Source organism: Carcharodon carcharias, chromosome 8 (assembly GCF_017639515.1).
Source record: "Carcharodon carcharias isolate sCarCar2 chromosome 8, sCarCar2.pri, whole genome shotgun sequence".
Lineage (NCBI taxonomy): Eukaryota > Metazoa > Chordata > Chondrichthyes > Lamniformes > Lamnidae > Carcharodon > Carcharodon carcharias.
This window is the reverse complement of record NC_054474.1, coordinates 65,322,339-65,466,517: the sequence shown is the minus strand read 5'-3', so window position 1 is coordinate 65,466,517 and position 144,179 is coordinate 65,322,339.

Below are 144,179 nucleotides of genomic sequence, written 5' to 3'. Positions count from 1 at the left end.
CCAGAGGCTTTGCAGCAGTTGCTAGGTGCCCCCGTGTTCAGGGTGCAATCCACTGCACACGCGGCCATAAAGGCACCAGCAGGTGAGCCGGGTGCCTTCATCAACAGGAAAGGTTCACTCAGTGTTCACTCCATGAACGTGCAGATATTGTGTGACCACAGGATGCAGATTCTGCAAGTCTGTGCAAGGTACCCAGGCAGCTCCCATAAAGCTTACATCCTGAGGCACTCCCAGGTGCCGAGGCTCTTCAGTGCTCCAGCCCGGCTGGATGGATGGCTGCTGGGTGACAAGGGTTATCCACTCAAATGGTGGCCCGTGACACTTCTCCACCCCCCAAGAACAGTGGTCCAACAGGAGCCACGCCTCCACAAGAGAGGTGGTAGAGAGAACCGTAGGTCTTCTCAAGATGCCCGTCTGAAGCCTGGACTGTTCAGGGGGCACACTGCAATACCCCCCAGATCATGTGTCATTGATAGTGGTTGTATGCTGCACTCTCCACAATCTGGCACTGGCAAGGGGGGACACAGTGGAGGAAGAAGATCTTGATGCAGCTGGTCTGGCAACAGACGATGAGTCCGAGGATGAACATGGTCAGGAAAATGCTGAGGGCATAGACACTGACCTGGGCAACCTCCAGGGAGGCAGCATACCAGGGATGCTTTGATCCAACGCTCCTTCAGCTAGGCTATCAAATTAGAACCACCACCACATGCCAGGGCTGTGGGCTACATACTCGATTCCTGACAGGACCAGTTCCTTGGTCAACAGCATACACTATGCAATTTCAATAAAGTTTAAGGAGAAACACGTCCATCATAACATCATAGCTTACCCTGCACATCCAGAGGCCAGTTGCACAAAAACACATTTAATTAACTGCTGCCTGGCAAACATTCTACAAATTAAAATGGACAGATGTTTTCCATCACACTGATAAACACCGAACGGAAAAATGGGGGAAACAAGTATCACCCCTGATCAGGCCATGTTGTGATTAAGGTGCTTTAAGTTTTTGCTTGCAGCTACTACGTCTAGGTGTGCCCCCCTCATTGGCACCGGAATTGGAGACAGCCTGCTCACTCTGCTGCCCTGTTGGCCTTGATAACCTTGATGGGCATCCTCTGGCCCATGGAGCCTGTGCTGGCCCCACCTGGGAGGTAGGGGCCAGTGCCAATGGCATTACTATCACTGAATCACCTACTACCACCATCCTGGAGGTCACCATTGGCCAGAAACTGAACTGGATCAGCTATATAATTACTGTGGCTACAAGACCAAACTAGAGGCTGGCAATCTTGCGGCACATAACTCACCTCCTGACTTCCCAAAACATGTCCACCTTACACAAAGCAGAACTCAGGAGTGTGATGGAATACTCACCACTTGGCTAAGTGCAGCTCCAAGGACATTCAGAACGCTCAACACCATCAAGTGCAAAGCCACCTGCTTGATTGGAACCCCATCCACCACCCTAAACACTGACTCCTTCAACCACTGGTATACAGTGGCTACTGTGTGTATCATCAGATACACTGCAGCAACTCGCCAAGGTTTCTTCAACAGCATCTTTCAAACTTGACGCCTCTATAACCTAGAAGAATAAGGATAGTAGCCAGATAGGAACACCACAACTTCCAAGTTCCCTTCAAGTCACATACCATCCTGACTTCGAACTATGTCACCTCTCCTTCACTGTCGCTGGGTCAAAATCCTGGAACTCTCACCCTAAGAGCACTGTGGGTGCATGGACATGTACATGGGCTGCAGCGATTCAAGAAAGCTGCTCACCACCATGTGCTCAATGACAATTAGGGATGGGCAATAAATGCTGGCCCAGACAGCGATGCCCACATTCCATGAATGAACAAAACATTTTTTAAAAATTAAGATGGAACAGAAGTTCCAATTATGATGCCCATAAAGATTGATAACTTTCAAAGAGATTTGTATTCCCAGTGGCCGACTCAGAGGAGTACACAACAAGATTTCACGTTTTAAGACTTCTACTCTAATAAAGAAATTAAAATCAACCTCCATTAAACATTACCTAGTAGGCAACTAATAAAGTAAACTGCAGAAAAGAAATCCCATATTCGTGTTTAAACACAATTGAAAACTCCATGCTGCAATTATGCAGTACAGCACACTCTCTAGAGAATTGCAGTATTTATAGAAACCAGTCCAAAGTTAGTCCCAGCTTCCAACAGGCTTGCTTCTCCCATTTCACTCAATTCTTACTATTCTGGTGGCAGAACTGAGTCATTGAATCTTTTCTGTCTGATGACATTCAAATTGATGGCCCTGGTAGGGTAGTCCAAGTGCCAGTCCTCTTTAAATCTGATTCACCTCAACCAAAAGACAATGATTTTCCCTTTAATTTTCTCCTCTCCTCTGCTGAAGTGCCTGACTTAAACTCAAGTACTGTTCCACTAGAGCTGGCCGCCAACTGGTACCTTGTACAAAATTCTTCATGAGTGATGATTGCAGTGTTTTACTATTGTTTCTTTTTTTTATTATTTCATGGGATGTGGCCATTGCTAGCTAGGCTACCGTTTGTTACCCATTCCTAATTGTCCTTGGTGAGCCAACTTCTTGAGCAGCACCAGTCCAGGTGGCATATTAGTACACCCAGAGTACTGTTAGCAAGGAAGTTCTAGTTTTTGACCTGGCGACGGTGAAGAAACAGTGATATAGTTCCAAGCCACGATTGTGTGTGACTTGGAGGGGAACTTGCAGGTGGTGGTGTTCCCATGCGTCCCCTACACTTGGCCTCCTAGGTAGTAGAGGTAACAGGTTTAGAAGGTGCTGTTGCAGGAGCCTTGGTGAGTTGATGTAATGCATCTTGTAGATGGTACACACTGCTGCCACTGTGCGTCAGTGGTAGAGGGAGTGAATGTTTAAGATGGTGGCGGATGGCATGCAAGTCAAACAGCTGCTTTGTCCTGGATGACGTTGTACTTCTTAGCCAGGATATTTTGCTGAGCTGGTGGGTGCGCGCCCAGTCTGCTCGAGCATAAATTGACATATGATATCATGCGATATTTTGGTTGGCAGGCAAGCGCGAGAGTTGGAAGTACACCTGCTGACAATTAAAAGGCCTATTAAGGCTATTAACAATCCAATTGATATAAATATTTCGCTGCACATCCAACCTTATGGTTGGCGGGCAGGCAAAAAGGCCAGGCGGCCTTTGTATTTTTTGCAAAACCTCATCCATGGGTGGGATGAGGTTTCACTCCATCATTAAAAATGAAAAAAAATGTCATCCTAAGTTCTGACATGTCCCTGCTCATGTGACAGAGTCCCCTCAGAGTCACATGAGGGGACATGTTTATTAGCGTTTTAAAAATCTTTATTTTTTATTTTCAAAACTGTTCATCTACCTGAGGCAGCTCTGCACCTCAGGGAGCTTTTCCAGCACGTACTCGCGCGCATGCCCTCCCCGCTTCCACACAGTCAACGCTGAGCGCTGCAGCATGCAATTCACGCTGGGCGGGCCTCGATTGGCCTGCCAGCGTGAAATGGTGGTCGGGCCCCGATCGCTGGCGGTGGTTCGATTCCCGACCACCCCAACCTGCTCCCACTGAGCCCACCTGACGAGGGCAAAATTCTGCCCCTTAAGTGCTGAAGGAGCTGCACTCATCCAGGCAATTAGGGAATGTTTCTTCACACTGATGACTTTTACTTTGTAGATGGTGGACAGGCTTTGGGGAACCAGGAGTTGAGCTTTTCACTGCTTCTGACCTATTCTCATTGCAACAGCATTTGTTGGATCCTTAGTCACTAGTTTAGTTGGACCAATGTATCCAGGTTGCACGTTTGTTTTGGGATGACCAAGTTGGTACCATAGACGTAGCAGATCAGCAGACACTTCAAACTCAAAATATTCTGTTAACTGTTTTAGACTTGTCACATAAGAAGCAACTGTCTCCCCTGGGGCTCTATTTCTTCAGTTAAATTTGAACCGTTGCATCATTACCGAGGGCTTGGGCTGGTAATGATTCTTTACAAAGTTCACTAAATCATCAAAACTTTTCAAATCTGGGCCACTGGGTTCCATTAAACTTCAGGTCAATCCATAAGTCTTACTCCCACACATAGATAAGAGGATCGCGCACCTCTTCTCCACCCCCGCAATGTCATTAGCTTGGAAAAAGAACGCAAGGTGTTCAACATAATGAGACCAATCATCCACCATTGGGTCGAAAGGATCAGCTCTTACAAACTGCGGCATGCTTCGGGGGCACTGCTTCGATGATTAGGGATGAAAATCTACTTACAATTACCATGCGAGCTACAGCCTGATTTCGGTTCACTTGATTTCCTGCCTCACTTTTCTTGCTTTTTTTTTCTCAACCTTCCTTGCTTTTTCTTGCTCTTTTCACCTTGTCACCAATTTGTTGGATCTTTGGTCACTAGTTTAATTGGGCTAATGGATCCGGGTTGTAGCTTGTTTAGGAATGACCAAGTTAGTACCATAGACAGAGGATGAGCAGACAGTTCTTATGTAGAACACATTCTATTTATTTATAAAGGAACTCAGCAACTACACTTGTGTACTTACAACTAAAACTCTGTCTCTACATTACAGACTCTTACTCCAGACTACTCACTATTAACTACAGACTACGAAATTAGCCCACGCTACACTGTCATTGGAGAATAAGATTATGTGATCTTCTATTATAACATTTTTCTTAAAGATATATTACACATCAGATAACCGCAGCACTTATATAGCTCGTCCAGTAATGTTTCTAGTGAATAGTAACCCCCAGGATCTTAATGGTGGAAGATTTGGTGATGCAAAAGACATTAAATGTCAAGGGAGAAGTACCTGAGGAGTTGCAAATGGTACTGAACATTGTGCAATCATCAGCAAACATTCCTACTTCTGACTGTATGTTGGAGGGTTATTGATGAAGCAGTTGAAGATGGTTGGACCTAGGACACTACTCTGAGGAACTTCTGCAGTGATGTCCTGGGACTGAGATGATTGGCCTCCAACTACCACAATCATCTTCCTTTGTGCTAGATATGATTCCAACCAGTGGAAAGTTTCCCTAATTCCCATTGACTTCAATTTTGCTAGGGCTCCTTCATGCTATACTCAGTCACATGTTGCCTTAATTTCAAGGACAGTCCTGTTATAATCGAACATCCACATTAATGTGCTGTCATTAAGATAGTGCTTCTCAATTTTTCTTAGTTGTAGAACCCCTTTTAAAATGGGTCAGTAATCTAAATGATAAAACGATATAATATTCATAATGAGAGTGTTGCGAGTGTGTTTTAATAATGTTTTTAAGAAAAAAATGTATCAGTAAGCGTGCCTACTTAAATATTTAAAAACATCTCCTGTTCTGAACAAGGCCAAACTCAGCTGGAGCACATCACTGACCTTGCTAACTATGAATCTCCTAGTGATCTTCCTGCCACTCGTGGCACTTCTCCAGTTGCACTCCCCTCCTAGCAGAGACAGCCAGCCCATTCTGTGCTGCACATGTGGCAACCACATTCTGTTCCTGCTCACCTGTTCAAACCACAGGGTGTCTGGCTACCATACGCCACTCCTGTGTCCCACCACACAATGAGCAAAACCTTTGGCTGTCACTCATTCACTTACTTGGGGACCCCAGACCTCTCAAGAGGCCTGCAAATCCCAATTTGAAAACCACTGCTCTAACGTTCAGTGGATAGTGGTCAGAAGTGGGATCACTGGCTAATATTTCTCTTCTCTAATTAGGGGCACTTGCCCAATAGTAGCACTCTTATCATTAGTCTACCTGAGATTAATTAATTCATATGTGCCAGCAAATATGTGTTTTTAAATTAGCTGTGTTTAGCAGGCTGTTGAATCAGAATTGTAATGGTCTTACAACCAATGCAAAAGGGTTTACTTACATTCCTTAGTCATTTTTTGATATTACAGTCAAAAACCATGAATGGGAACGATTTTTTTAAACAGTCAAACAACACATATTTGATCAAAAAGAACACACATACCTATAAATATTTTAATTAACACTCATGCATTGTTCATTTTCATGATATGAGGCATTACTCTAAAATTTTAGAAAAATAAGCTTAAATCTATTCTTAGCATTGAACTGAAATTCTTTGCAACAACCCTTTTCATTAGTTTATTTTTCTGGTGACATTTGTTTAAGTAGGCATTATGGTTTCCTGTATATTTGCTTGCTTTGGCCCTGTCTTTATTACAGCATGCCAGCAATATTTCAATGAGCTCTGCTTCTACTTTTTATTCGTTCCTGGGATTTGGGCTTCGCTGGCAAGGCCAGCATTTGTTGCCCATCCAGAATCGCCCCTGAGAAGATGGGGGTGAGCCTTCTTGAACTGTTGCAGTCCATGTGGTGTAGGTACACCCATGGTGCTGCAAGGAAGGAAGTTCATGGATTTTGACCCAACAACAGTGAAGGAATGGTGATATAGCTCCAAGTCAGAATGGTGTGTGGCTTGGAAGGGAACTTGCAGATGATGATGTTCTCATACATCTGCTGCTTTTGTCCTTCTAGGTGGTAGAGATCACAGATTTGGAAGGTGCTGATGAAGGAGGTTTGGTGAGTTGCTGCAGTACTTCTTGTAGATGGTACACACTGTGGCCAGTGGCAGAGGGAGTGAATATGTAAGATGGCAGATGAGGTACTAATCAAGTGGGTAGCTTTTATAAAGTGTTGAGCTTCTTGAGCATTGTTAGAACTGCACTCATCCAGGCAGGTGGGAAGTAGTCAATCATGCTCCTGACTTGTGTCTTGTTGATGGTGGAGAGGCTTTGGGGTATCAGGAGGTGAGCTAATCACTGCAGAATTCCCAGCCTCTGACCTGTTGTTATAGCCACAGTATGTATATGACAGTGCCAGTTCAATTTCCAGTCAATGATGACTCTAGATTGGGTGGGTGATTCAGTGATGGTAATGTCATTGAGTGTCAAAGGGAGATTATTAGATTCTCTCATGTTGGAGATGGTCATTGCCTGACACCTGTGTGGCATGAATGTTACTGCAGCTTATCAACCCAAGCCTGAATATTATCCAGTTCTTGCTGCATGCGGGCGTGGATGCCTTCAATATCTCTGGAGTTGCAAATGGTACTGAATCCTGCAATCATCAGCAAACATCCTCACTTTTGACCTTATGATGAAGCATCTAAAGATGGTTGGGCCAAGGTGGAACTCCTGCAGAGATGTCCTGCGGCTAAGATGATCGACCTCCAACAACCACAATAATCTCTTTTTGAACGAGGTGTGACTCCCAACACTGGAGAGTTTCCTCAATTCCCATGGACTTCAACTTTACTTTGGCTACTTGATGTCACACTTGGTCAAATGCTGCCTTGATGTCAAGGAAGTTCTTCTCACCTTACTTCTAAATTACAGCTCTTTTTTCCATGTTTGGACGAAAGCTTTAATGAGGCCTGAAACCAAGCAATCCTGGTGGATCCCAAATTGAGGATTGGTGAGCAGATTATTGATAAGTGTCATCTGGCAGCACTCTTAACTACACTTTTCATCTTGATGCTAATAATGGGGCAGTAATTGGCTGGGTTGGATTTGTCCTGCATTTTGTGGACAGTACATATCTGGGCAATTTTCCACATTGTCAGGTCTTGGCTAGGGGCACGGCAAGTTCTGAAGCTCAAGTCTTTGGCATTGAAGCCAAGATGTTATTAGGGTCCATTGTATTTGCTCTATCCAGTGTCTTCAGCTGTTTCTTGATAACAAATGGAGTGCACTGAATAAGTTAAAATCTGACTTCTGTGATGCTGGGGATCTCCAGAGGAGGCTGGAGTGGATCATCCACTCAGCACTTCCGGCTGAAGGTGGTTGCAAATATTTCAGATTTGTCTTTTGTACTGACATGCTGGTCTCCCCCATCATTGAGAATGGGTAAGTGTGTGCAGCCTTCTCCTCTAGTTAGCTGTTTAATTATCAGCCACCATTCACAACTGGATGTTGAAAGGAATGCAGAGCTTTTATCTGACTTTGAAATAATCATGTCTGACCTGTAAACATTCTTCCTAATCTTGCCCAGTGCCTACCCCCACCACCATCATCCTATGACTGAGAGTTCTTTTTTCAGATTACCTGAGAAACCCAGACAGGGATCATCCCAAAGGTGATCTTCAAAGATTCCTAGATTCTCAAACTGCCTTATCTAATGTGGATCATGCAAGGACAGGTCAATGGTCATTCAGGTCAATGGAGCTGTGGTTTAAACAGTCAGCCAGCGAAGAGGAATGCAGAGATTAGGCTGCCGCTAGCTGTATTTAGGCAAGTGAAGCAGAGGGTGGGAAGTTAGCTTAGCAGTTGGGAGACTGTGAGGACCAGAAGCTGGGAGTCAGGAGTTAGGATGGGGGTTGGGAGGATCAGAAGCTGGAGGTCGGAAGTAAAGTTGGAGGTTGGAGATCAGAGGCGGGGTATTGAGAGTTAGGATAGGGAACAGGAGGATAAGAGGCTGTAGGGGGGGAAGGGGGCATGGTCAGATTAGGAGATGGGAGGGGTGCCAGGAGAGAATTAGAGGTTGGAAGTGATGGAGCAGCCAGCATGGCGGGAGCATGGCACCAAATTTGCAGGGGGATGGGGGAAGGGATAAGGGGAAGAAAGAGAGTGCTTGCAACCGTAGTGGGGCAGCAATGATGTGGGAGAGGCACAATAGTGATTATTGGAGGCGGGGAAGGGTGGGGTGGTTACTGTGACTGGCATTATTTAAATGTAGGCTCCACATTTAGCTAAGTAAATTTGAAAAGCTTTCCTTTTTGGCGGCAGGCAGTTTCAAGGTCTCGATTTTACTGAGCGCAGTCAGCGCTGACATCACTTTCTTTTGAAATAGTAGCTCGAATGGGTATTAGCCTCCTTCATATGCAAAGGACCTAACATTTTTCTGGCATGGGCCTGAACTCCTATCTTTTTTCCATCACCAATATGGTATGGGCGCATTTATTTTTGGAACTATGTTCCTGCTTCCTGCTGGCAGGCTGGTTAGCACCTGAAAATAAGGAAAATGTATATGCTTGTGTCTTTCAAAAGTCTTCCAACTAACAATTATGTTATATTTGTTCATGGAAACTTGGTTAATTCAAAGACTACAAAGGGGCTCCTAGCAGACATCTAGACCAAATATAAAAAGCAAAAAGAAAATCAATGAACCAAACAAATTAAAATATATACTCAAAAATATACACTAAAATGTAATGATATCCAATGTACTTTTGAAAGTGATACCATTTTAAGTTGTACACTAGTCCTTCAGAAACTCCAGATTTCCTGCAACTTTTGCGCCTTTGATATTAGACATTCATTGTTTTTATTCACTTTAGACATATTTTGATGTATTTAGACATATTGGCTTTAGGTATATACATGTAGTTGATCTTGTGTCGTTCAAGGGCACACTGACCTCAAATCATTTTGGAAATATGTAAACATGCTTAACTTATCAATGACGCACAAACATATATACTCCTCTGTAAATGTAAATGCAATTTTGCTCTTCAAACAATTTTTAACTTCCAAGATAATTTTAGGTTGGTTGGAATCAAATGGGAAGGGGAGACAGGTGTTTCAATGAGCGTGCAAAAAGGGGTCAAATGGCCTTTATAGGTTCCCAATGTTATCTACATGAAGTTGAGCCTGTTGAATGCTCAGTGATATGCTCACTCAGTAGTTGGTATAGAACAGAAACAGGCACTTCCAGTGCTACTTAAAGGTGCACACACCTGTAAATACTCAGATCATTGGTACCGGTCTGGAGAGCTCGAGAAACTTCTCAAAAATGTTTTTTCTTTTGGCTAATATTGTGCTTTTGTCTTTGCACTTGGTATTTCAGTCATGCTATAATCACAGAGATTTTCTTCCTTTACTGAGGGATGGAAATGATATTGGTCACCTGGAAGAAGAACAGGCAGGCCACAACAATAACAGGTGAGCGAGCTTCAAGAAACACCATGGGGAGAATCTTCGGTTCAGTGAACGGGCCCCTCTGCGTCATTTAGATTTTCAGTTAGGTGGACTCACAGCTGAGCTGGCTGCGTGCCTGCCAAACTGACAAAGGCCTATTAAGGCCATTTAACTAACAATTAAAATAATTAGCGGAGCCCAGGTGGCCTTCACATTTTTCACGGAACCTCATCCATGGGTGGGATGAAGTTTCATGAATGATTTTAAATTTTCTCAAAAGTTTTTATTGAAATTAATGCACACATCCCAGCTCATGTGACAGTTTCACATGAGGGAACATGTCATAAAAATTTTTTCAACACTTTATTGAACTGTTAAAACTTAAAACTAATCTCCCTGAGGCACAGAGGTGCCTCAGGGAGATTTCAGTGCTCTTTTGCGTGCATGTGCAAAAGAACACACGCTCGACTATGGGAACCACCCCGCCACAGCGCCCCCCCCCCCCCCCCCCCCCCCCCCCCCCCCCTCCCCCTCCACACCTGCTCAGGGAGCGCACAGCGCTTCCAGGTGCACATCATGCTTGGTAGGCCTTAATTGGTCCGTCCGCGTAAAATGGCAGCACGGACCCGATCAAGGGGTGCTGATCAGGTCCATGTCTGCCTGCGCCCTCCCCCGCCCCTGCACAACCTCCCTGATGGTGGGAAAATTCTACTCAACATGAAAGGAGTCAAGAAAGGAGGAGGTTTGCTCATGGGTGGCTTAAGCCTGCTTATTGAGTCTATAGGCTCAGACAGAGATATCTGAACCTCAATAAAGAGCAGTGTAGGAAAAGACTGCATTTCTCAAAAGAAGCCATATTGGGAGCCTGGAGAATGCTGGCACAGAAGCTAGAAGCTACTACTATAGCTAGTACTGAATTAATTCTGGCAGGTAAGGTGACCATAGCCCTGAATGCAAACCATTGTGCCAAAGATTACTTCCAAGTTAAAGGGCACCTCACTTTGAGAAGTGCAAGCTCACTTTGAATAAGTGTCAAGAATGCCAGCATCCCACTTTCCAAAGCAACCAATCGCCAATCAATTCATACAAACATACAAACTAGATGCAGGAGTAGGCCATTCAGCCGCTTAAGCCTGCCCTGCATTCAATAAGATCATAGCTGATCTGATTGTGGCCTCAATTCCACATTCTGCCTACCTCCAATGACAAACAAGGCAGTTAAAGGTGAAGAATCTATCTACCTTTGCCTTAAATGTATTCATTGGCCCTGCGTCTATCGGTCTCCTGGGAAGAGAGTTCCAAAGATTCACAACTGTCTGAGGGAAAAAAAATACTTCTCACCTCTGACATAAACATCCCTACTTTCATAACCCATTCCCCTTGCAATAAACGACAACATTCTATTTGCCTTCCTAATCACTTGCTGTATCTGCATACTAACTTTTCCTGATTCATGTATCAGAACATCCAGATCCCTCCGTACCTCAGAGTTCTGCAACCTCTCTCCATTTAACTAATATGCTGCTTTTTTATTCTTCCTGACAAAGTGGACAATTTCACATTTTTCCACATTATACTCCATCTGCCAAATTTTTGCCCCTCACTTAATCTATCCATTTCCCTTTGCAGACTCTTTATGTCCTCTTCACAACTTACTTTCCTACCTATCTTTGTGTCATCAGCAAATTTAGCAACCATATATTTGGTCCCTTCATCAAAGTCATTGATATAAATTGTAAATAGTTGTGGCCCCAGCACAGCACGGTGGCATCCACTTGTCACATCTTACCAACTCAAAAAACATTTTCTGTTTCCTGTTAGCTGGCCAATCTTCTATCCATGCTAATATGTTACCCACTACATTGTGAACTCTGATTTTGCATATTAACCTTTGTCACGGCACCTTGTCAAACGCCTTCTGGAAATCTAAGCACAGCACATCCACAGGTTCCCCTTTATCCATGCTGCTTGTTACTTCCTTAAAGAGCTACAATAAATTAGTCAAATGTGATTTCCCTTTTACAAACCATGTTAGTCTGCTTGTTTGCATTGTGATTTTCTAAGTGCCTCACTATAGCCTCATTAATAATAGATTCCAGCAATTTCCTTATGACAGATGTTAAGGTAACTGGCCTATAGTTTGCTGCTTTCTGACTCCTTCCTTTCTTGAATAGAGGTATCACATTCACTATTTTCCAATCTGATGGGACCTGTTCAGAATCTGGGGATGGAATTTCCTGTACCCGCTGGCGGTGGATGTGTTTGGCAGTGTGAGCAGACAATATGGCGAGAAGGCCAAAAATCAGTTTCATGACTTTGTGAAACCAGTTTACAATTGACTACTCTGCCCATCAGTGGCAGGCCGCATTTCCCACTGTTGAACGTTGGGAACTTCATTGTAATACATCTGCATATCATTATAAGCCAGCTCACCAGAATCATCCCCCCTCGATGCTGGATCACCTGAGCATGTCAGCTTGATCGCATGCCGATGTATTTCAAAACTGGACATAAGAGATGTGCACCTGGCGAGCTGTACTTCACTCGGGGCATCAAGGTTTGTTTGCCTATCTTGCTTTGAACAGCACTCGCAGCCATCACTGCCAGGCTTTGCAGACAGCACCAAATCACTTTTAGGGGGATTCATGGACAGATCTCTAGCTACCGGCCATAACGCGGGAGTGATTTATAAACGGCTGTAGGGCTAGGGCTTGCTTGGGGAAGGCAGAGAATTGGCCTCAGGCAAGGGTAGAGGCTGCAGGGCAGGGGCTGTACTGGGGAAGGTGGGGTATCTCAGGGTGTGCATGGAGCACAAGTTTATCTGTGTAAGTGGCCTCAAGATGATGAGGGTTGAGGAGGCAGTCTCCAGAGGAGATGAGGCCAGACGGAAATGTGAGGGTATATGTGTGAAAATGAGTGGTGATGTACCTTGAGCTGGCATTGAGTAAGATGCCAGTGAATGTGTGATGGGCTTGAGCTTTTGAGTTTAGAGCGACAAGATGGTTGCCTTACCCTGGCAGCACGGATGGGGTCATTCATCCCCTATCTGCATTGGATGGCCAAAATCTTCTCTGCAGCATTGGCACTGATCACCACTGCCATCATCTACCAAGTTGGAGTGGTAAGATTGCTGAACCTCCTGTAGCCAGAGGACATCACCGGCTTGCCTCCACAGTGTCCAAAAGGCTTAAAGTACTGCTGCGCGCACACCTCTCAGTGCTTCCAGCCCAGGACTGCTGAGCAGAAGACACGGCCCCGAAAGGCAGGAAGGCTGCAGATCCCTGATTCAGGGAGTTATAAGTTAGTTCAGGGAATTTTGGGGGGGGGGGGTGGCTACAGTCTTCTTGCCTTTTGGGGCCATGTATTCTGTGCAGCAGTCCTGGGCTGGAAACACTGAGAGGTGTGCGCGCGGCTGCACTTTAAACATGCCGTATGGCATGAGGAAGTGGTGAGGTGACAGCGGGGTGGGAAAATGACAGCCTGCCTGCCATTGAAACAGCGTGTTTCCCACAAATGCATGTTTACTGAGGCTTGAAAAGCTGCCATTGTGGCCGTCAGGCAAAATGCTCTTTTTCCTGCCCTCTACCGCACTTAGTGCAAATCTGGGATGATTCCACCTAGGTAATTTTGGAAAATTGAAACCAATGCATCTACTATCTTAGCAGCCACTCCTTTTAAGCCCCTAGGATGACGTCCATTAGGATCGGGAGACCTGTTAGCTTTTAGTTCTAATAATTTTCTCAGTATCCTTTCCCTGGCGATTGTAATTGTTTTACGTTCCTCACTCCCTTTCACCTGCTGATTCATAATTATCTCTGGGATGTTATTTGTATCCTGTACACTGAAGACCAGATGCAAAATATCTGTTCAATTCATCCGCCATTTCCTTATTTTCCATTATTAATTCCCAATTCTCATTCAGGCAACCGGCCGCTGCAATTTGAAATGAGGCCTGACCATTAAAATGGTTCAGGCCTCTTGCTGTTGACGTTGGGTCAGTGCCCCCAGTTGCCTCAGTCACGATCTGCACCAAACTTAAAAATCTATGATTTTTAAAAAATGATGCTGTTTATATCAGAGCTGCTTTCAACTGTTAAAAACATTTGAATGACTTACATGTAGTTTCATCAAATTTGCAAACTGTACTCTCCATCGATCACATATAGCATATCAGAAGTAATGAACAATAGCACAGTTCTGCTCCCCAGTCATTTATGAATAAAGAGTACAGAACAACTAACCGTAATAGATTGAATCATGTACTGAACAAAATTGTAATGTCAAAAAGCTTATATAAAAGAAATGCTGTAAAAGATTAGGAACTTATGGTCAGGAAATATCATGTGCAGCAAGTTACAGATTTTGATTAAATTATAGATCAAGTCAGCAAGTAGAAAAACTATGATCTCAGCCACCACCATATTAACTATATCAGAAAATTTGCAGCATTACATCATGTGGATAGGTAGGACTATTTCATAGCTACTGGCTACTGCTAAACCATAGAATAGAATAATTACAGCACAGAAGAAGACCATTTGGCCCATCAGGTCTGTGCCTACTCTTTGTATGAGCTATTTAACTGGACCCATTCCCCTGCCTTTTCCTGGAATTCCAGCAATCTTTTTCTCTTAAAGGTACTTGTACAATTCCCTCTATAAAGCCCTGACTGAATCTGCCTCCACCACCAAGTTGCAGGAAAGTAATTTTGTCCAGATATGGACTACCTACTGAAGTCTTTAGTAACAGCTAGCCACAGTTTGCAAGTGTTGATTTCAAGCAATTTACCAAGGAATGGGGTTTCATCCACATAACTTCATGGCCAGAATCTTTCATTCATCAAATGGGGGAGGGCCCTGCATGCCGATGCGTAAAATGACGTGCAGGCATGCGTCCCGACGTCACCACACGTCATTCTGATCTTCAGCTCAGTGGGAGCATACCGGAGTCAGCTGTGTGCCTGCTGCACTGTCAAAGGCCTGATAAGGCTATTAATGATCTAATTGAAGTACTTGTCAGGGCTGCCTGTCCAACCTTAAGGTTGGCGGGCAAGCAAAGAGCCCAGCCAGCTTTCGCATTTTTCATAGAACCTCATCCACAGGTGGCATGAGGTTTCATGAATGGTTTATTAATTAAATAACATGTGTTTTGAAAATTCATAAACATGTTCCAACTCATGTGTCTGAGTGATTTTATTTTTTATTTTTTCAATTTTTGATAATGAAATTAATCTCCCTGAGGCACAGGTAGTGCTGAGCACTTCCAGGTGCGCATCACGCTGGGCAGGCCTTAATTGGCCGGCTCACGTAAAATGGCGGCGCGCAGCTGATCACAGGTGGCAATCGGCTCCATGCCTGCTCCCGACCAGCCCACCCGATGGGGAGAAAATTGTCCCCCGTGTCTAAATTAAAAATAGAAAATGCTGGAAATACTCGGCAGGTCAGGCAATACCTGTGGAGAGAAACAGCTCTGATGTTTCAGGTCGATGACCATTCATCAGAAAGAAAGTGATATTCCTTTTATTATATAGATATATGTATTAAGGCAGAATCTAGAATCTGCTGCCCAGTGTATGCTGTTAACAGAATAAACTCCAGTTAAATGTCACTGTTATCTTCACTGCCACCAATTATTACATTGCTGAACTGTGAAACTATCAATATCTATATATTATTAAAAATCTTGTCTTGGCATGCACTTTCAGCCTACAAACAAAACTTCCTAGGTTACAATTTTGAGCAACACTTTTAAGTCAATCACTATATATTGTGTATAGACACAAGTTTTGGGGTCATTTTTCATTCTAGATTTTTTGGTCTTTATTTCAGAAGACTGCCAACTTATTTTCACTTCATCATCTTCCTTACTTTAATATTCTAAATATTATGCTATTATTTTACAGGATAATCCTATAGTTTGACAGTTTGAACTATATCTCCAGGAAGTTCAAAATGGAACTAAATAACAACATGCACTCATAGCAGATTTAATGTAAAGGAATGCCTCAAGGCACTTCAAAAGGAAGAAAGAACTTGCATTCATATAATGTCTTTCACAACTTCAGGACCTCTCAAAGTGCTTTATAGCTAATGAAGTACTTCAATGTGTAGTCACTGTGCACTGTGTGGCAAGGTAGGAAAGGCAACAGCCAATTTGCGCACAGCAAGCTCCAACAAACCACAATATGATAATAACTAGACAATCTGCTTTGTTGGTGATGTTTTGATTATTAGATGAATATTGGCCAGGGCACTGGATAGATGTCCCCCGTTCTCCTTTCAAGTAGTGCCACGGAATCTCTTACGTCCACCTGAGAGAGTAAACGGGACCTAGGTTTAAAGTCTCATTCAAAAGATGGCACCTCTGACTGTGCAAGCTCCCTCCAAACTGCACTGAAGTGTTAGCTAGGGAGTTTTTTTGTTCAAGTCTCATGAGTGGGATCTGAATCTGCAAGCTTCTAGCTCAGGGGTAAAGGTGCTACCAGTTGAGCCACAGCTGAAAGCTACTAACTAATACATGTAAGGAAATCAATGCTGAGTCACAATGGAGAGTTTTGCACGTGAGGCTAAAATCTTGGTGAAAGAGATCAATTTAATAAGTTGGAGAAAGAAAAATAATTTGGAGGTGGAAGGTTAGGGACTATTCCAAAAAAATAGTACTGATACAGCTGATTGCTCTGTCACCAGAGGTATGGAGGATGGATGGGAGGAGGCACAACAGACTCATCTCAGAGGAATGGAGCACAGTGGAAGAGGTGAGACTAAAGGAGATTTCACGGAGGGTAGGGCAACAGCATGGAGGGATTTGCAGACCAAAAGAGGATTTAAAATTGAATGCATTTGGGGTTACAAAGCAAGTATAAGAAAAAGGGCTGGCCAAGGATGATGGGCAAGGCAGATAATGTGGAGTAGAAAACAAGCAGCAGAATTTTGGATAGGTTTTTGGTAGTAGTTCATTAAGGCTAGAGGATGGTGGACCAGCCTGGAGAGCATTGAAGTGGCCAAGTTTGGAGGTGCTTAAGGCATGTGCTAGGATTTCAGCAGTGGAGGATGTCATGATGATGCAACGTGTGCATGTATGATATTAATCTTTAATTATCTTTAATCGGGTCAGATCCATATTGAACTGCCTTAAGAGCAAGCAAAGACACAGGGCAGAATTTAGCCCTTGGCTGGTGGGCAGGCCCCACCAGTTCAGCAGCAGGCGGACAGCTGAACCCCGCCACCAAAACTGGGCCCGCCGCCATTTTGAATGGGCGGGCCAGTTAAGGCCCACACAGCAGCCTACCCGACAGGAAGCGCCATGCGCTTCCTGTTCCAGGGGGGAGAGAATTCTCATCTGTCAAAGTACGCTCCCTGAGGCAAAGTCCTGTCTCAGGGAGTTTAGTGAAAGGTAAGTAAAGTCAAAAAATAGAGACATTTTAAAATTAACATGTCCCTCTCATGTGACAATGTCACATGAGATGGGACATATTGATAACAAGCTCATAAAATTTATTAAATTTTTACAAAACGGTAATGAAACTTCATCCCTCCAGTGGATGAAGTTTCATTAATAATCTACAGGCTGCTGGGGCTCCTGGCCTGCCCGCCAGCCTTAAGGTTGGCTGGGCAGGGCATTTAAATATCTTAATGAGCCTATCAATGGCCTTAATTGGCCATTGACAGATCGGCGGGCGGTCAGCAGATTTCGCTGTCCGCCCGCCAACCTTAAGATTTAAATGGCCCTGCCCCCAAATCGCCGAGGGGAAAATCCTAGCCACTGACTTAAAATGGTTGCCACAGGACACCTGACTCATATGGTATTATAAGTTGGTCAGTTTCTGGAAGTTCCCAATGTGAATTACGATTAGGGCATGCCAAAGCAGCCTCCTATGTAATTTCATACCTGCTGATGTCAAGAATTACTTCAAAGATTAACTGAAACTGTAACTGGCTCTCACCATTTGCATTTCTATGAAGTTACCTTTCAGGCAGAGACAGAAAATCTATTGGGACAATGGCTATATAGAAGTTATTCTTTCTAGCTCAATTTAGGGAAGTGATGGCTGGGACATTAAAGAAACTAATCACCTAGGCCTTAAAACAATAGTCAAGGTCTGTCCAGACATGAATTAATGAATTATCTTCTGTAGAATACCCAACTCACTCTGGGGAGAGAGAGTGACCATGTGACCTGAATAAACATTTTGAAATGCCTTTTATTACAACACCCAAGCTGCTCAAAACAATCTAGAAGAAATCTGTCAATGGAGCAGTATTACCATATCTCTCTCTACCCTTCCCTCTCACGTTTGGAGTCCTAACCCTGATACAGTTTGATTCCATCACAGAAATGGAGAATTTCACTTGAAAGGAGCCTAAGGCGCAATACTTTTGGAAAATATAGGTTACATTTAAAAAAGGGACTGCCTCCAGAAATTGCAGTTTACATCAGCCCCAACCCCACTGGAATTTCAGGACTACCCATGGAAAACAATTTGCCTCAGCCATGAGCACCAGCAAAGGACTCATGGATAGTGAACTCTTTTTTTCACCTTTCATCATTGAATTTTAATTTGGCCATGAAGTAACCTCCTACTGTATAACTTGTAACTTTGCATGTGTGTATGTGTATGTGTGCGTGTGTATGTTGCAAAGGTTGAGACATGGGTTTACCTTTTTAAATATCTTTATACCTTTACCTGGGTGTGTTTTTAGCACAATAAAAACTAACCCTTTTGTGTTTAAATTCAGAAAGCCCGAGTTCTTTGCAAACATCTTATAATTTGCTAAGTACATACACTGAATTAATACCTTCATTCAATAAATTACAAAAAACCCAGTTACAATTAATTAAAGAGTGGGAAAGAAAGGGCAAGGCCTAATGTGTGCCCCCACCAGTTGCAACAAGGTGATTAGTTACAAGTGCAGATGGTACTTTTGTCAAGGTGAGAGTAAAAGTCTTTGTGATGGAAATTATGTGGGATTAAAAGCTCAAATCAAGGTGCAAGATGCCCAAAATTGTGAATGATCTCGCTCAGGCTAGGAGAATAGATTAAATAGCATAGCAGAGAAAGGGATGGAGACGATAAAGAGGAAATGGAGCTTAAGGTTGGGTATAGTGCAGTGGCTTTGATTTTTCTAATGCTGAAAGTTATGCGTCATTCAGGACTCAATGCCAAGAATTCCAGCATTGTGTGGCAGTTAAAGGCCCAAGGGTAGTGGTGAACAGGTACAGATGAGTTTCAGCAGTTTATACTCTGGAAGGTGACCTTTGTGTCTGTAGATTATATTGCTGAGGTGTAGCATATAGCTAAGAAAGAGGCAGCGGTCAAGAGTAGATGAGTTGAAGTAAATGTTTTGAGAAGGCATAGGATGACTGTAGTTATTAAGGGGAGAGGAATGGGACCCGTTGAAAGGGCATGATTGATGATATCAGCTAATAAGGGCACGAGGAAGTGGAGTTGAGTATATTGGAGTTGTGTTGGGAAAATATTAAGAGTCAGTAATGTAGATCTCATAGGTAAAATATGGGTGGAGAAGGCGGGGGGAGATAGTGCACAAACACGAGGGTTCAGGGCTAGAGGAACTGTACAGAGAGAGGCTGGAGGCTGACAGAGCAATTAATAACTAAACCAGTTGAGTTCCAGGTGCATTTCAATTTCTGCTCTTTTAACTTCAGAGATGGAGATAACGGCTGTACTGAGGCAGTGACATGAGCAAGAGACTGCAGCAACGTCGTAAGAACTAAAGCATCAAATGCACAGAAAGGAAATGGTTAAGCAGGTTAGTGATAGTAGAGATGTCATTATCAGCAGAGCTCAAAAATTAAGGAGTTGGCAATCTGCAAGTGAATTTGTGAGGAGCTGAAGGGAGTTATTCTTTTACCCATGGCCAGATTAAAGTAGTGGCAGAAGGGAGCACATGCTGTGAGGCAGTTCATGTGGACTAGGGAAGGTGGTACAAAAGTAAGGTTGCAAATGGATGGAGTGAAGGATAGAAGAGGATAAAATACTCAAAACAGAAAGTGCTGGAAGAGTAGTGAGAACATTCAAGGAGATTTATGGCAATGAGGACCATGTTGCTTCCTGAGTAGTTTGTGCACAGCAAATGATGGATTAACAAGAAAACAAGGTTTCTGTACAGAGCAATCAAAGGCTTGAATGGCTACAGCTCCTTAATTAACTCTGGAACCTGGGACTGGGGTTATTTCCTGGATTTGAATAACTCTCATTCATATTCAATCATAACTGACTGGCATACATAAAATCATAGGTTAGTGTTTCTCAAACTGAAGTCCAAGGACTCCTGGGGTCTGAAAGGATTTTCCAGGGGGTCCACTATATAGTTGAGGAGTACGCGAATCAGTGATGGAGGTGGGACCAGGGTGCGGCCGCCATGCGTGTAGTGCAGAATGGGCTGGCTGCTTCAACTATGAGGGTAAATACACTGCAGAAGGCCTAAGAATGGCAGGAAGATCACCAGATAGACCTGCAGCTATCAAGGCTGGTGTGGGAACCAGGTGAGTTAAGTGCAATGGAGGAACATTTTTAAAAATATTTAATTATTTATTAACTCAACAGGGCATCAAAATACAAGTTCATCAAGTATTATAAGTATTCTATGGGCAGCATTTCCTCCCCCCCGGTTGGTTGTTTTGGGCGGGGGGGTGGTGTGTGTGTGTGTGCAGGAGCGGGCATGAGTGGGCAGGTTCCCGATCGGCCCCCATGTTGGGGGCGCGCACCATTTTACAAGGGCGAGCCAATTAAGGCCCGCCCAACGTGACATCCGCCTGGAAGCACTGTGCGGGCAGGGGGGTATTCCCTGAGCTGGGAGTGCGCTCCTTCATGCATGCGCATGAAAGAGCTCACAGAACTCTGAGATCTCAGGGAGATCAGCGTTACTTTTAAAAAGGTAATAAAGGATGAGAAAAATTTTATTGACATGTCTCCTCATGTGACACTACCACATGAGCTGGGACATGTCAATTATTTTTATTAAAAATGTAACACAAGTTTTAAATCCCTCATGAAACCTCATCCCGCCCATGGATGAAGTTTCATGTTTTTTCTGAAGGCCGCCTGGGCTCTTCGCCTGCCCGCCAACCTTAAGATTGGACGGGCAAGTCCATTAATCATTTTAATTACTTTTTTAATGGTCTTAATAGGCCGTTGACAGGTTGGTGGGCATGTAGCCGATTCAGCTGTGTGCCTGCCAAACTTAAAATCTAAATGACGCGCAGTGATGTCGGGTTGCACGCCCGACGTCACCGTGTGTCATTTAACGTGTTGGTGAGCGGGCCCCACCCCTGCTCGCCGACCGGAAAATACTGCTCTATAGCATTATAATTTATATGGGGAGACCTGTAATTACTCATCCATTTGAATAGGAGGCTTCAATTGAAAAGGTTTGAGAACCATTGTCTTAGATAACTGAACAAATCACATGGGTTGTTCAAAAGTAGGTTGGCCCCTTCCTCAAACTATGTATCAAACTGATAAATTTACATTTGTATTAAGCTTGGGACAAGATTCTGATTTTAACTGCTCTTATTTACACTTACAGCTAACGGCTGAATTAAAGGAATCTCAGTCGTTAAAACAAAGAACAACGACTTAATTTTGAACATGACTTCTGTTCTAAGGTCAACAACTGACATTCAAGTAATGAATGTTAATTGTATAAGTTAAGGTTAAGTGTCTACAGGTGAGGAGCACTCAATGGATAATGGTATATAAAGAGTCACTCACTGACACATAGGCCTGAATTTTACCTGTGGTGGGCGTGTGCAATCAACGGGCCTGGGAGCAGTCGGGAAACAGACCAATGGCCACAATCGGCCCCCGACTATGGCTAATTAATGGCCAGCCAGCATGAAACGTGCACTGAACAGCTCAGAGCTGCTGGGGTGGGAGCGGGAAGAGGGCGGGCGATGTTATCACCGCGGGTGTGGGTGAGTGCTGCAAGAAAGCTCTCTGAAGGTAGACGGCTGCCTCAGGGAGCTGCAGACCTAAAAATGCCCAAATAAAGGTTTTAAAAGCTGGAATAAATTGTCCGTGCACCAGAAACAATCACCTGAAAATATTATTGATAAAAATGCTGCCCACAGGTATTTATTTTTATTTTATTTCATAACGGAAATTTCGTCCCACTCTTGGATGAGGTTTGATGAAAAATGCAAAGGCCACCTGGCTGACTAGCCTGTCCACCAACTTTGGATGGGCCACGAAAAATCAGAGACAACTGCACCATTAATGAGCTTAATTGGCCTCTTAATTGTCAGCGGGCGCACTTCCGGCTTTCGTATGTGCCCGCCAAGCGGAATATCGTGTGAGTACGCAATGATGTAGGGATGCTTGACTGACATCTTCTTGTGCAATTTTGCACGAGGTCAGGTTGGGTGCAATCCAGCCTGCTGGATGTAAAATACGGCCCATAAGTTCACAAGAAATAGGAGCAGAAGTAGGCCATTCATCCCATTGAGCCTGCTCCGCCATTCAGTAAGATCATGGCCGATCTGATTATGGCCTTAACTCCACTTTTTTTTCCTGTCCCCCATAACCCTTGACGCCCTTGTCAATTAAAAATCTGTCTAACTCAGCCTTGAATACATTCAATAAGCCAGCCTCCACTGTAGTTCTAGACTCCCCCAGGAGATTAAACATCCTTTCAGCATCTACCCTGTCAAGCACCCTCAGAATCTTGTATGTTTCAATAAGCTCACCTTTCATTTGTCTAACTCCAGTAAGTATAGGTCTATTCTGCTCAATCTTTTCTCATAAACCAGCTCTTTCATCCCAGGAATCAGCCTAGTAAACTTTCTCTAAATTGCCTTTGATGCAAGTATATCCCTTCTTATGTAAGGAAACCAGTATTGTACACAGTACTCCAAGTGCAGTCTCACCAATGCCCTGTATAGTTCTAGCTAGAGTTCCCTACCTTTATACTCCATTCCCTTGTAAGAGTAGGGAACATTCCATTTGCTTTCATAATTACTTGCTGGACCTGCATGTTAGCTTTTTGTGATTCATTTACAAGGATACCCAAATTCCTCTGTATTGCAGTGTTCCACATCTCTCTCCACTTAAATAATATTTTGCTTTTCTATTCTTCCTGCCAAAGTGACATTTTCCCACATTATACTCCATCTGCCAAATTTTTTCCCACTCACTTAACCTATCCTTTTGCAGATTCTTTATATCCTCCTCACAATTTGTTTTGTTAATATCTTTGTATCATCAGCAAATTTGGCTACAATACAGTTAGCCTCTTCATCTAAGTCATTAATATAGATCATAAATAGTTGTGCCCCAGCACTGATCCCTGCGACACTCCACTATTTGCAGTCTGACAACCTGAAAATTATCCTGACTCTCTGGGCAGAATTTGACGACAGCGGGATTTTACATTCCCGCTGAAGGCAATAGCGTTTATAATGGTTCGCTGCATTTTACAGCCCCATTCCCGCCGAAACGGGGCCGTAAAATTCTGCCCCCTGTTTCCTGTTAGTTAGCCAATACTCTATCCATGCTAATACATCACCCCCAATACCATGAGCTCTTATCTGGTGCAGTAATCTTTTACGTGGCATCTTATCAAATGCCTTTTAGAAATCCAAATACACAACATCTACTGGTTCCCTTTATCCACCCTGCTTGATACATCCTCAAAGAACTCTTAGTAATTTTTTCAAACACGGTTTCCCTTTCATAAAACCAGTTTGGCTCTGCCTGATTGTTTTATGATTTTCTAAATGCTACAACCTCCTTAAAAATGGATTCTAGCATTTTCCCAATGACAGATGTTGGACTAACTGGCCTATAGTTTTCTGCTTCTTCTCTCCTTCCTTTCTTGAATAGTGGTGTTACATTTGGGTTTTCCAATCTGCTGGGATGTTTCCAGAATCATGGAAATTTGGAAGATTATAACCAATGCTTCTACCATCTCTGTAGCCACTTCTTTTAATGCCCTAGGATGCAGGTCATTAGGTCCGGGAAACTTGTTAGCCTTTAGTCCCATTAGTATTCCTTGTCCTTTTTCTTGCGTGATCGTGATTGTTTTAAGATCCTACTTCCCTTTTGCCCTCTGCTTTTCTACGATTCTTAGCATGCTTTTTTGTATTCTACTGTGAAGACAGATACAAAATATTTGTTGAAAGTCTCTGCCATTTCCTCATTTCCCATTATTAAGTCTCCTGTCTCTTCCGCTAAGGGATCAGCACTTACTTTCGCTACCGTTTTCCTTTTTATATACTTGTAGAAGCGTTTTCTGTCTGTTTTTATATTTCTTGCTATTTTTCTCTCATACTCCGATTTCTTCCTCTTTATTTTTTTCGTCATCCTTTGCTGGTTCTAAAATTTTCCCAATCTTCTGGCCTTCCACACAGCTCTACAGCATTGTACATGCTTTCTTTTAAATTGATTCTGTCCTTAATTTCCTTAGTTAACTATGGATGGCCTATCCTTCTTGTAGATACTTTCTTTCTCAATGGAATATATCTTTGTTGAAAGTTATGAAATATCTCCTTAAATATCTGCCACTGCTTCTCTGCCATCTTACCTTTTAACCTATTTTTCCATTCCACTTTAGCCAACTTTGACACTGGCAGTGGGTTGTAGAGTTAGGAGCTATACATTTATAATGTATCACTTTGTGAATAAAGTTAAAACCGGGTAAAGATTTACTTCTGGTTTCCTCCTTGTCCAACTGGCCATAAGAAGTTTAACAGGAAGCGTTGCAGAAGAGGCTGAGGCACTGAAGCAGGTATTTTTCCTGTTGCTGGTGTAGAGATTGCAGTGTTGGGATGTTGGGTACAACTTGGATTGGAGGGTCGGGGATGATGATTGCAGTGGGCAGGGGGGGCGGGGTCAGAGAGAAATCGGGCTTTGGAGGTGGTGCTTGTTAGTGATCATGGGGTAAGATCAGTGACCACTGCAAGAGGCAGTGATCATGTGGCAGTGGTCAGACCACAGGAAGCTGGGATGGAGGAGCACTCTTGCTCCTCTTGGCCCACAACTAGTGCTGAAAAGCCACAACATTACCACATGTTAATGCTTGCCTCCTTTTAGATGCTCAGTTTTTCCAAGGCCTGGGAAACTCAGCTGGCCAGTGTTAAAGCTAGAAGAGAGATAAAATCTGAGGCACACAGTCTCATTGAATTATTTAAATGAGCATTCTGTCTACTGGTCATGGGTTTGCTGTCTGCCCCATGTCTTGCTTTCATTAAAACTGTAATCTGGACAAGTTTGCAGTGAGCTGGATTTGGGTTTGAGATTTTGAAAATTTAACATTCCACTTGATCCAAACCCAATCTTTTTTGGGGGTTCAAATTATCCCTAGTGTATATTGACAACAGTAATCAAAAGTTTGAAGTGTCTCTTCCCACTTTCACTTTTATTGGTTTCAGGGATGAGCTGTTGGGAAAAAACCACACACACAGGAAAAAAACACTGTAACAGCTCCAAATTTCTATAATTATTTTTTCCAGATCATTCCCTTGCAATAATTGCTTGAGGTTTATTGCATCAATGTGGTTGCTTTCATGCCCTTAAATGGATAGTATTTTGTTTCTAGGAAGGCAATTGATTACATAAGCATGCCATTTTGTTCAGCTCAATCTATGCTCTGATCCTACCAGTGTGATGTGTTGACTGTTGTTCGGCTAACCATGAAATTCCTGAAATAGATATGTTACCATTTTTTATTGCAAAAACCATTCCTTAAAAAAAAATTATGATTTCCAGCTAATGTCCTTTTCCCACCCTCTTTTATCTTGAAGCCCATTCCTTTACTCATTAAACCAACTTTAAGTAGATAATCAGCTCTCTGGGAAAGTGTCAATTCATGGATGATAACAGACAGCCAGAATGAATTATAGATTTGTACAAGGTCCAAAATTAGATTTGGCAAGCTACTCATGAGATTCAAGCTGAAAACCACTACAAACGTCATTGTGATTTATCTCTGACCAGCTGTTATTTTACATAAAAGGGGATACCTGGGTGAGGTGAGATGACTATAGTGGCAAGGAGGTCAACAGGAATTTTCAAAGTGCATTTAACGCAGCAGGCATAAGACGAGAATAAGTAGTTAATATCTAAGGTACAAATTACAAGAAAACACTTGCATGTTCTGCCATGTTGTTTACAATTTACAGAGGTGTATTTTTTTTAAATGCACAGGAATATAGAACAAGGTGCACATTAGGTATAGCTTCCTGCAAATGAGACATAATGGTTCTTAGCAGAAACAACCCATCTAAATATTTTATAAATATTTGTTAAACAACAGAAATAACATATGTCTTAATAAATGTATTATTTTCCTTAAAACTTTTATTTATTTTGCCTTTGAAGAAACGTGTAATTCATCTAGTTAGAATTCAGGAGACATTCAATATTTTATCATTGAAAACGTTTGACATCATTAGCTCCATTAGTTTCCAATATCCTCAAACGTAATTTTAAAAAGTCAAGAGATAGGACCTTAATAAATCTTTATTTATTTTGAGATCCTGCAGAGTCATTTAAGTATTTCTGACAACTAATTTATTTGAAAATCACTATTGTTACACAGGGATTTTGGAAGTCTGCTGGTGGCCCCAGAATTTCCCGGTGCTGGCTGGTGTGTTGGTCTGGCAGTATCTTCTTACCTCCGAGCAATTTTAAGGAGGCAGGTCAGACAGGGTGACGGTTACACACGCACAATGGCGGGTGGCTTATTAAAATAACAAAAAGGTTTATGAAGGCCAATGATCAGAGACAGATGAAATATTCCAGTCAGGCTGCAGGTTCTTCACAGTTTCCAGAGCCCCAGCAGATGCCTGGATGCAGCATCCTGGCAGCAAACCAAAGGGCTGGTGTCTCCAAAATCAATTGAAGGTCCCCACTGCAGCCGCCATACCTATATGCAGCTGCCGGCTTACCTGTGGACAGTTTTCCCTCTTCAATGATGGTCTAGCAGCTGTGACAATTTCTTTTTTAAAAGCATGTAAAAAGTGCTGAGGGGGCATGTCCATCTTGAGGCACCCTCTCTCTCCCTTACCTGCACCTTTCGTGCTGAATGGCCTCCTATTGGCCTTCTCTGAGTGCCTACTGGCCATCCTTAATTGGGTGGTGAGCACACCTCGTGGCTATTAATTGGTCATTTCCTTAAAATTCCTGTGATGATTTCTGACACAGTGTGGGGCTGGGTCCTGACGTTGGAGCTCTAACCCCAAAGCAAAAATGCATCACTTTTTTTCAAGAGAAAAAAGCCCAGCCTGCTCAACCTTTCCTAATAGTTATACCCTCTCAGTTCTGGTATTATCCTTATAAATCCTCTTTCCACCTTCTCCAATGCTTTTTTTTTGTGGTATGAAGACCAGAATTGTGCACAGTATCTTAACAGTCCAACTAACATTTGATATAAGGTTAACATAACTTCCCTGCTTTTGAATTCCAGTCTTTTATTGTTTATCTGTTTGACTTTTTTTGTGTTTCTCACTAAAATTATTAAGTAGAGACAAGAAATCAACTAGGAACTATATTGGTCATAACCTTTTTAATGTCAGTTTTCAGTAGTCTAGATCTGATACTCCACTGAGGCTTTTATTTCTTCAGCAAATAAGCCAAGGTAGCATCATGTCATGGAGTCTCCTTGACATTTAACATTGTGTTTCCAATTTTTTGATGGACACTGGTTATTGCTAAAATACAGTTACACAGTCATGTGTAGCCTTCCAGTGCCTGATCCTAATGGGAAATCTTCATGTTTGAGCCTAGGCAATGAGAGTCAATGGGCTATCCAAAGCATGGGGCTGAATTCTATGTGTAGGCGGTGGTCCCACCCACTGGCTGCAAAATTGGAGATGAGCACACTTCCATCGACTTGGGAAGTCATGACATAATTTTTGCTTAAGGTCATGGATTCTAAGCCAATAAAGGAGGATGCCCTGCCTCCAAAGGCCAATCACGTGGCTGACAATTCTCTAGTCCCAGCACCGGGAGCAGTGGCCACTGCTGGGACTACAGTCAGTCCCCGAGCAGGAGCATCACTGGAGACTGGAGTTCGAGGAAGTGGAGGGGCCTTGGCGTGGTATAAAATTTTAGTCATGGATTTTATCCTTATCCCAAATTCGCAAATGCGCACTTAACAACCCTGGCTGTATTTCCCTCTCTCGAATTCAGGGGTGAGGAAGCCAACTGAGCAACAACTCAACTACTGCTTGGCTGAGATCACCTGGTTCAGCAGACTGGGTATCACACTTAAGATCTCCTGATCTCTGTGGCTCAACCATATATTGGGTAGAATCTTTAAACACGTGTGCCTGACCCATTCGGGAGTAAAATAATGCACGATGACATTGGGCGAGCATCCTAACATCATTGCGCACTCTCACAATCTTTCAGTCGGCGGGCGCGTGCACGAGTCCACAGCATGCCTGCCAACAATTAAGAGACCTATTAAGGCCCTTAACATGCAATTCATTTGTATTTCTCGCTGCCCGCTCAACAGTTCAGTTGATGGACAGGCTAATAGGCCAGGCGGCCTTTGCAACTTTCATGAAACCTCATCCACAGGTGGGATGAGGTTATGATAACTCAATGGTTACTAAAAAAAAAATAACATTTTCTTAACATCATTTTTTACATGTCCCTCTTCTTGTGACTGAGTCACATGTGGGGACATGTTTATATCATTTGCAAAAGTTTCACTTTTCCTTTTAAAATTCTTCAGCTCCCAAAGGCAGCTCTGTGCCTTCAGGGAGCTTTCAGTGCGCGCTCCACCATGCATGCGCAGACTTCAGCACTTGCGCTCCTCCTGCCCCTACCCCAGCAGCTCTGGGGCTCTCAGTGTGTGTTTCACGTTGGCTGGCCATTAGTTGGCCAGCCAGTGTGAAATCGCGATCAGAGCCCGATCGTGGGCAGCCGTCCATTTCATGGTCATTCCCGGGCCCACTCACTGTGCCCGCCCGATGAAGGGAAGATCCTGCTCAATAGTTTTTCCAAAGTAGCCTCCTTTGTAAAGCATATATTACAGTTTATAATTTTATCTAAATTATTGAAAAAAAATACTCTTGGGAGTTCGGGCGCATTTCCAAACTTGTATGGGTTTTTGGTATGGTCCCTTTGAGAGACAGGAAAACAGGGATTCAAGACATGACGGTCACTACCTCTGCTCCTGAGCTGTCTTATGCCTCCTATCTTACAAGGCTGCATAGGACGTTCCTGACATGTTTGGGTCCCAGCTTAAATTCCAGCTCCATCAGGAGACACCAACTAAAGTTGCCAGGGGAACCAGACTTGAAGCACCATAACTTTTCAGGGTCCGTATCTGTCAGGTTAAATATTAGCTGTTCCAATTACATTAATAACATAGTGACATGAATACTTTGCCTTACATTGCCGAAGAGAGCATAAGCTATCATTCTGATACATGGACCAGGTTCACTTTTGAAACTTGCGGATGCCATTACCATGAAGTAATTTCCACGACACATGTCAATGCGGAATGCTGTTTCCTCAGAGGTGGAAGATAAGCTTAAAAGTCTTTCACCATTGCCATATCCTGTTGATGGTTTAATCTGACTTATAGTGCTGCTAGTCTTGGACATGATGACAACTAGGCTGCCCACTTCTTTGCTCTCAAGTCATTATTTCCTCCTTCACGCTAGATTCATTAGCTCAGCTTTATCAAATTTGAGCCAAACACAACACAAAAGACAATATTAAATTTTGTGCTGTGCAGATATTTCCTCCCCGTGATCTTTAAACTTTTTTTTGCCAAGGGCCATTAATGCAGCTTGAGTGAAAGCATCTGGTGACGCCTCATTTTATCTTCTGCTGTAATAAAGCAGACAGCAGAATTCATGGTCTGTTTATCACTAAAACAGCACAAAATTCTCACAGGAAACAGATTGCTTTTCCTGTCTATTGTGGGACTTCACAGCTGAGACTTATTTACAATCTCTCCCACATTCTACATTTCTCCCTACCACCCAGTTCATTAACTTAATCTTTTGGAAGAAGTGAACATGATCCACCAAAAGTCTTAAAGGTCCCTTCTGCATATTGTTTAAGTATATTTAATCAAAATGGGATATTACCAAACCAAGATAGAAATAAGTTTGCCGTTTCTGCTATCCATTTGCCGGAGGTTTTTTTGCCTCATGACAATTTGAATTCCTGCCCAATCTGTGTTTGCTGTAGCGAGGGACTGGTTTCCTGTGATGCAGTGCATCAAATAGGGATCTCCAGATAAAAAAAAATTCAACTGATGGACCCTAACAATAGATTTCGCCTTACTCCAGCTATTACAAATTTATCATGCCTTAATTTATGGGCTCTGAGGCTAGAACCTTAAATCCTTTAGAAATAGTCGCAAGTCAGTACATTTTCCAGGGCCCTCTCCTACACTTTCCCTCCTAACTGGCCAGCTCTGTATCCCTCATTCAATTAACAATGGCAGGCAGGTACCTGAGGCTGCAGACCTTAATCAGAGGGGCTGCAGCCTTACAAAATCACCAGCCCCAGCGGCAGAGGTGGATGCTGCTGCTTAGGATGGGGGCCAGGCGGCCTTTATCTTGAGGTGCCAATGAAGATGTCACAATTTTGTAAAAATGAACTGTGACCACAGCTGTGCCCCAATGAACCCTGCAGCTTTGTGGAAGAGTGAAAATAGGAGGCCCTTTGGGCTCCTGGCCAGCCACCAGTAAGCCACCTCCGCAACCCAACACTTAAGAATGCTGATTGGCTACTTGCCATCATCCCAGAGGAAGGAGCATGCCTGGCTGTTGACCAGGCAAACTCACTTCCAAATTTGTTCCTGGTCCCGCCTTCAAGCCCACCTCCATGGCAGCAGGAAGATTGTGCCCTCCAGCTTCATCTGGTCACCCTTGCTTCAACTTTTGATGTGTTGCAGTTATTAATTGCATTTAATTATTCTGTTTTCATTTTATCACTCCCAGCCTATTTTACCAATTTTGAGATTTTACATGAGAGAACAAATCAAAGTTTTGTTAAGTGCAAAGCCAATGCTTCTCAAACATGAAACCTTACATCTCCATTGTGATCACGTGGATTACTTTCCGAAACACCATTAGTACAACAATAATAGATGAACGTTGTTGTACATTTATATAGTCCATTTTATAATGAAACAAAATACTCACTGGGCTGAATTTAGTGGAGCCTGCCACAGCCTGCTTGATGGCGGGAGGGCTGAGAGAATCAGGCAGGAGTACCCATGTCAGATTTCCGAGATCTGGAAAACTGTTCCCAATTTAGTCAGGGGTGGGAAGGGCCCAACACAGGGATCCCATCCCTGGTGGGATGGTAATTAGGCTCATAAATGAGCTACTTAAATCCAATTATCTCTGAGCCCACCAGAATTGAGTGCTGGTTCCAGGGTTTAAAAGGACTCACACGGGTCTCCTGTGGCTCCCAATGGACCTCCAGCAAACTCTTTTGACTTTGCTTGCAGCCATGTGAAGAGGTCCTTCATTGACAGGTACTCAGTGGGGGCAGGCTGGATGCTGAAAGTCATCCCCTCTTCCCTTGCATCTGAACCCCTCCCCCACTGTCACCGGTTACCTCCGCCCTGCGACCCCCCTCCTGCCCCATGTTTTGTCTTGAGTTCAGGGTCTAGATGGGATTTTGTTATGGTTGGCCTGTTTCCCTAATTTGCAACAAAAAAAATTCTTGTTTATTTACACTCTATATACATCTCAGTACGCTACATGAGATTGCACTTCTGCTTTCATCCAGATCTCGATTATTTAATGCTGTGACATCACAACATAGTTACATTAGTATCAGGTGCTCCTAATGTTAATTTTTTCCCAAGTCTTCCCCCAAGTCTTTATCCCAATTATATACATTCTCCTACAACTCCCCCCAAAGTCTCAGACTTCACAAGGTTAGTCTCTGTGGTGCATTGACCAATCTTCTTGATCAAGTCCTAATTATATTTTGAGGCTGAGGATGAACTGCACTCTCTCGTCATTTGATAGGAGTGTCTTCCCCCTGGGCGGTCGTAGAGTTTTTACTTATTTCTGGTTCCCTGTTTCCATCCGGATCTGAATAATAAGTCCAAGGTTCCATGCTTTCTTTCCCAAATACATCAAGGCTTTTTGGTTCCTTCTTATCTTTCCTTGATCCATTTCGATTCTATAGGATTGCAGCTGCGGATCTCTTTCTATTACAATGCCTTATTTCTGTTAATCTCAATCCACACTCTAGCCCTGGGCTGTTGCACTTTTAAGTTTCATGCTCCATGACTGAGGTTGAAATTATGAGCTTGAGTTTCTCATTGTTGCTCCTCATGTCCCTAACTTTCACGATCATCAGAGGTGCAATTAGGTTGTAGTGTTTGTTGTAGAAGTTGTGCTTGCAGCTGTCTTCCCATCAATAATTCTGATGGCGAAAACCTGTATTTTAGTGGTGAGGTTCTGTAGCTAAAAAGGGCTACATTGATACCTATGTTCATTTTCATCAATTCCTTGATTGTTCAAACTCCTCTTTCTGTTTCACCATTTGGCTGAGGATACCTAGGCAAACTAGTCACATGCACAAAATCATATTCCTGTACAAAGTTATTGGACAACTCATTAGCAAATGAAGGATCACATTGTCCGGGATGCCACATGTCGCAAAGATTCTCTTTAATGATGTAATGACTGCCTCTGTCATGGTGCGACGCAGTCTACTCACTTCAAACCATCTGGAGTGATGACAACTCTGCCTTTAGACTCAAATAAATCCGTTCCCAGGTGCTGCCATGGCCTCCGAGGAAGTGGAGAGCACCAGTGATTCACTCTGCTGTTGACTATTCATTGCACATGTAAATTGATTCGAGATTAACTCTTCAATTGAATGACTAGAATGCCTGGCTACCAGACTAACTGCTGGGGTCTTGCTCAGCATTCTGGTATCTCCAAGTAACCTTGATTGATCTTCTGGAGAATTTCAAGTCAAAATGATTTCGGGATGACTAGTTTCTCCTTAAAAACGAAGAAATTATCCATGATTGTAAGATATTTTCTCTTCCAAGGATTGACAAAGTACTGGGTTGTGAGGAGTATATTCTGGCCAAACAATCTGTCAATACTCTTTTATTTGGATGTATTTGTCATCCTGCTGTAATGCTTGCTTGACCTCTTGTAATTTCTTTTCCGTGGCTGATAAACGTTTAGTACTGAGCAACGTATATGCTTCCACTTCTTCAATAAAATTTTTATCTTCCAATGTGACTCCTTCCACTGGCATTCTTGATAATGTGATTGCTGTTGTCTAGTAGATCTCTTGAACATACTCAGTAACTGAATCATATCTCATGTGTCTCAGTCTAAAACATTGAATTCTAGGTGGCATTTTTGCAATCTTGTTTAGGTTAAGAGTAGCCAAAGACTTGGTTAGTGCTAGAATGTCTGATGAAATTGTGAGATTGTTGATCTTGTCAAAAGTATTTTGCTGGTCCACATTCCAGTGCCAATATTGACCATGTCTCAATAGCTGTTGTATTGACTCATTGATTTCTGCCAAGTTTGGTAGAAACTTGCCAACTTGCTTGACCATCCTAAGGAATCTTTGTAATTCTGTGATGTTTTTGGGCTGTAGGAACTCTCTAATCACCTTGGTTTTCTGTGTATCAGTAATAATCCCAAAGGCTTGCCCAATGTGGCCTAAGAATTTTATCATAGGCTTTGCATATGAACCTTTGTCATTTCATGTCAAACCTGTTTCTTGTAAAACTTTGAGGGCTGCTATCATTGGATGGTCATGTTCTTCCCTCGATGAACCGTGTATGAGAATGTTGTCCATGTGGCACATTACATCTCTCATCTCTTCCAGGGTCTAAGACATCAATCTTTGGAATATCTCAGGTGCAGAAACAATTCTGAATGGTAGCCTGTTAAAACAATAATGACCAAATAGGGTGATAAATGTAGTTAACAATCTGGACTCTTTGTCCAGAGGCAACTGCTAAAATACACTGTTAGCATTTAATTTTCTGAAGAAGTTGCTTTTTGCTCATTAGGCGAGAGTTTCATCCACTGATGCCATCAGGCGGATCTTGCACTCCACTGACTTGTTTAATTGAGTCAAGTCCGCACTGATTCTAATTGAACCATTAGGTTTTGGTATTGTGACCATTCCAGAACACCACTTTGTCGGTATGGTTACTAGAGAGATTACCCCTTGTTGTAACATGTTCAATCTCACTCTTGACTTTGTGAGAGGGGTCTTCCTCGCTCTGAAGAGACATGGAGGCTTATTAGAATCCGTCTTAGGGTTACATCATATTCTGTCTTCAGCTTTCATAAGCTTTCAAATAGGGATGAAAATTCCTTTTTGAATACATTACTGGACTGTGCGTCAGCAATTTCATCAACCTTGTAAATCAGCCCCAACTTCAAAAGTGCTTTTCTGCTCAATAATGATGACTCCTGGTTCTTTATTACATTAAGGGGTCAATAATCTCTTTATCCTTGCATCTCAATCTCGCCAAGTGTTGGCCTATCACTTTCAATGTAGTCCTTCCAGGACCTTGCAACTGGATAGAGGATGGCTGTAACGTGATATTTTTAAGCCGCTTTACTTCATCAGATAATACTGAAACACCTGCGCCAGTATCTAGCTTGAATCCTTTGGGGTGACCATCAGCTTCTAATTTAATGCTCCAGTAATTATTTTCTGTTTTGTTAACTTCTCCTAGGAAGATTAATTGTTTTTTCTGTGGCTCTTCCACTTCTTGAATTTGATCTGGCCTTGTTACTTCTCTTTCGTCCTGAAAGACATTTTTAAAAATGTCCTAACTTCCCACAGCTATGGCACTTTGCTCCCCCTGCTGGGCTTTCTTCTCGCTTGTGCAGGATTTTCTTGCTACACCGAGAGCAACTCAAGATAACGGTTGGCATGCTTTTTCCCAATTTCATGGGCTTTTGCTTCACTGCGCTTTCTCTTTTTTCTCCGACATATTGATGGAGAGAATCACTCCTTCACTCATCCTTTTCCAAGGGCCATCATTTTCCCATGAACAACTGCTCTGTTTAGCTTCCTAAGCTCAGTCTGTTGCGCTATTTATACTGCCTTTGTGAGAGTGAAATCTTCCCTCATTTGTTAGAGATCTGATAGGGTTTCATCTAAGACCCCAACTACTATACAATTGTGTATTAATTCATCTCTGAAGATGCCATAGTCACAATTCTCCACAAGGCAATACAGATCATTTACAAATGTATCCATTCATTCATCTGGTTTTTGTTTCCTCTTATTAAATTTCGTTCGATCAATGATCAAGTTTTTTCCAACGCCAAAGTATGCATCAAATGCCTGGATGACTTCACTGTATGAGCTTGAAGCTTCATCAGCTCTCTGCCTTGCTATTACGTTGTCTGCAATATTCCCTGTAAAATATTGACCTGATCCTTTAGTTCCTTCTTATGCAAACTTGAAGCTGTTCTGAATCTGGAGAATTTCTTCCTTCAATTGTCCCAGCGTTGAGCCTGCTGTGAGCCTTCAGCACTTCAGAAAGGTTTTGGGAGTGGCACTGTAGACTCCATGCTGCTCCTAAGCTCTGGACCTGTTGCTGTTTCAGTAGTTTGCCTTGTAGATTGTGATCCGTACTAACTGCTGTGTGGGCTCGAGGTTCGTGTGTCAACTTGCATCTGCTGCACTCACAATGCTCTGTTCTCAAGTGAGTCTTCCATCTTTTTCTTCTTGTCCTTTTCCAAAGGTTTGTCGGTCTTTCAGGTACGCAGTCTTTACATGGAATTTTTCTGGGCCTTTTATGCTCTTTCTGGTGCCACCATGTTTCATCTTGAATTCGGGGTCCAGATGGAGTTTCAATCAGGTTTGCCTGTTTCCCTAAGAATTTTACTTTAATCTATATTCCATAAAAAACCATACTTATATTTACAAATCGATATACATCTCAGCACCCTACGAAAGCTTGTACTTCTGCTTCCCTCCAGATCTCGTTACTCAGTTATGTGACATTGGATCATAGTTACATCAGTAGTTACTCAGTATCAGGAGCTCCTGGTATTAACCCTTTAAGCCCCACTCATCTGCCTCCAGGGATCCAACATGGATCCTCTGGGTAGGCCTCTGAGAATTACCGGCAGCAGTCACTGCTCGTGGTGGCGATACTGACAATGGAGAGTTGTTAGCCTCTAAGTGTCTGACAGTTCTCGGGGAGAGGTGGGGAGGTTTCTGGTCTCTGGGAGCTTAGTCATGTGGGGTGCTTGATGCTGGCTAGTTAAGTGCCTGAGTGCGCTTAAATTGGGTCAGGACTCTTGCACAGAAGTGGCGCAGGGCTCTGACCAGTTCTCCAACCCGCATCGGTGGAACAAAATTTCGCCCATTGTCAAAATTATCTGCATTTTAATCTATCACATCTAAATAGAATCTAACTAATTTTCTTAGAATCTATCTGGTACAGAGGCGGTGGTAGCATATTGGTATTGTCACTGGACTAGCGTTCCAGAGACCCAGGGTAATGCTCTGGGAACAAAACAGAAAATGCTGGAAAAACTTAGCAGGTGTGACAGCATCTGTGGCGAGAGAAAAAAAAAAGAAGGGGATCTATGGCTACAATTCTAGGTAGTTTTACCAAACTGGAGAGCCACATAACTCCTGCAGAGAGCCAGCATGGGCTGGAAAGGCCTAACCGCCCTCCTTCTGTGCTGTAACCATTCTATGATTCTTGGATCAATGTCAGTCAACTGTTGTAATAATAAGATGTTCAGACTACTTACAGGAGTGAATAATGCCATTGAACCATGGACAGTATCTATAGCTGATTCAAATTCAGAACTAATGTTGTTTTAAAACTGCAAAACCAGAATTAGATTTAAGCAAAGAAACAGTCAAACTTGAGAACTGATTCAAGTCAGCAAATGAAAGTAAAAGCTACTGAAGCAATTGAAGGTTTTATTATTGTGCAAAGCCATTAGCAACATTCAATCATAATTTATTGCATTTGAGTAATAATCCTCTTTTTTCATTATTTTGTTGCTACCCAAATTAGCTGGTGTCCCAAATCAGGTGCAATTCAGATTCCGTGCAGTGACAGTGCACCAGAATGGAGAGGCCTGAGGAGAAAACTAAATTGGTCCCTGGGCATTATCATCACAATTCAAGTGAGCTAGGATCATCAGTTCAGTAGTCTGGCTGCATCTAACCAATTTCAACTGGGACCTACACCCACAGATAACTCCAGGGGTAGAATGGATGTGAGCGTGAAGGGGTAGCTAAGGCCTCCAGCTCCTTTCAGGTCCACAAACCAGCAACATTTCAGAAGTTTTGATCTTTTTGTATTCAGCAGCTCCAGAAATAATAGTCGGAGCTCGCGTAACCCGAGCTCAGGCTAGTCTGAACAAACTTAAGAGCTCAGGTCTATATAGGGTGCAGCAGCCTTGATTCAATATTAAAACAAGGTCAACATTAATTTCTGACAGCCATTAGGTTCATCTAAAGAAACAAGGCCTAGTTTACCAATTTGGAAGTGGCTCAAATCTGCTTGCAGATTGGGCGTGGGGCTCTACATTGCTAAATCTTTTATTGTTAAATGTTGAATTTCGGCTCCGCTAAATCTAAACACTGGACTTGAGATCGCAAAGTTGGAGGTAGGGCCACATTCTGTTACCGTGATTAGGGGAATGGGTTTTCGGGAATATATCATGGAATAAATCTCTATGATAAATACATAAGAAATAATTCTGTTTGCCTTCATCAGTGAATCTACAAGGTGCTCTGCAGCATCTTGCCAAAGCTTCTTCAACAGCACCTCCCAAATCGGCAATCTCTTTTGCCTAGAAGAACAAAGGCAGCAGGCTCATGAGAATGACAACTTCAAGTTCCCCACCAAGTCACATGCCATCCTGATTTGGAAATATATCATCATTCCTTCATCATCACAGCATCAAAATCCTGGAACTGTGGGTGTATCTTTATAGAATCACAGAATTGTTATGGTGCAGAGGGAGGCCATTCGGCCCATCGTGTGTGCACCGGCTCTCTGAATAAGCATTATGATTCAGTGCTATTTTCCTGCCTTTTCCCCATAATCTTGCATGTTGTTTCTATTTAAATAATCACCTAATGTCCTCTTAAATAGCTCAATTGAACCTGCCTCCACCATACTTCCAGGCAGTGCTTTCCAGACCTAACCCACTTGTGTGTGCAAAAGTTTTCTCTCACATCGCATTTGCTTCTTTTGCAAATCACTTTAAATTTATGTCCTCTCGTTCTCGATCCTTTTACAAATGGGAACAGTTTCTCCCTATCTACTCTGTCCAGCCCTCTCATGATTTTGAAAACCTCTGTCAAATCTCCTCTTAGCCTTCTCCTCTACAAAGAGAACAGTCCCAACTTCTCCAATCTATCTTCATAACTGAAGTTTCTCATCCCTGGAACCATTTTTGTAAACCTCTACTGCACTCTCTCCAATGCGTTCAAATCCTTTCTAAATTGTGGCATCCAGAACTGTACACAATACTTCAGCTGAGGTGTAACTAGTGTCCTATATAAGTTCAGCATAACCTCCTGGCTCTTGTACTCTATGTCCCTATTAATAAAGCCTAGAATATTGTATGCTTTATTAACTACTCTCTCCACCTATCCTGCCACGTTTAATGAATTATGCACACATATGCCCAGGTCCCTCTGCTCCTGCACATCTCTTAGAGTTGCACCCCTTACTTTATATTGTCTCTCCATGTGCTTCCTACCAAAATGGATCACCTCACACTTTTCTGCATTGAACTTCCTCTGCCACCTATCTGCACAATCCATCAACTTGTCCATGTCTATCTGAAGTTCTACACTGTCCTCACAGTTTAGAATGCTTCCAAGTTTTGTATCATCTACCGTCTTTGAAATTACCCACTGCACACCAAGATTTTGATCATTAATATATATCAGGAAAAGCAATTGTCCCAATACCGACCTTTGGGGAACTCCACCACAAGCCTTCCTCCAGCCTGAAAAATACCCATTAACCATTACTTGCTGTTTCCTTTTACTCAGCCAATTTTGTACCCCACATTGCTACTATCCCTTCTATTCCATGAGCTATAACTTTTCTTACAAGTCTGTTGTGTGGCACTGTATCAAATGCCTTTTAGAAGTCCGTGTACACTACATCAACAGCATTACCCTTATCAATTGTTTCTGTTACCTCTTTTTCCTGCCAGTCTTTGGATCCAGTCTATCTGGCCCAGCTCTGCTCGTGCTCCATTGAAGTTGGCTCTCCCCCAGTTAATTATTCTTACTCTGGATTGCTCTCTACCATCACTCTAAACCTCATGATACAATGACCACTGTTTCCTAAATGTTCCCCTGCTGACACTTGATCTACTTGGCGCACCTCATTTTCAAGAAACAGGACTAGCAGTGCCTCCTTTCTTGTTGGACTGGACAAAAACTGTTGTAGAAAATTCTCTTGAACACGCTCTAGGAACTCTTGTCCATCTCTGGCCTTTACACAACCATTATCCCAATCTATATTTGGGTAATTAAAGTTCCCCATTATAACTATTCCATGTTTGCATCTTTCTGTAATTTCCCTGCAGATTTGTTCCTCTATATCCTTCTCACTAGTTGCTGGCCTATAGAATACACTGAGCAATGTAGTTGCACCCTTTTAGTTCCTTAGTTCTAAACAAATTGATTCTATCCTTGAACCCTCTGGGACATCCTCTTTCTCCAGCACTGCAATGCTTTCCTTAACCAATACTGCCCCCCTCCCCCCCCACCCCCCACCGCCACCCCAGCTCCTCCTTTTCTTCCTGCCCTGTCTTTCCTGGACACCTTGTACCCAGGAATATTTAACACCCAGTCCTGCTCTTCCTTGAGCCAGGTCTCTGTTATCGCCAAAATGTCATAATTCCATATGGCAACCTGTGCCTGTAACTCACCAATCTTATTTACTATACTCCGTGCATTCACATACATGCAGTATAACCCTGATTTAGATTTCATTACTTTCTCCCTTACTCTGACTCCACTGACTAACTTACTATCCTATATTTCAGTGTTATCTGTCTCTTCCAGTATTTTGTGCACCTAAGTATTACTCTCCAATATTCTCTCCTGGTTCACACACCCCTGCTGAGTTAGTTTAAAACTCCCCCAGCAGCACCAGTAAAACATCCACAAGAAATTCAGTCTGTTTAGGTGACTCCCATCCGGCTTGTACTGAGGCCATCTCCCCAGAGCCAGTCCCAGTATCCCGGGCATGTAAAACCCTCCCTCCTGCATCATCTTTTGAGCCATGCATTCATCTGCCTCATCCTCTTATTTCTGTACTCACCTGCACGTGGCATTGGGAGTAATCCGGAGATTACTCTTTTGAGGTCCTGCTTGCTAATTTTCTACCTAGCTCCCTTAATTCTGTCTGCAGGACCACATCCCCCTTTCTACCTAAGTCATTGGTAGCAATGTGGACCATGATCTCTGGCTTTTTAACCTTCTCCAGAAGAATGTCCTGCAGCCACTCGGTGACATCCTTGACCCTGGCACCATACCATCCTGGAGCCATGTCTACTGCTGCAGAAACAACTGTCTGTCCCTCAATGACTGCGACAGTCCAAGAATGTAGTTCAATACCACTGTCTTCTCAAGAGCAATTAAGGGTGGACAATAAACGCTGGTCTTGCCAGAAACGCCCATATCCCCTGAACAAATTTTAATAAAGCTTCCTAATAGGGTTCTTAGAACCCAACACCAGATATGTTTAAGTCCATTTTTATAAATGCAAGATTCAGACAGTTTCATGATTATATTTTGCCCAAGTCTGGCTGAAATTCAACAGAGATTTGAAAGAAAACCTCAAAAAAGATATCCATTGGTGATCATTTTTACTGAAGAATGGAAAAGAATTATCTTTTCTTTGCCCCTTCTTATATAAAAAATTATAAAAGTGATAAAATTAGTTTCTAAATATCTATTATATAAAATTATGGGTCACCAATTCCCCCTCTGCATATCATTTTGGATATTATAGCCTTTACCTTCAATTCAATAGCAATAATAAATAAGTACATGCCATATAATGTATATGACATTTTGGATAACTAGTACGTGGGGCAGAATTTTTAGGTCGGCATGTGGGCACGATTGGCAGGTCTGGGATTGGCTGAGGAACAGCCCACGAACCACAATCGGCCCCCGACCGCAATTTCACGTTGGCTGGCCAATTAACGGCCAGCCTGTGTGAAGCGCACGCTGAAATGCTCAGCGCTGCCGGGGTGGGAGCAGGAGGAGGGTGGCACGAATGTAAGTGTGGGCGTGGGCAAGCCCTGAATGAAAGCTCCCTGAAGGCAGAGAGCTGCTTCAGGGAGCCGAAGACTGGAAAATTGTTCAATAAAGTTTGTAAAATAAGGAAAAAGATGTCCAGGTATCCCAATCAGTCACCTGAACATATAGATGATAAAAGTGCTGTCCACAGATTTTTAAAAAATTTAATAATGGAAATCTCATCCCGACCTTGGATGAGGTTTCATGAAAAATGTAAAGTCTGCCTGGCCAATTTGCCCATCCACTAATTGGAGACAATTACAACTTTAATGACCTTAATATGCCTCTTAATTGTCGGTGGGCGCGCTTCCGACTTTCGTGCGCGCCCGCAGACTGAAATATCGTCTGACATCATCACGTGTGATTTCGCATCTGATCAAGTCGGGTGCGTGCCCACGGAAAAAAAAAATTCTGCCCATGGAATGTTAAAAAACCCATATTATACAATAAAGCTGTGTACGTGGCCTAGTTTCAAGGGGCACATCTATATCGCAGTTAAGAGTTACCTCAGGCTATGGGCAGAATTTTGCCGTCGGCGAGCAGGGGGCGGGGTCCATTCACCGACGCATAAAATGACGTGGGATGATGTCAGGCGGAACCCCCAATGTCATCCCGCCCCATTTAAATTTTCAGGAAGGCGGGGGGCACAGGAAAATCAGCTGGGAACCCACTGACCTGTCAATGGCCAATTGAGGCCATTGACAGGATCATTAAACCAATTAAAGGACCTGCAGTCCAACCTTAAGGTTGGTGGGCAGACCAGGAATACCAGCAGCTAATAGATAAAACATGAAACCTCATCCAGCGGCGGGATGAGGTTTCATGCAGGGGTTTAAACATTTTAATAAAGTTAGTAAGTATATTATGAACATGTCCTATCCCATGTGACATTGTCACATGAGGGGGACATATTAGGGATTTTGTTTTCTATTTTTAACATTTTTCAGAGCGTAAGTGATCTCCCTGAGGCAGCACTTAGCCTCAGGGAGATGTGTACTCCTTTGTGCGCATGCGCGAAAGAGCGCACCCTTGCTTTTGAGGAATCCACCCCCCCCACCGTCCACATAGGAAGCGCATAACGCTTCCCGCTGGACGTCACGCTGGGCGGGCCTTAATTGGCCCGCCCACTTAAAATGGCAGCGTGGACCGCTTCTCCAGCGAGGATCGGCTCCCCGCCTGCCGGAGATTGGGTCGGGCCCGCCCACCCGACAGGCAGAAAATTCTGCCCTATGAATCAAGTCAATTATACAAGCAAACTAATATTGAATTTTTAGTAAGGAAAATTTTATCTGGTGGTTAACATACTTAAACTAAGTAATGACAGGCTTAATGTACCATTTCCTTGCCAAATGGAGGAGTAAAGAAAGCTTTGAAAACTGTTCAGTGTTTAAAGAAAAAAATATATTATTCTGACTATTTTTTCAAAGTTTTTCTTTTCTCCTCTGTCAGTTATGAAAGTTATTCTCAGCTAGATAGGATGAGCCATAGCTTTCTAGAATAGTTTCATTTAAATTCTCCAAAGTAAGAACCCAAACAGGGTTTTTGTCACAACAAGACGTTTAAAATAAAATAAAATGAACTTGGCTTTGTTTATTGCAAAACGTAATGAGAGATTTAACAAGGCAGGAACGTATAACTACAGAATGTTAAATCTGTGATTCTTGTCTTATTTTTATAGGTTTGGAAAGATTCCCATGATATTTACTGGTTTGTTCCAAAATCAGCCATTTTAGGACTTATTGTATACTTCAAATTTGGTTTCTCTTCAAGAAACCATCACAGTGTGAAGGGAAAATAAACCTCCTGAAACAGTTAACTGCATAAAGCCCAATATAGGCTAATAATTCAGGCCTGTAATCCTAGCTGCTTTAAATTAGGTTTACAAATGTGTCCTTATAATTTCCCCTCCCTTTTATCCTGTAACACCATTGTTACAAACACAATAATGGTGCATTCCTTCGACTACTCTATTGAATATGCTGAAGGATGGAATCGTGCCAAAGGACACTAATACTTAAGGAAGAATATGACCTTTGAAATTGGATTTTTTTTACTGTATAGTCAGTAAATCCACACTTAGAAAATAGTGCAAGTCTTGAACAATATTATTCTGGCTGATCTTCAAAGATAAGTTTTGGAATGCTAACTGATAAAGGACTTATGAAGATGGTAAATAACGCCAAAACATATGTGTTCAGTGTTAAAATAACACAGATAGTAGAGCTTTTAATGTCATCTGCAAGCCATTTAAAGGGTGGTGGTGGTCTATTGGGCATTTTATGGTCAGACTCAGTTCATAGAGAACAGCTGTTTGGAAAAAGATGTATGCAAGTTCACCACCCAAAAGATTGAAAGAGGTCAACAACAACAGATGTAGGAGGGTGAATTTCAACATTCCTTTTCGGCAAAGTGAAAAGGAAAAAGGGTGGACATCCTTTAGCCCAGGTCATTGTCCCAGAGAGTTGCCTTAGAATTCCTGGGTTTTCTCCAAGGTATGTCACTGACACAGGCCCAATGCTACAATGTTAATGAAGCTGAAGAGGGTGTTCTCAGTCTGCATCCTCATTTTGCTCCTCTCAAGGCCCTTAGCTATGTTGGTGAGGAAGTCCCTTTAGAAACCTGGCACAGATTAGGCCCAGCCAGAGAGCTCATCAGGAAAATCCCCGGTTTGTGCAGGGTCATGTGATTTCCTCCTCTAACAGATGTAGTGCACCTCTGGCATAGAGGAAAATTTAACCTTAGATCTGCTGTAATGTCAACTTTTGCAGTTTTAGAAAACAGATCCACAATACATTAATTTCTAGCAACAGGCATTGTTGGAGCTATGAGCATATCAGCTGTACTGTGCTGAGTACAAATGTGATCAGTGTCTTGCAAGATCTTCTTTATGTTGACATCTCTTTAATGTGGGCACTATTGCACAATTCTCAAATCACCAAACTGCACATGCAACACCAACAATGTGAACATTGCTTCACACTGACATGCAGCTATAAAATGGGTCCTATATATTAAAAAAGTCATGCTAAATTTGTATCACTGTGTGAACTGAGTAGGAAAGACAGTGCTCTTTTTCATGTTGTAAAAGTGTAAGACACATTTGCCAGATTTTCTCAACCACGGCTTAGAACAAAAATAATTATAATATCTAAAAATTACAAAATTTCTTTCTAATTAATAAGAGCGTTGGCAGCACTAGTGGACAAATTTACTTACATAAAGTACACACAATTGATTCACCAGCTGGCAAGCTGAATGGAGCTTCAACTATATTTCAATGACGTTGTGTAACCTTGTGGATTCATAAATCTTAAAGGATCCAATTTCCCTTATTCATCAGCTTGTGACTGTAAAATCTGCACATATCATATTTCACTATTAGTTATTGTAAACATTGTGCTTCATTTTCTTATAAATCAGAGCTGAACTGGATAAAGGAACAAAAGAAGCAATTTCCCCTCATTGCAAAGGCAACTTTATTTTGAGTCATCACAGCCCAAACAATCTGTGAGCTTTAATCGTCCACTCTATCTTCACCAGGTGAGCAGCAGAAAGCCTGTGATTTAAGATGGGTCCCAGATACACTAGGATTGAGCCACCAGTCCTGGGGACCCTGTTGGGGCAGAACCACCAATATGGTCTCCTATATCAAATGGGGCATGGCCTAGGGAAGGGACCTACCAGGCCTGGTTTCCTCCTCCTATCCCAGATTGCCAGAATGTAGGGGAAAGCAGTAGCATTGACTTTCCACCAGATCTGTGCTCTGAAACATTAATTTTACCAGAAGGAAAAAACAGTTTGGACCAATACTTCTCAGTTTTTACTGGTGTTCCAGTTTAAGGTATATAAGATCAGTTCGGACCAGTATTCTTATTTACCAGTTTTTACTGTGTTTTCCTTTTGGGTGTTTTTCTCTCCACAGATGCTACATGACCTGCTGAGTAGTTCCAGCATTTTCTGTTTTTATTTTGTAATCTTCCTGTAACCGTTTCCCTTTACAAAGGTTTATGGAAAATTCTCATTGAGCTGGGGCTGCTGAGGTGCTCGCTGAGGTGCTCAGCCCAGCACCTGCCCAAACCAGCCCGGCTCCAGCAGATGCTCAAGCTGTTCCTAGAGTGGCACAGGAGCCCACCTTTATTACTTAAATGAGAGAACCTCTCCAACGCTGGATGTTCCAGTTGGATCAGTGCTAGTGATTCTTGGCACTTACATCAGAATCAGAGATCCACAGATTTTGAAGGTTCATATTAGAAGATTGCCCAGAGGACCCAGTAGAAAAACAATATTTGCCCGACAAGCATACTTGACTCAATAAGACATGAAGTAAGTACCACGAGATACACAGAATCCATTCCAGATACTATGGCCAGGGTTTTACACTGGTCGGGCGGGCTCGGCGGGAGCAGGTAGGTGTGGTTGTGGAGCTGACCACCGCCTGCAATCAGCTCTGCACCGTGATTTTACGCAAGTGGGATAATTAAGGCCCGTCCAGCGTGGACTGCAAGCAGTGGAGCGCTACCTGTGTGGGTTGGGGGGAGGAGGGAGAGTCAGGTCCAGCGCTCTTTCTTACACTTACATGACTACATGATGACAGGAGTGCAAGGATATAATAAAACTTTAGCGTTGGCATATTAACCAAAAGCCAACAAATAATCCATTATTTTCATTGTGAAATTCAATTAGAAAATTTTGATATTATTCTTTCAGGACAATTGTACAACACAGCTGACTTAATTAATTTAATTAAACAAGGTAAAGTAGATTACAAGGTTAAAAAAGATTTCTGATACGGACTTTTCACATGACTTTTGGCATAGAAACAAATGCTAATTATATGACTAATAATCTGATGAGATCTTTCCCTCGATGGCCTTGCGAAATTCTTTGCTACAAGTATTGCAAATTTACAACGCAATTACATATTATATAATTTGGACCTTACAGCTTAGAAAATGATTTATTTGATGGAATATCATCAGCCTTAGCTGTGGCCCCAAAAGTTCTGGAGGGCTGCTTCACTGGTGCAACAGCATTGAGCAGAACTCCGACCTGTCATAGCCCCAAAATGTAAACCCTGGCCTAAATCACGTGTGGGGGCCATTTAAATGACTGGAGCAGCAATATCAAGCTTGCAAATGGTGCCTTGCAAGTGATCTGCTGGACAGTGGATGGCCCACAACAGTTCTTCCAAAGGTAGTCTGAAGCTTATCCCAAAATCAAGGAAAGAGAAAGATAAATAAGTTTAGAGGTGCAAAAGAAACGATGCTTTATTCACTAAATCTTGTGTGCTTTGGATTCCTATCCTTGGAGCTCAGTGGTACTCATGCCAACTGTCAGCTGAAGTGAGCTCCACTGAAATCTATGCTGAATGGAAAGGACGGATTTTCCAGGAAACCCTGGGAACATCCCCCCAGGCCGGGCACATACCATAAAGTGAGGGGAGAGCATGAAGATTTCTGGGCCTCCTGCTGGAAATCAAAGGATCTGTCTATTCGCAGGGGTAAATTATTTAAATCATATACCATTATCCAAAAATAAATGTAATAAGGCTTATGACAATTTAAAGAGCAAGTCAGCTCCAAATCCAGAAGCAAAAGTAATATGCTGCCTGTGGCTGATCTTATTGGGGAAATATGAAACGACAGAAAGAGTGATTGGCAGCTATTATCCTCCATTAAAATTAAACATTTACCAATTTTAAATTTTATGATCTCCATTATTTAGATGCAAACCATGAAGCAATGTATCGTTAAAGGATTGTTTAAAAGCAAAATGCTTTTTTTAAGAAAGGGTGGATATACTTTTATAACAAAATTACTAACTGATTAATTAAATAAAACAGAACTCTTCCACTCCTTTGCCTATACATTTTATTGGTTATTGAAATGTTTTTTTAACATTTAAAGCCTGATCAGTTAGGGTGAAGATTTAAATAGTTCAACCCAATAGGTAGCTGTATATCTTCACAGAATAACCCCGTAACTTGGAATGTCAGTGTTTATTTACATTTATAACAGTAATTTGTTTGATATCTGCAATATGGTTGAATAATATTCTGCTGGGAAATTTGATAGAGCTGTACTGTGATGAATTAGTCTGAATCCTGGTTGATACAGTCTGAAATGTTGTAATGCTTCAGGGAACTATCTGATCAAGAGGGAGCGGTTTCTGAATGATGTACATTGATTTCCAGCTACTTCATCAAATCTGACCTTCAAGTACTTTTAATCTTTTTCCACTGTCAAGGGAAGACCTCTGCATTACTGCCTTAATTTCTGAATTTCTAACATGTACATCTACACTTTGCTGACACTGGAAACATACAATAACTATTTTTTTTTGTGCCTGAGCTTTCAGACCAAGCATGGCTGAGATTCAGAAGTTATGATTAACCTTCACTTTCTCAGCTCACAATGGAAATCTTAGCACATTAGTTATTTGATGCACAGATAGTTAATAAAATCTGTCATTATAATGGTGCTGAGGTGTTTTAACTAATATAGTGCAGTATGAGATTGGCCACAATTCTATATTGAAGGCTATAAGTGAAGTTAATGATGGACAGAAATGACTTTATGCCCTTGTCTCAAATTCTGAACAATCATATTATTCAGTTCTGTGATTGTGTTTCCCATCAGGCAACATTAACAACACATGGCTTGGACATGGGATACCTCAGGATACATTTTCAGAAATACCTGCAAAATCTGCATATACTTGGGAATCTGTGAAATGCCAGTTATTGGCAAACCATTATGAGTCCATAAGTAGTTGGTACTTGAAAAACAATTGATAGCTCTAAACCTTTGACAGGACTCTTTGTAGAGCAGTGACGAATTAGATCTATTACTAAAACCTGGCCAAACTGAAGGTTCTTAAATGTTTTTGAATGAAGTGTATATAAAAGTGACAGCTACTTGCTACATCATTGGATCAACCAATTTAGATGTGCGAGGACTGAGAGCTGTGTTTGCATTTTCCCAGTAATCTACAGTTTCCAGCGGATTCCGCCCACTAAGGGGCACAATGGACATGATCACCACATGGCAACTGCAGGAGAAATGCAGGAAACAGCACCAACCCTTGTACATGGCCTTCTTTGACCTCACAAAAGCCTTCGACACTGTCAACCGTGAAGGGCTATGGAGTATCCTCCTCTATTTCGGCTGCCCCGTCTTCCGCCCGCTCCACAATGACATTCAAGCTGTGATTCTGACCAACGGAACCACTAAAGACCCAATCCACGTTTGGACCAGGGTCAAGCAAGGCCGTGTCATCGCACCGACGCTCTTCTTGATCTTTCTTGCTGCAATGCTCCATCTCACCCTCAGCAAGCTCCCCACTGGAGTGGAGCTAAACTACAGAACAAACGGGAACCTGTTTAACCTCTGTCACCTGCAGGCCAGATCAAAGGTCCTCCCATCCTCTGTCAGTACACAGACGATGCTTGCGTCTGCACACACTTGGAGGCCGAGCTCCAAGCCATCGTCAACACCTTCACTGAGGCATGCAAGAACATGAGTCTTACACTAAGCATCCGTAAGACAGAGGTCCTCTACCAACCTGCCCCTCCACACTGCATTGTCCCCCCGGTTATCAAAATCCACAACAAGGCCTTAGACAATGTAGACCACTTTCCATACATTGGGAGCCCATTGTCAATAAGGGCAGACATCGACAATGAGATTCAACACCACCTTTATTGTGCAAGCACAGCCTTTGGCCACCTGAGGAAGAGAGTGTTTGAAGACCTGGACCTCAAACCCAGCATCAAGTTCATGGTTTACAGAAAGGTGGTGATATCTGACCTCTTATATGGCTCAGAGACATGGACTATGTACAGCAGGCGCCTCAAAACTCTGGAGAAGTACCACCAGCGCTGCCTCCGCAAGATCCTGCAAATCCATCGGCAGGATAGGTGCACAAACATCAGTGTTCTCGCTGAGGTATTGAAGCATTGACCGTTCTCGATCAGCTCCACATCGTCCTCATGCCTGACACGGGGCTCCTGAATCAAGCACTTTACGCAGAACTTTGACACGGCAAGTGAGCCCCAGGAGGCCAGAGGAAAAGCTTCAAGGACACCCTCAAAGCCTCCTTGATAAAGCGCAACATCTCCACCAACAAGTGGGAATCCCTGGCCCAAGACTGCCCGAAGTGGAGGGAAAGCATCTGGGAAGGGGCTGAACACCTTAAGTCTCATTGCCATGAGCTGAAGCCAAGCATCGACAGTTAAAGGAGCGCGTGGCAACCTGGGCACCCCACCCACCCATTCCTCCTACCACTGTCTGCCCCAACTGTGACAGAGACTGTAGGTCACACCTTGTCTGTGACCACAGGAGATGTATCCTCAGGGTATGTGCTCAGTTCCCAGGAAGCTCTCATGATTCATACATTCTTCACCACTTCCAGGTGCCACAGCTATTCGAGGCTCCCACAAACATGGATGGATTCAGGCGACAGGGGCTATCCCCTCAAAATCTGGCTGATGACACCAGTCAGATATCCTTGAAATCCAGCTAAGGAGCGCCACAATTAATGCCATAGTTCCACAAGGGCTACAAGTGGGCAGACCATCAGAATGCTGAAAAGGGGTTCCCATGGCCTGGACCACTCTGGCAGAGCCCTCTGATACAAACTTCAGAGGGTCTCAGGGATTATAATCATCCACTATGTGTTGCACACCCTAGCTCAGCAGAGGGTGGAGGCCTTGCCAAAGACAGACAGCATTGTGGCCACAATCAGATCAGCCATGATTTTATTGAATGGTGGAGCAGATTCGAGGGGCCAAATGGCCTACTCCTGCTCCTAACTCGTATGTTCAAATGTTTGTATTCTGCCTCTCTTAGTAATAGATGATATTGCAGGAAAACAGATTTAAAAAATTGCATTTCTAACCATGAACTATTACAAAACAGTGATTTGCAGGTTCTCAGGAATAAGACAATGTGATATTACAGTGTATAATTTAAAAGAGTAAGATGAAGAAAATGTAATTATTAAGGAAAAATAATTAACATAATACTTTCATATTCTTGATATAAAATATGCAAATTGCTAGAAAGTTGCTCTTGCTGAATCAAGCAATGACCTAAAAATGTAATTTTCGTGAAAGATCCCCAGGCTTTAAGATTGTATCCATTCTTACAGACTTTAATTAAAGAGAAAAATCATTGCGTTTTTTCTTATGCTAAAGTTTCTTATTTAATTTCATTTTTTTTGTATCTGTGTAACAAATGTCCTGTATTGAAGTGAAAATAGCCAACAATTTTCCCAAAGCAGCTGTAAAATGCTCCTAGGAATCACAATGTCTCCATTCCAGAATTTTTATAGCGGTATAAACAGCATCACTGGACAGAGAAATATTGTACCTGTAATTATAAGGAACCATTTCTAGCATTTATTTGGTTGATATTGGGAATGTTATAGACATCACTACACATTCATATCATTCATCGCATCATCCTGAAAAAATATTACCAGTGATAAAAATATTAGGTATTATGGGCATAATCAACCGGCAAAACCAGAACTTCAAGGACGCATAATACCATTTCATTTAATTGTATGTATTTGTTCCCTGACTCACCCTTTGTAGATTTGTAATATCCAACCCTCCCTCTTTAGGCCCTGTGATTATGTGCATCATTTCTTCTTAGGAGAGCTGGACAAAGAAGATGTGAGTGTTGTACTCCGATGTACTCCTGTGCTGCCTTGAACTGACTATGAATAGTGAGGATTGACTTGTCCTCCCATATTTTTTTTTCTCCATCTGTTCTTCTGGTGCAGACTGTAGATCTGTGCCATCCCCAAATCTCAACAGCCAAACTGAGACTGAAAGGGAAAACCCCTACCCTTCAATGACAAGGTTCAATGCTATGATTAGTATTCAGGACTATTAGGCCTGATTAACTGAATGTTTAATCATGTGCTAAATTAATTACAATCAAGAACATTTCAAATTTATGAATTTATCTCTTTAAAATAGGCAGAATTCAAATCAAAGTGGTTGCGGAATTTTCAGTTTTTATTTCTGATTTTCCCCATTCTAATCATCATGTTGTGTTCTGCTGAAGGGTCATGAGGACTCGAAACGTCAACTCTTTTCTTCTCCGCCGATGCTGCCAGACCTGCTGAGTTTTTCCAGGTAATTCTGTTTTTGTTTTGGATTTCCAGCATCCGCAGTTTTTTGTTTTTATGTTGTGTTCTTCACTCTTGTCCACATTTCGAATATTGAGTGGTATTACAATTGAACATTACCATTGACCAGAAACTGAACTGGGCTAGCCATATAAATACTGTGGCTACAAGAGTAGGTCAGAGGCCAAGAATCCTGAGGCGAATAACTCACCTCCTGACTCCCCTAAGCCTGTCCACCATCTACAAGGCACAAGTCTGGACTGTGATGGAATACTCCCCACTTGCCTGAATGAGTGCAGCTCCGACAACATGCAGGAAGCTTGACACCACCCAGAACAAGCAGCCAGCTTGACTGGGGAGGCAATGGCGTAGTGGTATTGTCACTGGACTAATAACCAGAGACCCAGGGTGGCACTCTAGGGACCCTGGTTTGAATCCTGCTATGGCAGTTGGTGGAATTCAAATCCAATAAAATTCTGGAATTAAAAGTCTAGTGATGTCTATGAAACCATTGTGGATTGTTGTAAAAATCTATCTGGTACACTTTAGGGAAGGAAATCTGTTGTCCTCACCTGGTCTGGCCTACAAGTGACTCCAGACCCACAGCAATGTGGTTGGCCAAACCAGCGAAGCCCATATCCAATGAATAAAAAATAACATTCACTCTGTCCACCACTGATGCACAGTAGCAGCAGTGTGTACCATGTACAAGATGCACTGCAGGAATTCACCAAGGCTGCTTAGACAGCACCGTCCAAACCCAAACCCACAACCACTGCTATCTAGAAGGACAAGGGCAGCAGGTAGATGAGAACACCACCACCTGGAAGTTCCTCTCCAAATCACTCACCATCCTAACTTGGAAATATATCACCGTTCCTTCACCGTCACTGGGCCAAAATCCTGGAACTCCCTTCCTAACAGCACTGTGGGAAGCCCACATCCCGTGAATGAATAAAAAAAATTCCTTTTAGCTTTAATTCCTGGAAAAATCAACAATTCTCTTTGAGAAACTGCACTTATGCAAAGATCTAACAAAGAGGTAAGTTGTTACTAAAAATAATACTGGCTTCTTGAAATCTTGATAGGATATTTTAAAAGATCTTTGTCTTGCTGTTGACTTTGTAGTCTGTGAAACTAAGCCTTTGAGAAAAGCATGTCGTAATGTATAATTTGCATACTATGTGAACAGTAAATTCCCTTAGTTCTTAAATATGTCATCACAGTCTTTAAACAAAATGAGTCTAAACTTCTAAAGAATAATCTGTTTTGGGAATAAAATTCCCTCACTGGAGAAGTTGAGCTTGAATTGAACACTGTACAGGAGGAATTAGCCGTGCTTTTGTTCTAATGTTACTGAGTCAACTGTGAAACCTTCATGAAGGGCATGCCCTAAGCATTGCTGGAGACAATGGTACTCAAGGGACTCAAAGACACTTCTCAATATTGAAAGAAATAAAACTCTCAACATGAGCTGTCTATCACATCACATCAATCATTGTAATCATTATGTTTGAGGATTTCATGCTGCTGTGCTAGCAGTATTAATAGATATTCTAATCAGCAGCAATGAACTGAATGAGAAGAGTCATTCACAGTGATTTATTCTGAATACACTACTGCCAGTGGCAAGAGTGGGCAGTGATCATTATAACCCTAATTGCTATCTCTCAATTTGCCACACTCCGATCTAGTTTGATTTAAAAAAGTAACATTAACTATATACATTAGAGCCCTAGTTCAAACATGGAAAAAAGAGCTGAACTCCAGAAGTGAGGTGAGAGTGACTGCCCTTGATATCAAGGCAGCATTTGACTGAGTGTGGCATCGAGGAGCCCTAGCAAAACTGGAGTCAATGGGAATCAGGGGGAAAACACTCCGCTGGTTGAGACATACCTAGCACTAAGGAAGTTTGTTGTGGTTGTTGGAGGGCAACATCTCAGTTCCATCACCGCAGGAGTTCCTCAGGGTAGTGTCCTAGACCGAACCATCTTCAGCTGCTTCATCAATGACCTTCCTTCCATCATAAGGTCAGAAGTGGGAATGTTCTCTGCTGATTGCACAACGTTCAGCACCATCTGTGACTCCTCAGATACTGAAGCAGTCCAGGCCCATATGCAGCAAGACCTGGGCAATATCCACACTTGGGCTGACAAGCAGCAAGTAACAATCGCGCTACACAAGTGCCAGGCAGTGGCCATCTCCAACAAGAGAGAATCTAACCATCGCCCCTTGACTTTCAATAGTATTTCCACTGCTGAAACCCCAACTATCAACATCCTGCGGGTTACCATTGACCAGAAACTGAAAGAAGCTGGCCATATGGGGCTAGTCAATGGGGCTACAAGAGCAGGTCAGAGGCTAGGAATCCTGCGGCGAGTAGCTCACCTCCTGACTCCCCAGATCCTGTCCACCACCTACAAGGCACAAGTCAGAAGTGTGATGGAATGCTCTCCACTTTCCTGGATGAGTACATCTCCAACACACTCAAGAAGCTTGACACTGTCCAAGATAAAGCAGCCTGTTTGATTGGCACCACATTCACTAATATTTATTGCCTCCACCACCAACTCACAGTAGCAGCAGTGTGTACCATCTACAAGATGTGCTACAAGAACTCACCAAGGCTCCTTAGGCAGCACCTTCCAAACTCATGACCACCACCATCTAGAAGGACAAGGGCAGCAGATGCATGGGACCACCACCACCTGGAAGTTGCCCTCCAACCACTCACCATCCTGACTTGGAAATATATTGCCATTCCTTCAATGTTGCTGGGTTAAAATCCTGGAACTCCCTCCCTAACAGCACTGTGGGTGTACCTACACTCAGGGACTGCAGCAGTTGAAGAAGGCAGCTCACCACCACTTTCTCAAGGCCAATTAGGGGTGGGCAATAAATGCTGGCCTAGCCAGTAATGACCAAGTCCCATGAATAAATGAATATAAAAAATATATGCAAACTAGATTCAATTTCAGCCCCTTTCTGCATTTCAGTGATGCATCGATCTAATAATATACAGAGAGATAATATATTGCTTAAAGTGACTTAGAAGACAATAATTTGATGGAACAATGCTGGGAAGGAAGTTGAATTCTACAAGATAATGATGGCAGGTACATTCAGGAAGAAATGAAAATTGTTCCACAAAACTAGTATTTTCTTCAGGTACTCATTAAAAGGTTAGTACCAACTAATCCAATGGTCACTTTCGCTCAGTACTAGTACTCTTGTCCCTGAGTCAGTAAGTTGTCCGTTCATGGCCATTCTAGATTCAACCATTCCAATGTCTTCTAAGCCGGCCTCCCACCTTCCATCCTGCATGAACTTCAGCTCATCCAAAATTCTGCTCCTCATATTCTAACTCGTACTAGTAGCATGCACACTGTAGTTGCTGGCCTACAATGCCTCCTGGCCCAGCAAAACCTCAAATTTACTATTTTCATCCTTGTGGTTTCTCCCCTTTGTATCTCTGTAACTTCCTCAAACCTTACAACCTTCAGAGGTCTCCCTGCCCCTCCAACTTAGGCCTCTTGACATTTCTCGATTTCTACTGTCAGCCAATGGCCTGACATTTCATTGCAGTGATAAGGAATTTGTTGCATTTATGGGGACACTGACTTTCAGATGAGATAATGAACTGAGGACCAATTGCATGATCATATGGAAGTAAATGATCCGATAGCATAATTTGAAGAAATGTGGGGAATTCAGCTTGTGCCCTGGCTAATGTGTCTCCATCAAACATCACCACCAAAAACAGATCATCTTGACATTCATTCAGTTGCAATTACAGCAGAAGAAACATTAGCACCAACTGTTTACTTCACTGGTCAGCAGAGCAAGTGATTGCATTTCAATACGTAATTCACCAGCTGTTGAGCGCTTTGAGACGTCCTGAGAACAAGATCATGAACCTTCTTTATTCTTTCATGGGATCTGAGTGTTACAGGCAAGGCTGGCATTTATTGCCAATTCCTAATTGCCCTTGAGAAGGTGGTGGTGAACTACCTTCTTGAGCCTCTGCAGTCCACCTGGTGTGGGAACATCCACAGTGATGTTATGAAGTTCCAGGATTTTTACATGGCGACAGTGAATGAACAGCAGCACAGCTACAAACCGGGATGGTGTGCGGTTTGGAGGTGAATTTGAAGATGGTGGTTTTCTGATGTATCTACTGCCCTTGTCCTTCGAGGTGGTAGAGGTCGTGGGCTAGGAAGGTGCTGTTGAAGGAGCCTTGGTGAGTTATTGCAGTGCATCTTGTAGATGGTGCACTCTGCTGCCATTGTGTGTCAGTGGTGGAGGGAGGGAACGTTTAAGGTGGTGGATGGGGTGACAATCAAGCAGGTTGCTTGTCTTGGGTTGTGTAATGACTTGGTAAATGATGTGTGCCAGGTGGATCAAATTCACAAGGAAAACTTGATCACATGGTCACAACAATTTTGCAATTTGTATTTCATTTTGAGATGCGTGCCCTGAATTAAGTAGTCGTAAGTCCAGCAAGACTCTAGAGATTTTTTACAAAATTAAATTAAACATTTATTAACAAAAGAAATTATTTCAAACACATATATAGGTTTACAAACTACTACTATAACAACACCTAAAACCCCTAATTAATCTGGCTTCCAGTTACACCCCCATTAAGGCAATGATAAAAACAAATACATTTAAACAGATCCAGGTAAGTATCCTGGACAGTGAAATTCAAAGTGACTTTTCCCAGCTTTGGTTTCTGTAGACAGCAGCTTAATGCACAACCACTGGAGGCTTTCACACTTCTGGAAGACCTCACAATGCTTTCCTCTGCAACACACAGACTCTTCTCCTTTATACATGTTTCTCCCTTTAAATGCAAATTCCATTGTTCCCAATACAAGAAGAAAAGATTGAGGAACACTATGTTATGCTGACCCATACAATGGCGGCAGAAAGACAGGTTGACCTAGCCACAGTTAGATGACAGATGTCACAGAGTGGCTGCAGACAAGCTACAGTGGATGTGTGAGGGTGGCACAAGACAGATGAGCATGACATACCATGACAGCAGATCTCCTGGCAGAAGTAGCCAAAAGCAGCAGCAGTGTATAATGCAGCTAAATATTATAACCAAAACACGTTGTTGCTGACATTCCTTATAATTATATAACCTTACTAATCCCTTCTGATCCACCAAATGTGTTGTGCTGAGTCATTCTCATGACAGTTCAGCATTTTTCACATTAGGTAACTGCAAGCAGATTCAAGCGTATTTTGGCAGCTCCAATTCTAAGCATCTGCACCTGTAAATAATGTAAATGTACAAGATCCAGACCCAGTTGGGTGATATCCAACTTAATTTTGCAAAAGATCAAATTCCATTTAAAAGACTGAGCTAATTTTTCAGCGTCCAGCCATGAGTTCTTTGCTGAAAACATTGACAACTTAAACTGCACGGCATGCCAAGCAAAATATTAAATTATTTTCTTCTTATGTGTTGAATGATTCGCTATTCAAGTCAACTGGCCAAGTTCAATGAACTTCCATTTGTGACAGTCATACTTCAATTAAAAAAATCTCTGTAGTCTGCTATTCTATGTATGTTTAGAAATTCCTTCATAACTGACACATGATTCCACAAAGCTATAATCCTGTGAACACTTTACTGAACTTCATAGCTTTTAAAAGGCATGTGAATAAATATTTGAAAAGAAAAAATATAAAGGATATGGGGAAAGGAGAGGGGGGATGCAACTAAGTGGATAGTTCTTTTAAAGAACCAGCAGACGCAAAATGGCTTAAAGTCTCCTTCTGTGTTGTTAAATGCTATTATTTTATGAACTGGCCATTTTTGATGCACAATTCAGTGTTCATAAGCACAGTATCTTAAGAATTTTAGGAGTGATAGTCACTCAGGACATAATCAAAACCCGGCAAATATTGGAATCAGTTGGCTAAACGGTGGTTTGGTATTGAAATGGCAATGCCTGTAACCGATGAGGAATGTAATTAACAGGATCTTACCTGGCATTTGCAAACCTGTTGATTAAAAGCTTACTTGGAGAACAAAAAAAGCACAGTGCTCTGAAAACCTAAAATGATATCAACAGAACAAGAGCTGAAAGAAAATTTGCAGCTGCATTATCATACTAGAGGATCAGATGTTATTAATTTAATAATAATTTGCAGAACCCATGAGATATTGTATTTCTCCTGACATTGCTGAAGTAACAAGTGCAAACTGAAAGGTTTTTTTGTCATTCAGGGGGCAAAAGCTAAGTTTAGATATGTGCCAATAAACCTTTAGCTAAAATAAATGTACATCACTGTATACTGGCAGCCAGATTTAAATATTTAGAGGAAAGTCTTCTCTAGTACACCAAATGGGTCTCCTAAATGGGATAGATCCACAAGAGTTGCCGCATGATAGAACAAACCTACTTACCAGCCAAACTGATGCCGTGAAGGATAGTTGTCTGACATTAGGGACATGATTTTTCAAAGCCAAGATTTCCACCTTGTCACCTAAACAGTAGGTGGGAGTAGGGGTAGGTGATAGCGTAGCGTTTTAGCTGCTGGATTAATAATCCAGAGACCCAAGGTAATGTTCTGGGGACCTGGGTTCAAATCCTGCTACAGCAGATGGTGGAATTTGAATTCAATAAAGATCTGGAATTAGAAGTCTAATGATGACCATTGTTGTAAAAACCCATCTGGTTCACGAAGGAAATCTGCTGGTCTAGTCTACATGTGACTCCAGACCCACAGTAATGTGCTTGACTCATAAATGCCCTCTGAACAAGGAGAATAGGCAATAAATTCAGGCCTAGTTAATGACACTCACATTCCATGAGTAAATTAAAAAGTCAGCAGGGAACACATCCAAACAGGTACTTATTGCCTCACAGCATTTAAAACTCAGTGATTGGTTGGCAGCTCTTTTAATCCCCTTACCCAGAAGGAAAAAAACAGTAAAAACTGGGAAGTAAGAGTATTGGTCCAAACTCTTTTTTCCTTCTGAGGTAGCACCAAGTTTGAGTGGTTGTCACTGCTGGGACGTCAGGCAGTCCCCAAAGAAGAGGAGCTAATGGAGGCCGGACTGAAGGTCCGGGGTATTGGCGAGGCCTGGTTGGCAGGCACCAGCGAGGGGGTGACGGTGTGGGGGGCTGGGTTTGAGAGGCCAGAGGGGGAGAGTTGGGGGAGTATGAACTTGTTGGGGGGTTGCCCTCTGATGGGCATAGGAGACTCCCAAAGGAGCTCCCTTCCACTTGCCTGACACCAGCCCGCACTGTAAAAGCTGCCGGGTTACCCAGGTGATGTGGACCTTCCACTGCCGCGGGTAAAATAGTGGTGGGGATGGGATGAGGTCTTTAAATGACTGTTAATTGGCCACTTAAGGCCTCAGTAGGCCCAAGGGCCCAAGGGCAGGCGGGCTGCCTGATATCTCCACATCCTCCCGTAAAGTGTGAGACAGGTTGAGACAGGTGAGTAAGTGGCAGGCAGGCCACATGTTGCATTTCATGAGCCCCCTTGCTTTCAAATCCACCAGCAGGGGATCATAGAATTCCGCCATAGGGTTCAGCAGAGGAAACTTTACAATTCTAGTGCTAAAATTTATGTAGGTGTATTGAGGCCAAAAGTTTTATTCTTGAGCACTCACACTTTTTCAGCTGAAGTGGCAAAAAATTGTTTCCTCAAAATAATTTCACATGAAGATGACCTAATGACCTATAGCAAATTAATTAGTGAACTGCAAGTATTGCTATTGTTACTAAGCCCTTCATTATTGTTCATAAACTAGCTGAGCAAAGTTTGCAGTTACCTTTTATTTATTTCTCCAACTCCTCACTGTTAGCTACTTCTAAATTTGCTGGCGGTTCTGTGAAATAAAATAGGATTGGAGCGATTTTGATAACAGTGATGTCAGAAACTTCAAAAGTAACAAGAGGGAAGGAAAAAAATGCCCACAATTGTTTATGACAATGTTCATGAAGCAATGTTTAAAGTTTCACTTGAAGAAAACAGTACATTTGCAGCATCAGCCTACAGTAAAGAGTGGTTGGCAAATGGTTGAAAACCTGCTAAACTCACAAACATTCCAAATTCTAGACTAAACAAAATCTTCCACCTTCACTGAACATCCAACGCCATTTAACACACGACTTGACTTTGCCTGTACACCTTTAGGTCTTCTTGCTATTTATCATAAGCATCAACAATTTGCGTCACAGCTTAGATCAGAAATGGTTGACAAAGGTAAATTTAAGAGGAGCTCCAGGACTCGGTAGAATTTATGATCCTCTTCATACTTACGAATTAAGCAATTAACATTCAATTAAATTCAAATGTGAACTGGCCTATCAAGGTAATGCTGCTATAAATATGGTCAGTTCAAGTGTTATTCAGGTTTAGCAAGAAACAACATACTATTTATAGGATTTAATATAGTTCAGCTGTAAAGCACTCAGAAGTACCTGGAACTAGGATGGTTAGCAAGTGTATTTACCGTACCTGGAACTAGGATGGTTAGCAAGTGTATTTACCGTACCTGGAACTAGGATGGTTAGCAAGTGTATTTACCATGCTTTTTTATATATATATATATATATATATATACAATGCTATATCCTTGGAATGCTCAACAAATAGGAACTTGGCACATTCAGCCGAACCAACATGTTTATCACATTATAGGTGCAACACCTTCAAGAAAAAAACATGGTTGGTCAATTGTTTTTGTGCATGTTTACACACTCAGAATATCGAGGTGAAACAGATAATTGAGTTACTCATGTCAAGGTTATTCAGACAATAAGGAACAGAGTCATGAGGAATGTGAAGTTTTAAGGGTCAAAATAAACTTAATATTCAAAGACGGATTTGCATTCGTGTGGTGGTGGCAGTGTGTTACAGTTCACTCAGGGAGTCTGAGTTGCTTTGGCAACATGCACTTTTATAAGCATGTTGTAACCTGGAGCTATGGATAGTGATGGTAGTGGTGCTAATGTCTTTCCATCACATGGTTGACCAGGGCCAGAATTCTTCCCACGTCGTGCGGGCTTGGCAGGGGCAGTCGCAGAGCTGCCCACAATCAGTTCCGTGCCGCTATTTTACGCGAGCGGGCCAATTAAGTCCCACCCAGCATAATACGTGAGCGGTAGCGAGCGCTACCTATGCAGGCAGGGGGGAGGAGGGAGAGTTGGGGCCAGCACTCTTTCACGCATGCATGCACTTTAATCTTCCTGAGGCATGGAGCTGATTGTGGAATTTTTTTACAGAAATTAAAAATTTAATGAGGCATGTCCTCTCATGTTACTGTGTCACATGAGATGGGACATGCTTTTAATTTTCGTATAAAATTTTCCTTTAAGTAGTAAAAGCTTTAGGAAACCTCATCCCGCTCGTGGATGAGGTTTCCTAAAAAACTTGAAGGCTGCTTGGACTTTTCGCCTGCCCGCCAACCTTAAGGTTGGACGGGCAGTGTGAACAATGACATTAATTAATTTGTTAATGGCCTTAACAGGCCTATCAGTTATCGGCGGGCGTGCGCCGGAGTTGGCTGTGCGTCTGCCAAACGAAACATCGCGAGACAGCACGATGACACCGGGGTGTACGCCTGACATCATCGCGTGTCATTATATGCGCTGGCGTGTTGGGCCCGCCCCTGCATGCCAGCTGAAAAATCCTGGCCGAGAAATCTCTCCACTCTTACCACCTGCATGTATTGGGAGGATTTGGAGATTGATACTCAACCTGCTTGGCTGCGTTATGAATGCATCAAGGCCATCAAGTCCTGGGGGATTGCATACATGTAATATGTTACAGATTGTGCTGGGATCTATAGCCACACATCAAAAAGGGCAAGAATCATTCATGACCTTGAAAGTGGTTTGGAGCTACTCAAACTTACTTCACTGGAAACTCAGCATACTAATTGGAAACTTTTAAAAAGTTAAGAATTGTATGCCAACGAAGTTAGAGTTCAGTAATAATCATTTGTAACAATATGGTTATGTTTTTATTAGCTCCCCATGCTCTCAGCTCCAATAACTGTTAGTTGCAAGACTGGAGTTCAGAAACAACTTTTCTGAAAATAAATATTCTTAGCTACAACCCTCCTTTCGCCAGACACTATTTGTAAAATAGTTGCAGCCACCTTGACGGGGGCTAATTCTGAAATCACAATTACATAGCATAGCCTTTTTTAGCATGCTTATGAAACTTATTGTGATTGGAACAATGTAATTGTACAAATATACTGCATTAGCAAATGACTGTCAGGTGTTAACAGGCAAACAATAAACACTATGTACTGCTTATAAGCTTTATTGCAAAGGGCTGCCAAATCCCAAGCATTCTCTGCAAATACAGCCAATATAAGGGAGTGTGAGTTGACGGTTACAATGTTAAGACAGATTGGCTCAACACCTCTTGTTTTTGGCATCTTAGCCTTTCTTCAGTTTCCTTCACAGTTTGAAATTACAATCCAGGATCTACAGTACAATTTAGTGGAGATTAACTACTTATCAAGAGGAACTTCAAGAACATTCATTCAAATATCAACCCATTCCCCATAAACAAAGAGTGCTCGTTTCTCCAACCAAAAGCAGGAATGTAGCAATAGTTTAGACTAGGCGTAATTGCTAGCCAAATGATAATTTATCCATTACTGGGTTAGTAGATGTATTGTAATTGCATAAGTGACCTCCATGTATTTAAAGCACCGTGAAAAAATGCATGAAGGTGAAAATTTAGCAACAGGGATTTTTATTTGGAAATGTATCCTTGTTTAACGTAGGTTCAGTTTTTGGAACTTTTCCAACGTGAAGCTACCATGACAGGCTTAATGTTGTAGCAAATGTAAAACCCACAATAATTATAATAATATACATGTATAAATACCAGTTGCACTTTTTTGTGAGAAGACAAATTATGAGGTCATGTTATTTTCCCACAGAACATGTCATTTTGCACCTGTGTTTATGAAGACCTGGCAAATGATATTCCACTTATTATTTCATTTCATTTATTATTAGCCGGATGGCAATGCCTCCTTAAAATAAAAGAGTTGCCAGTAATTTATTTAACCACGCACTTTTTAGATAAAATAAAATCTTAAATAGTAGAAGTGGAGGTAATAGGATTATTTCTACCCTTACTTTCTTCAACAGCTTAGATGCACTCTATTCAAGCTATAATACTTTGAATGACACCAACCTTTTTAGTACATGTTCTTTACGTATTTATATTTTATCCAATTTCTCTAATACCTTGTCTTTACTGTGCACTATGATCCCCATAGAAACAGTTAACTGTCCCTTTCTGAGGGACAGGATTAATCTCCATGTGGAGAGGCTGGGATTAACCAGGGTTAGTCAGCATGGCTTTGTCAGGGGGAGATCATGTCTAACAAATTTGATTGAATTTTTCGAGGAGGTGACTAGTTGTGTAGATGAGGGTGGTTCAGTTAATTTGAGGCTTTCAAGGTCCCACTATGGGAGAATGATCATGGGATCCAGGGCAATTTGGCAAATTGGATCCAAAATTGGCTTAGTAACAGGAGGTAGAGGGTGATGGCCGAAGGTTGTTTTTGTAATTGGAAGCCTGTGACGAGTGGTGTACCGCAGCGATCAGTGCTTTGCTGTTTGTCGTGTGCATCAATGATCTAGATGTGAATATAGGAGGTATGATCAGTAAGTTCGCAGATGACACGAAAATTGGCGGTGTCGTAAATAGTGAGGAGGAAAGCCTTAGATTACATGACAATATAGATGGGCTGGTAAGATGGGCAGAGCAGTGGCAAATGGAATTTAATCCTGAGAAGTGTGAGGTGATGCATTTTGGGAGGACTAAGATGGCAAGTGAATACATAATGAATGGTAGGACCCTAGGAAGTACAAAGCATCACATTGGTGTACAGGTCCATAGATCTCTGAAGGCAGCAGCACAGGTAGATAAGGTGGTTAAGAAAGCATATGGGATACTTGCCTTTATTAGCCAAGGCATAGAATATAAGAGCAGCGAGGTTATGTTGGAGCTGTATAAAACACTAGTTAGGCCTCAGCTGGAGTATTGTGTGCAGTTCTGGTCACCACACTATAGGAAGGATGTGATTGCACTGGAGAGGGTGCAGAGGAGATTCACCAGGATGTTGCCTGGGCTGGAGCACTTCAGCTATGAAAAGAGACTGGATAGGCTAGAGTTATTTTCCTTAGAGCAGAGAAGGCTGAGGGGGAACCTGATAGAGGTTTACAAAATTATGAGGGGCATAGATAGGGTAGATAGGAAGAAACATTTCCCTTTAATGGAGGTGTCAATAATCGGGGACATAGATTTAAGGTAAGGAGCAGCAGGTTTAAAGATTATTTGATTAAAAAAATGTTCACCCAGACGGTGGTTGAAATCTAGAACACACTGCTTGAGAGGGTGGTAGAGGCAGGAACCCTCACAAGAATTAAGAAGTATTTAGATTAGAACTTGAAACACCATAACATACAGGGTATGGGCCAAGTGCTGGAAAATGGGATTAGAATAGATAGGTACTTGATGGCAGGCATGGCCAAAGGGCTTGTTTCTATGCTGTAGAACTCCATGACTCTATGAGAAGATATGTGGATTTTCAGTGGCTGATTGAAGGGTCACACAACAAGATTTCAAGTTTTAAAACTTATATTGTAAAAGCAAACAAGAAGAAACATTGACTAAACACTATTTAGTAGGCAACTTATGCTTTAAACCACATAAGGTTCCCCATTTAACTTTTAAAATGACCGAAATTCCCACTCCACGGTTATACTTTACTCTATCTCTTAAGTGGACACTTCATTCTCCAATCTAAAGCTATTCGTAGCTCCCGAGGGCTTGGTTCCTTTCTTTCCCTTTTCCAGCTGGGGAACTCCTAATCCCAGAACTGACTTTCATGATGAGGGATGAATTGGAGATTCTCTGCTCTAGCCAAGGTAAGCAAATCTTCCAATGTCATTTAAACCCTCATGAGCTTGGTCTCTTCGATCTGAGCATGAGCTCCCACCTGCATTTTGCGTGGTGACCAATAGGGCCAGCAATTTCTCTGCTTAAGGTGCAGGCAGCTGCCTTTCTCCATTGTCTCTCATCTCAGATTCTTGCAGACTGACCCTGTCTGTGAGGTTCAATGGTATTTTAGGAAAACCTGCAACCCAGTGCTACAGTGACTTTCTTTGGATTCTTCCCCTCTCAAAGTCTAACTCCAAGGCAATGTGTATCACATGGGACTTGTATTCAGGTAGAAATGCTAATTAGTTATCCTCTAGACCCCCTCCCCAACTCCATCCTATACTAAAATTAAATGGACATTTGAAAGTATAACCATTTACAAAACCTGACATTCCTAAAACCTCCCTGGGACTTGGAGACCAACAGTCTATCCACCATCAGCATAGTTGTTCTGGTTATTGTTTACAGGTGTGAATATTTTGCATCTTTTTCCTAGTAAAACAACTGCACTGCCCCCAACCACCCCCTTAACCTTTAACAACAAAGCCACCCAGGCTTGTTGTCCACAGAATCAGAGCAGGTCACAAAATCCTCTTCATCCCCCCATTTTATCCTAAATTAAAGATAAAGTCTCAAAAAAAAACAATCTTACAAACTTCATATTTGTAAGATTGGCTGTTTCCTCATCTTTAGTGTAGATACAAAGCACTCATTTGTACTTCTATCTTGACAAGGTACACTCTGTGCTTATATGGCAGCAATCTGATCTTGCATGACAGGATCTGAACTTTCATCTCTTCTTTGGTTCCTAATGGTCCCAACTTTCTTTGCTGCAATTATTTCCTTTTGTCATTATGCTCTATATCTTTTTATTCAACTTGGCTCTCCACTGAATTATAAACCTGACATTTATCACAAACTTCCTTCTTCTGCTTCATTTTAATCTCTATATCTTTAGTTGTTCAGGAAGTGCAGACCTAGATTTCCCTGTCTTTCCCCCTTGTGAGAATGCGTCTAGTCTTTGTCCAAATTATCTTCTGTTCAAAGGCCTCACATTGCCCGTTAACTGTCTTCCCTGCCATTCTTTAATTCCAAACCACTTCGGTCTATTCTTTTCACTGTAATTAACTCCTCTAATTGAGTATTTTCACATTTGAACATCCCTTGCTCATTTCCATAGCTACGCTAAAAGTAATGATATTGTGATCACTGTTTCCCAAATGATTCTGCAAACATACTCCACTATATTCCCCAGAACCAGCTCTGCTTCCTTCCTCATTGAACTGGAAACATACTGATTTAGAAATTTCAGGAATTCCTTCCCCTTTTTTGCCCTTTTCACAGTTATTTTCCCAGTCCATATTAGGAAAATTGAAATCTACAGCAACATTGGTCTTGCAGCTTTCTTTTAAGATATGCTCCTCAATTCCCTTCCCAGTATTTAATGGCCTATAGTATACATCCAGCAGAGTAATAGCTTCTCTGTTGTTCCTTAATTCTCAGCATGTTTTTGAACTGTCAAGTACATCATCACTTTCTAGTGTTGTAATAGTATCTTTGATCAACAGAACCATGCCACCCACTCTTTTTTTTCTTTCCATATCTCTTCTGAATATATTGTAGCCAGGAATATTAAACCTCAATTTCTTCCCTGTTTGAGTCAAGTGTCTGTTTTTGCCACTATATCGTTATCCCACATGGGTACTAATTCCTGCGTTCACCCACCTTATTTACCACACTGTAATGCACATGCACTCCAAAGCCATCTTTGTCCGCCTTTAATTTTTCAACATCTAGGTGCTGCAGTGGAAGTTCAGCTTCTGTCATGCAAAATCAGGTTGATGCCATATTAGCACGGACTGTAGGTTACAATGTGCAAAGAGGCTTGCAGGCATCACAACATTCCAGCAACCTGCCCTCTAAGAGATTACTAGGATTGCTGAGGCTCTGCCCTGGGGGAGGGACAGTGATGTCATGGAGCATGAACCTACTGTCTTCAGTCCGGATTATAGCATTTGTCCTCTCACCCCTGCCATTTTGCAAGTGCCCCTGTTGTTGCTTGTCAGCCAGCCAACCTAGACTGTTGGCACCCATTTTGAGATGGTCTTGTTTGAAGCTGGGCCTTCGAGGCCCAGAGCTGCTTGAGGTCAACCTGCAAGAACATCTGCAGTCTCCCCTGCTGAATGTCAGCATGCTGTTGCCACTGGGGTATCACTGCCTAGGAGCACTGGAATAAGCAAAGGAACTTAGAAGACAGACAGTAAGGGAATACACAAGGGTAATTAGTTGACTTTTGCAGCATGGATGATATTAGTGATAAATTTGATTTGGGATGTTTATTTTGATAAGGTGTGAGATTGTTTGGGAATGGGGAATGGGGGTTGTAGTTACTGGCATCAGATTTGGGTAAATTCTTAACAATCAAGCCAGGTTGAAAGAGGCTTTTTGATTTCCTCCTCCCTTCCTTGTCCTCCTTCTCAAGCTCCTGATCCTCTTCTCCCTGTGCTTTTGCTCCTCAGTTGTTCATGATGGTGAAATAGCATATCATGCAGCAATTCAACACAAATCTTGACTCACGCACTTTGACTACTGCAGGTCTCCTGCAGAGCAGTCCAGGCTACGGGAGCATTGTTTCTCCTAATAAAATACCTGGAACAAAAGCTGATCAGATGATGTTTTTAAGAATGTGCTTAAGGATATGGCACACGATCCAGCAGTACCATTTAAAATTCTGATTTGACCATTAAAGTCAAATTCTGATCCAGTTCAGTTCTACAACTTCAGCATATAGGCTTCATACTCCAAAGATCTCTTCTTTTCTCTGATGCCAATGATCGACTCTCACATTTCATAGGGCAGTATGGCTCTTGATAAATACATGCTGCACAGGTATGTGTGGTTCATGCACCAGAGTCACCAGCATATCATCAAGGGGGAGCCCTTGTTTCCCAGTAGCCACTTTTTGGTTTGCCATGATGGCTCAAATACAGCTTGTTCAGTGGACTGTTGCAGAATCAAGGCATCTTATACACTGCCAAGATACTTGCCATTGGTCTGCATGATTTGTTACCTATGGTCATACAACAGTTGGCTGTATGGAATGGGATCCCTTTTGATTCTGGTGCAGGGCAAAGTTGTTACATTGCACCTGCATTTACATGGAGTCTATGTTACCCAGCACCATGGGGAAAAACATGGATAGTTCTTGTTGCCCCCAGTAGCCACCTTCTGGTTTGTTGTAGTGGTTCAAATGGTATAGTGGGCTACCACAGAATAAAGGCACCATAACTGTCATGGGATGCAGGGCATTGACCTGAATCTTTCACTGTATGGTCGAATGCCAGCTGGATGTCCAGGGAGTGGGGTCTCTTTCAGTGGCAGTAGATCACAGAGTTGACATCTGAAGCCTGAAAATTAACGTACATGCAGTTAATGGCACCATGTATTACAGGAAAGCCTGCAGTTCCCAAAAAGTTGCACTTTTACTCTATCTGCTTCTCTCCAGTAATAGAGAATGTGTTCCGCTCTCTTGTAACACTGAGCCTCACTGGTTTCCCTTAAACAACAGTGGATGTAAGCTGGGAGATGTTGTGAATATTGCCTGTTGCAGCCTGGAAGGAACCCAATGCATTAAGGTTTTGTTGACAGTCACCCACGCCCTGCTCTGAGGTTGCAGTTTGGGCTGAAGCAGGTGCCAGATTTCAGTGAGTACATCCTTACTGAAGGACAGACTATTGGCATATTGTTCCTCACTGAGATTCAGGTAGAAAAATTGCTCCCTGAATTCAATGGGCAATTAGGACATCCTCCTTTTCCCTCTTCCAAAAGCTTGTCCTGCTCTGTGTCACCTTTGGTCTTTCTCCAGGTCATGCTATAGTCCAGAGGGAATACATACTAGTGCACACATTTCTAGGAGCAAGTGATTTGTGTAGAATGCTTGAAGTCAGCTCAAAGTTCTTCAGCACCTGTCACACCTGTAGACTTCAGCAACTTTAAAGAACTCTAGGAAGCTTCAAACAGTTATGAAACTACAGCAGCAGCTAGTACAAATCAATCAGAAACTAACACAAAACTAATTGATGATCTCTTTGATTAGCATTGGTGGTAGGTACTTCCTGCTGCTGTACACATGTTTAAGAGACGGTTTTAGCTGGACTCTTGAGCTCCAAAATGGGCTGACATTAAATCAGTGTTATACATTGATTGGCACCATGTTCTGCTTACTTTGGATACTTCCGGTGCATGCACCACTGTGTGTGCATCAACAAACCTTCATCAAAATGGCATGCAGCACGACATGTACTAGAAGTGTGCACATATGCCATGGACACCATTTTTTCATGTCAATAAAAACTTGCATCTGAACTTTGCTACTCAGATCTTAAAGTGCTGTCCTTATGGCAACCTAGATTATGGGGAGAATTTTCCCCCCATTGGGGGGGGGTTGTGTGGGAGCAGGCGGGAGCAGGCAGGAACCTAATTGGCGCCCCCGGTTGGGTCCGTGCCGCCATTTTACGTGGGCAGGCCAATTAAGGCCCACCCAGTGTGACGTGTGCCTAGAAGCGCTGAGCATTCCCTGTGCGGGCGGTGGGGGGGGAATTCCCTGAGCCGGAGCCTGCGCTCTTTTGCGCATGCAGAAATCTCCCTGAGGCACCTCAGGGAGATTAGTTTAAGGTTTAAAAGTATTTCATAAAGGAAAGAAAATATCTTAAAACATAAAAATTTAATTAATTTATAAACCCTTCATGAAACCTCATCCCACCCATGGATGAGGTTCCATGAAAAATCCGAAGGCTGCCTGGTCTCTTCGCCTGCCTGCCAACCTTAAGGTTGGACGGGCAACTCAGTTTATTACTTTTATTGATATTTAAATGGCCTTAATGGACCTTTGACAGTTTGGCGGGCGCGCGGCCAACTCGGCTGCATGCCCAGCAAACTGAAAATCTGACACGCGTGACATCCGGACACATGCCCGACATCATCCCGTGTCATTTCACACCTCGGCATGCAGGCCCACCCCTGCTCACCAAGCCGAAAATTCTGGCCATGTGTTCAAGTCTCTGGAATGAGATTGTGGAAATCCACAATCTTGCAACAGAGGCCGGAGTCTTGCCATCATCACCATAAAACATTGAATCTTCAGTGTGAGGAGATTCTGAGTCTTCACTCATTCAAGGCTTGCACTCTTCCACTGAGCTGTATCCTCCATAGTTAATCTTATGCACTTTTATGTAGAAGAGCAACCAGGAGTAAATAAGACTTACGTGTTCATTAAGGTATTCACAAAGATATCCATCTTTCACTCTTAAATGACATTTTGAAGAAATCAGTACAACAGAAAAGGTCACACCCTAGTATGATTAGATTAAGGTTATTAGCTATTCACCACTACATTTCAAGAATGTAGAATTAAATTACTGACTTCAACAAGGTCAAAATGAACTCAGTGGTTCTCTGTAGAAAATTATATCTTGGCAATTGTTGCAGTTTATTTGTACAACAATGTTTCATCTATATGTATTTGTTCATTAAGCTATAATGAGGTGACCTGTATTTTATAAATCAGGTTTATGTCTTCGATGCAACTAGTTAATCTACATGTTAAATTAATTGAACAACCAACAGAAAAGTGCATTTAAACTGGTGAGATGTGGAACTGGGCTTTATATAAATATTTGAGAAGAATGCTAAACAAAATCTGGCTGGTTTGTGTATATTAACATAGTCTGTTTGACAAAAAAAATGAAGTTAAATTGCTGTAGTGAATGGCATATACCCACCCATGGAATGCAATATTCTGAGCAAGGCAAAAATGACAGGGGTTTATGGAAACTCTAGGCTACAGTGCTAAGTAGCTGTTCAAATAGGGTGGTCAACAGGACTTTAAATTAGAAAGTGGGGGGGGTGGGGGGGAGGGGGGTAAAACTCCAAGAAATATGATTAATGGGAAACAAAGCAGCAGGTTAGCTTGTGGGGGGGGGGGGGGTGGATTCAACTTCATGGAAAATTATGAAAAAACTGGAAAGACAGGAGAGCCCAGGAGAGGCTATTAAAGTCTCCAGAACACAAAATAGGACAGAGTGTTTGGAAAGGGCTAGGAATCTAACTTTGAGCACATCAGATAAAGGGACGACAATGAGAAGGGGGACGGGAAATACAGGACTGAAGGTGTTGTATCTGAATGCACACAGTATACGAAATAAGGTAAATGAGCTTGTGGCACAGATTGAAATTGGCAGGTATGATGTGGAGGGCATTACGGAGACATGGCTGCAAGGGGATCAGGACTGGGACCTAAATATCCAAGGATATACATCCTATTGAAAAGATAGGCAGGTTGGCAGAGGGGGTGAGGTTGCTTTGTTAGTAAGAAATGAAATTAAATCGATAGCAAGAAATGATGTAGGGTCAGATGATGCAGAATCTGTGTGGGTAGAGTTGAGGAACCGCAAAGGTAAAAAAAAACATAATGGGAGTTATGTACAGGCCTCTGAACAGTAGTCAGGATGTGGGGCACAAGATACACCAGGAGATAGAAAAGGTGTTTAAGAAAGGCAAGGTTACAGTGATCATGGAGGATTTCAATATGCAGGTAGACTGGGAAAATCAGGTTGGTAGTGGATCCCAAGAAAAGGAATTTGTAGAATGTCTACGAGATGGCTTTTTGGAGCAGCTTGTGGTGGAGCCCACCAGGGAACAGGCAATTCTAGAGTTAGTGATGTGTAATGAGCAGATTTGATAAGGGAGCTTAAGGTGAAGGAACCCTTAGGAGGGAGTGACAATAATATGATAGAATTTACCCTGCAATTTGAGAGGAAAAAGCTGGAATCAGATGTAACGGTATTACAATTGAATAAAGGCAGCTACAGAGGTATGAGGGAGGAACTGGCCAGAATTGACTGGGAGATGAGCCTAGCAGGAAAGACAGTGGAACAGCAATGGCAGGAGTTTCTGGGAGTAATTTGGGAGACACAGCAAAAATTCACCCCTAGGAAGAAGAAGCATACTAAAGGGAGGACGTGGCAACCATGGCTGACAAGGGAAGTCAGGGACAGCATAAAAGCTAAAGAGAAAGCATACAATGCGGCGATGAGCAGTGGGAAACCAGGGGATTGGGAAGCCTACAAAGACCAACAGAGGTCAACTAAAAAGAAATAAGGAGGGAGAAGATTAAATATGTGGGTATACTAGCCAGTAATATAAAAGAAGATTGCAATAGTTTTTTTAGATATATAAAGGGTAAGAGAGAGACAAAAGTGGACATTGGGCCACTGGAAAATGACTCTGGAGAAGTAGTAGTGGGGAACAAAGAAATGGCAGAGGAACTGAATAGGTACTTTGCGACAGTCTTCACGGTGGAAGACACGTGTAACATCCCCAAAGTTCAAGAGAGTCGGGGGGCAGAGGTGAGTATGGTGGCCATTACCAAGGCGAAGGTGCTAGGTAAACTGAAAGGTCTGAAGGTGGATAAATCACCTGGACCAGATGGATTACACCCCAGAGTTCCGAAGGAGATAGCTGAAGAGATAGTGGAGGCATTAGTGGTGATCTTTCAGGAATCACTCAAGTCAGGGAGGGTCCCAGAGGACTGGAAAATCGCTAATGTAACCCCCCTGTTTAAGAAAGGAGTGAGGCAAAAGACGGGAAACTACAGGCCGATTAGCCTGACGTTGGTCGTTGGTAAGATTTTAAAGTCCATTATTAAGGATGAGATTTCAGAATACTTGGAAGTGCATGGTAAAATAGGGCAAAGTCAGCATGGTTTCATCAAGGAAAGGTCATGCCTGACAAATCTGTTAGAATTCTTTGAGGAGGTAATGAGTAGGTTAGACAAAGGAGAGCCAATGGATGTTATCACTTGGACTTCCAGAAGGCCTTTGACAAGGTGCCGCACAGGAGGCTGCTCAGTAAGATAAGAACCCATGGTGTTAGAGGCAAGGTACTAGCATGGATAGAAGATTGGCTGTCTGGCAGGAGGCAGAGAGTGGGGATAAGGGGGTCCTTCTCAGGATGGCGGCTGGTGACTAGTGGACATCTGCAGGGGTCAGTGTTGGGACCACAACTTTTCACTTTATACATTAATGATCTAGATGAAGGAACTGAGAGCAACCTGGCTAAGTTTGCAGATGATACAAAGATAGGTGGAGGGACAGGTAGTATTGAGGAGGCAGGGAGGCTGCAGAAGGATTTGGACAGGTTAGGAGAATGGGCAAAGAAGCGGCAGATGGAATACAATATGGGCATGTGTGAGGTCATGCACTTTGGTAGGAAGAATAGAGGCATGGACTATTTTCTAAATGGGGAGAGAATTCAGAAATCTGGAGTGCAAAGGGACTTGGGAGTCCTAGTCCAGGATTCTCTTAAGGTTAACTTGCAGGTTGAGTCGGTAGTTAGGAAGGCAAATGCAATGTTGGCATTTATTTCGAGAGGACTAGAATATAAAAGCAGGGCTGTGCTGCTGAGGCTTTATAAGGCTCTGGTCAGACCACATTTAGAATATTGTGAGCCATTTTGGGCCCCGTATCTCAGGAAGGATGTGCTGGCCCTGGAGATGGTCCAGAGGAGGTTCACGAGAATGATCCCAGAAATGAAAGGCTTAACACATGAGGAACGTTTGAGGACTCTGGGTCTATACTTGATGGAGTTTAGAAGGATGAGGGGGGATTTGATTGAAACTTACAGAATACTGAAAGGCCTGGATACAGTGGAAGTGGGGAAGATGTTTCCATTAGTAGGAGAGACTAGGACCCAAGGGCACAGCCTCAGAGTAAAGGGAAGACCTTTTAGAACAGAGATGAGGAGAAACTTCTTTAGCCAGAGAGTGGTGAATCTATGGAATTCATTGCCACAGAAGGCTGTGGAGGCCAGGTCATTGAGTGTATTTAAGACTGAGATAGATAGGTTCTTGATTGGTAAGGGGATCAAAGGTTACGGGGAGAAGGTGGGAGAATGGGGTTGAGAAACTTATCAGCCATGATTGAATGGCGGAGCAGACTTGATGGGCCGATTGGCCTAATTTCTGCTCCAATGTCTTATTGTCTTATAGTCTAAATTGGCTCAAATATTCCTGGTGTTTGGCTTGTTTTAAAACATAATATGAAGAATCCTATGAAATACTCAATTTGATATTTTAAAATATTTTACATGTTCTTTTGGAATGTTCTTAACTTGCAAAACTATACTCAACAGTGTGTTAAACTGTAATGTTCCAACTGTGAAGTACCAATTACGAAGAACAACCAATACTATGAAATTGCAAAACAATTGGAAATATCAGCAAACTGATCTTCATCTGGATGATGGAAAACAAGGCAGTTCCTAAAGTTTCAAATTTTGGCAAAGAAGCCAATTGCTTTCAAGTGCATGCTACATATTGCTTTGCTTGGCAGAGCACTGCTGGTTCTGTGTGTACAACACTAATGGACTTTAAACTGGGTCTGCTGGATTAAGCTGAGGAGAAAGTGTTCTTTAGCATTAGTCCTCATTATGGTAACACTGTTGAAGCGAGTCCACTTACAAGAGAGATGGATTTGTCATCATTCCACTGAACTGCCTGATTTTCCTCTTTGAATGTGATGCAAAGTGCTGCAAATAAACCCAGCCAACAGCTAATATTAGAATCTCATTTTACATGTAGTTAGAATCTCCTGCAAGAGGTTATTCTTTCATATTCAAGACTCTAACATGACACATTGCTATGTCATAGCATTCGACGTTTGCTACATCTGACCCAACCAGAATAAAGTTTGGGTGGGCATGAGGATTGGGGGAGGGAGGGGCGGAGTTGAAAGAAACGGGAAAATCAGATTTTTTTGGGGGATAACAGCATGAAATAAATCACTGTATTACATTTTCTCCATTGTTGGTACAGGTACCACTGAAGTGGAAAATTGAGCATTTAAATCCTGTGTACCTGAAGGTCATATACCTCCAAGCCGCTTCAGCTTGCCAAACTTTTGCCCCCCCCAAATTTGCTCCACTAATGCAAAATTCCTGATTTATGTAAAAGGATATCGCTTACTCAAATTTAAACCTAGAATTCACATTAGTTAGACCACTGATTTGCACTGTAGAAGAGCTACAAGTTCACAGTGACCTCAACTTCATGCTACATGGTAAAAATGTATGTTTTTGTTTTTGCGCACAGTACTAATTCAGACTTCTTTCCAATGAACTGATTTGTTTGATGAACATTTAAAATTGAGACTGTAAAACAAGATAATTTTGAAGTCTTTAATTAAGAAGGAGCACTGATCTGATATAATGTCAAAATAATGTTGGGCTTGTCAGGTACCTGTATTTAACCTTTGAAGAACAATTGCTTATACTTATTTGTCTCACAGAACAACAAACTTGCTGCCACTGTCTCAATGAGATGATCTTTATTCAGTGGTGCTCATGTGCACAGAGGTGATTAATAGACATTTGATAATTATTGCTCCAAAATAAACTCGTATTAATCAGTTAAAAATACACAACAAACTTGCTTATTAGCACAGAATTTCAACACTTCCAGGGGACTAAATTGGATAGCTCCCGAAAGCAGACACAGGTGTCATAAAAATGACTCATGGATTAAACTGCACCTGTTAATTGCAATGTAGGCAGCATACTAACCTTATGCTATCTGCTCATTTCCATGCTATCTGTGTCCAGCCAGTGTGAACTGCTCTGTTGATTGGATGGATGTATCAGCAGGGATGTCAATATTGTGAGAGACGAGCACCACTTAAAGCTATCCTGCACCGTTTAAAGTTAGCCTGCACCTCTTAAAGGGGAGACACATTGTGGCTTGAGTAGAAGCTGGCAGTAAAGACTGAAGAGAATATGACCTGGGAAAGAGTGAGCAATGGGATAACAGTGGAGAGGCCAGGCGTCAAGGTTTCCAGACACTGAGCCGGAGGTCTTGGTGGAGGAAATGGAAAAGAAAGAAACGTTCTGTATCTACAGGGGGGAGGAAAACCCTCCAGGCACATGGTCAAAAGACAATGGGGTCAGATAGCCTTGAAGGTCAATGCCAGGAATCAAGCCCCAAGGACCTGATTGCAAAGCCTTAAGAAGAATGAAGAACATGAGTGGTTAAGGTCAGTGAATGCATCTTCAAATACCATATCCTACCAACTCCATCACTAGCTTCAGACAGTGTTCAACTCACCATAACCCCATCAATTGTCAACCAATAATTTCTATCAATCAGGAGTCATACCTGACATTCATATGTTCACCACACCCCTGCACACTGCTACAAGCCTCAAATCCATGTCTCATGCCTGTATAAACTGCCAGCTATTGAACCATTAAATAAAAGCAAAATACTGTGGATGCTGAAAATTTGAAATAAAAACCAAAAACCAGCAGGTCTGGCAGCATCTGTGGAGAGAGAACAGAGTTAACATTTCGAGTCAAATGACTTCTTTGGAACGCCTTGGCCAGTGATGGGCTGAAATCATCAAAGATGACAGTACCCTCATAACCAATTCTCCTCTTGCATCTCACTTACCCCTCACCCCAAACTCTGTTCTGATTTACAAGCTGCAAAATGGTGTAAAGATGCAACTCTTCCTAACTACTCCCTTCCAGACAAGTTTACCCTTGTAATGTTTTCCTTTCAAATACCCAAGAGGCGCAACATGTCAGACAGTTGTGGAAGACCAAAACTGATTAAGAAGAAAAACTACTGCCACTTGATTTTGCACTCACATCTCAGATACTGGCACTGTGCGCACCTGAGAGGGTAGATGAGAGGCAAGGTCTGCACTTATAATGGCACCGTGTGTACTTTAGATATTAGATTGGTGGCAAGATCTGTATGTAGTGTCAAACTGACAGGAAAGAGCTATATTCAGGGCCTGGGCCAAGGGTAGCGTAGGTGCCAGCTTGTCAGAAGGCAAGGTCACAAACTAGTTCTACTGCAGAGGGCTTCAATGGGGCTGCCTGCAGAAAAATGCTGAAGGGTATACACAGAAAATATTTGGTGCATTGGGAAGCCTGACAGGGCCAATTTGGCACAGGGCTTTGAATGAGTTTGGAGACCATCCTTTCCTCTGCTTGCACACTTGTGGACCCAGCCACAATACGGACCTGTATTTTTGCTCCTAAAACGTGTGTGACCCAGGGAAAAAGTGCCCCGAATGGTGGGTTCTTTGTTCTGGGGGTGCAGGAGTGGGATTGAGTTGGATCCACCGCCCCTGGATGCAGGTCGGAGGTGGTCAAAGGGTTAACAGAGTGCTGAGGCAGGCTGCTTAAAAGGTCTACCTTAGTTCTCTGGGACTTCATCCCAGTTGTTTCTTTAAACATTAGACCCTCTAGCCCTCAACCCTCACACCCCCATCCATTTTGCATGCCCATACATGCAACTCATGCCAACCCATGCCCCCCACTCACACCCAATGACCTCTCATATCCTCCATGCCAAACCATGTCTCCACCCACCCCATGGACCCTTATAGCCCCTATGCCAACAGTGCCAACTTATGACCCTCCCACCCATTCGCATGGGTGTTTATAGTTCTTATTACAACTTAATGCCAACTCATACCAACCCATGAACCCCTCCAATCCACATGGCCCCTTATTACCCCAAGCCAATCTAGTGCCTACTCATGACCCCCTACTCATCCCCATGGTCCCTTATCTCCCCTATGCCAACTCATGACCCCCCCTCCACCCTCCCCCATGGCCCCATATAACCCATATTCTAACTTAGTGTTACCTCATGCTCCCATCCACCATCCTTCGCCCTTAGATCCTCAGTGCCAACTCACCCATATCCACATGGGTAGACCTCAGGAACCATGCTGAGATGAAATTAAATAGATTTCTAAGTAGCTATTACAGTCCTCACTCTATAATAAACACTTTCATTCATGAAAGCCTATTCAATACATTTAAATCCTCTCAAGTACTCAATCCCTTACAAAAACATATTTATATTCATTATCCCACATCAAAGACAGCTAATCCTTAAATCAAATTTTTCCTTACAATCACATTTTTGAGCTGTCAGTCAAACTGTGATCTTACGGTCTAATGTATTTTGATGGAGGGAAAGTATAGTCTGGGACTGTTGTGATTGGGAATTGGGGTTATGGTTACACGGATTGCACTCAGATGAGTTCTTCACAGATAGCCCAGGCTGAAAGATGTTGTCTAGATTTCATCTTCTGGAGGAGGTAGATAGATTTTTGAAACATTGGGGAGTTGAGGGCTACGAGGAGCAGGCACAAAAGACGGGTTGAGGCCTTGGGCAGATCAGCCATGATCTTATTGAATGGCGGGGCAAGCTTGAGGGGCCGACTGGCCTACACCTGCTCCTATTTCTTATGTTCTTATGTTCTAACTTCAACTAGTTCAAAACTCAGCTATCTAAAACCATTCCACAATGTCTCACTTATCCATTACCCCTCTCCTTGCTGACAGACCACACATTACAATGAGTTTAAAATCTTTATTCTAATTTTCAAATTACTCCAAGGTTTCTCTACAAACTATCTCTGCAACTTTTATATAGCTGCAAACACCCTTCAGTCCTCAGGCTCCAGTCTTGTGCAGCTTACCCCTTTCCTTGCTGCCGCACTATTGTTGACACAGCCTTGGCCCCATTCTCTGGAACTTCCTCCCTAAACCCTACTGCCCCCCTACACGTCTCTCCACTTGTTAAAAAAAATCTTCTCAAAGTCCATCTTTTTAATCAAGTTTTTGAACAGCTCTCCTAACTCTCACCATGGGTTGGTGTCCATTTCCTTATTTGCTTCAATGTTTTGTTCATTTTTATCAGCTGTTTATAAAACATTATGGAATGTTTTCTACATTAAATTCTGTATTCAAGTACACATTGCTGTTGTTAATAAAAAACACTTCACTACAGTTATAAAATACTCCTGCGTCAAGGATCAGAACATACTCCGACTAGTTTGAAAATTAGTTCATGAAAACTTGGAATGCATTGTTAAAATCTGTTCACTAACAATAATCAAAAAAATAAGATTACAAAGGTAGATAAGCCACAAATCAGCTAACTTTATACTTGAATATGAACACAAGTAAAGGAAGAATTTGCAAGGTTATGGCATAGGGGCCGCTCCCCGATGCGTAAAATGATGCAGGATGACATCGGGCGGAACCCCCAATGTCATCCCGCCCCATTTAAATTTTCAGGAAGGTGGGGGCTTAGCCGAATCAGCTGCGGACCCACCGACCTGTCAATGGCCAATTGAGACCATTGACAGGATCATTTAACAAATTGAAGGACCTGCCCATCCAACATTAAGGCTGGCGGGCAGGCCAGGAGCTCCGGCGGCAAATAGAGAAAACATGAAACCTCATCCACAGGCAGGATGAGGTTTCATGCAGGGTTGTAAAAATTTTAATAAAGTTATTCTGTAAATTATGAACATGTCCCAACTCATGTGACATTGTCACATGAGGGGAAATGTAAGGGATTTTTTTTCTATTTTTAATATTGTTCAAAGTGCAGGTGATCTCCCTGAGGCTGCACTTATCCTCAGGGAGATGTGCGCTCTTTTGTGTGCATGTACGAAAGAGCGCACTCTCGCTTTTAGGGAATCCCCCTCCTGCCCGCACAGGGAGCGCATAGCGCTTCCCGCCAGATGTCACGCTGGGTGGGCCTTAATTGGCCCGCCCATCTAAAATGGTGGCACGGCCCAGTTCACCAGCGAGGATTGGCTCCCCGCCCGCCCAACAGGCAGAAAATTCTGCCCTTTGTGACAAGCAAACTAACCCTCTTGGCACTTTAAGAAACTAGTTCTGTCCAAGCCAATCAGACTGCGAGACCAGAAAGAGTCCGAGTTGGCACTCTCTTTCTCTCTAACCATCCTGCAAGCTTGTGCCCTGCCTACTTTTTGACTAGCTACACATCGCAAACTGCATCTTAAATATCAACCCAGCAGTTTCTGTCTCCAGGAGGAAAGACTGAAATCATCCATCAACATCTTTAAATCATCTAGGCACAGAATCCGAAAAGACCATTGAGCCCAGTCTGAAACCATCCAAGCCACCAATTTACAGGATCCATGTACAATTGACATTTTTTGGACTCTTAAACAATTTAACCTACTCACCACTTTGTAACTTCTGTGTGCGTGTGTGCATGCGTGCGTGTGTGTGAACTCTTGAATGCATGTGTGAGTGAGAGTTGAAGAACTTGCACTATTTTTATTTGGAGTGGGTTTTAAGTACAATAAATACCATTCTCTTTTCTTTTAAAACTTACAAGAAAACCTGTTTGTGTGCGTCTTTTGCAGTCACAGCACTTAAATAGTTGAACACTCACTGAATTGGCAAGCAAAATCTTTTAAAAAGACCTGTTGCGATCAACTGAGGGATGGGGAAGGGAGCTTTCCACCACTTCTCACCTGGCTGTAACAGTGGGCAGAAGGTTGTAATAGGTGAAATGTATTTAGTGTAAGCCTTACCATTGAATGCTATTCTGTCCCATTGAGCACATATTTGAATTGAGATAAGATGATTTCAAAAAATACAGACTCCTGAATCTTGTACAAAGGCAACTGTGTATTCCAATGCTACTGCCTTTTGAAACTTAATCACTTAATCAGAAAACTTGCTGACCATTTCTTGTTTCCAATCCAATGACTTAGTACCAAATTGTTCCTGTCAGTGGAAGAATTGTTTTGCTAGGTAATGGCTGCTAGGTAAGACACACACCCATGCTCGTAATTGCATAAAATATACTTGTGAAAAGAAAACAAGCAATTGTCCATTTAACTTGCAATTGAAATAGACATAACCTCTTTATTCATAACTGTACTGGTTTTTATATTAAGCTGTTCCAAAGCCTTGAACCAATATCTTATGCAATTTAAAAAAAAACATGATCGTCGGTTCCAAAAATTCTAAAATGCACTGCAATGTATGCTATTTAAAAAATGTAGATTTCAAATAGATGAAGAATGTGTGATTTTCATCTGTATCATAATTTGGTGTATCTTCACAAAACCATTTCAAGTACCAGATATTTTTCAGTGGAGTTCCCAACATCAACACAAATCCTAATATGAAGACTTCTTTTGACCTACGGGGATCATGGGAAAACCTCTGAAGAAAAAATTTCTTTGTGTAATTGCCACTGACTGATCTTGGGAATCACAATCGTTTTGTAAATTCATCATAAATATGGACCAAAAAAGTCAAAAATTGAGTTGCACAATCTTCCTTCTTCCCTATCACAATTGGCACTGGATACTCTTATAACAATATTAACCACCTTTCCTAACTTAAATCAACATTACCTGTTGCAGTGCTAGATCTCTTGCTTTCCATTTTGTTCCTGGATGACAGGTACCCATTTGCTCCTGTACATTTTCCCGTATCTTTAATCTTCAATCCCCCCTCCATTATTAGACTGGTTCCACTCGGACTGTAAAGTGCGAGTATGTGCGAGTAACAGTGGAGATGCAGCAGACTCTTGTTCTACAAATTAATTCTTTAGCAACCAGCATGACTTGATAACACATGCAATGGGTCATGTGATAACTCTACTCAGGGTATCTCAGCCACCTGGGAAATTAGTCACAGTCAAAGCAATAGCTTAAAGTCCCAAGAGAAGACTGGAATACACGCATGCCAGCTGGGCTGAAAATCCCAGGCTGAATAGATTGGATTTCAAAGGTTATTGCTAATACAATACTACAACAACTCTTGAAATACTGCACCAACATAACATTAAATGACAATTCCAATTCCAAATCGTTACAATAACTTAATTCAGATAATTGCAAGCAGCAATTTCAGCCATTTGTGAAATAACCCACCTTAAAGCTTACAAAAAAGCCAAAATTTTGATAATACATTAAGTGGACTGTGAGTTGAGGATGGGATTGATGAACACAAGGGAGGCAACAGGGAGGAGAAGGCTGTGGAATGGCAGTTAGGGGGAAGGGCAAAAACCAGGGGGGCAATGGGGAGGGGAGGCTATGGAATGGCAGTGAGGGGGAAGGGCGAACATGAGGGGGGCAGTGGGGAGGGAAGGCTGTGGAATGGCAGTGAGGGAGAAGAGCGAACACAAGGGGCCCTTTCTGGGGTCACCCTCTAACCTCTTGTTGCCGCAGGAGTGAGCAGGAGTCTGCTTAGAAAGGAACATTCACATAACCATCAAATGTATTAACAAAAGTGCAATTTATTTACATGTATAGCACACCTGTGACCTAAAAGTTCTGTTGAAGGGTCATGAGGACTCGAAACGTCAAACCTAAAAGTGACAACAATTTTTCCTAACTTTCCTAACACTACCGCTATGCCTGGGTGCAGCCCCAACATCCGCAGCAGAGGTAGAGGCAGCCTGCTGACTGCTACGTCCTGATATCTGCGATGACCTTGGCGAATGTCCTCTCGTGGCCTGAGACCTGGAGGGCCCCGGCCTGCTCAAGGGTAAAAGCGCCCCCGGCAACCTGAGAAGCTGGAGTGGATGGGGTCACAGGCAGAAGGGGCTGTGAGCTGTTGCACATTCTTGGAATGTCCTGAAAGGAGGCTCCCAGGGTATCCAGCTGATGTTCATCCTCCCTGTGGTGCCCAAGAGCCCTGCCCCAACTCCCGCAGAGATGATGCACCTGGAGGGAGGTCAAGGTGCCTCGTCCCCATCCATGTCGCCTACATGTGGCCATGAAGTGCAGGACCGAGTGCAAATCCGGCAAGACCTGCTGGGCCAAGGTTTCCATGGTGGTTGCCAGCCTTCCCATGGTGACCTTGAGGCGCTCGTATGTCAGAGTCACGATATCAAATAGAATGCATACAGACTTCTCCATCGCTCTAGTCTGCTGAGTGACTGTTGAATCTCTGCCTGATGTTCCAACGCCTGTTGTTGCACCTCCAGCATTGAGTTGGTGGCCGCTTCCAGAGGCTTATCATCATCTGACTTAGACTGAGCAGGTGGCTGGTCTCCAGCAGCCCTCAAAGTGCCGGAGGCCTGGGCTGCCCCTGCCTCTGACTGCTGCGGGGAGGTGTCAGTGAGGTGTTCCCCATAAAGTGATGCCGAGCCTAATCTACATCTGTGCCCCACCAACGTGTGTGTCTCTGAGCTGGTGGAGGGTGTGTGTGAGCGCCGTGATGGTTCTTCCAGAGCTTCCTCTTCAGATGAAGTCTGTGGACTTGCACTGGTGCTGGACTGACATGAGGGCCTTGATCTGCTGGTGCCTAGAAAATAGAAAAGAGAGTTTCACTTAATCACCACGAGCTAGATAAGACTGCATGTGACTCACTGTGATTGTCAGGATTTGATAAAGTGATGGAGCTGTGATCCATGCTAGGTTTCTGGGAGAGGTGGATCTCCCCTTTCCCACAGGAGTGATCCCTGTCCTCCCCAGCCAGCTCGGCTGCAGCGTCCTCAAACTCAGTGAGGGCAATGATCTTGGTCCGTCCCTTCCCCGATCTGTGATCTCTCGCGCCTGTTGTGCGCCAGCTTGGCCTGTATGAAGAAGAAAGAAAGGCATGCGATGTGAAGGGATGGAGCAGAGGTTGGATGAGATGCATGTCCCCTGTGTGTGGTGAGCACTCTTGAGAAGAGACAGAGAATGGAGTGTGAGCAACATGATAGATGGCTCTGAAGAGGAGTCACATGGACTCGAAACATTAACTATGTTTCTCCACAGATGCTGCCAGCTTGCTGAGATTTTCCTGCATTTTCTGTCTTTATTTCAGATTTCCAGCATCTGCCGTATTTTGCTTTTATATTATGATAGATGGGACGGTGGTAATGTTGTGTGAGATCCCTGAAGAAAGTAGCTGTTTGAGTGCGTGATGCCATGATGAGAATTTGATATTGGAGGTAGTTAAAGGATGACTTACCCTGGTGGAATGGATGAGATCATTCACCTCTTCCTGGGTGGCATTTTGGGCGGGGTAGCCAGCCACACTGACCTGCTCTGCCACAGCCTCCCAGGCCGGGACAGTGAGGCTGCTGTGCTACCTGCAGCCATCCCTGGGACAGAGCACTTGCCTTTATTCCTGCACCCCTCTGATCAAGGCCTGGAGGGCCTGGTGGGTGAAGTGGGTGCTGCCTTCTTCTTCAGGCTCTCAGCCTTCTTCTTCTGGCTGCCAGACATCTCTGGTGGGCTGTGTGTTGGACTGACCTTTAAATTATGGCGCCTGGATCTTTGAACCTGCCAGCTGATGGCAGCCGCACAAATCAACTCCCGAGCCGCCAGCTGATTCGGACCGATACGCACCTTTGCATAATTAATGAGGCTCCAAGAACAGTATTAGGCATGACTTCCCACCATACCGGACAGCGGGGTGGGCACTGCCAAAAATGCCCGCCATCGCACTTAGTCTCATTTATGGAAAATTCCACCTAGTGGGTGGAATTTAAAAATAAATGCCCACCCCCTCCATCCCGTCTTTGGGGGCGAGTTTGGAGGTGGGGCGGGTGGGGGGATGGAATCATATGATAGGGCCAGAGGGTGTGGAGTGCAGATCCCGCCGCCTTCCCACTTCCCTCCAATTAAGTCTGGGCAGAAAGGTTTGCAGCAACCTCCCCCCCAACCCTGGAAATCAATTAAGGACATCATCCTGTCACTGATGGTGTTCAAACCATCGGTGGGAGGGGGGTCTCACCACACAACCCCAGGTTCCTGCTGCCAATTAGGGACTTCATTCCATTGAGACTCGTGGAGTTTGAGTCAGCACGGGTGCCACCAGATTTTGTTGTGGATAACGGGCCTCCCAATGAACACATTAAATTCTGTTTCATGAGCTCCTGATCTCATCCTTGCTACCAAGGAGGCAGAAAATAGATTCTAAGAATTTCCCCATAGGGCTAGCAAGAATATGAGGCCTAGTAATCACCGTAACACTCAACTCACCATGGACAAGTGCAATATAAAAGAGAATTAGATACTTTTCACAAAATGAAATGCATGGCTTTTTTCTTTAAAGGATTTAGATGAAGCTTTTCTGTTGCATAGTCAAAAAAGGGCTGTGTTTTTTGTTTTGTATGGAGGCATTTCCAAATGTATACACTGATGGAATTTTTGCATACCAACACAATAGTGCATTGGGCATACATCAAGAAAAGTAATTAATATTTATATTTGGCATTACTCCATATCACATAAAATAAGTAAACTTTTCATTGCAGTGATACATCTGGGTAATTGGCTTGGTTGTTGACATAACGAAAAGAGAAATAAGAATTCAGGTCATATTGGGGTAAGAATTCCTCTGGTTTATATGGTGGCTTTATAAATAAATTTGTGCAGATCCCCTCTGTTTATTTCTAGCAAAAGAAAATAGTGTTTTTTAAGGACGTTTGCAATTTTGCTAGAAATAGCTATCAAAGGAAATTTTCCCGCTTTTAGTTAAGATTTTGCTAATTCAGTAGCCAAAGGAAACCTCTCATTATGACCAATACGTTACTGTTTGTTTTAATTATGCTAGTCAGGTCAAAATATGTCCATGAGCTGTCGGTGCGACAATAAGTTCTTCCTTAACTATACAAAGTATTAAACTAGATGTCACCCATCCTTCCAGTTTTAGAATTAAACATTCATCTCTGATGTTTCAGCATATTTCTATGCACCAAAAGTTCCATGGAGTTTCATACCATACAAGTATGTAAAAGGGAAGAGGATTCTATTCCATTAGCTTTAGCTGTTTCCATCAGAGACAGAAGTAATGATGATGTGCACGCACGGGAAGTGATTATAAACCTCCTGCACTGTATATTGCCTTGACTAACAAGAGCTTAACAATATTTGTAACAGGCTGGATCAGGACTAAGAAAAAGCAGTGAATTGGACATGCAGGTCAGTACTTACAGTTCACAAGTGAGATTTATTCACCCACTATGGTTGTATCTTTAATTCAGAGATGAAACTGTATAATTGACTACTTTCCATCATTCTCATTTTTCTCCAACCAAATTATTACCCTAAAATAAAACCAAATTAATACAGATGCTGGAGATCTGAAATAGAAACAGAAAGTGCTGGAAAAATGCAGCCAGTCTGCCTGCATCTTTGGAGAGAGAACACCTTGTGTCTAATATGACTCTTCTTCGGAACTTTGGAACCAAACCTCATTATGTATGCTTGGCTGAGAGCCCAGAAATCTATTAGAATAACAGAACATCTTCTCCCCAGAGGAAACATTATTTGATTGACAGCTCAGGTTCTCTGGATCTTTGCAGTCAATTTCACAATGTTTGTTGACATAAGTAAGTGGTTTCAAGTGTTTATGGTTCATGAAGTTTTTTGAAACTTCAAAGGGCCTGGATGATTTTATTAGCTTTTCCAGACTTTAAGCATAGGGGAAAGTGATCAAAGGTTTACATTTTTTCAAAGCTTTTTTTCACACACCACTTTAAACTGTAGTGTTCATTGGTTCCATAAAGTGTGCAGTGGGTCAATGGAACAGAGCTTTGCATAGGGGGCATGAGGGGTTTAAGGGGGGAGGGGGAAAGACACAGCTTGGCATAGGGTCTGAGGGATTGGTGGGGGTGGATAACCTGGCATAGGAGCTAACCTTTTAAAAGGATCCCTCCTGCACACTAGGGTTCACGACTCCTCTATGGACTGTGAACCACAATTCTTTAAAAACCCAGCCTGACTCCATGAAAATTGTAGAGGAGTAGGAAATACCTATCTCTGCAATAGAGACAGCCAGGTTGGGAGTGCTGGATGCAGGCTGACAGGAAGCAGCCTGCATCCTTTAAAGGCATTCCCAAAAATTACACAGTCTGGGAATAGGGTTGAGAATCTTAGAAACAGGATCCACCCGCCATTTTTAAAGGACTCCCAAGTCCATCAGACTTGATGAAAATCCAAGCCACAGAGTCTATTTTTCACATTGTCTCTCTTTCACTTTGTTACATGTTACAATAGGGACCTCCAGTTACATAAAACTGTTATACTGTGGCAGGTTTGAATGAAAATTATTGTGACACAATTTCCTAGAAGTTGTCTTGCTCAGGTTGGTAGAGTGAAGGTTGAATCGAGGTCAGCAATCTTATGGTGCCTTTCCAGGGCAATGACAAGAGAAATCGTATAACAGCAAGACTTGAGAATAGAGAACTGTTTATGACCACAAAGTAGTGAAAATGTACAACAGATTCCAATGTAAACAGTTCGTGCCAAAAACATCAATAAAGTGGTTAAGAACAAGAATGGATAAAAAATAATGTCCAATATTTTATAGAAGATTATGGTTCTTGAGCTTGCAAGACTATGGGCAGAATTTCACCAATGTCGGGCGGGCTCAGCGGGGGCGGGCAGGGGCAGATGGGAAGCCGACTGCCACCCACAATCGGGGCCAGAAGGCAATTTCACTCTGGTGGGCCTTGAAACACAAGCAGTAGCGCTGAGCGCTGCCTGTGTTGGGAGGAAGGACGGTGAGTGGGGCAACATCGTGCATGTGCGTAAGTGAATGCTTCATAATCTACCTGTTGCCTCAGGAGGATGAGGAGTTATAAAAAATAAAGAAAATAAAAATGTAATGAAACATGTCCCCTCATATGACTTTGTCACATAAGCATGGACTTGTTATTAATTACTTTAAAAATTTTTATTTTATTTATATTTGCTTTAGGAAAGCTCATCCCGCCCGTAAATGAGGATTGCTAAAAAGTGCAAAGACCACTTAGGCTTTTTGCCCACTCACCAGCTGTAAGGTTGGTCAGGCAGTGAAAAATTCAACTTAATTGACAATTTAATGGCCTTAACAGGCCTTTTAATTGTTGGTGGGCGCGCTGCCAACTCCAGCGCATGCCCCCCCCAAAAAAATGGTGTGACTACGTGTTGATGTCAGGATGCTCACCCGATGTCAATGCATCTCATTTTACACTTGAGTGGGTTGGGGCCGCGCCTGCCCGCCGAGCTAAAAATTTTACCCTATGACAACACATGGAAAGTGACCAGTCAAGAATGAAGAATGTAAGCTGTAAAGTTACGCCGTTATTCTGTGGCTTCACGCGATATCCTTTTGGAGTCTGAGAGGCATTTTTTTTTACAATCTTTCACCAAGCTATTAAGCTGTGGTTGCTCTATGGAAGGAATTAACTTGACAGTCTGAATGGTTCTTTATCAGTCCAAGCACATGTTCACAATTGCAGTACAACAGGGAGTTTGTTGAAAACATTTTATACTCCCTCTATTGATGCTTTATGTTGAATTAAAAAGGATTCTGCTATAGATTGCTCTTGACGATGTTTGGGGTAGCTAGAATAGGGCTTAACTGACGTGTAGGGGTTAACCCTGCCTGCACTCAATCATAGTATCTCAAGGGGACACCATTAATAAGACAAATTTAGTACTGATGTCAGTCAATTTGTCTTCATAGAAGGTAATTAACAGATGGAATGGATTCTCAGTTGGAATAGCAGGAGCAAAACCCCTAGAATCACTTGACGCACAGTTGAATGCTGCAATGGGGGAAGAGGCTATGCTTTTTTTCCCGAATGGATAAGCTAAAGTTGGCTCCCTGGCTCCCCTTTTAAATTCAGCCTGTGAAGGTTCACTAATAAAAAAAATGGCCACTTGTAAAACATACCTTTTAGGAAAGGAGGCAGTGAACAGAATGTTGACAAAAGTATATCATCACAAGGCTGGTGAGGAAAAGCAGGAAACACATGAACATTGTGCCATTCAACTACTATTCAATGCATTTAAAAAAATATCATATTAAATGGCATTACCAACCATTAAGTACCAATGACATTGACATCGATTGGAGTAGAAAGGAGGTTCTGCTGAAAGAATTTGAAGCAGCACCTCCAAGTTAATAATCTTGGGATTACTACCGGAGCCATGGGCAAATTGGCACAGGGTAAATAAAGTCAAAGAGTAAAATGCATTCCTCAAAGAGTGGTGTGGGAGGAATGGGTTTCAGTTCATGGGGCACTGACACCAGTACTGGGGTAAAAGGGAGCAGTTCTGGTGGCTTCACCTGAACCATGCTGGGGCCAGTGTCCTGGTGGATCAAATAACTAGGGCTGTAGAGAGAGCTTTAAACTAAATAGAAGTGGAGAGGGTTCTGGAGAGGGGATACGTGCGCTTGCAAAGCAAAAGGATATGGCACGATTACAGGGCAGCTATTTAAGTAATGATATTCAGAGTGTGGCAGGAAGGTACAGAATGCACAAACCAAAAAAACAGTAGCAAATTGGGTCATGGGGGAAAAATGGTAACCAAAGGCAAAAAATAATATCTCTTTATTTAAACGGACATAATATTTGGAACAAAATAAATGAATTAGCAGCACAATTAGAGGTTAATTGGTATGATCTCATGGGCATTATGCAGACATGGTTACAAGGAGATCAAGGCTGGGAACTAAATATTCAGGGGTATGTGACTTTTCGAAAGGAGAAGCAGGAAGGAAAGGTTGGTGAGGTAGCTTTGTTAGTACGAGATGGAATAATTTCAATAGCAAAAAATGATCTTGGATCAGAAGATATAGAATCCACATGGGTGGAGGTAAGAAATAACAAGGGGAAGAAGACACTGGTGGGAGTATTCTATAGGCCCCCCAACAGTAGCTATAGTGTAGGACAGAGAATAAATCAGGAGATAATGAGGACATGAAAAAAAGACAGTACATTAATCATGGGCAACTTTAATCTTCATTTAGATTGGGAAAATCAAATTGGCAGAGGTAGCCACAAGCAAGAATTCATAGAGTGTATTCGGGACAGTTTCCTAGAACAATATGTTGTGGATCCAACCAGGGATCAGGCTTTTTTGGATCTGGCAATGGGTAATAAAGCAGAACATGGGTAATCTTATTAAGTAGCCTTATGTGTGGTACCTTATTGAATGTCTTTTGAAAATCCAAATAAATGAGTGATAAATGATCTCCGAGTAAAAGATCGCCTAGGAAACAGTGACCATAACATGGTGGAATTTAGCATTCAGGTTGAGAGTGAGAAACTTGGGTCGGAGACAACTGTGCTAAACTTAAATAAGGGTAATTACAATGGAATGAGGGCAGAGTTGGCTGGAGTGGACTGGGAAAGGAGTTAACAGAAAAGATGGTTGATGAACAATGGCAGACATTTAAGGAAATAGTTCATGACTCACAACAAAGATATATCCCAGGGAGGAAAAAGTATTCTAGGAAGGGGATAAACCAACCATGGTTAACTAAGGAAGTTAAGGATAGTATTAAATTGAAAGTAAAAACATACAGTGTGGCAAAGATTAGTGGCAAGCCAGACAATTGGGAAACTTATAAAAACCAACAAAAGATGACCAAAAAATACTAATAAGGGTGAAAATAAACTTTGAGGGCAAACTAGCAAGTAACATAAAAATGGACATTAAGAGCTTCTTTAAATATATAAAAGGGAAGAGAGAGGCCAAAGTGAACATAGGCCCCTTAGAAAACAAGGCTGGAGAAATAATAGTGGAGAACCAGGAAATGGCAGAGGAGTTAAATAAATACTTTGCATCAGACTTTACGGTAGAAGACACTGATAGCATTCCAAAAATGCTAAATGATCAAGTGGCAAAAGGTTTGAGGTTGGGAGGGGGGCGGGGGTGGGAGGAAATAACTACAATAACTATCACCAGAGAAAAAGTACAAGGGAAACTAATAGGGCTAAAGGCAGATAGGTCCCCTGGACCTGATAGGTTGCATCCTAGGATGTTAAAGGAAGTAGCTACACAGATAGTGGATGCACCAGTAGTAATCTTCCAAGAATGCTTAGATTCTGGAAAAAATGTCAGAAGATTGGAAAACTGCCAATGTAACTCCCTTAGTCAAAAGGGGAAGGAGACAAAAAACAAGTAACTATAGGCCAGTTAGCTTAACATGTGTCATTGGGAAAATCTTAGACTCTATTACAAAGGATGTAATAGCAGAACATTTAGAAATCCATAATATAATCAAGCAGAATCAGCATGGCTTCATGAAGGGGAAAATCATGCCTGACGAATTTATTAGAATTCTTTGAGGAGGTAACAAGCAGGATAGATAAAGGGGAACCAGTAGATGTAATATATTTGGATTTCTGAAAGGCATTTGATAAGGTACCACACATAAGGCTACTTAATAAGATAAGAACCCATGGTGTTGGGGGTAGTATATTAGCATGGATAGAGGATTGGCTGACTAATAGAAGACAAAGAGTTGGGATAAGGGGGGGCATTTTCAGGATGGCAACCTGTAACAAGTGCAGTGCCACAGGGTTCAGTGCTGGAGCCACAATTATTTACATTATATATTAATGACTTAGATGAGGGAAGTGAATGTATTATGGCCAAGTTTGTAGATGACACAAAAATAGATGGGGAGGCAAGTGGTGAAGATGACACAGAGAGTCTACAGAGGGATATAGGTTAAGTGAGTGGGCTAAAACATGGTAGATGGAAAATAATGTGGGAAAATGTGCACTTTGACAGGAAGGATAGAGAAGCTGAGTATTATTTAAATGGAGAAAGACAGCAGAAAGCTGCAGCACAGAGGGGTTTGGGAGTCCTCGTGCATGAATCCAAAAAAGCTAACATACAAGTTCAGCAGGTAATAGGGAAGGGAAATGGAATGTTAGCCTTTATTTCAAAGGGAATGGAGTATAAAATAGAGAAGTCTTGCTAAAATTATACAAGGCACTAGTTAGACCACACCTAGGATACCGTGAACAGTTTTGGTCCACTTATCTAAGGAAAGATTGGAGATGGTCCAGAGAAGGTTCACTAGCTTGATCCCAGAAATGGAGGGATTTTCTTATGAGGAGAGGTTGAGTAGGTTGGGCCTGTAATCATTGGAGTTTAGAAGAGTGAGAGGCAAACTTATTGAAACATATAAGATTCTTAGGGGGCTTGACAGGGTAGATGCTGAGAGGTTGTTTCCCCTTGTGGGAGAGTCTAGGACCAGAGGGCATAAGTTCAGGGTAAGGAGTATTGATTTAAAACAGAGGTGAGGAGGAATTTCAGGGTAAGGGGTATTGATTTAAAACAGAGGTGAGGAGGAATTTCTTCTCTCAGAGGGTAGTAAATCTGTAGAATTCCTTCCCACAGAGAGCTGTAGAGGCTGGATCATTGAGTATTGAAGGCTGTGATAGACAGATTTTTAATCAGTAAGGGAATCAAGGGTTATGGGGAAAAGGCAGGAAAGTGGAGTTGAGAATTATCAGATCAGCCATGATCTCATTGAATGGCGGAGCAGACTCGATGGGCCGAACGACTTGCTTCTGCTCCTACGTCTTATGCTCTAAGGCTTAACTGTTTTTAAATACTAATAAAAAAATCTGTTTATTTTCATTGTTAGGCTACCCATGATCAGGAATCATCAAGATACCACACTTGCATGTTTTGAGGTGCTGCAAGAGAAGTTGGCTAAACAGCCTCTTCTTTAAACTAGGTTAACGACAGACAACAGGTCACACATTGTAGACTCTTCCAACATTTTATAGACTGGATAGAAGAGACAATAAAGTTTGCTAAATTATGGACTAGGTTGCTCTGAAGAGGAATGATTCCCCCCCGGACTGGAACCACGAAGGTGACAATTGTGGACATAATGAAGTGTCTAATCAGATTATGCAAGACTACCATGTGTGAACATAAAAGCTTAGGCCAGAAAGTTTTCACCTCCATTGGTGTTGGGCATCATGGCGGGCATGAGCAGACAATATGGCGAGAAAGCCAAAAATTGGTTTTACGCCATCGGGAAACCAGTTTGCGATCATCCACTCAGCCTGTTGATGGCAGGCTGCCTTTCCCGCCATCCAACATCAGGAACTTAATTTCAATGCATTTGCATCTGATCACCTTGCCTGCCCACCAAGATCATCCCGCGACGCTGGATCATCCGAGCATGTCAGCATGATTGCATGCTGACGTGTTTCACAACTGAACATAAGCGACGTGCACCTGGCGAACTGCACTTCACTCAGGACTTTGACGCATGTTTTCCCACCTTGCTTCAGGCAGCACTCACGGTCATCAGCATCAGGCTTTGCAGGCAGCACCTCAACACTTTTAGGAGGCCTCACAGGCAGGTGTCACCAGACCAGCCATAAGGCAGGGGTAGCTCTTCAATAGCTGCAGGGCTAGGGTTTGCATGGGGAAGAGGGAGAAGTGGCGTTAGGCAAGGAAAGAGACTCCAGGGCGAGAGCTGTACTGAGGAAAAGGGATATCCCAGGGTGTGTGTAGGGACACGTGCTGACCTGTGCAAGTGGCCTCAAGAGTGTACGGGCTGAGGAGGCAGTCTCCAGAGGAGATGAGGCCAGGTGGAGATGCCAGTGAACGCATGCTGGGCTTGTGAGTGTGAGAGTTTAGAGTGATGAGATGGTTGCCTTACCCTGGCTGCACGGATCAGATCATTCATCCTCTTTCTGCACTGGATGGTGAATTTCTTCTTTGCAGCGTTGGCACTGACCACTGTTGCCACCGCCTCGCAAGCTGGAGTGGTGACACTGATGGGCCTCCTGCGGCCAGAACAGGGGTAGAAGACATCACGGCAGCCCTTCACAGCGTCCAAAAGGTGTCAGATAAGAAGCGGGCTGCAGTCTTCCTGCCTTCCAGGGCCATGTCTTCTGTTGGCAACCCTGGGCTGCAAGCATTGAGAGCTGTGCATGTTTCCCGTGACTGTATAAATAGTGAGGTGGGAAGGAGATGATATGGTGCGAAAACCCGCCACTGCGGCCGATAGGTAAAGCCTTGTTTTACATGTCCGCTACCGCACTTACTGAACTATATACCATTCTGGGACGATTCCCCCCTAGGTCTTTTGTACTCAATACAATACATAGATTATAGTATTAAAAGTGCACTTTTCATCAGAGAAAGCACAGCAATTTTCTTTTGTTTAGAGATGGAGGAACAGCCCTGCATAAGTTTCATAATTTAATCACTTGGAAATGATGTGTGATGTGTTTGGATGTCACTTATGTCTTTGCATAATTTGCTTGTCAATGGCTTTTTTTGTACATATTATTCCCCTTTAATAATACAATGCAAAAATTTACTCACTGTAGAATTTTCTAATAATTAACTGAAAATTATTTCTTCATATGCTTCCTGTAATGCAGCCAGAATATTTATCTGTTAGCAGCAACTAGCTGCCCTCAGCTTGACAGCCATTAATGACACAAAGAAGGATTTGTGCTGATACAGAGACCGCAAAAAGTTTAAAGAATGTACTGTAGGACAGAAAGCTGGATGAGTTGATTGGCCTTTGAAAGTTTTTCATATGTTCTCATAAAACATTGTGAACTCTCTGGAATGATTTTAAGATAGTAATCTAACACTCATTTCAGCTGATGGTTATAAACCACTGGGAACTTAACATCTGTGGTTAACATCATCTTGATTTATTTACTACTGCGTAATCAAGTATAGTATCTATTATTCAATATGCACGATTATTACCATACATCTAGGTTTGTCTAATTAAATATGTATGTTATACATTCAGAAAAGTATATAATAAATATTTTTACATACATATATATATATATATATATATAGAGAGAGAGAGAGAGAGAGAGCATTTTCTTGGCAAACACATTACTAAAATGTCCAAGTAAATGAACAGTAAAATATCAAAAAACTGGGATACTGATCTACAGCTACAGGAATGTAGAAAATGTTAGATACCAGCATGAGTTTAATTGTGCTCTATATTTATGATAAGAGTACTAAACAAACACATTTTGCACATGCACACACAAGATTATAGGCAAGAAGCATTATCAGAACAGTTACTCTCTAACTCTGACTCTGTCTTTCACACAAATCATACTCCAGATTATATTGGAATTCCATCATTTCAGCCCAAGCCTGATTTGGAGTTGATTTCTGTGCCCAAGTAGCTATTCCACATGTGCAAACTTAAATGGTGAAGGTTTGAGTTTTGAAATGTAACCAGTCTAATTGTCACATCTGACTTTCTGTAGTCATATGACTGACTATGCCAAGAAGCTGCCTCTGGTGGCAGACATCTTGCAGCAGTTCACTAAAGCTTCTCACAGAGACAGACATTGATGAAAACTGCTGTCCTTTTCCAATCCCATCTCCAGTCGAATTGAAAAGTGATGCCTGGAAAATCTGGCAAAATTTTGAGATTGCAACAGACTTAATTAACAAGCCTAAACCAATAAGAGTAGCCACACTTTTAACACTGCTGGGGAAGGTCTGCTGCACAGTGTATGTCACTCTAAATCTAACAGATGAGCAAAGGAGAAAGATGACAGAGATTTTTAAAGCCTTGAACACACATTTTAAACCCCAAATTAATGTTACATCTGAATGTTATGTACGCAACACTAGAGTTCAGAGTGAAAATGAGACCATGAACGATACTTGACGGCAGTAACGCAGCTTTCAGAATCATGTGAATTCAGATAGCTAAAAGGTGATCTGATTAAAGACAAATTAGTCTTAGGCATCAGAGACCCCTCGGTGAGAGCAAAACTACTGTAAGATGAGAAACTGATGCTAAAGAAAGTGATAGACATGTGTTGAAATGCAGAAGTTGTGAAACGCCAGCTAGAGCATATGTATGGCAGAGCAGACCAGGAGATACATTATGCTGAGAGTCAGTCCAAGCCGAAAGAGCAGAGCAATCATAGACTATGGGCAGGATGCAAATACTGGAGAGGACAATGCACACAGGAAAAGTACTGTCTAGCATGGGGAAAGCAGTGTTTTAACTTCAAGAAAAATAATAATTTCGCGCACAGGTGCTTGGCCAAAAGAAAGCGAAATAAGCCTATACAGATGGCCACTGAAAAGAACTAATATTCCTAAACATGCCAAGAGAAAGGGAAACAGAAGATTCCAAAGTCAGGGAGACAATATGTAAGTAAATCACAAGATAGTTGCCAACCACGGCAGTGCAAGAAAATGTGTAAGCAGAAGGTGAACGAAGCAGCTGTACAGGAAAATGTATACATCAGAGCTGACCTGGAAGCTTTGAAGGGCAAGATTCTAGCTGAGTATATAATCATTGAAAATGCACAATAAACTGAAGTCTTCAATGAACCAAGCCATGCGAGATCAGAACAAACAAATTTCAGAGACAACGTTAAGGTACCAGGAGAAAAGAATGACTCACAATTCCACAGTTGGCAACTCAAAGCGGGAGTTGGAAAAACTCAACCAGATGTGCAGCCAGGCAAAACGGCCGGCAGAAAAGGCAGGCAAAGAAGTTGTGACCTTGAAAGACTCCTTGAAGAATCAACTTGTAGCAATGGACAAACATGAGGAGCCAGTTAGGGGACAAATCCTCAATGCTCTCAACAGGAGTCACCCCGGGTGTAAACTTGGGAGTGAAGCATTTCCTTCACTGCAATCGGCTGGTCAAGTAACAGGGATCACACCAGCTGTATTGAGTACAGAACTACCATCAATCCCAAAGGTCCACATGTCCTCAACAATCCCAATGGAACAACAGCAGTCACCAAGGCAACAAGGGCCATGGGAACAACACCCTCCAGACAAAGAACATCACCCAGATGAACAGCCAATGTCAATGCGCATGCATTCCATTAAGAAACCTGCATGCTTTAAGGGCTATGGCAGGAATTTTCCACTCCCGTTGGTGGCGGGCATCACAGCAGGTGGTGGGGCTGAATTTGGCAGGAGCAGCAGAAATCAGTTTCACGCCAGCGTGAAATCACTGCGGAATCATCTGATGGTGTCTGCCAAGGCGAATCCCACTGGAGGCCGGCATAAATCCGATTTGCATCCTGCTAATTGGATGTAAAGTAAGGTCTGGATGGATGCTGGATGGATTCTCATGCACATGACTCTGCCACAAAGCAGCTCTCGGAATGTGGGAGGTCTCCACGCAGCATGGGCTAGTAACATCTTCCATGCTCTCCGTTGATACTTTGAGCCTGCTCCGGAAATTCACGGACTTTGCCATGGGCTGGTATGGATGACCGCGAAGTGGGAGGAGGGGAGAGGAAGGTCTAGGTGTGAGTTGCAGAGGAAGGTGAACCAGTGGCGGGGGGTGGGGGGTTGGGGGGGTGGTTGAGGTTGGAAGGGGGGGTGCAAAGGTGTCAGGGTGGGATGGAGCAAGGTTGGAAGGGAGAGGGAGAAGGTGACAGGGGGTGGGTGAGGTTGTGGGGGGCGAAGACATTGTTGGAGGGGGTGAGGTTGGAAGGGGGGAATAAGATGTTGGTGGGGTGAGGTTGGAAGGAGGAAGGAGGGTGTCCGGAGGGAGGAAGGAGTACGGGGGAGGGAGTATGGGGGAGAATGGTGCAAGTTGGGAGATAAGTGTAAAGGGGAAGGAAGGAGTAAAGGGTGGGTGGGTGGAATGTCCAGGTGAACGTGCAAGGGAAGGGTCTGTGGAGTCAATGACTGCCTCCTGGGGAGTGAAATGAGGGTAGGCCTGGCAAAATGGAATGGTGAGTGTGAGAAGGGGCAGAGGGAGCCGGTAGGGTGGGAGGGTGAGGGTGCGCCAGTACCGGTAGAAGGGGTGGTGAGAGTGGTTGGTGAGGACAAGGAGGCAAACACAGACCCTGGGGGTGGGAAGGAGGAGGTTGGAGAGGTCAATATGGATGAGGGTGGGATTTTCAGGAAGGTAGGGAACATGCACGTTCACCTGGACATTAAAGAAGGAGAAGGGTTCAAGCTGTAGGGTAATGATGGGGAGGTTGAAGGTGATGCCAGGGAAGAGAACTGTGATGGGGACAAGGAATGGGTGATTGGGGGAGGGGAAAAGATGGGGAAGCTTATCTCAAAATTGATAACTACCATTTTGCAGAAATCACATGTGAGCGGAGCTTTGTGTTGGACGGGCACAGATGCTGCATGTGAGTGTGATCAGTGGGTGGGCAGAGATAACAGGTCAGTTCAGATTGACAACTGACAGTGAACCTCAGCAGGCAGCATTGAAAATCCTCAGGACGGTGAAAAGAAGGCTCCACGTGTGTGGGAGAGTGCTTGCACGAGGCTCCAAAATGCGCTGACACACACACATCTCCCTCCAGATCCACTCCTGGTCTGTTTGTGTGCAGCTGAGTTGCTAGAAGAGGTGGAGTGCAGTGGGAGGACTTGCGAAACCTGTCAATGAAGCTGAAAGAAAAAGATTGCACATTAATCAATGAAAGTGAATATATTTTCAGATTATAAAGTGACAAAATGTGTTCACCCGTGCAACCACTTGTGATCAGAATTTCTTTTCTAGGCCAACTGCTTCTTTGAGGTACTGTCCTGATATAGGCAGGAGGGGTGGAGACAGCTGTGCAATGGTTGGCTCTGCTGCCTCTGATGACTTCGATGTGCGTCCTCTGGAGAGCTCAGGCTTTGAGGACCCTGGCTTGCTTTGTCTGTCCTCCTGTGGACCAGTTGAGGGGGTCACAGGCAAAAGGGAGCCGGAAGGAGAGGACAATCTCTGAGATTCTTGAGTGAATGACCCAGGAGTGTCCAGCTGCCTCTCCTCCTCTCTTCGGGTGTCCAAGGACCCCAGCCTGTCTCCTTGAGGAGAAGGAGCACCTGGAGGGACATCGAGGTGCTCTGTTTCCCTCTCATGTTGCTGCTGTAGGAACTCACCCATGGCTACCGCTATCCTCCCCATGGAGACCTCCATATGCACACATGTCGGCACCACTTCATCAGAGAGCAGGCACACTCCTCTGACTCATGTGCCACACTGTTGAGAGCTTCCAACAGCTCTGCGTGATGTTCCCTTTGCCTTCTGCTGACTTTCCATGATGTTTTGGAAGGCCGAAACCAGAGGCTCTTCATCTGACTCGGGTCTGACAAATGCTTTTTCCCCAACAGGCCTCTGGGTGCTGGGGAACTCAGCTGAACCTGCCTCCTCCTGCTGCAGGCACTTGTCCATGTGGTGACCACCAGATTGTGAACCTGAGCCTGCTCTAGATCTAGGTCCCACCGAGATGTGTGTCTTTGCGCTGGTAGAGGGTGTGGGTAAGCGCTGTGATGGGTCTTCCAGGCTGCTTACTTCCAAGCTCTTCAATGGAGGAGATGTCCTCTTCATAGGAGGTGAGGACCCGGATGAAGCTGAGGGACTGGCTGGCTGAGGGTGTTGGTCACTTAGCAGAGCCCCCTGTGAATCAAAGTAGAGATAATTAGTGCTTGGCAGCAGCGTCAAAAGCAGGAGAGAGAGCACTCACAGTTGAGTTGAGAGAGGGATGATCTGGTGCAGGATCCTCACGAGGGTATTCGCCACCGACCTCATCGTTGCCACAGGCACGGTCCATGTTCTCACCAGTCAGCATGATGGCACGTTCCTCAAAATGAGCGAGGGGCCTAATGTGGGCCACTGCAACACCCCGCCCCCCCCGGTCTGGGACCTCTCCCTTCTGTTGTGATCCAACTTCTCCTGCATGAAAACAGATGGAGAGTGTGTGAACAGGACGCATGCCATAGCAGTTGATAAGGATGCGTGGAATGTTTGTGTGGTGAGCAGACCCATGGACGGGATGAGGATGCGAGCTCCAGGGGGTATGAGCCTGATGGAGATGTGAGGTTGTGTTAGCGGTGTTGTCTCTTGAGGTGTGAGATTCCTATGGACGTGTGATGTGTTTGAGATTTTGTGGTGAGAGTGGTGAGGTGGTTGGCTTACCCTGGTAGAATGGATAAGATCATTCATCCTCTTCCTGCACTGGATGACTGACCTCTTCTGTGCTCCATTGGCACTGGTAATCGCTGCCACCACCTCCCAGACCAGATTGGTGACTCTGGTGGACCTCCTGCATACAGCGCAGGTGTAAAGGAGTTCGTGCCAGCCTTCCACTGCATCCAGCAGGCGACCCAGAGAGAATGCTGCTGTCACCTTTGCTTTCAGTGCCATCTGTCACCTGGAGCAGTCCTGGTCTGTAGACATGAACTAGGCATGAGCTTTGGTGCACTTCAAATATGGTGCCTGGAGCAAGGAAGCACTGAGGTCACAGTGTGATGGACAGCTATGAGTCTGCTCACCAGCAATCCATCATGTTTACCATAAATGCATTATTAATGAGGTGGGACATGCTGGGTAGCAGACGATACAGCACAAAAATCCACCATTGCAGCCAACAGGTAGAACATAGTTTTTCATGCCCATTACAGCACTTAGTGCAATTCTGGGACAATTCCGCCCTTTGTGTTCAATGCATGTGCAGTGACTGGCTAACAGAACAAATAGTGGTTAATGCATGCAGACAGTGAGTGTATAGTGGGTAACTTGGGTAACTCACAGTCTCACAGGATCGTGCATGCAAAGATATCTTCTGTTCGCTGGGAAAAGGGAAATGTTTGACTCTTTTGTTTGCTATGAAAAGGGGAAATGATTGGATTTTGAATTGTAACCAGTCTGATTGTCATATCTGGCTTTCCATTGTTATATAACTATGCCATGAGGTTGTCTCTGAAGGCAGACATCTTAGAGCAGTTCAATAAAGCCTCTCACTGCAAAGACACCGATGAAGCTGATGAAGCCGATGAAGTCCTTATACATGAAACAATGAGGGCTAGCATCATGGCAGGCATCATAGTCTTACTCAAACCTGTTCACACTGAACATCCATGCATATATACTTTCCAGGAGAAATGCTGGATATCAGCCAGAATAAGAAGCCTTTAACATGTGTAGAACTCTAAGCACGCATCAGAGATTGTAACCATGTCTTTCAATGCTTATGCAGGCTAGTTCTTTTATTTATTAGAATATCAGGAGCCTCTTTTTGTTCGAACGTAAGGATCTTTATCTCAAAGTGTGCCATTTCCTGTTGTAAGATTGAAAACAAAGGAAATAACCCAAAATATTACCTAAGACTGGGCTTAAATGATTACATTTTGGTATGATTTGAAGTCTATGTGGATACTACAGCAACTAGGAAAGACATTCTAGTCAAATTAACTTTTGACCAGGCACGTGAGCTTTGCAGGTCATCAGGATTATTTTATTTAAAGTGAATGATAACAAAATAAGTTTATTTTTCTTTTTGGGATAAAGACTTATCGTAGTTGTCAAACAATTAGGGTTAGTTCTAACTTTGTCCTTGCCACTGCTTGGAGTGAGGGGCTTTATTTGAATTATATGTAATTATTCCAATGTTCTGCTATTAACAGTCATTTGATAGTGTAGAACTTGAATATTGCTGGAAAGGGAAACATGTTGCCCAAATTTTCATCTTGTGTCAGGACAAAAGAAAGAATGCCAAATTTCAAATGGTCACAAAATTTATACAACAGGAAAAATGGTGCTGATTGGTTACCAAGCCGACTCTGATTGGTCAAGGCAGTGCCATAAAGCAATGGGAACTATAGGTTCCCAAAGCTCAAAAAGAAGTTGCAAGGCTTGAACCTATTCCTTTTGTTTGTAGAGAATGGGTCCCTGTGTATGAATGTATGTCACTTCTAGCAAGCGTAAATGAGCCACATTATGAGCTCAACTATCTTAAATTGGCTTAACTGGGAGCCAATGTAGATCAGTGAGCACAGAGGCAATAGGCGAATGGGGTTTTACGCAAGCTAAGACACAGGCAGCAGAGTTTTAGACTACCTCAGTCTTACACATTCAGATATGTATATAAAGAGCATTTTCTTAGCAAACACAGTACTAAGATGTTCATGTAAATGAATAGCAAAATCTCAAAAAAACTGGTATACGGATGTACAGCTACAGAAATATAGAAAATGTAAAATATCAGCATGAGTTGAAATGTGCTCAATATTAACTAAGATAGACCTCAGGTTTATGTCAACATACAAAGTGAAATAGCAAGTACTGATTTTTAAACACTGAAGACTGTTTTTTATTAAAGGGCAGGAGATTTAAATCCTTGACAGCTTGACAGCTATCTTTCTTGACAGCTATCACGGCAACTCTCTTGACATTTATCTTGATATTTCTCTTGACAATTCCAATGAGTTTATGCACTTTTCCTACATGCTCATGTCTACTTTTAAGATCTCAAAGGGCACATTACCACTCCCAAAGGGCATCTTACCTGTCCCAAAGGTATTCTGGGGCCATATCCAAAAAAGTGTCCTCCCTCTCCAAAGGGGACTTAGCAGACCTCTCCAAAGAACTCCAGCAGATTTGGAAATTCTCCTTGTCTAAAGCATGTATGTCATGCTTTAGACATACCACCAGCCAAAATCAGATCTGACTAGGACAGCTGCACTTTAACATATGCAGTTATCTCCACGAACCACAAGTGTGTAAATTAGAACCCCCCCAACACACCCCCTCCAATCCCCTGTGAAAATGGTGAGGGCTGGGTTCGAGGACTGGACTTCCAGATCCAGGCCTCCATCACTATTTTCGCAAAGATGGAGAGCCTCTTCATCTGAGTGAAAATTCAGGACTGTGGCTTCGCCAAGTGCCTGAACCATTCTTTCAGTCCCTGACAACAGCCTTTTCTTGCCAGATAATCTGCTCCTGCCCTCCAGTTAGCTGCTGTTTTCCATCCTTGGGTGGTGACTGGCTGACTGGCAGTTGCCATGCAGTCCAGGACAGCTGTTTAAAATTTCCAGGTCCCCCACCCTCCTGATCCCATCCAAATTATATTTGAAACTCAATTGTTTTGTTCAAAATATTTCACTTACAAAGATAACAAATTCTGTTTTAAAATACTATATGTAGATAGATCCTACTCCAGATATAATGTTCCTCAAATTCTGCACTTCTTTCTGACATAGAAGGGATGATGTCCAACTTTTTTGCTGGTGGGTATAAGACAATAGCAACACTTATCATCCCAGTCCTGGCAATATCTAGGTCACTGCCATTTTGGTTGGAGCCTTGAAATTGGTGGTCAGGCATTCACTGATAATAGGTTCTGTGATATCAATATGAGACCAGTGAAATTCTGAAATGCTAAAGGCCTGAACTCCTCCCAGCCTCAGACAAATCAATTTCCCTCCCTAGCCCCTAATGTCTGATATCATATGGATCTTCTCCTGGATTGCCTCTGCCTTTCCTCCATCAAAACCTACCAGATTTGACTGGACTCCCCAACAAAGCTGTCAGATATTTGGTCCCCTCCAACTGGATAAGCTGCTCTCAAAGTAGGAAAAATGTGATTGAATTATAGCCAACTCTTCTGCCATTGAATTAGATCATGGGTTATCTGTACCACAACCCTATAAACTTGCTTTTGTTCAATATCCCTTTATATCCTTACTTAACAGAAAATAATCGGTCTTAGCCTTGAAAATTTCAATTGACTTAGCATTCCCAGTAATTTTGGGTAAGTTCCACCATCCCTTCTGTTAAAAAAAACTGCTCCCTGATTTCACTCCTAAAAACCCTAATTCTATTTTTAAGATTATGCTCCATTTTTCTGGATTCTGGTTTCTTTGTATCTACTGTATCAAACCCTTTTATCATCATTCTCGGCCACTTCAGTTAGATCATTCATGGGAATACAACAAAGATTATGCAACTTGTGCTCATATCATTCTGGTGAATCTGCCCTTAACCACTACAAGGCCAATATACCTTTTGAGATTCTCCTGGAGTGCAGTACTGAATATAACAGTCCAGAAGGAATCTGAGCAAGGATCTATGCAACTGAATTATCACTTCCTTGCTTTTGGATTTCAATGCCCTGGAGATAAAACATTCCATTAGCCATTTTGAATCTATTTTTTGTATACACGAAAACCTAAACAGTAAAACATAGAAAATAGGAGCATGAGTAGGCCATTCGGCCCTTTGAGCCTGCTCCGCCATTCATCATGATCATGGCTGATCATCCAACTCAAAAGCCTGCTCCCGCTTTCTCCCCATATCCTTTGATCCCTTTCACCCCAAGGGCTATGTCTTACTCCTTCTTGAAAACATATAGGCCAGGGTATTGAGGTTAGTGAGCAGGGAGGCGGAGCCCACTTTCTGACATGTAAAATGACGCTGAATTCGCGACGTCACCCCGCATCATTTCAATTTTCAGGTCGACGGGGGCACAGCTGAATCAGCTGTGTGCCCGCTGACCTGTCAACGGCCAACTGAGGCCACTTATAAAGTAATTGACATAATTAATGGACCTGCCCGTCCAACCTTAAGGTTGGCGAGCAGGCCAGGAGCCCTGACGGGCTTTGGAAAAACCATGAAATCTCACCAATGGGCGGGATGAGGTTTCATGAAGGTTTTTAAAAATTTAATGAAAGTTTGAATAAAAGTGATGGACATGTTCCAACTCAGGTCCCTGAGCCTTAGGCAGCACTTAGCCTCAGGGAGATGAATGCGCTCTTTTGCGTACATGCATGAAACAGCGCACTCCCAGCTTAGGGAATTCCCCTCCCCCGCCTGCACAGGGAGCCCAAAGCGCTTCCTGGCAGACGTCACTCTGAGCAGGCTTTAATTGCCCGCCCACAAAAAATGGCAGCATGCCGCCGATCAGGGGCGTCAATCAGAGGCACACCTGCACGTACCCGCTCCTGCACTTCCCCGTCGACTAGGGGGAAAGTTCTTTCCACAGTGGCCTCAACTACTTTCTGTGGCAGCAAATTTCACAGGCGCACCACTCTCTGGGTGAAGGAATTTCTCCTCATCTGAGTCCTTAATGGTCTACCCTGTATCCTCAGACTGTGACCCCTGGTTCTGGACTCCCCCGCCATCAGGAACATCCTTCTTGCATCTACCCTGTCTAGTCCTGTTAGAATTTTATAGGTTTCTATGAGGTCCCCCCTCATTCTTCTGAACTCCAGCGAGTATAATCCTAACTGACTCAATCACTCCTCACATATCAGTCCCAACATCCCAGGAATCAGTCGGGTAAACCTTCGCTGCACTCCCTTTATAGCAAGTACATCCTTCCTCAGATAAGGAGACCAAAACTGCACACAATATTCCAGTTGGGGTCTCAAAGGTCCTTTATAATTGCAGCAAGACATCCCTGCTCTTGCACTCAAATCCTCTGGCTATGAAGTCCAACATACCATTTGCCTCCTTTACTGCCTGCTGCACCTGCATGCTTACTTTCAGCGACTGGTGTACAAGAATGTGTCTTGTTGCACATTCCCCTCAATTTATAGCCATTCAGATAATAATCTGCCTTCCTGTTTTTGCTACCAAAATGGATAACCTCACATTTATCCACATTATACTGCACCTGCCATGCATTTACCCACTCACTCAGCTCGTCCAAATCACACTGAAGCATCTCTGCATCCTCCTCACAGCTCTCCCACCCAGCTTTGTGTCATCTGCAAATTTGGAGATATTACATTTAGTTCCCTCATCTAAATCATTAATAAATATTGTGAATAATTGGGGCCCCAGCACCGATCCCTGCGGTACCCCACTAGTTACTCCCTGCCATTCGGTAAAAGACCCATTCACTCTTTGTTTTCTGTCTGCCAACCAGTTTTCTATCCATTTCAATACACTACCCCCAATCCCGTGCGCTTTAATTTTACATGCCAATCTCTTATGTGGGACTTTGTCGAAAGCCTTCTGAAAGTCCAAATAAACCACATCCACTGGCTCCCCCTCATTAACTCTGCTAGTTGCAGCACTCATTGAATTTAATTGGGATGAGTTTTATATTCAAAAATGTGAACCCTTCTGGGAAAAAAATTTTAAAAGCAGCCCTCCTGAATTGACATGAGGGTATTGGCAGGCACAAAATTCGCAAAGGACTATGGGAGTAATGCAAACTACAGCAGCAGCTCAACAGAAGAACTAGGGCAGTGCTTTTTTTCACAAATAACACCACATGGTCATCCCACCATTATAAACTTAAAGTAAAGGTCACTAAGTTGAAAAAAAACCATAAGCAACAAAAACTTTTCTCAATGCAATTAACTAATCTTCACTGAAAGAGAGAAAGCCAAACAAAATACTCATCATGAAAGGGTAAATTAAAAGATTTGCTCTGTTTGCCTTCAGTGTGTTGCACTTATGGACACAACTTAACAGAAATCATTCGTCTGGCTTGGTAGATCGGGAAAGAAAATGTGATAGTAAGTTGTGTGTTAAGGACCTATGCAATATAGGCCAAAACACTCAGGAGGGATAAATTTATATTCGGCAAGAGCACACAAAAGGTAATAGCAAATAGGCCTCTTGTTTTAAACTTTGCCTGATTTCATTTTCAATTAAAATCAGGTAGAGTGTAAAATAGTCTGTTGATTAGGTGTTGCTCCTTTGCATGACCAACCAAGTCAAACATCACTCCTCCTAATCTTGCCATTTGTTGTGTGTGTGATCAGAATAAACAGAAGACATGCACACAACTACATGCAGTGAGCATAGCAGACAGAAACCACTTAGCCAGAATTTCCTTTTCTTAATGATAGGTACTAATCTCTCAGTAATATAATTACATATTTAGATTTATTTCTGTAAGTTAACTCGCTGGATTTTACACTCCCCAGCTGGCTGGTTTGAAGGTGGGGTTGTGTAAAATCCAGCAGGTGGCCATCCTGCCTCCCATCCAGCCGCTCGCGACATGTCTGACGTTTTATGGCAAGGCAGGTGAAGTGTGGGGTGGTCCATCTCCACTTAATGGCCACGTTGGTTTCACCACATCCCGGGGGTATTTTAACCATAATGGAGTGAGGCCACACCATGTGAGAAGTCTGGCAGTTTAGCTGTGTGGGCTGGTGTTAGGCAAGAGAAGGAGATCTCCTTTGCACGTTCCCTGGGCCTATCGGTGGCAACCCTCCCTTCCCCCCTTTTAACCCTCTTTCCGGCCTCTTGAACTTGGTCCTCCAACCTCCTTGCTGGAAAATCTGATGTCAGACTTAACTGGCTCCTTGGCGTAACAGGACTACCTGCAGTCCCAGTAGTGGCCACCGCTCCGGGCTGGTGTTACTGCGGCTACGGGGCTGCTGACCATCTGATTGGTCAGCAGCTCTCTAAGGCAGGACTTCCAACTAAGATTGGGAAAGAAGTCTCGCCTTAAAGCAATTAACGCAGCTCCCAGTGGTAAATTGCTGCGAGGCAGCCATTGGAATTGTGGGTGGGCTCCCCCTCGACCTTTTAGCGGGGAGTTGTTGGGGGGGGGGGGGGGGGGGGGGGGGGGGAGGTTGGTTGGGGGGGCGGGGGGGGTGCCTGGGCAGGGACAATGACACCCAGCAAATTCCAGCCATCTTCTCATAAGTCTGTGACTTCAGCACTTAAATTATGTTTTGAAAGCTTGTTTAGCAAGTGTCTCCCTTCATTAGAAATACAATACTACAATGTACTTTGAAGAATGAGATTTTAATAAAACTAGGATATTAATACACAACCAGAAACATATTTAGCATTCATAAAACTGGCCTACCGGATCTTAGAAGGCCTTTTATTTTGTTCACCTCTGTGTAAATGTTTCATCTTAAAATCTGATTATCTAGTGCTGTTTGCATATAAGCAAACTTCAGAAAATACAGATTTAAAATATTAGTTTAATTGAATACCAAAATCTAAAAATAATTTATTGTAGTTTTTTGCCAAACACATTTTCTAAAATAATATTCTCAATCTTGTAAATGTATTTCTATTTATGGTACAGCTGGACAAAAATGAGAAGGACATTTATACTTGCATAACATGATGTGTGGCTAAAATCCTAAAGGATTGGAGTATTGCTACTGAATACTGTTTAATTTGGAGTAAATACTGCAACATATCTTCTAATCACTAAACTGGTACAGGGACATTTTGCTAAAGGAAGCATTTGTAAGGCTGTAACTCATTGTTTGTACATCTGATTGATTACATTTTTAGCTAGTCCCATTCCTGATAAGCAATACAATAATCTGGTCTTGTCCAGAAAACACATCCTTTTCTCCTCTTCTGCTTTCCTTTTTATTCACTGCTATCTATAATTTCACTACGGCACTGAACCCGTTTCAACATGTATTACAGGTTAGTCAGAGTAAACCAAGCAGCAACCTTTATTTACGATTAACTCATAACCTCCATCTCAACCAAATCAAATCCATCACAGTCCATGCAGGCTATGAAAAAAATGATTGTGGAATAAATGGGGAAAAACAAGCAGTAGCCTGCTTAATCTCATCAGCCCTCTTAGATAACAAAACACTTCAAAACAGGCTAATTCTTGTTCCTGCATCACTGAAGGCAAAAGCAGACAATCACCCTGTCTTGTTTTTGTCCTTATGCAAACAACACCCAAAACCTGTTATAAAATTAATGGTACATTTTATCCTGACTGTTGGTTCAGTGGAAAAACGGCTTTATTTTTGACACTATTGCTGTAAAAAATAACTTTACTTGCAGGTTTATCCATAGTGAGAAGCTCATGTTAAGGGCATGTAGAAAGACAAGAAATTATGATGGTTTCAATATTAAAGAATGTTTACTTGTCCTAGAAGTGGTTTCAATATTGAGGCCCTTCAGGAGTTAACACTAAGGGAAGAAAACTATAGGGGAGATGGGGTAGCTTTGTGTGGTCAGCAGAACTTGGAAATTCAGCAAGGTGAATTTGTATCCCCAAAGTAGCGGAGATGTAAAATGGACTGACATGAATTAACAAGCAGGAATAGGAGAAGATTAAGAGAGATCTGTCATATAGCCACTAAGCAAGAAAATGATGATGTCAGCATATTGTTGAGATACAAACGACTGTGAGACAATAATGTAATAATGGACAACTTCAATAAAACCAATATAACCCAAGACAGCCCTAATGAAAAAGAGAAATCAAAATCAGAACCAGGATATGTGGTAAAAGATTGTTTTTTAACCCAATGGTGTGGATTTTCACCTTCCCTACCCATATGGTATTATGATGAAGCCAATCGCCCATGCTATATAGAAACTAGCTGACTTTCATTTCATTGACTTCAATGGAATGAAAATTGGATAAGTTCTTTAATGGGTGGGCGATCTGTTCCACTAGATTGCCACCCAGGATAATGATGAAAATCTAGCCCAACGTAGAGGTAACTCAACCTGTTTCTTGGAAGTGATTAAGATAGCATCGGTAAATCAGATTTAGTGGAATTTCTAGGGTATAATAATTGCAATGATATGAAATTTGAGATTATCTGACAATCAGCCCCTGTAGGAATAAAAATATATGACATTAAAAATAAAATGTTCAAAAGAATGTAACATAAGCCAAAACAAATCAAGTGGAAACTGTTGTTGTTTCAATCACTGAGCTAAACGGAGCCAGGGAAGTTCAAGCCTCAAACAGGAGGTTCAGACTAGGATGTGATAGTATAACTTACATGTACACATACTGGGCTGTAACTTCTGAGCTTCCCAGTTTTGGATTGGGGGGTACCCCAAAGATGCGCTGGGGAATCCCTCTCGGAAGTTCCCAGGTAAGGGTTTGCATGGTAATTGCCCAGAAGTGCACACTTCCTCTTGACAAATGTGCTGTGCTAGGAACCATCTGAAAATGCAGTTTAAATCGCAAACTTCTGACGGTTTTGCCAGGGTTAAACCAATAGTTACTCAGATAAAGTTAAAAGAATTAAAACCTCTTCTAGCTTCTGGGTATCTATTGTAAAGATCCAGACCTGACCCCAAGGGATTACCACCACATCCATGACTCCTTCCCCCACCACGGGACATCCCCCTCCCCAACACCACACCCTGACCTCTGACACCCCCATCTCTGAATGTCCCCACACCCCTGGCCTCCAATCCCCTCCCACCACACCCCCCAATGCCTTGGACCCCCCCCCTCCAACCAAACCTCAGATTCCCCCCACCCCACTCCTGGACCTCAGATTCCCCACCCCCCCCCCCGTCCCCCACCCCACCCAATACACACAGACTTCTGTTCGCCCCCAGACTTCCAATGGGGACCTCCAACATCATACCCCCCCCCGCATACCGTAGACTCATCCCCACTCTTGATGGACTTCTGACCTCCCCCCACTCCCCAAGGATCTCTGACCTCCCCACCATCCAACCACACTTTGCTGGGGCCGGCGAGGAGCCTTTCGATGCAGGCCCCAAGCAGCTCTGGTGAATGGAAGGGGCAGTGTAATCTTCAAGACTAAGTAATTGTGCATTTATTTCTTCTAATTCCTGAGGGCCAGAACTTTCCAATGCTGGTTGGAAGTTACGGCCTCTTCTACTTCTATATCTACTCACTCATATAAAACGGTCCTCAGGCATTGTTAAGGAAAAAGCTGTTTACTCAGATGTGGCTATTTAACAGTCAATGCCATGAAATTGGTTTTTAAGTACATTACGACTGAATATGCAGTATTTTTTAAAAAGCAGAGGAAAAAATAATATTAAAACATCTCTAATTTGGGTATTGTTATTAATATTATTGTTCACTTTAGCTCTGAAGGAGAGTCATACGGACTTGAAACGTTAACTCTGTTTCTCTCTCCGCAGATGCTTCCAGACCTGCTGAGCTTTTCCAGCATTTTCTGTTTTTATTTCAGATTTCCAGCATCCACAATATTTTGCTTTCATTAATATTGTAGTCTGCTGCATAGAGTAGGGAAATGTGGGTTGAAATCTGCAATCTTCATGCTATGAGTTCAGTCAGGGAAAGGTGCAAAGTGGGGTTCAGGCATTCTTTCAAAGGAGAAGGGAAAATCTGAGGGTGATTCGGTCCAATTCATTCTCGTACCCTGCTCAGGGCATGGTTATAAAGCAGCATTTGAAAATATCTGGGAACAGGTTGGTTTGCAATCTTCTCAGTTTCAGAAAGGTATGTATATACATAAAAATAGCAAGAAAATATTATAAAGCAAACTGTCAAGGAGAAAAGTACTTAAACAAGGGGTTTCGGATGTATCCATTGAACAAACAGCTTGTGATCACTAATACATTTATCCTATTCTATCTTAACAGGAAAGAAGGTTGGGAAAAGTATGATCAAGCCCTGTATTGTCCACTGTGCAATTTTATAAGGATCGCGCACGTTTAAGTTTTAAGCAGCTGCAGTGAAAGTTGCAGTACAATAAACTCAAAGGGGTTTCAGAGCATGCCATGAATTAGACTGTTGTTACTGTCAATCTTGTTCTGCTTTCAAGTTATAATGAGATGGTGATCTAGTGTTCACTTACAAAGACGCTCTCCATCTGTTGACATTGGTTAGCTCATTATCAAACAACAGCATGTCACGAGGAGGTCACTTTTTTTTATCTATGTGTTTATACTTGTACACACACGCATGCAGACCTAATGCATCATCATCTATGCTGACAGAGACTTAAGTTCAATGTCTAAACATGGTGAATTTCTTCAATAATCTTCAGTACTTTCATTCTTAGATTGAAAATGGATTGCAACAGGGTGGGGGAGAGGGGTGCAGGGGGGATGGGAAAATCACATTGAAATACAACTGGCCCTCACTTGACATCAACACACACATGCCTTCCACTAAATGCCCATGGATGGCTCACATTGATTCATTAATTTCCATTCCCAAGCCCCAAGGCACCAGGTCTTATGGAAGACTTTGACTGATGGATCACAGTTTTTTCAGAAGAACTTGGCTGCTGTTCTGAAGCAATTTAAAGTCACTGCTTATCTACAGTTCTCTGATTTGTGACTCAATCCTTCTAAAAAAAAGAATATTGAATTTGGGGATGATATTGGAAGCAGATTCAATTATCTTCCATGAATCATCAGATGCTGTCTGAGAATTACAGAGTTTGGAATTGATCTCACATTTTCATCTCTGACAGGAGTTTAGGGTAGCTATGGAGCTGATCTTCCACTGGCCTATTTACCTGATTCTCTTTAGTTACAGGAATATTTCTGAAATTTGATTAATGTTACCTTAGAAGGGCTCTGAACTAATTCTAGTTGCCCTCTGAGATATTCATGTCTGAACACTTAACATGCTTGTCTGAAAATCTATTTCCTGTTATCATAGCAGCAGAGTTAAAAATCTGTTAATACCCTTATTGGTTGACAAGAAAAACCATTTGACCATTTTCAATCAATCTATCCAAATAAATACTCTGGCCTGAATTTTCCGGATGGCAGGGTCTCGCTTCCTGTCATCCGAAGAGTCAGTGGGGAACACATTCCCATTGACTCCGAGTGCCCCGCCGCCATTTCACGCTCAAATAAGTGTCAACTGGCTACAGGCCGGGCTTCCACTCACTTGGGAGGAAGTTCCGCCTTAGATAGATGCTAGCCAATCTGATTGGCTGGCAGCTCTCCAGTCCCTGCAGTGACAGCGTTGCAGTGGACAGAGAAGGAAGTTCAGGAGGATGTTGGAGCCTAAGTCTGGGGAGCGGAGACCCAGGTAAGTTCATAGGGTCCCAGGACATGGAGCGTAGGGAAGGCGTGGGGAGGGCTCAATGGGGGCGATCGATGTCTCGAGTAAGAGGCTGGTGGGAGAGGGAAGTCTAGAGGCCACTGGACCTTAATGGGGAACTGGGGCACCCCCAGGCAGAGGGGGGCTTCTGGTAGAGGCTCCCCCCCCTCAACCCACTACCCGCCCAGATTTTTGGGCTTCCACCACACCAGCTCAATCCTCCCAACAGCGGGAAATGGCCCTTAAGTGGCCACTTTAGGGCTTCAAACAGTGCAAGGGTGGACTTCCTGTCTGAGGCCTTGGCTGCCCCGCCTTAAATTTGTTATGTAGTCAGAGCGGGCAGAAACCCGGAGGGGATCCCACCCCTTCAATTTCATGCTCCTCCCTTAAAAACTGCCTCTGGTGGAGCGTAAAATTCTGGCCATTTTCTTTCGTAATCAGTTCCTAAAAAATTGCTGGATTACTTGCCTATTTGAAAGTTCAGTCCACCTGTTGATCAGTTTTTGTGTGAAAAATAATTTTCTTGTATTAGGTTGAAATGTAAATTTCTCTAGAATGAACCAGTATTGTTCTAACACAAAGGTAAAATACTGCAGATGCTGGAAATCTGAAATATTGGGCGGAATCATCCCAGATTAGCACTAAGTGCAGGAACAGGCATGAAAAAGGGTGTTTTACCTGCCAGCCTCAATGGTATCTTCTCACAGCGTATCGTCCCAATCCCGCCACATTAATTATGCATTCCCGTGAAACACTCCGCTTCAATGACGGGTGAACTCCAATTCGCTTCCCACACCGTCACCTCACTACTTCATCACACCGGGCGCCACATTTAAAGTACAGCCGCGCGCATACCTCTCAGTGCTTCCAGCTCAGGACTGCTGCAAATAAGGCATGGCCCCGAAAGACAAGAAGATTGCAGCCCCTCACATTTAGCGATGCATCCCTCGAGCGCCTTTTAGACAGTGTGGAGGCCCGCAGTGATGTCCTCTACCCCTGCTCTGGCACAGGAGGGGCAGCAACATTACCACTCCAGCTTGGTAGGCAATGGAAGTGGTGATCAGTGCCAAAGCTACACAGAAGAGGTTGGCCATCCAGTGCAGATAGAGGATGAATGATCTCATCTGTGCAGCCAGGGTATGGCAACCATCTCAGCACTCTAAACTCACACACTCAAGCCCATCACACATTCACTGGCATCTCTCTCACGGCCAGCTCAAGGGACATCACCACTCATTCTCTCACACACACCCTCACCTCTCCATCTGGCCTCATCTCCTCTGGAGAATGCCTCCTCAAACCTCACCATCTTGTGCCCCCACACAAACCCTGGGGTATCCCCGTTCCTCAGTACAGCCCTTGCCCTGAAGCCTCTTCCCTTGCCTGAGGCCACTTTTCCCCCTTCCCCAAGCAAACCCTAGCCCTGCAGCCACATAAAGCCACCCGCGCCTTATGACTGGTCTGGTAGGTAGAGACCTGCCCATGAACCCCCCTAAGAACGATGTGGTGCTGTCTGTGAAGGCTGGCGCTGGTGATTGCAAGTGCTGCCTGAGGCAAACTGACAAACAAACCTCCAAATCCCGAGCAAAGTGCAGCTTGCCAGACGCATGTTGCGTATGTGCTGTTTGGAAACACTTCGGTGTACAATCACGCTGACATGGGCGGATGATCCAGTGTGGGGGGATGATTCTGGTGGGTTGGCCTTATAATAATATGCAGATGTATTACAATGAGGTTCCCGACGCCGCCATCGATGGGCTGACTGGAAGATCGCAAACTGGTTTCATGATATCGTGAAACCGATTTTTGGCCTTCTCACCATATTGTCCGCTCATGCCACTGAACACGCCCAATGCCAGCGGGCATGGAAAATTCCACCCAGTATTATGTCAGTTTTATGTCAGCGGCTTCTCATCAGAGTTAACTCTATTCCTCTCTCCACACGTGCTGTCGGGCTTGCTGAGTATTTCCAGCTTATTCTACTTTTATTTCCAATTTCCAACATGCACTGTAATTTAACTTTGTGCTAATGTTTAATTCACCGCCACTTCTCTTTCAGAAATGCCCACCTTGAAGGAGCACTTTCTCCTGACAATGTTTCAATTTGTCTCTTCTAACTTTAATCAAGTTCTGATGATAGGTCATCAAACTGAAATGGTGGGCGGAAATATACGAGGGGTGTTGGGACCCTGTTGTCAAAGTAAAAAGTGAGTCATAAGCCCGTACTTGCTGGCAGTGGGAACTGCTCAGCAATTTGATCACAGGCGGCCCCCTAAATGACCACAATGAATGGGCTCCTGATGCTGTCAGCCCAATAACAGGGCCGGCAACTCAAAAAGCCCCAGCAGCTTCCTGGGCAGATGTGGTCACTGCTGACAAAGGCAGGGAGCCTGGAGCCTCTGAGAGGTAAGTTTAATTTTTTTTTAATTCAAGGGCGGGGGGATGGAGGGGAAAGCCCCTCAGGGAAGTTTGTGGGGGATGTGGGTTTTGCCTTCCCTGCCACAGCCTCTTGTTTGGCCCATGAGGTCTTGCCGCCCAGATTCAGGCAGAAGGCTGGCTCCAGTTATCTGGCAGCCTTCTCACACATTGGGTATTCATCCCGCCGTCGGCCACAAGTCATGGTGTCTAATTGGGTGCTTCATTATGTCAATAGGCTGTCTGCTTCCTTTGGGCAGGCAGCCTCTCTGCATCCAGGCCCACCATTGGTAAAATGCCCCAGTGACGGTACCGCATCGAGGAGCTGATCTGACCCAGCTCCCTGCAATTGTACTAGCCCCCGTGCCTCTCACCATGCCTACCATGCTGATAAAATCTTGGCCTTTGGCTGGAATTTCCAGACTTTCATGGGTGTCAAGGATATTTCTGAGTCCTGGTCCTCCTGCCAACATAATTTTACAGAAGACAGCCAATCAGCAAGCTATCTCCAAATTTTCATCCAATTAGGGATGGTAGGCAGCACACAGATTAGGAAGCACTAATTAGCGGGCTTGATGAGAAGGCCAGCCGGCAACCCCTCTTGGAGATGTGAGCATTGCTGAGGAAAGGGAGACCTAGGGGGCACCTCAAAATGGAGGCATAATAAAAAACAAGGCCCAGAACTGTGTACACTGATATCCAACATCATAACTTCATGGCAAGTATTCTGCAGTGCAACTAAAATATGATTGTTGTAGTTTGAAGCTCAATACTTCAAACCTTTTCTGAAAACCCATGTCTTAGAGTTTGCGATTCAAGTTTTGTTTTTTCTTTCAAAATCAATCCAGTTCAATCCTTGATCATTATGCAGGGGCCAGTACGTAGAGTTCTTTTTGGTCTGGTGTGCAGAAAGAGGTTTCTCAAGCTATTGGCTGTGTAACTTCATGTCCACTGGTGGACACGAACACTATCATGCTTTCGAAGCTTAAGAAACCATTTCCTCAACAGCATTATCACTGCACTTGTGATAAAATCATTCATTTAACAATTAGCTGCCACTGTCAATGGTTTCCAGGCACCACATTCTATCAGTGGGTTGCTGATTATGGCATACTGTTGCTATAAGAATGCTTTCATGGCTTTTAACAAAAGTTGGTCCACTTATATAAAACATTTCAGTTTCTTCTGCTCCCCACCTCCATCCCCCACCCCACAAAAAATAAAGATACTTGACACCTATTAATGTATTTCAGTTGGTTTTGCTTTGGTTGAAATATCTTTGAGTTTCTCAACACTTAAGTAAAACAGTAAACTTAAGTTGACCTATTGAATCATCAGACCAGCATTTAACCTCACAATCCACTCACACTCAAGAACTATGGATATAATGCTTAAACTGGCTCAGTAACTAGAGTGATACCTCTCTCATCTTTCAAGAGTGCAATGCAAAAACACTGAAGGTCAACATGAACTTGCAAGAGGCTTCATTCCAAGAGAAATTACGGGCAGATTTTTCTAAGTTGTAAATTCTCTTGCAAGTTTTGATGTTTCTCCTGTGTATCTGAAAAACCAACGTTACAGCCGAAAATGTTGGCATTGCCGATAAAGTTAGAAGCCCGCAGGCATATGACAAAACCAATGCACAAAGCTACCCTATAGTTGTCTGGGTTTTTAATATTCTTTCGCAGAATGTGGGCATCGCTGGCCTAGGCTGGCATTTTTATTGCTATCCCTAGTTGCCCTTGAGAAGGTGGTGGTGAGCTGCCTTCTTGAACCGCTGTAGTCCATCAGTGCTCTTAGGGAGGAAGTTCCAGGATTTTGACTCAGTGACAGTGAAGGAACGGTGATATATTTCCTGTCCAGATGGTGACGGCATTCCTATGCATTTGCTGCCCTTGTCCTTCTAGAGGGCATGGGCTTGGTGAGTTGGTGCAATGCACCTTCTATGTGGTACACACTACTGCCATGTGCATCAGTAGTGGAGGGAATGAATGTTTAAAGTGGTGGATTGGGTGTCAATCAATTAGGCTACTTTGTCTTGGATGGTGTCAAATTTTGTGATGTTGTTGGAGCTGCACTCATCCAGGCAAGTGGATAATATTCCATCACACTCCTGACTGTGCCTTATAGATGATGGACAGGGGATTTGAAGAGCCAGGAGGTAAGTTACTCACAGCAGAATTCCCAGCCTCTAATCTGCTCTTGTAGCCTCAGTGCTGCAAGTGTAAGAAATCCAGAAAGAATCAGTAAGAATATTTTTTGAGAATTTTTTCCACAAGGACGAGCAGACATGCTCATTAATGTGGATTGGGACAATGTAATACAGCGTAATGGAAGGAGATCCGCATCTGATCTGCAAACTGAAAATAATGTGTCAGATGGAAAATGGATGTCACTAAATAGCAACACACATATATCCTACATTGAAAAAGTGAACACCCTTGATCAATCAGCATAAATTTGTTGGAAAATCAACAGAAAGCTCAGGTAAACAACGGGAGTTTTGCCAATGATACAGAAGCCAATCAGGAGAACCCCAGAAAAAGTTCTCAGCAGCTGTTTAGAGAAACAAGTCAGCCTAATATCACATATGTATATGATCAAGTCTTAGAAGGAGGAAAGGGAAGTATAAAGATGGAGGAGTTTAAGTAGGGAATTTGAGAGCGTGAGGCTGAAGGCATTGTCAACAATGGTGGTGTGAAGGGACAGGGTGGTGCACAAGGGGCCAGATTCAGATTTAGAATGCGGAGGGTAAATGTAGGGTTGAATAAGTTTACAGAGGTATGGCAGGGCCAGCATTTTTCGTTATGCTATATTATGTATCGTGTAACTCTCACTTAACTTAAAGAATATTCAGAACTTTAATTTTATCAGCCTCTAAGAATTCCATCAGCAAAATGTCGGCACACAATTTCATTAGAGTAGGCTCAACTTTGAACAGGGTTACAGTAATGCTTCTTCCTTTTAAAATAGTGTCGTTTGTTCTTACACAACTATAAGATAAGGAAAGCTTTGCAATATACCTTAACTCCATTATAACAGGACTAAGACAAATAGATTTCAACTCTCCAGAGACTTGAAAGGCCCTTTCCACTAATGACTGTTATTTGCTATTCTTATCATGGATGTGCTTAAAAGTCTCTGGATATGAATGCCACCATTTATAATCATTTTTGGCCCCTAATTCACCATATGCAATTAATTTGAAACTCATTGTTAAGTTTACTGGAAAAACAATAAAGTATACAAAACAATTAGTGTGCCAAGATTTTTTTTAACAATTCATCACATGCACAAAAGAGTGGAACCAATATTATATCTATTGCAGACTCCTTGCTCCATGACTAAACAATCTCTCAGGTTCTTTCAAACCAATTCAAGATCCTTCATAAAAACAAAAAACTGCAGATGCTGGAAATCCAAAACAAAAACAGAATTAACTGGAACCCTGCTCTCTTGCCCACATGTCTGTCCTTGACTTGCTGCATTGTTCCAGTGAAGCTCAACACAAACTGGAGGAACAGCACCTCATCTTCCGACTAGGCACTTTACAGCCTTCCGGACTGAATATTGAATTCAACAACTTTAGATCTTGAACTTCCTCCTCCATCTCCACCCTCTTTCCATTTCTTCCCCATCCCTTTTGCTTTTTCCAATAATTCATATAGATTTTTCTTTTCCCACCTATTTCCATTATTTTTAAATCTATACCTTTTATGCCCTGTTAGTCTTATTCCACCCCACTCCCACTAGAGCTGTACCTTGTGTGTCCTGCCATCCATTCTTAATTAGCACATTCGTTTAGATAATATCACCACCTTCAACACCTCTTTGTTCTTTGGTCTGTGACATCTTTTGATTATCTGCTCCTATCACTGCTTGCTTGTCCCTACAACCACCCCCACTTCTCTCCCCCGACCCCCACCCCATCTTAAACCAGCTTATATTTCACCCCTCTCCTAATTTTACTCAGTTCTGTTGAAGGGTCATGAGGACTCGAAATGTCAACTTTTTTCTTCTCCGCCGATGCTGCCAGACCTGCTGAGTTTTTCCAGCTAATTCTGCTTTTGTTCAAGATCCTTCATGTTCACTGTTCCCATTCTATTCCTATCCTTATAGTTTATTTCAATGTTCCATTATTTTTGTTTCCGCAGATTTTAAAAGACCTCAATTTTATAGGGGTAATTTGGACTTTGTGCAGTAGTGTACAAAGTTTAATTGTGAATTAGCAGCCCGTTTTACACGAGTCCCAACTTTTCCTTCCACTTAAAGACCAATTGACCCGACTGCATCCATTACAATGCTTAAAACTTTAGAAAAGGAGCATAGATACTTGCTAGTCTAAATAGAAATTCAACTAGTCCCATTTTTTAAGAAGGTAGTATTTTTAAATTGGAGCAAGTAGTGGAATTAATTATTAACAGAAGATATAGCATTATTGAATTGAAGGCAAAAAAACCTCCATTACAATTTTCCTCCAATTCACCAATTTTAGTGAAAAAAGCTGGTTTAAGTATAAAGCAGGGAAATTGGTATTAATCTCTTGGTGTCCTTTTTGCTAAATTAAGAAAATGGAGAGAAATGTAAATTAACTTAATCTGGGTAAAAATTGACAGAACAAGTGGATTGCAGTTTTTCTGTACTCTAAACACACAGACCTTGAAATTTACATTGTGGGAGAATAGCAAATGGACACCACATTCATCTAAATTTCCTCCTTCAATTTTAGTGGGTGTGTTAGCTCATTTAAAATAAATGGGTGAACACCTCTAATTAAAGTGTGGAATAAGAAATCTCAGACAAAAGATTCACCCTATATCAGCTGATGGAATCATTTCAGCAACAATGTACAAAATAGTCTGTCAAAATGAAAACATGTATTGTATTTTGTGCCCATGGGGATGGCATCAATTCACCCTTTGTTGCCTAGCAACAATACTGAGCACAAGTCAAGTATAACAATTTGCAGAATGTAGCTCCTACTGCGCCCAAAAATACAACTTAAATCCAGTCTTAGAGGGGCACCTCATACTGCACTATTTGTACTCCTGCCACTCTTCTGGCTGCTTCATATCTAATTGCCAAATTTTTGTTAAATGTTGAACATTTTGGAGCATCTATTAGGAACAGGGTTGAGGGACCCAAATGTATTTCACGTTACAATGACTCTTGCAGCTATTGCAGACCCCTTGCTCCATGATTCTGGATTGAATACAAAACTAGATCCAAGAGGTAACGGAGCAGCGCTAACCTACTGCGTCAGGTCAGGAGACTTTCTTAATTGAGAAAGGATTCCGAAAATATTTTTCCAATTGACCAGCGCTACAATGTTTTGAGCTGAAGGTTTTTTCACTCACTTTCTCTCTCCATCTTTTCAGGTTATTTTCTTCAATAATATGCCTAAAATTTTAATGTTCTGTTTCAGCATTTCTGGTATGGAGCCTGACCTGCTGGCAGTGCATATTGGAAAATTATTGGCTGACATCCAAGCAGTGTGCTATATGGATGGAAAAGCATGGCCTGCACTGCCTGATTTGCTAACAGTGGGCAAAGCTGCAATCGGGAGTGCAGAAGGGAGCACTACCCTAACTTCCTCATGTTGTAATAATACAAACAAGAGAAATGATTGGAGCATGTTACATAATTGTAATATGTACAAAAAATGGTTCAATCTGGGGCCTGAAATCACGGAGTTCAAGTCCGGAATATATTGTGGCCCATTCTGCGTTGGCTCACTTTTGACTTTTTGAAAGTATTTGTCCATCTGCTTGAAATTTCTCAAGGAACACATTGTGAATACGTAAAAAAGGATTTTCACCCATTGGTCTGTATGGCTTCATACTGCAGCTTCTGAAGTAAAACTTAATTTCCTCCCGATTCATTTTATTTTTAAGTATTACCCACAGCTTCCAGAGCTTATTCTAAAACAAAGTTGTTGCTAGAATCTTGAGTTATATACAGCTAGGAAGCGTAACACCTTAAAATTTAGCCAATTGCTTGTTACGTTGTTGTATTTATCAGGAATATTAATGTTGGCAAGCGCGTTCTGCTCCACTATTCCAATATGCTTTGGATTTCATATTTTTGACTTATTATAATTTTGTAGACTGAACCATTATTTCTTTGCTGCTTAACTCAAAGAAATTTGACTTTATCAAGGAAGGCTTCAAACAGCTGTATAAAACAAATACTGCAGTGAAAAGGAGTGGCCAAATCAAAACTGGAATTTGAACTGAAAGTAAGAATTATGCTCCTTAAATTCTGATATGTTAATAACTGAGAAATTAAATAAAGAAATCTAGTTGATCAATACTTCAGTATGTCAGTATCTGCAGCAGATGGTGAGGGAGCCAACAATAGGGAAAAACATACTTGACCTCATCCTCATCAACCTGCCGCAGATGCATCTGTCCATGACAGTATTGGTAGGAGTGACCACCTCACAGTTGTGGAGACAAAGTCCTGTCTTCACATTGAGGATACCCTCCATTGTGTTGTGTAGCACTACAACCGTGCTAAATGGGACAGATTTCGAACAGATCTAGATTTGAGTGAGTCTGTTAAGGAGGGAAATTAAACAATTTTCTCATTAAAAAAGCACAAATAAACAAATAAATGCCACATGGCAGTTTAAAACAGTACAAGGATATTAGGACCTTATATTGTTAGGTAGCAGCTAATTGGCTGACTTTTTAATCAAAGCTTCAACTTGATTAAGTTTAAATTTGATCAATAACATATATGTAACATGACAGAGATTAACAGCTTCTACCAGCACAGTAGCGTGTACAGTGATATAGTAACCGTTATTCTTACAAGTGAACACTGAGACCAGAATTCTCTTTGATTTTACTGAAGCACAAGTAACAAGTGTTGCATGATGAATGGCACAAACACTCAGAGGTCTATCAACTGGCCCTGTTTAATTCAGAGTTTAACCGCACATCTAATAGTGTTAAACAAAGAGAGATTAAGATATTATAATGTAAGTAATGCACAAACTGCCAGCAGGCTCAATATTTCCCCTCACTTGGGCTAAAGCCTAATTTCATGCAAACTAACTTATTGGTATCCAATTTATTTTCTCAAGGTATACGGCTGAGAGGAGGGAAATGGACACTGGTCCCTAGTGAGGAAGGATCTGTAAAGGATGCAATTTTCTGCACTTGTCCACCACCAAGAGTAGTTCGGTAGCACCACTACTGACCAAGCTGGCAGAGTCCTAAAGGATGTAACTGCTAGACTAGATCTGCAGCAGATGGTGAGGGAGCTAACAAGAGGGAAAAACATACTTGACCTCATCCTCACCAACCTGCCGCAGATGCATCTGTCCATGACAGTATTGGTAGGAGTGACCACCTCACAGTTGTTGTGGAGACAAAGTCCTGTCTTCACATTGAGGATACCCTCCATCGTGTTATGTAACACTAAAACCGTGCTAAATGAGACAGATTTCGAACAGATCTAGAAACTCAAGACTGGGCAACCATGAGGCACTGTGGGCCATCAGCAGCAGCAGAATTGTACTCGAACATAATCTGTAACCTCATGGCCCAGCATATCCCCCACTCTGCCATTACCATCAAGCCAGGGGATCAACCCCGGTTCAATGAAGAGTGCAGGAGGACATGCGAGGAACAGCACCAGGCACACCTAAAAATGAGGTGTCAACCTGGTGAAGCTATAACACAGGACTTCTTGCGTGCCAAACAGCATAATCAGTAAGTGATAGACAGAGCTAAGCAATCCCTCAACCAACGGATCAGATCTAAGCTCTGCAGTCTTGCCACATCCAGTCATGAATTGTAGTGGACAATTAACCAACTTGCTGGAGGAGGAGGCTCCACAAACATTCCATCCTCAATGATGGAGGAGGCCAGCACATCAGTTCAAAAGATGAGGCTGAAGCATGTGCTACAATCATTAGCTAGAAGTGCCGAGTGGATGATCCATTTCGGCCACCTTCAGAGGTCCCCAGCATCACAGATGCCAGTCTTCAGCCAATTCGATTCACTTCACATGATATCAAGAAATGGCTGAAAGCTCTGGATACTGAAAAGACTATGGGCCCTGACAATATTCTGGCAATAGTACTGCAGACTTGCTGCGCCCCTATCCAAACTGTTCCAATACAGCTACAACGCTGGCATCAACCCAGCTACGTGGAAAATTAGTCCTAAAAAAGTATGTCATGTACTCAAAAACCAGGACAAATCCAACCCGGCCAATTACCGCCCCATCAGTCTACTCTTGATCATCAGTAAAGTGATGGAAGGGGTCATCATCAGTGCTATCAAGCGGCACTTGCTTAGCATTAACCTGTTCACTGATGCCCAGTTTGGGTTCTGCCAGGGCCACCCAGCTCCTGGCTTCATTACAGCCTTGGTTAAAACATGGACAAAAGAGCTGAACTCCTGTGGTGAGGTGAGAGTGACTGCCCTTGACATCAAGGCAGCATTTGACCGAGTGTGGCATCAAGGAGCCCAGACAAAACTGGAGTCAATGGGAATCGGAGGAAAACTCTCCTTTGGTTGGAGTCATACCCAACACAAAGGAAGATGGTTGTGGTTGTTGGAGGTCAGTCATCTCAGCTCCAGGACATCACTGCAGGAGTTCCTCAGGGTAGTGTCGTCGGCCCAACCATCTTCAGCTGCTTCAGCAATGATCTTCCTTCAAAAATAAGGTCAGAAGTGGGGATGTTCACTGATGATTACACAATGTTCAGCATCATTCGTGACTCCTCAGATACTGAAGCAGTCCATGTCCAAATGCAGCAAGACCTGGACAATATCCAGGCTTGGGCTGACAAGTGGCAAGTAACAATCGCTCCACACAAGTGTCAGGTAATGACCATCTCCAACAAGAGAGAATCCAACCATCGCCCCTTGATGTTCAATGGCATTACCATCGCTGAATCCCCCACTGTCAACATCCTGGAGGTTACCATTGACTAGAAACTGAATTGGACTAGCCATATAAATACTGTGGCTACAAGAGCAGGTCAGAGGCTAGGAATTGTGTGATGAGTAACCCACCTCCTGACTCTCCAGAGCCTGCACACCATCAACAAGGCACAAGTCAGGAATGTGTTGGAATACTCCCCACTTGCCTGGATGAGTGCAGCTCCCACAACACTCAAGGAGCTTGACACCATCCAGGACAAAGCAGCTCGCTTGATTAGCACCATATCCACAAACATTCATTCCCTCCACCACTGACGCACAGTAGCAGCAGTGTGTACCATCTACAAGATGCACTGCAGAAATTCACCAAGGCTCCTTCAACAGCACCTTCTAAACCCATGGCCACTAACATCTAGAAAGACAAGGGCAGCAGGTAGAAGAGAACACCACTACCTAGAAGTTCCCCTCCAAGTTTCTCGCCATCCTGACTTAGAAAGATATTGCCATTCCTTTACTGTCGCTGGGTCAAAATCCTGGAACTCCCTTCCTAACAGCACTGTGGGTGTACCCACACCACATGGACTGCAGTGATTCAAGAAGGCAGCTCACCACCACCTTCTCAAGAGTGACTAGGGATGGGCAATAAATGCAGGCCCAGACAGTGAAGCCCATATTCCATGAATGAATTCTTAAAAAATTAAAAATGTCAGCACATTGCTGAATGAAATTGTGTTACAGTTGCCTTAGTTCTGGACTATTCCTTTCTGGCACAGCACACCAACATAATCCATGGTACTCAGTAAGGAAACAAGTACCTAACTCAATTGAATATCTAATTGGCAGCACAGGCAATGCACTGTGTCACAATGATAAAATACGATGATTAATCTATCACTAATAACATTATTAATCAAATTTTGGCCCAAATAATAACAGAATTGTGTGCCATTGTAAAAGTGAATAAAAATTTGCTTCTTAAATTCTTACTTATTGTAAAATTCAAGGTTAATGAGCATTAAAATAGTAATAGAAGCCAGTACAAAGTTCAGTGATATAGAATAAGGCTATAATGGTGAGGCCAAGATTATTAGGGTGTCAAGATATTCATATTATATTATAGTTTAACATACACTTAAATTGAGATAAATTAATGACATTATGGGAAAGGTTGTTACTAGTAAGTCTAGTAATTATTGATTTGCATATGTATCAGCCATCACCATTTCACACACTGAAATCATCATCTCAGGAATAAAAATAGAAAATTCTGGAAACATTCGGCAGGTCAGGCAGCATTTGTGACAAACAAAAGGCTGGAGTTTACATTCCCTAGGTGGTGGGTTTGAAGGCGAAGAGATGTGTAAAAACCAGCAGCTGGGCTAGTGTGGGTGGGGTGGAGGGGGTGATATGCCTCCTTTTTGGGCACCTGTGCCTGTCAGAAACCACCCCTCCATAAGATATATGCCCCCCCCCACCCCCCCAACCCCCACCACCCACCCGGCATTTCCCCTTCATTTCCGACTTGTCCATCGCAGCCCAGACCTCTTGGTGAGACCCTGGACTTACCTGACAGTCCGAGCTCCAGCAATGATCAGTGGTCCCAATGCTACTGCTGGGACATGAGAGTTGCCGGTCAACCTGTTGGCTGGCAGCTCTCCAGAAGGAGGAGCAGAAGTTGTGTCACAAGCCAATTAATTGCCCGACGACCATTAAATGGCTGTGGGGTGAGCCAGCCAACGGCGGGCGCGGAGACACCACTCCCACATAAAATTCAGCCCGTTGTTTCTCCCTCCTCAGATGCTGCCAGGCCTGTTGAGTATTTTGTGTTTTGTTTCAGATTTCTAGCATCTGCATTCAGGACTTGTTCCCAATGTTGCAATTTGATGCCAAAAATCTGCATCGGATAGGCCTTCCTCCTTCGATATTACCCTAACCAGAGCTTTACTCCAAGGGGTTTCAGCCTTTGCACAGTGCATGTCAAAAATCTTACCAACAGTATGCAGGGGTTGGAGCAACATTAAATAAGAGCGGCAATGAACAAAGACAGAGGTGGGAAATAGATGAAAAGAAGGAGATTGAGAGGAGATGAATGGCAATAAACAACGTGTGGAAAGACTAGAAGCTGAAAGCAACACTTAGGGTGAGGAGGAAAGAGGTAGAGCTGACAGAAATGAATTGGGGTATAAGGAAGTGTGCTAAGGCTAGTTCAGGGAGGAAGGAAAGAATGCCACCATGAACTAAGGATGTGTAAAGGGTGCTAGCTTGAACTGATACTGAGGTGGAATACAGGCTGAATTAGTGGAGCTGCATGTGTGAGAAGGGAAGAGTACCAGGCTGAATTAAAAAGGGAAGAAGAAGAAGAACAGGTTTAATTGAGGAAGAGAGTGTGGTAAGCGAATTGATAGGATTGGAGGAGAGTGCCCCTGTGAAAGAACGGGGAGTTAGATTTCTAGGGAATGGGTCTAGAAGGAGCAGATTGCTTCTGTGAGCGAGAGAAAGGGGTTAAATTTATGACTATTTAGGTAAGCTTTGGGGAAGTCTTATCCTGGTTGTCTTGCTGAAATTTCAGATGTCACTTTGTTTTCCTTCATTTTTGGGATTAAAGCATTTTCAGTAATGAAATACAGAAGTGGTTAGAAATAACCAGAAAGCACCATGTTTTGTGTAAAACTTAATAGGGTAAGATGTCTTAAACATCTACTCCCTTAGTCATCTACCAACTTTGTGCATTCAAATGCTTATGTATTTTTCCCCAAAACAAAAGTAGGAACATTCTGTAGAACCACAGCTTAAGTTACAAACCCATATAACTACTTCATTTCACATGTCATGGGCTTATAATCCTATCTTGGTGTGAATGTTCACAATTGGCAACAAAACAAAATATATTCAGATCAAGTCTTCTTCTTGTAAAATAAACACCTTCTTCCCCTTTTCCCTTGCCTCTTTATTTTGACTTGCGCTATGCATCACGCCTGATGTAGCAGACAGAGATGCGTTTAAGTGATAAGTCAACATGCGCTCACCTGAGGCCAGCTAAGATTGGTGACTGCAAAAAGCAATTATCATTAGCAATGCCAAATATCTACACTTAATATTTTGTTTTAACATTTTGTTGTCTGGTTTTGAAAATGTAGTTGTTTTTTGTCAGAAGTTCACAGCAATTTAAAATGCAACATTTTAATTGAAAATTCTGTATACTATGATGTATTGAAGCAAACATTAGGAATATAATAATTCTCATAAGCCTTTGAATCACAAAACATGTAACGTGGAGCTAAATGCATTGCCACCCTATCTCCTTCCCTGACTTCTATAAAGCCCAATTTTTCACTGCAGCATCATATTCTATCATAAAGAGTATGTTTAACTAACACGAATATTGCTTATAAATATTCAAAGGGCGTTATAGGCAAGTTTAAAAATAAAGACTTTGCTTAATTACATTTTTTGTGATCTGTTGTCAATTAACTTTTTCAAAAAGATGGAGGGGAGATTAATCCTCAAGGATGAGTGAGAAGGCAAAAAGTGTTAAAATTCCCAAACTGGGACCTAAATCACCTCCAAGGTGCCTTCTTCCATTTTTAAATGCAGGGCTCAGAAGTGGACCAATCCCGTCTTAGTAAGTGTGTCAGTGAATGAAAGAAGACTGTGTGCCACCATTTTAACAGCATTTTTTATTTTTAGCTCAGGGAAGTTGGGATTCCTGAGCCTTGGGGAACACAACAGATAAATGTGAGGTAGGGGGATGGGAGCGAGAAGGGATGGATCCATGATATAAGTGCCTTTATTCCCTGCTCGTGTCCAGGAGGAGACTGTTTCCTTCAGGCCCAACAAACTTACCTCCATGGATCCCTGCAACCAGCTAATCATGTCTGATCCCCGCCCTATGCAATGGGCGGGGATCAACAAAACCAACAAAGTCGGACACCCTGTGCCCCACAATGTCAGACTGACCTGTCATGCACTCCCTGGCTGCTTCACCTGCCTGACAGACAGACAGCCTGTCAATCAGGTAGGCTGGCAGGCTGGAACCCCACTGAAAAAATTTAAAAGACATTTTGTAGTTAATTCCTGCAGGAAGTTCATACATCTGGCTTCCCATCCGAAAATCCACCCCCCACCATTCCCCACTGTTTCTTTCCAGCCCAAATATATACTGGGGCCAAAGATTCTAGGAATGATTAGTGATGTGGGAAAGACTAATCTGTCTTCTGAGTGGGACTTGATTCACTCATTCATTGAAATATGATGGTCTGGTCAAATACTCTGCAGTAGTAGATTTTCAGGTCAAAAATAGCCTCACACAGCTTTGTTTTTCTGCAATATTTCATCTTTATGATGTTATGGGAATAAAAAGGAAGCAAGGGAATCACAGAAACTACAAACAGTAATTAATACTTGAGTTGAAAAAATGTGCCTGTTTAATTATCGTTAACTTCCAAGCTGCATTTCAGAATCCCGCAATCATTAAGTGACGATACATACCTCATCACAGACAGATAGACAAACAGACAGCAACAATTTCTGCGATCCACTCCTCTCCTCAGAAACATTGCTGTTATCTTTGCCTATGTTAATCTGGTAGCAAGTTAAGGGCATTTATTTCTTTCAGGCTTCAGAACTCTCAAACCTCTTTCATTTCAATTTAAGGCCCCACCTGAATCCTAAATGAAATTCTGTTGTGAGGTCATTGACCTGAAACAATAACTTTGTTCTCTCTCGATGCTACTTGGCATGCTGAGCATTTCGGAATTTTCTGTTTTTATTTTCTAAATTAAACCACTGTGTTGCAACTCAAAAGGAATCATGCCACCTTAGAAAATGACAGCAATAAAGGAGGCCATTCAGCCCATCTAGCCTGCACCAGCTCTTTCAATCCAGTTAGTCCCTTCCTTCCACTCTTGCTTTTGTTCCTCCAAGTAATTATCCAATTCCTTTTTGAAAGCTATCATTGAATTTATATCCACCATTCTAGCAGGTAGTGAATTCCACATTCTAAGCATGCACTGCCTTGAAAAGATTTTCCCCACTCTGGCTCTTGTTCTTTTGCTGATCAGCTTACATCTGTGCATTCTCAATTTCAACCATTCAGCCATTGGAAGCATTTTCTCTTCATACACTTTTTCTAAACTCTTCATGATCTCAAGCACCGCTATTAAATCTCTGCTTTAAGCAGAACAACCCCAACTTCTTCAATCTATTCATATAACTGGAATCCCTGATCCCTGGTGCCATTCCAGTAAAGCCTCTTCCGTATCTTCTCCAATGCTTTTACGTCTATCATAAAATGCAGTACGTGATATTGCTATATTATTCGGAAGAGTTAGGAACTATATTGTTATGCACATTTATATATGTACATCCAGAATGACATGTCACTCACTGCTGTACTACATTCGATGTATTGAGCAATTGGGCAGAATTTTGCCCTTGGTGGGCGGGTGGGCCCCATTGGCTTGGCAGTGGGCGGGCAGCCGATCCCCACCACCGAAATGGGCCCCACTGCCATTTTAAGTGGGCAGGCCAATTAAAGCCCACCCAGCAGGCTGACCAACGGGAAGCACTATGCAATTCCTGTGCGGGGGCGGTGGGGAGGGATTCCCCAACTGTCAGAGTGCGCTCTTTCGTGCATGCGCGCAAAAGAGCACACTCCTCCCTGAGACTCAGTACTGTCTCAGGGAGATCACTGACAGTGTTTTAAATATCAAAAATAGAATAATAAAAAAATTATTAACATGTCCCCTCATCTGACAATGTCACATGAGATGGGACATGTTAATAAATATGACTAAAACTTTATTCAACATTTTAAAAACAGGCATGAAATCTCATCCTGCCAATGGATGAGGTTTCATGTATAATCAGAAGCCCGCTGGGCCTCCTGGCCTGCCCACCAGCCTTAAGGTTGGATGGGCAGGGCCTTTAATTGGCTTAATGATCCTGTCAATGGCCTCAATTGGCTATTGACAGGTCGGCGGGTGGACAGCTGATTTCGCTGTCTGCCCGCCTTCCTGAATATTTAAATAGGGCGGGATGACGCCGGGGGTTCCGCCCAACATCATCCCGCGTCATTTTCCTGTCAGTGAGTGGGCCCCGCCCCAACCCGCTGACGGAAAAATTCAGGCCAATGTATCATTCCACAGCACTTGGTGAGATCTGAGAAATGCATTCAATGTCAGTTCCTGTATGTGTAAAATAATGTGATGATGACGACATGCAGTGAGGAGACACCATGGATCCTCACATCTTCTGTGAATGTCTGACTCCTGTCTGGCTGAAGGCAGCTCGCTTGCGCTCTGTGATCAGGGTCCTATCATGAAGGTGCAGCCATGAAACTTTAAATGGCCTCCTTTGTCAGTCTTCAGCAACTGACCCCTTCACGAGAACAGCGTTACCGGTCACACGTGCTGCCAGCCCCACATTAAAGGTGCTGAGAGCACACAGAGAGAGTGATGGAACTCAGTGACGCCTGCCCACAACATTCTGACAGCACTGACTAAGCACCATCGAGGTGCAGACATCACTAATGTGTCCAGTGAGTGTGAGGCCAGACCATCACTTTGGTCTGAAGACTGCACAGAGCACAAGGAAAAGGCCCTGGACTGAGACACCTGCCTTTATTTTGTGCAGAAAGGTTTCACATTTGAGTGACATGAGCACTGCTCATTGGCACAAGGAGCCACGGTCAGGGAGACATTCTTGGGAATATATTTACAATAGTGAATATTATATACAAGTGATTAACATCCGTGCCCAGGCTATGCAGCTACATCTTCTTAACCTTCCTAATCCTGCCGCTGCGTCTTGCTGTTTCCCGTGATATCCACAATGGTGGTGGAGTCAGCCTGCTGACTGCCCTGTCTGTGATGACCTTGGCAGGTGTCTTCTGGTGGGCCAAGATGTGGAGGGCCCCAGCCTGCTTTCCTGCTGAGTAGTCCCTGCCTTGGTCTGTAGAACTGAAGCTGCTGGGGTCACAGGAAGAGGGGGTTCGGATGGGCCAGACACTCCTGGAGTCACCTGGGTTGATGGCCCCGGAGGGTGGGGGGGGGGGGGGGGGGGGGGGGGGGTTGGAAATGCCTGCTGATCCTCCTCCCTATGGCTGCCCGAGGGCCCCTAGCTGACACTTGAGGAGAAAGGGTAACTGGAGTGAGATCGAACTGCCCTGCACCCCTCTCACGTTGACACTGTTGGAAGGCAATTATGACATCAGTGATGGAGTTCAGCCCACACTGCAGTGCCGGGCCAATGTCCTGGACCAAGATCTCCATGACAGTTGCCATCCTACCAGTGTTGACCTCAGTGCTTTGGCATGCCGGCGCTATCACCTCAGCCTGAAGGTGGACAGACTCCTCCATCATGCCTTTCAGTTTGAGGAGTTCTGCAGATATCCTTTCCTGCTGTTCCTGAGCTTGTCTTGGCAGCTCCAGCAACTGTGTCATGACTGAGTCCAGGGGCTTGTCATCTGACTCAGACTCAGTAAATCTCTGTCCTCCAGCAGTCCTCTGAGAAGACCTGGGAAATCCCTGCCGCCACTTGCTGTGAATCAGACAGTGTGATGTGCTCACCAGATTGTGATCCCGAGGCTACTCTAAAGCTAGGTCCCACCGAGGTGTGTGTCTCTGCACTGGTGGAGGGTGTGGGTGAGCGCTGTGATAGGAATTCAATGAAGATGCCTTTAGGTTCCTGGGTCGTGGACTCCTCGGCTGTTTCCCAGATGTTCCTGAGAAAGCATGGAGAGATAATTAGTGCATGGCAGGGGACTGCAGAACAGGACACATCACTCACAGCATGGTTGTCTGATGGATGTTGCACTGCTGGATCCTCACTTGGTAGATTATTGCCAACCTCACCATCAGCACAGAAATGGTCCAGATCCTCTCTGGCCAGCAGGATGGCTCTGTTTCCAAAGCTCGTGAGGACCTTGATTTCAGGCATTCCTCTACTAGTCTGCCACCTCGCCCTCTTGTTGTGTGCCAGCTTGTCTTTCATGAATAGAGGTGGAGAGAGTGTAAGCAGGATGCCTGCCAGGCTGGATGATAAGTATGTGTGGTATATCTGGGTGGTGAGTGGTCCCATGGATGGGATGAAGACAATGAAGATGTGTTTGAGAGAGTGAATGGTGATGTCCCTTGTACTGGCAGTGAGTGAGATCCCTGTGGATGTGTGATGGGTTTGAGTGTGTGAATTGAGAGTGATGACCAGAGTGACTTACCCTGGTGGAACAGAGGAGATACTAGCAGCTCGGTGGGGAATCACACCTCGGAACTAAAGGAACCACAAATGGGTGCGGGCAGAACACAGTTGCACGTGCAGCTGCCAGAGACTGAGGTAGAATAGGCCTCTGGCAATGCTGGAGGAGAGTCAGATACTGATTTCCAGTCAGGTGACAAGCCTCTGGGGTCATCTGTAAGACGGCAGATGCTGGACGTTCAGCACGAGGTGTATGGTGATGTGACAGAGATATCAGAGGTTCTGTCAAGGACTTTGAAAGTGTGCATCCAGGACATAAGATCTGTGATCATCTGCTCAACAGAACATATGGCTTCCTCCATTGACAGACTGGCAACTGTCTGGAGGGCCAAACCCAGCAGATTACTGAAGCAGTTCTGGTTATGTGTTCTGACCTGCACTCCATTACCTTGTATGTGAGCTCAGGGGCCCAGAGCCAGGGCGATAACTGGGGGGGATGAGGATCCTGGAGTCACGTCCAGCTCCTGATTCCTCTCAGGAAAACAGGGAAGGCCAAATGGACCTCACGGCGGAGGGTGAGCAGCATCTGATGCCATCTGGGGGCACTTCTCAGGGCACCTCTGATATGGACAGCATCTCCTCTGCCCCTCTGCCATTGGCACAGATACCTTTATTTGGGTCAACAGATGGGCTTCCTGCCACTATGCAGGGGACACCCATTACATCGAGGTCCTCACGACCTCAGGCTACGAGAGGATGACCACCAAAGTCATCACAGACAAGAGGGCTTAAGGGTCAGCAGCCTGTCTCCACTGTGGCTGGAAATGGGAGAGGAGCATCATGCCACAGCACCGAGAAAAGAATAAAAAACAAAACCCACAGTAATCATGCTTTGGTACACACAGGTGAATTTCAAATTTGTATTATTTGCAAATGTTACAGAGGTTCTGTGTACATAATGATTTCTTATTTGAACACCCTCAAAAAAGTCACTGGTTTATTTACTGTGTCTGAGAATTCATTAAGCTGGTTTCTATTGATGGTCTTATTTGAAAGTGTACTCTTATGCACTCAAATGAGTGACATGGTTTCGATGTTTGTGATTGTCAGAGATGACTAACTTAGATCTTGAGATGGAGGGAGAAGAAGAAAGCACTGGCCAAGATGGTGAGATGTTTGAATAGACCAAATCTTTGCAAGATTACAGCCTCCCTTGCCTCACGACCTTGTAGATACCCCCTGGCAGGGCCTTGCACACCTGGCTCTTCCTATATCTCCTCATCAAAGGAATGGATGGTCTCTGTTGGCTCTTCTTTCAATAGGAGATTCCCTCTCTGCAGCACCAGGTTGTGGAGAGCGCAACAAACCACCACTTTGGAAGAGGTTCTCCAGATGTGCCCAGTGATGGACTGGTTGTGTTGTGGCTTTCATTGTATCAGTACTCAGGTTCAGTCCTGGGCCCTCAGACAGGTGTCATTAGCCACTTCAATGCACACCCTTGTCACCCAGCAGCCATCCTTCCAATGCATCAAGTCCACTGAACATGCCTGGCACCTGATAGTGCCTGAAGATGTACAAATAATGGCTGCTCCACAGGTACTTTGCACACACCTGCACTATGAACTGTTGGTGGTCACAGACTATCTGAACATTGATTGAGTGGTTACCCTTTCTGTTAATAAATACCCATGGCTGCTCTCATGGTGCCTCGATGGCGACATGGATGCAGTCAATAATGCCTTTCACCCTTGAAAATCCTGCCATGGCTGCAGAGCTTCTTGTTCTTTCCATCTGACTACTGTTGTCAGTGGTGAAGGCAATGAATTGCTCTGCGTGGCGAAACATGGCATCTGTAAACATTTTAATACATACAGTGGTGTGCTAGGTTATGCCACTCAGGTCTCCACATACAGCCTGAAATGACCCTGATGCAAAAAAAAGTGTTGTGCCACTGTGATTTTCAATGGCACAGTCATTGGATGGCCCCCACACAGTTGCATGCAACCTCTCGGGCTAGCATGCCACACAGAGATGTCACAGTGGCTTGGGAAAGACAAAGTCTCCTCAGGCACTGTCTCTCTGTCATTTACAGGTATGTCATGAGCATCCTGTACACATGATTTCCAGGGTATTGCCTCCTGCAGCTGCTTCAACAAATGCAGCCCAATCACAGAATTACATCCAATGTTCGACATTATGTACTGAGTTTTGCAAGCACAGGTTGGTTGAGTACAGTTAGCACTCTGTCTATTGTGAATAGCCAAAAGGACGTGCTGTTTGTTATGATCCACCAGTTGTTGAGACATATGGCCTATGTACCTGGCACCTCACCAGCACTGAAATTCATACATCACATTACTCATTTGTGTGAGGCAGAACATCTTTTTGGCTTAACGGTAACATCCTGTTGGTGGAAAACACCACTCATGTTGTCATTGCATACTAGCAGTGTGGAACAACTAGTTTCACTTGTTGCTCAAATTTTTTAGACACTTAACCCTTCCAATATAACTTGAGGTAAACTGGTTACTTTTGATGTCCTTATGCTCGTTTGTGAGCATGGATGCACAGTGCGATGCACAGTGAGCAATGATCTAATCAGGTTAGCCATTATCCCCCAGGATAGCTTTGATGCGCCCTCTATAGGCAAAAGGAATATGACCAGAGATGGCAACTTTTTTGAGTAAACAAAAGCATGGGGTTGGGGTGGGCTAATAGCTCCCTGGTGCGGTCGCCATGGCAACATCTCAAACAATCAGAGCTGACCTGCCAACCAATCAGCATCCCATTTCTCATGCAGTGTAAATTGTTGTCCCCTTTGACATTTGGCATTCTTGCGTTTGTACTGATGAGCACAAGATGAAAAGCTTCAACAGCATGTCTCTTTTTTCAGCAATACTCAAGTTCTGTACTACCAAATGAGTAATTTTTACTTCTCCTCTATTCTTTTTACATTCAGCCTGATTCTCCCTTGTATCATCTGTATTACAGCTGATACCTGTAATATGCCCCCATTTTCTGCTTCATTCTACTTTCCAACCTCTTCATCATCCAGGAAGCTCTGGTTTGGCGAATATACATTTTGTTCTTTTAGGATAAAATTGTCAACTGTTATGGCAAATATCCAAAATTCAACTTATTTGAATTAGTAATTTTTAGCTAGCCAATTTTAAATTTCTACCAGTAAGTTACTGACCGCAAACCTCTTTATAGGGCACAGTTACCCTCTGGGAGCTTTTGTCCAGTCTTTTGCGTTAACTGGAATGATAAAGCTCGATATATGGAATAAGCATGTAGCACAAACACAATTTATAGTACACAAGGCCATCCCAAGGACAGCAAAAAAACCAAATTCTCAATTGCATCCTTTAAAATATTCAATACTTCATTTTTTAAATTGGAAAGAATTGTAGGTGGCAGATCGCTTTCAGGCTACAAAACAGATGTGACAGTTTTAGATTTTTTTTTGCAAATGCTTGTGACAAACAACTACCAGCTATCTGGTGACTTGCAATAATGTTATCACTGGAGTGAGCCCTCCATTAATCAGATAAAAGCACCATCATTCCTCATTAGTAATGGATCAGTGGGACTGTATTGTCACTGGACGTTCTGTGGGAACATAATTCATCAGCATTTAACTACAGTATACTAATGGTTCTATCAATCTCAGCTACTTCATTTCCTAATGCTCTAAAACATTACAGCATCAAAATAAGAGTAATTTATAGCTGGAATGCCCTGTTTCATGCTCATATATTACTGTGAAAAACAGAAATATGGTACATGATCTCTTTTACTGATAATTCTGATTCATATTAATCCATAATTACCTGTTAAGTATCTAAAACGATTCACACATTTTTGGTAAATGCCGTTTCTTCATTTACTGCATTTCACACAAATAGGCAGTATTTTGTGCAGAATATTTTGCATTATTTAAAAGTTGCCCTTGTCTCCTTGTATTTTTATGATACTTATTTCTTACTGTTGGAGTTTTGTCTGCTACTACAGGAACCCATTTTCTCTATGCTCCCTTTCAGCCTCCATTATTAATGTTGAAAATTAGAAGGACTTTGAGATTCTATTAAGTATTTAGACAGTTTCAATGATACACAGCATAATGTCAATATTGGATGTTGGTTGTGGCTCAGTTGAGTCAGAAGGCTGTATGTTCAAGTCCCACTCCAGCGGCTTGAGCACACAAATCTAGGATGACACTCCAGTGCAGTACTAAGCGAGTGCTACACTGTCTTTTGGATGAGACATTAAACACTTCCTGGCTGCTGTCTCAGGTGGATGTAAAAATTGTATGGAACTATTTTGAGGAAGATCAGGGATATTAATTCTGGTGTCCTGGCCAATATTTATCACTCAATGAAATCAATAAAATAAATTATCTAGTCATCGTCACATCACTGTTTGTGGGATTTTGCTGTGTGCAAACAGGTGGCAATGAAACTACACATCAAAGTACTTAATTGGTTGTAAAGTACTTTGAGATGTTCCAACATCATAAAAGACACTTTATTAATGCAAGTCTTTTATTTGCCACAGTTTGACTCATTGACTTCTCACAAGAACAGTCATTAGGTTTGATCTTTCTATGACTGGAGAATGGCCAATGTTGTTCCATTGTTTAAAAAGGGTATCAGGGATAATCCAGGAAATTACAGGCCGGTGAGTCTTACGTCAGTGGTAGGGAAATTATTGGAGAAGATTCTTCGTGACAGGATTTACTACCATTTGGAAACAAATGGGCGTATTAGTGAGAGGCAGCATGGTTTTGTGAAGGGGAGGTTGTGTCTCACTAACTTGATCGAGTTTTTTGAGGAAGTGACAAAGATGATCGATGATGGAAGGGCAGTGGATGTTATCTACATGGATTTCAGTCAGGCCTTTGACAAGGTCTCTCATGGCAGACTGGTACAGAAGGTAAAGTCGCATGGGATCAGAGGTGAGCTGGCAAGATGGATACAGAATTGGCTTAGTCATGGAAGACAGAGGGTAGCAGTGGAAGGGTGCTTTTCTGAATGGAGAGCTGTGACTAGTGGAGTTCTGCAGGGATCAGTGCTGGGACCTTTGCTGTTGGTAGTATACATAAATGATTTGGAGGAAAATGTAACTGGGCTAATTAGTAAGTCTGCAGATGACACTAAGGATGGAGGAGTTGCAGATAGTGAAGAGGATTGTCTAAGGATACAACGGGATATAGATCAGTTGGAGACTTGGGTGGAGAAGTGGCAAATGGAGTTTAATCTGGACAAATGCGAGGTAATGCATTTTGGAAGGTCTAATACAGTCAGGAATTATACGGTAAATGGCAGAACCCTTAAGTGCATTGACGGGCAGAGGGATCTGGGTGTACAGGTCCACAGATCACTGAAAGTGGCAACACAGGTGGATAAGGTAGTCAGGAAGGCATATGGCATGCTTGCCTTCATCGGCAGGGGTATTGAGTATAAAAGCTGGGAAGTCATGCTGCAGCTGTATAGAACCTTGGTTAGGCCACACTTGGAATATTGCGTGCATTTCTTATTGCCACATTACCAGAAGGATATGGAGGCATTGGAAAGGGTGCAGAGGAGGTTTACCAGGATGCTGTCTGGTCTGGAGGTTATTAGCTATGAGGAGAGGTTGGAGAAACCCGGATTGTTCTCACTAGAGCGACGGAGATTGAGGGGCGACTTGAAAGAAGTTTACAAAATTATTAGTGGCATGGACAGAGTAGATAGTCAGCAGCTTTTTCCCAGGGTGGAAGAGTCAATTATTAGGGGACATAGATTTAAGGTGAGAGGAGAAAACGATAGAGGAGATGTGCGGGGCAAGTTTTTTATACAGAGGGTAGTTAGTGTCTGGAATTCGCTGCCAGAGGAGGTGGTGGATGCAGGTACGATAGTGGTGTTTAAGAGGCAGCTTGACAAATACATGAATAGGATGGGAATAGAGGGATATGGACCACGGAAGTGCAAAATGTTTTAGTTGACGGGCAATATGATCGGCGCAGGCTTGGAGGGCCGAAGGGCTTGTTCCTGTGCTGTACTTTTCTTTGTTCTTTGAAAATGGCCACTGCAGGAAACAGCCCAATGTGGGCTGAAGATGATGGATCAAATCTTGAATGAAAAGTATTGAAAATTTTAACTAAATGAACAAAGTAAAAATCTGAAACTCTCCTTCCATTATATATGTAAAAATGTGCTCCATGAAAATAAAACATAATTTTTATTCTTTTCCCTTTCCCCAAACAATTCATGCTTTTTTAGTAGTTTTCTTCCTCTTCATCAGTGTTGTTGCCACTTCTCCTGTGAGCTTTGCATTTTCACAAGTAGAATTCTTTAACATTTCTCCATCTTTTCTCTCAGTAAAAAACGAATAACATAGATTAAGATAAGAAATGTCTAAAAATTACCATTCAAGATACCACTTTGTCTTATTAGAGCTAACTCCCATTTTCAAAAGTACAATTCCTCAAATTGCACATGCATTAGCTGAGGTTTTTGTTTATGTAGCTTTCATAGCACGAAGTTACTAATTGTCATCTTGTATAATTGCAATATTCTTCTGAAACAAATAGTGGGAAGGGAAGTTATGACTTCACCTGCAGATTGTATGCTTTTGCCCACACATGTTACATCTTTAAAACACTTCAAAAGTTCAACTGAGCTTCCTTCACTCACTCAATTTAGAAAGCAAAACACACAAGGAAATCAAAAAAATCTAAGACTTGATATACTGCTTCCAACATTCGATATTTCCAAAGGTGTTAATACTCTAAAACCCTATAGCTCCTTCAGCCTTTCCTATATAACCTTCAGGGTATTAAAGCCTAAACTTAGCATCGCCTAGGTGCTACACCTTTATTTACTTTGCCTTTTCTTTTCAAATTTTTACCGTATGGTTCTCAACAATAGTGGATAGGCCATATATTTCAAAATCTTATTTACATAATAGCTTGAAAGAAATTCTCAAGTCTGTGGGATCAAGAATCAAACAAGTAATCCTTTCAAAATCCGAGCTACATATCCTCTGATCATTATAACTTGATTCATCTCTTTTTCTCTTACTGTTTAATCTGACTGATGTCCCATGCTGTTGTTCTGCACCTGGGTTCACTTAGATTTTAACTAAAAGAAACCTTGTAGGGTTAAAAAGCTAATCATTGAATGAGAGAATAACTGTAAGAATTCAAAAGGATAAAAAGCAGTACGGAAGAATCGATGAAGGTTTATATATGAAAGAATAAGCACACTAATTTTAGGTATGAATAAGATTTTGCCAAGAAGTGAGTGAATTTAGGTTTACATGAGCAGAACCATGGTCAGGATTTAAAGGAGCACACCAGAGTTGGCTAGGTGGTGGGTGGAGGCCACATAACCCATTCCCGCCAGCAGGAAAACTGACCTCTATTTGGTCAGCGGTGGTAATGGGCTGGCATGAGGAATTTGCCCGCTGGCTAATTAGGCTCATTATTAAGCCACTTAAAGGCCATTATCACTGAGCCCACAGGGAATTAGTGGTGGCTCAGCAATTCTCCCAAACTCGCACGGGTCTCCCATGCTTCCTGAAGGCCACCCAGCAAATCCTGCCAGGTTTGCCAGTGGCTTCCCTGGGAGGTCCCCCTCTCAAAGGGACTTAGTGCCCAACTGAGTTACTGACATCAGGAAGGTGAATGAGAGCAGAGAGCCAACCCCTTGCTCTTACATCAAACTCCCCCTCGAGTCCACCAACAGCCCCTTCCCTGCAACCCCCCCATCCGCCCACACTCACCTAACTCCAGGGATCCAGCAATGACACCTGGTGAAGGTATCACTGAATTACCAGCCCCGGTAACCACTTCCAGTGGTACTGCCAGTTATTAGGGCTGCCAGCCTCTGATTAGTCGGTAGCTCTCGGACATGACAAGAGGCTATCTAGCAGGCCAGCCAATGCACCCAGCATCCTGGTGTGCATGCCCATCTGTGTTCTCATGCATGCCACACCATCTAGATCATCATCTGAGTCCCTTGCAGCAAAACTTGTGTGCAACGTCACCCTCTGGTGAGCTGGCACACAAACTATCTTTGCCCCCTTGCCTGGCTGCAGCACCTTCACACCTGATGACTTGCTCTGTGCAATTCCTGACTGCATAGCTGCCTCTAAGGTTCACACAGTGACAGTGTCAGATGTTGGTTCCCTCACCACCTGCTGCAGACCCAGTCTAGCAGCTATATCATTTAGAACTCAGCCAGCTTGGTCAGTAGTGATGCTACCAATCCACCTTGGTGATGGCCATTGATGTCCCCCACTCAGAGTACATTCTGTGCCCTTGCCACCATCAATGCTTCCTCCAAATGGTGTTCAACATGGAAACTGCTGATGGCTCTGATTATCATATCAAGCGGCAGGCCTCTTCATCAGTGTTGTGGTGCTGCTCTCTCCTTCCTCCTGGAGCTGTTGTAACTGGGTAGGCAGAGGTTCTTGGATGTCTGAGAGCAGAAAATCTGAAGAGAAAGGTTGCGGTGAGAGAAGGGGGAGGATTGGAAAACAAGAGGTCCGTGTTCACACCATCAGCACCTTGCAGATGGTGGAATTTGAATTTGATCAATAAAAATCTGGAATTAAAAGTCTAATGATGTCCATGAAACCATTGTCATAAAAACCTATCTAGTTCACGAATGCCCTTTAGGGAAGGAAATCTGTCGTCCTTACCTGGTCTGGCCTACATGTGACTCCAGATCCACAGCAATGTGGTTGACTCTTAAATGGCCTACCAAGCCAAAAAGCCAATAAAAAGGAATGAAACGAGGCGGACCACCCAGCATTGACCCAGCCCCCAGCAACGACAACTGCAAACTCAGCCCTGCAAAGTCCTCCTTACTAACAGAGTGCCAAAATTGGGAGAGCTGTCTCACAGACTAGTCAAGCAACAGACTGGCAGAGTCAACCTCATGGAATCATACACTACAGAAAATGCCAGACCCCTGCTGCGTCTGTCCTGCTGATGGGACAGAATATAGCCAGGGATGGTGATGTTGTATCACAGTGGTATACAGTTGGGAGGCAGTTACCCTGGGTGTCCGCAACATCGACTCCAGGCCCCATGAAGTCTCATGGCATCAGGTCAAAGGTAGAAACCCCCTGCTAATCACCATGTACTGCCCTCCCTCAGCTGATGAATCAGTGCTTTTCTATGTTGAACACCACTTGGAGGAAGCACTGAGGGTGGCAAGGGCACAGAATGTAGTCTGGGTGGGGGGACTTCAATGTCCATCATCAAGAGTGGCTCGGTAGCATCACTACTGACTGAGCTGGCAAAGTTCTAAATGTCATAGCTGGGTCTGGGTCTGCGGCAGGTGGTGAGGGAACCAACAAGAGGGAAAAATATTCCTGAACCTCATCCTCAGGAACCTGCATGTGCAGATGTATCTGTCCATGGTAGGAGAGACCACCACATAGCTCTTGTTGAGACTAAGTCATGCCTTCACATTGAGGATACCCTCCATCGCATTGTGTGGCACTACCACCGTGCTAAATGGATAGATTTCAAACAGATCTGAAAAGTCAAGACTGGGAAACCATCAGGTGCTGTGGGCCATTAGCAGCAGCAGAATTGTACTCAAACACAAACTGTAACCTCATGGCCTGCATATCCCCCACTCTACCATTACCACCAAGCCAGGGAATCAACCCTGGTTTAATGAAGAGTGTAGGAGAAAATGCCAGGAGTAACACCAGGCATACCTAAAAATGAGGTATTAACCTGGTGAAGCTACAACACAGGGCTACATGCGTGCCAAATGGCATAAGCAGCAAGGATAGACAGAGCTAAGTGATTCCAAAACCAATGGATCAGATCTAAGCTCTGCAGTCCTGCCACATCCAGTCATGAATGGTGGTAGGCAACTAAACAGTTGACTCAAGGAGGAGGCTCCACAAATAACCCCATCCTCAATGATGGGGGAGTCCAGCACATCAGTGAAAACCATAAGCTGAAACATTTGCAACAATCTTCAGCCAGAAGCGCCGAGTGGATGATCCAGCTCAGCCTCCTTCGGAGGTCCCCAGCATCACAGATGCCAGTCTTCAGCCAAATCGATTTTCCACATGATATCAAGAAACGGCTGAAGGCACTGGGTACCAAAAAGGCTACGTGCCCTGACAATATTCTGGCAACAGTACTGAAGACTTGTGCTCCAGAACCTGCCACCTCCCTAGCCAAGCTGTTGCAGCAGAGCTCCAACAGAGGCAATATGGAAGATTGCTCAGACATATCCTGTACAGAAAAATCAGGACAAATCCAACCTGGCTAATTGCTACCCCATCAGTCTACTCTCGAATATCAGTAAAATGATGGAAGGGCCTTCAACAGTGCTATCAAGCCACACTTGCTCAGCAATAACCTGTTCATTGACGCTCAGTTTGGGTTCTGCCAGGGCCACTCAGCTCCAGACCTCATTTCAGCCTTGGTTCAAATATGGACAAAAGAACTGAACTCATGGTTGAGGTGGGAGTGACTGCCCTTGACATGAAGGCCACATTTGACATAGTGTGGCATCAAGGAGCCCTAGCAAAACTGGAGTCAATGGGAATCAGTGGAAAACTCACTGCTTGTTGGAATCATACCTGGCCCAAAGGAAGATGGTTGTGGTTGTTGGTGGTCAATCATCTCAGTTCCAGCACATCACTACAGGAGTTCCTCAGGGTAGTGTCCTTGGCCGAATCATCTTCAGCTGCTTTATCAATGACCTCCCTTCCATCATAAGGTCAGAAGTGGGGATGTTCGCTGATGATTGCACAATGTTCAGCACCATTCACGACTCCTCAGATACTGAAACGTCCATGTCCAGATGCAGCAATGTCCATGTCCAGGTCCAGGCAATAACCATCTCCAACAAGAAAGAATCTAACCATCGTCCCTTGACATTCAATGATATTACCATCACTGAATCCCCCACTATCAACATCCTGGGGGTTACCATTGACCAGGAACTGAACTAGACTAGTCTTATAAATACTGTGGCTACAAGAGCAGGTCAGAGGCTAGGAATCCTGCGACGAGTAACTCACCTCCTGACTCCCCAAAATCTGTTCACCATCTACAAGGCAGAAGTCAGGAGTGTGATGGAATACTCCCCACTTGTCTGGATGAGTGCAGCTCCCACAACGCTCAAGAAGCTGGACACCATCCAGGACAAAGCAGCCGCTTGATTGGCACCCTGTCCACAAACATTCACTCCCTCCACCACCGATGCACAGTGGCAGCAGTGTGTACCATTTACAAGATGCACTGTAGGAACTCAAAGTCTCCTTAGACAGTACCTTCCAAACCCATGACCCCTACCACCTTGAAGGACAAGGGCAGCCAGCACATGGGAACACCACCAGCTGGAAGTTCCCTTCCAAGCACTTGCCATCTTGACTTGGAAATACATTGCTGTTGCTTTACTGTTGTTGGGTCAAAATCCTGGAACTCTATCCCTAACAGCACTGTGGATGTACCTACCCCACATGGACGGCAGCTGTTCAAGAAGGCAGCTTACCACAATCTTCTCAAGGGCAATTAGAGATGGGCAATAAGTGCTAGCCCAGCCAGCAACACCTACATCCCATGAATGAATAAAAAATAGTTATTTCTGGTGCATGTAGTGGATCCCCAGGAGCACCCTGGTCAGACTGGTGCACATACACAAGTGTGCCAGAAGCAGTTGGCGGTGCAGTGAACACCCCCAGAAGGGTAATTGGGTTCTTTTGTGCTATTTCCCGCAGTGTTATAAATGCAAATTTTTGTCCCAAGTGCTTAGTTAAAGAAGACTCTATAATAAAGTCTACTCATGTTCAGTTTTCATGCAAGAATGGACAGACTTGTGGAATTCAGTCTCCAAGAATTTCTAAAGAAATCTCAGAACAACCTGTAATTATAAAAGAACTCGAGATAGGCACTCATTGAAATGCAATGACCCAGGCAATGCATCCCGAGCGGCATGGTACAATAAAACACCTTGCTCCCCCATAGCAGCCTTCCCTACTTAAATAGGCTCCTGGCAGAAAACCCTTGTATCTGTGGGAGACTAAGGGGCAATGGCACAGAACAACACTATACTTTTCATATTTATATTTGCTTAGTCTAACTTTAAAATAATGTCTGTGCTCTTTCGTAAGTTTGGGTTCTGTCTAAATATTAACAGGAACCAAAGTGTAGACAAATCTTTCCACCCCTATACAAGGATGAAGCTTTACAAGTACTTATTTTTAGTATAGAGGAAAAGGGGATAAAAGTCTGTGGTGATTTCAATGGCAATGAATATCAGGTGTGGTATGTAACTATCAGCAGACCCACTGGTGCCTGCTTGGTGCCCCACCGCAGTTGACTTTTATTGCCGTGCAGTCAATTTTAGAGCTACCTCTTGAATTTGAACAGGACTGAGCAGGCAAAATATGTTTGAGAAAAGCCAGACGAAGCTGTTTCAAGTAATATGATACTGGTACAGTACCCCAAATCCAGCTGTCTGAAAACTGGAATTGTCCAAAAACCAGTCACTTTTCTCTCAGCCCACAAAACATGATGAAGAAAAAGTTGAATAACTGCAAACTTTTTGAAATACAATAGGTGGTTATGTGGGTGCTTACAAAAATCACATCCATGAAATCATTACAACCACTCAACAGTATTTTTGGGACCCTTGCTCTGAAGCCTGATATTAAACCTAGGGATTCAATATGAGGAACTCTCCTCACTAAGAATATATTGCAGGTTAATGCAGGCATCCAGGAGGGATTGCTGACCTCCAAAACAGAAGATGGGACAACTTCAGGCCAGGTAAGAAACTTGAAAGTAAACACTTATCTTTGTCACCTGCCTGCTCTCATCTGATCCAGTGGATAATCCAAAGTCCCGGGAAAATGAAAATCCGGCATGATCTCGGTCCCGAGTTGCCGGATTTTGGATATCAGGTCTGTAATACGAATCAAAGCCTTATGACATAACTAGTACCCTGATATTGATTTTCAGACTTACATGAGAGGAGACAAAGGAGAGGAGTCAAATTGAAGAAATTTTCAAAGCTGTTTAATGGCAGGTATTAAGGAATATTCTCTGGCAAAATTAGACTGATACAATTTTATTATAGAACCATAAAAGTTTGTGGCATAGAGGGACTTGCGAGCATATGTGCACAAATCATTGAAGGTGGCACAGCAGGTTGGGAATGTGTTTAAAAGGGCATACAGGGAGCTGGGCCTTATAAATAGAGGCATAGAGTAAAGCAAAGCAAGAAAGTTATGATGAACCTCTACCAAGCCTCATTTGGAGTACTGTGTCCAATTCTGGGGCCCACACTTCAGGAAGGA